Here is a 144,179-nt window from a genome sequence, read left to right as displayed (position 1 = left end):
CCTGCTTCCAGCAAGGAGCGGTGAGTATTTGATTTTTTTTTTTTATGTAAGGAGTATTATATGGGGCTCATTATGTATGGAGTATTATATAGGGCCCATTATCTATGGAGTATTATATGGGGCCTATTCTTTATCGAGCAATATATTGGGCCCACTATTTATGGCGCAATATATAGGGCCCATACTATATGGAGCAATATATGGGGCCCATACTGTATGGAGCAATATATGAGGCTCATTTTACTTTATGGAGCAATATATGGAGTCCATTATACTGAATGGAGCAATATATTGGGCTCATTATATTGTATGGCGCATTATATGCGGTCCATTATTCTGTATGAAGCAATATATGGTGTCCATAATACTGTATGGAGGACCATGTGGTGCCCATAATATTCTGCCACCGATGTACGTGGGGCGAGATGTGTCTGAGGAATGTGACACGTACGGAGCGGGAAATTCAAAAGTCGGAGCACCAGCGCTACTGCAGAGGCGGATAACGGAGGGAACACTAGCGCGGCAGGCACACCCGGCGAGGTACCTCCTGCCTGGCCAAGTCACACCAGGCAGAGGGATGAGGCGGCAGGCAGCAGCATGGGGTTGCCTGGCAGTTTTTCGCTGTCTGACACGGATCGGGCCAGGGAGTCTGGATCTGTCAATCAAGGCCGTACATGGATGGCGGTGAGGACCGGAGCAGAGATGAGTGGAGGATGAGCGGCTGGGACATCAACACGGGCTCGGGTTCCCCCTGGTGACGTGGAGGCCAGGGGCGCGGGCCCTGAGCGCATGGAGGCGGGCGGATTGGACTTCGGTGGAGATCAAGGCGAAGCAAGGAATCGTCAGGACTCGGGGAGTACGGCTGGCGGGGACACAGCACCCGTGCAGCTCGGTGAGTATGCATCTATGTATGGTTTGTCGCCCGCGGGGTCTTTAGCGGACGGGGTGGGGGATAGGCAGTTGGCGGGCCCCAGCGGGGGAACTGTTAGAGGAGGTAGTGGGTCGGATGTATGCGGGATTAGGGATATGTTGGTTAACATGTCGCTCATTCTGGCCAGATTAGAAGGCGGTGGGGCTAATCAAGTGGGGTCGTCACCAGCGGGGGCTTGGGTACATAGTCAAGTGGCGCTGTCACAGGAGGGGAGCGAATCGGCCAGGTCAGCGGCGGTGGCAGCCGGGATACCGTCTGGGGTGTCGGTGTGTGTGCAGACGGAAAAGGAGAAAGGGGATACCGTAAAACTGGATGATAGGGCGAAAGGGGAAGTATATGTGTGTTTTGAGGGGCCGTTGTGGGCGCATTTAAAAAAAGAGGTTAAGGAAAAAATTTGGCGGGATGAGTATGTGGAAATTTTTTCCCTTCTTCCGTTGGAAAAGTTTAACCTGGATAAGGGAAAAAAGGACGACAGTAAGAAAGAGGAGGAAGAAAAGCGCAGGTGGAGGTTGATTCCACAGACGTTTGTTAACTGGTTACAAGCTTTTGCAATAATGGCTAGCGTTATTGGGGAAAAGGCTCCTGATAATTGCTCGGGGCTGTTTTGCTACTTGGACGCCATTGGGGAGGCTCATAGGACTTATGGGGGTCAGGCATGGTTACGGTATGACGAGCAATTTCGTCAGAGGAAGACAGTTCGCCCTGAGATTAGATGGGATCAAAAGGACATTGGATTGTGGCTGAAGGTTATGACCCCAGTGAGGTATGGGCAGTCCTTTCACGGGAGCAACAGTGGCGGGAAACAATCAGCAGGACATGGGGGAAACAGTCAGGGGGCACAAAGCACTAAGAAAGAAGCGGGAACTTGCTGGCAATTCAACGATGGCCATTGCAAATATGGGAGCTCCTGTAAATTTAAACATGTGTGCTCCCATTGTAGTGGAGGGTCACACGGAGCAACAAAATGTTTTAAAAAGGGTAAGGGAAAGCCGACAGTGGGTACCGGTCAAGGGGGTGACTCCAGTGAGGGTGCACGCAATGGCCCCCTTTCTAAGTAGGTATCCGGATCAGTTGAAGGCTAAGGTTATTTCGGAAGGTTTTTTTGGAAGGTTTTAGAATACCTCTTCCTGAACACGAGGTCCCCGTTTCAGTAAAAAATTTGTTGTCTGCCTCCCTTCATCCTGATGTGGTCAGTGTGAAATTGGCTAAGGAAGTGGAGTTGGGCAGGATGGCGGGACCGTTTCAGGACTTACCTAGTAGCAAAGTGATTATCTCGCCACTGGGGGTTGTGCCCAAAAAAGAGAGGAATAAGTTTCGGTTAATTCAGCATTTGTCGTACCCCAAGGGGCTCTCGGTGAACGATGGCATTGCACAAGAATTGTGTTCAGTTGAATATACTTCATTTGATGCTGCGGTGCAATGGGTATGGCGATATGGGTCAGGATCGTTGCTAGCAAAAACGGATATCGAGTCGGCTTTTAGGTTGCTGCCAGTTCACCCGGATAGTATCCCGTTGTTAGGTTGTTTTTGGAATGGGGCATATTACGTGGATAGGTGTTTGCCAATGGGTTGTGCAATTTCGTGTTCTTTGTTTGAAACGTTTAGTACATTTTTGGAATGGGTTGTGAAGGACCTGGCATCAGTTAAGTCAGTCATTCATTATTTGGATGATTTCTTGTTTATAGGCCCTCCGCAATCGTTGTTGTGTAGGAATTTATTAGGTACTATGGTGTGGGTGGCAGAGCATTTTGGCGTACCATTGGCTGAAGAAAAGACAGAAGGCCCTTGCACAACCATAAGTTTTTTGGGCATTGTAATTGATACAGAAAGGATGGAGTGTCGGTTACCGGAGGACAAATTGATTTTGCTCAAGCAGGAGGTTGATAGAGTCGGGAGGCTGCGCAAGGTGACCCTGAGGGAGTTGCAATCGCTGTTAGGGCGACTGAATTTTGCATGCAGGATTATGCCAATGAGCAGAATATTTTGTCGCAGGTTGTCAGGCGCGACAGCAGGAGTGCGGGCCCCCCATCATTTTATTCGGCTAAATAGGGAACACAAGGAGGATCTAAAGGTTTGGAAGCTGTTTTTGGAAAGTTATAACGGCAGGTCATGAATCCAGCAGGAGTTCTTAAGCAGCTTTGATTGTGAGATATTTACGGATGCGGCAGGAGCTGCTGGTTATGGGGCCTATTGGAAAGGGAGGTGGAGTGTTGGAGTATGGCCGGGCGAGTGGATGGAGAAGGGTCTTATGAAGAATTTGGCTTTTTTGGAATTGTTTCCCATCGTTGTTGCGGTTACTATTTGGGGTGAGTGTTTTGCCAACAGGAGAATTCCGTTTCATTGCGACAACATGGGAGTGGTGTCTGTCATAAACAGCTTGTCGGCCTCGTCCCCGCCTGTGATTAGGCTGCTGAGGGAACTAGTTCTTTGTTGCCTTAACTTGAACGCTTGGATTACAGCGGTACATGTTCCAGGTGTGCAAAATACCATAGCAGATGCCTTGTCTCGTTTTCAGTGGGACCGTTTTCGGGCGCTAGCACCAGAGGCCGAAGACGCCCTTCGCATTTGTGGCAGCTGGTTAAGGAAGAGCAGGACGTTTAATACAGGAGTCCATTACAAGGCAGACTTGGGCATCATACGAGGCACCATGGCGAGTATGGCAAAGCTGGATTTTGCAGTGGGGTGGCGTGGTGAGTGTTGTTTCTTGTGGGAAAGGCAGCGGAGAGCGGATGGTCTGTTTCAAAAGTTAGTACATTTGTTGCAGGATTGGCATTCGGTTTTAGATTACAGGGGTTAAAAGATGTTACAAAATCGTTTTTAGTGAAACAAGCAATTAAGGGCTTTAGGAGGGGAAGTAAAGTGTTAGATAAACGAAGACCGGTGACTTTTAGTATTTTAGAGCAGTTGGGTTTTGCGTTGGATAAGATCTGTTGTTCGGCTTTTGAAGCCACACTGTTTAGGTTGGCTTTTTCATGGGCGTTTTTCGGCGCACTAAGATTAGGTGAGTTGGTGGCACCAAGTAGGAATAAGGCTGGGGGTTTGTTTGCCGAGGACGTGAGCGGTCGGGACCGGTGCATTGAATTCTGGATCAGGAGGGGGAAGACGGATCAATTGGGAAGAGGCAAGCGAGTGGTATTGGGGGAAGTTGATGGATAGTTTATGTGTCCTAGGAGATGTTTAATGGCTTATTGGCAAGTCTGGTCGGGACGTAAGGGCCCATTATTGTGTCATAAAAATGGTGAGTTTTTGTCTCGTTTTCAATTTATTGCAGTGTTTAAGAAAGGGATCATAGAATTGGGCCTTAGCCCTGAGGTTTACGGGTCGCATTCGTTCAGAATCGGTGCGGCGTCAGAAGCGGACGGTTTGGGTTTAAGCAAGGAGGTGATAAAGCGCATCGGGAGGTGGAGTTCAGATCGTTATCTGTCCTATGTACGGCATTAAGTGTGCAGGCTTATGTTTTATCTGGTCAGAAGTGAATACAATTCTTTGGTTGTCTTTTTGCAGGTGGCATCTCGTTATTAGTCTGGATTCTCGGACACTCTTTCGTTCATTGGGGGGGCGCTGCGGGCAGACGTGAGGCCGAACGGTAGGCAATTGGGTTTTAGCAGGGAGCAAGCGGTGGTTCGGTGGCTCGGTTTTCGAGGGATGGTATGGAGAAGGATGCTGTCTGAATTCCATAAGGCGGCTCGTTTGGACCGGGCGCCGGATATTTTGGTAGTGCATTTGGGGGGGAATGATTTGGGGTCTCGGCCGGTTAGGGAATTGATGAGGGATATTCGGATTGATTTTTTAAGGTTGTGGACATCTTTTCCGGGGGTGTTAACGGTTTGGTCTGACATTGTACCGAGAAAAAAATGGAGGGAGGCTAGATCAGTGAAGGGCATTAACAGGGCACGAGTTAAGTTAAATAGGGCCATAGCAGCGTTTGTCGGTAGGAACGGGGGAATAAGTGTTCGGCATCTTGATCTTGAGGCAGGGGTTGGAGAATTTTGGGCAAAGGATGGCGTACATCTGAACGATGTTGGAATTGATTTGTGGACATTGGCTATACAGGAGGGGATTGAGAGGGCCATGGTGGTGTTGGGGCGCTCACAAGCCTGAGGTGGTCAGGGCTGTTCGTTTGTGGCGGGGGGTGGGGTTCTTGGAGTTGGCACAGAAGTGTCGGTGGAAAATTATTTGAATTTTACAGGCAGTGGTTTGATTAAGAGGGGTGATCTGGCATCTGGTTTTTGGGGCTCTGGACGGGGTTTTACCCTGGGAGCTTTTGGTGCCCTCGAGCTGGTGATGGACGGCTGAGGGTAACACGGTGGTTCGACTTCGGTTTAGTTTTGCCAGATCAATTTTTAACTCCAAGAACCCTCCCTTCTTATTTATTTCATAATAATGTATATATGTTAATGTTGTTTGTTAATAAAATGGCCGCTGTGGCCAAATTTATCCAAAGAAAATTACAGGTGCAGTGTTTTTATTTGTTAAAGTATGTAAGTGTGGTAAGATGGGGGCGGAGGCATATGAACGGTGGAACCCGGGTTGGCAGTATACGGTCAAGAAAGGGGCTGGAGGCAGGGCAACCTAGAAGGAAGCCCCACATGACCGGGATGGGCCAGCAGGGTGTAATTTGAATCCCAAAAATTGGGATTTGGTAGAGGTCAGGAAGGGTGGGCATTGGGACGGGGGTGGAGATGGGGGAAGAGAGGTATAAGAAGGAAAAGTGCGGGAAACGGGTAGTCCAGAGGACAAGAGCATAGGAAAAAGTACCCACCCACCCACCCTCTTTTTCCATTGGTATCTTTGTAGGTTATGGGTAGAAGGGTGGTTTTTTCTTTTAGCAGGGACGAATTAAAAGGGCATTTGATGTGGCATAAAGAAGACTATTTAAGTTGTGTAAGAAAGATTGTCACAGTGGCTTGGTGGGGGGTGGGGTTCTTGGAGTTGGCACAGAAGTGTCGGTGGAAAATTATTTGAATTTTACAGGCAGTGGTTTGATTAAGAGGGATGATCTGGCATCTGGTTTTTGGGGCTCTGGACGGGGTTTTACCCTGGGAGCTTTTGGTGCCCTCGAGCTGGTGATGGACGGCTGAGGGTAACACGGTGGTTCGACTTCGGTTTAGTTTTGCCAGATCAATTTTTATCTCCAAGAACCCTCCCTTCTTATTTATTTCATAATAATGTATATATGTTAATGTTGTTTGTTAATAAAATGGCCGCTGTGGCCAAATTTATCCAAAGAAAATTACAGGTGCAGTGTTTTTATTTGTTAAAGTATGTAAGTGTGGTAAGATGGGGGCGGAGGCATATGAACGGTGGAACCCGGGTTGGCAGTATACGGTCAAGTGGGGCCCTGGGGAAAGCTTTAAAGTGGGGTCCCAAATGCTGACATACAGCACCACACAAACATTTAGCTTGTATTTACATGCGCTGAGATCAGGCCGCTAAACGAGCGCAATCCACAATACTGAAGCCGTTCGACGCTTGTTTCCCGACCTCTTTACACCAGCTGAGGAAGAATGATGGATACAGAACAATCACTAATAGATCAATCTGTCCCCATACAGCATCATGTTATCAGCAGCACATCTGCAGGTTACACCGGCCGATGTGCTGCTGAGAACAAGGATTTTTGTTCTGGCATAAACAATCCAATTACTCGATGAATAGGCAGCATTTTGCTTGTTTAGTATAATACATGCCATAGTCCTCCATATTTTATAATGTGCCCCACAGCCCCCCATATTGTATAATAAGGCCCATAGTCCTCCATATAGTATAATACACTCCCGATAGCCCTCCATATAGTATAATACACTCCCCATAGCTCTCTATATAGTATAATGCACCTCATAGTTCTCCATATAGTATAATGCACCTCATAGCCCTCCATATAGTATAATGCACCTCATAGCCCTCCATACAGTATAATGCACCTCATAGCCCTCCATATAGTATAATGCACCTCATAGCCCTCCCTATAGTATAATATACTCCCCATAGTCCTTCATATAGTATAATGCACTCCCCATAGTCTTTCATATTGTATAATGTGGCCCATATTCCTCAATATAGTAAATACATTCCCCATAGCCCTCCATATAATATAATACACTGCCCCATAGCCCTCCATATAGTATAATACACTGCCCCATAACCCTCCATATAGTATAATACACTCCCTATAGTATAATGCACTCCCCAGTCTTCAATATTGTATAATGTGCCCCACAGAGCTCCATATTGTATAATGTGACCCATATTCCTCCAAATAGTATAATACACTCCCCGTAGCCCTCCACATAGTATAATGCACCTCATAGTCCTCCATATAGTATAATGAACCTCATAGTCCGCCATGTAGTATAATACACTCCGCATAGCCCTCCATATAGTATAATGCACTCCCCATAGCCCTCCATATAGTATAATGCACTCCCCATAGCCCTCCCTATAGTATAATGCACTCTCCATAGTCCTTCATAGTGTATAATGCACTCCCCATAGTCCTTCATATAGTATAATGCATTCTCCTCAGTCCTTAATAGAGTATAATGCAGCCTCCCTATAGTATAATGCAGCCAAACATATAGTACATATAATATAATGCAACCCATAGTCCTCGATAAAGTATAATACGGCCCCAACCATAGAGTATAATTCAGCCACTCCATACAGTATAGTGCAGCCCCCCAGTTCTGCAGTATTATGGTCACCACGTATAAAAAACAAATACATACAATACTCACCTCTCCTCGTTCTCCAGCTGCTCCATGCTCTGCAGAGCGTCTCAGCAGCTCCACTCTGCAGGCACAGTCATTCCCCCGCTACCGATACAGTTCAATGCGCGATGCGGGGGGACGAACTCACGGGCCCTATAGCGGCACGCCACGGGCTGGAGTCCCCAGGCAGATGCCTAGTCTGCCTGCCCTTACGCTGGCCCTGAATGGGTGTCTCATGCTGGGGACGTGTTTTTCTTCTTTTTTTCTTGCCATAGTACAAATTCTATTCAGTAGGACTATCAGCTGTGTATCCACCAGACTTCTGCACAAACCAACTGATGGTCCCAACCCCATTTATAAGGCAAGAAATCCCACTTATTAAACCTGACAGGGCACACCTGTGAAGTGAAAACCATTTCCGGTGGCTACCTCTTGAAGCTCATCAAGAGAATGCCAAGAGTGTGCAAAGCAGTCATCAAAGCAAAAGGTGGCTACTTTGAAGAACCTAGAATATAAGACATATTTTCAGTTGTTTCACACTTTTTTGTTAAGTATATAATTCCACATGTGTTAATTCATAGTTTTGATGCCTTCAGTGTGAATGTACAATTTTCATAGTCATTGAAAATACAGAAAAATCTTTAAATGAGAAGGTGTGTCCAAACTTTTGGTCTGTTACTGTATATATCCAGGATGTGTGATCAAGGGGTGCCATACATACCAGAATGGGGGATCAAGGGGTGTCATGCATACCAGGATGGGTGATCAAGGGATGCCATGCATACCAGGATGGGGGATCAAGGGGTGCCATGCATACCAGGATGGTAGATCAAAGGGGTGCCATGAATACCAGGATGGGGGATCAATGGGTGCCATGCATTCCAGGATGGGGATGAGGGCCACGTATACCAAAATGGGATGGGGGTCACATATACCAGGAAGGAGGGACCATACATACCAGGATGGAGGATATTAACAGAATTGGGGGACATTACCCCAATACCAATGTCAGCAGCAGACTCCTATTAGACAAAGATAGCACAAGTATACACAAAATGCAGTTTTTAAAAGGCAGGTTTTTATGATTATGGGAAAAGGAAATCCAAACCTACAGGGCCCTGTGTGAAAAAGTGATGCCCCTCCCTCCTTAAAACATAAATTAACTGTGATTTGTCACATCTTTGGGAAGCTGAGTTCAATTTCCGTAGCCCCACACAGCCCTGTTTACTGCCACGTGTTCTCAATCAAGAAATCACTTAAATAGGACATGCCTGACAAAGTGAAGTAGAACAAAAGATCCTCTAAAGCTAGACATCATGCTGCGATCCAAAGAAATTCAGGACCAAATGAGAAACAAAGTAATTGAGATCTATCAGTCTGGAAAAAGTTCTAAAGCCATTTCTAAAGATTTGGGACTCCAGCGAACCACAGTGGGAGTCATTATCCACAATAGGCGAATATATGGAACAATGGTGAACTTTCCTAGGTGTGGCCGGCTGATCAAAATTACCCCAAGAGCACAGCAACGACTCATCCAAGAGGTTACAAAAGACCCCACAACAACATCCAGAGAACTGCAGGTCTCACTTCCCTCAGTTAAGGACAGTGTTCATGACTACAAATGACACGCATAGCAGAGTTCCAAGACGAATACCACTGCTGAGCAATAAGAACAAAGGCTCATCTCAGTTTTGGCAGAAAACATCTTGATGATCGCCAAGACTTTTGGGAGAATACTCTGTGGACTGACAAGACAAAAGTTGAACTTTTTGGAAGGTGTATGTCCCATTACATCTGGCGTAGAAGTAACACTGCATTTCAAAAAAGGAACATCATACCAACAGTAAAATATGGTGGCGGTAGCGTGATGGTCTGGGACTGTTATGCTGCTTCAGGACCTGGAAGACTTGCTGTGGTAAATGGAACCATGAATTCTGCTGGTTAACCAAAAAATCCTGAAAGAGAATGTCCGGCCATCTGTTCATGACCTCAAGCTGAAGTGCACTTGGGTTATGCAGCAGGACAATGATCCAAAACACACCATTAAATCCACCTCTGAATGGCTTAAGGAAAACAAAATTAAGACTTTGCAGTGGCTTAGTCAAAGTCCTGACCTTAAGAAAGAGGTTCATGCTCGGAAACCCTCCAATGTGGCTAAATTACAACAATTTTGCAAAGATGAGTGGGCAAAAATTCCTCCAGAGTGTTGTAAAAGACTCATTGCCAATTATCCCAAACACTTGATTGTAGTTGTTGTTGCTGAGGGTGCTTCAACCAGTTATTAGGTTTAGAGGGCAATCACTTTTTCACACAGGGCCCTGTAGGTTTGGATTTCTTTTTCCCTTAATAATTAGGATCTTCATTTAAAAACTGCATTTTGTGTTTACTTGTGTTATCTTTGTCTAATATTAAAATTTGTTTTGAGGTTTTGAGATCTGAAATATTTAAGTGTGACAAACATGCAAAAGAATGAGAAATCAGGAAGGGGAAAATAACTTTTCACACATACACATATACATATATATATATTCATCCCACAATGTCACATTCACCGCAGGAGAGAGGGATTGGTAAGATGGGACAACCATTACAAACCAGCCACCTGATCAGACGTTATTGAACACCTTTCCAGAAGCTTTAATCAATCTTATCTACTGTTATTTTCTGAAGAGAGGAAACAAATGTCCTAAAAATAAAAAAATATAAAAATGAAAGTTAAAAAGAAAAAATAATAATAATAATAGGCTCACCTCCACTATGAGCATTTTTTGCTCTTCTAATAATCCAAGCTTTCCTAATTGTTCTTCTATTTGCTCCTGCGTCTTCATATTCCTCTCCAGCACAAATGATGCATGCTGGGGCTGTAAGAGCTGTAATAGAGGCCTAGATGAACGATCAGAGGTCAGGCCGATCTGGTTACACAAAGAACACAGATACACGCTGTATAAGACAATGGTATGGAAACAAGATTTTAAAAGGAGTTATCAAACACTTTTATACTCCACTGGATAGGTCATTAATATAAGATAGGTGGGGGTCCAACCATCGGCCCCCCGATAATCAGCTGTCATCACCTCTGGCAAGATGCAGGCAATGTTCAAAGTGGAACAAAACCGCTCCGTACACTGCGGCCGCTGCCGGGTGCAGACCAGCTATTGAGGAGTACCGGAGGTGATCTGCAGCACCAGGCAGTGGCCACTGGGGTGCGCTCTGTGCACAAGTTACATCCGGCCGTTGCCAGAGCTATAAACAACTTATTGGTGGGGAGCCAAGAGTCGGACCTACAACCATCTGATATAGACGACCTATTTTATGCATAAATCATCTGCATTAAAGTATTAGAGAACGTCTTTAAGAGCCCTGCATTTTCAGAGCCAAACTTCAGTTAACATCTAATAACCAATTACAATGTCTTTCTTAGGACTCGTTCACACGAATGTATTTTCAGAACGAAAGTTGTCTGTGGAACAAATGGACAGCACTCAGACCAATGCTATTCAATGGGAAAGTGCAGATGAGTCTTTTTTTTTTTTTGTCACTGATCGAATCTGTGTGTGAGCAAAAAATAAAGAAAGAAAATGGCAGCATGTCCTCGTTTCATCCGTCAGACAAGATTCACCCATTCAAGTCTATGGGTACAGAAAAAAATCTGCTTTATACAGATACATTGCAATCCTGTAGCCCTGGAAACTGTAAATGGTTAAAAAGCCAGATTAGATCTGGACTGCACATGGATGACAAGTGAGAAAAGAATTCTCCCACTTTTCTGGATGAAACTCTGAATGATATTTTATCTGCTTGTGTGAACAGGCCCTTAGAGGTCTCGACAAGACGGAGGAGCTGATCCAGAGTGTCCAGGTAAAGCTAGCAGTCCAGGTAATGGCGGATACGGAGGCAACCATCCACATTGTGCTCCATGCCCTTCTAATCTGACGTCCGTGACAGTGATGCTCAGTGTAAAGCCTGAGCTCAGGAGATGTGGGCTCGGACCCTGTTCAGACACACTGGAACTGATCAATCTCCATTCAACATTATGAACATAAAACTGGAGCACTGGCCCCACTCAAATATATTGTATTATGGTCAAATCATTCCCTTTAGGAACTGAGTGATGTGTAATAGAGGAGGATAAGGCCCCCCGTATACAGCAATCTATTCTCTGATAGGCGAGAGGGAAGAGACGTCATCTCCTCCTTTCTGATAATGTCCCCTGTATCCTGGTGACAGTGATTGTGCCATCCCAGCAGGTGACACTAGAGCCGCTCCCCGCTCTTAGGCTATGTGCCCATGAAAACGCTTGTAAAACCGTCTGCCATGCAAAGCAATGTGAATTCGGATGTGCTGTGCACATGATGCGCTAATTAGAGAGCCGAATTCACATTGCGTTGCAAAACGCAGCATGACCATTTCTACCGCGATTACGCCGCAAATTCGCGGCCATTGAACAGCAGCAACCCCGCAGGTATATGTGGATTTGCTGCGTTTCAATTAAATTCAATGGCCGAGAATTTGCAGCGTAATCGGGGTGCGTGTGGTACCCAGGATGAAGAAGAGACTACAACTCCTCTTCATCCCGGCTACCAAGCGGTGAAAAAAAGAAATAAATAAGTTAAAAATAAAAAACCCTGTATACTCACCTCTCCGGTCTGCTCCCGGCGGCGATCCTCTCTCCTCGCCGTCCAGCGGTGTACTTGCAGGACCTGCGGTGACGTCATCTAGTCAGCTGATGGTCACGCGACTGCTGACGTCAGAGGTCAGGTGATGGTCGCGTGACCATCAGCTGACTAAATGACGTCACCGGAGATCCTGCCAGTATACCGCGGGACGCTGAAGAGAGAGAACGCCGCCGGGAGGAGACTGGAGAGGTGAGTATACAGGTTTTTTTTTTATTTTTAACTTTTTAATTCTTTTTTTTTTTTTACTATAGATGCAGCATTTAAAGCATCTAAGTTGGTCACACAATATAAATCCATGCCGGTTGCATGGATTTATATTGTGTGACCAACTTGTCAAGCACTTTTCCAAGTTATGCTCAAAATCACTTGGAAAAGTGCTTGAAAAAACGCATGCGAAAACGCTGAAAAAACACTTCTCTATGGCAGAAAAAAATGCATGTAAATCAGCATGTAAATCTGCATGTAAATCTGCCAGAGAGAGGCAAAAACGCTCTGCATCAAATCTGCTACGTGGACACATAGCCTTAGCGTGTATGTGCTGTACTTATCATTCAGGACTGTGCAAAGACCTGCCTGTGACCAAAAGAACAACAAGGCTGTGTGCACACGCTGCAGATTTGGTGCGTTCTTCAATGGAACAGGCTGCCACGAGAGGTGGTGAATTCTCCTTCAATGGAAGTCTTCAAACAGAGGCTGGACAGACATTTGTCTGAGATGGTTTAGTGAATCCTGCATTGAGCAGGGGTTGGACACTAGGACCCTGGAGGTTCCTCCAATTCTAATGTTCTAGGATTCTATGTATAAACACCAGCTGCAATCTTCCATGGAGAAGTAACTGTGGTTTCAGGAGAACTTGCAGCAGAAGGTCTGTGCCTTCCGCTAGCTCCTCCCCCTTCCGCTAGCTCCTCCCCTTCCTTCTGTAAAGAGTATTAATAGCACTAACTGTCATCTATCTCACTAATAGGAAAGTTTGTCTTCACTGAATACAGATTTTACAGATGTTACCGCGAATTGAGACTGAAAGATCAATCCAGCAGGAAAAAGAAGACTTCTCTGATAAGATTATAAAATTACTTATTATCATGTGTAATATTAATTTACAAAACAAAAATTAAAACAACGGTTATTCTTTAACTAATAAAGCACTTAGGATACGGATTCCCAGTGATGTCTGAGCACATAAGCTGAATCTATGGCAGTTATGTGATGGATCCTCGCAGTCAGTGATGGAGGAAAAGCCTCATGGAAGATTCAGCCGGACAAATCCACAACTGTGGACTGAATGGAGGCAGAGAAATCAGTGGCTGCAAACAAGACATTTCTTCTTGTAGATTCCCCGGATGATTGGGAATAGTTGCTTGAAGATGTAAGACCCCAGTCAGGTGGTCGCTGTTATTAACTCCTTTTGCCTAAAAAAAATACAAATAAAATCTGCAGTCACTTTTGATAATTTTTTGTCACAGCTTCGAGCCTTAGTCTTTCTCCTCTAATTCTATCCAGTAATGGAGATTACAATGATAGCATACACGGTGCCATCTAGAGCCCACCATACATTTATATGGAAAGGAGTTATAGAACATCAGAAAATGTCTGTTTTGTCACAGAAACAATCACATTAAATAGGATCTGTCACTTGTCATAAATCTGTAACATTTATTTGGTGTAAATGCCGCTGTTCTTCTGAATCTGGGATTGGTTTTATTCCCTTTTCCATCGGCCACTCCACTCCTCTTACTTATATATTAATCTTCTCCCTTTAGCTAAGTGGTAGTGATACAAAACTCCTCCACATGGGAGGCTTTTTAACCCCTTAATGACCGGAGCAGTTTCCAGTTTTGCATTTTCATTTTTTGCTCCCCTTCTTCCCAGACCCATAGCCTTTTTATTTTTAGGTCAATATTGCCATGTGAGGGCTTATTTTTTGCGGGACAAGTTGTACTTTTAAACACCATCACTGGTTTTACCATATCATGTACTGGAGAACGGGGAAAAAAATTCCAAGTGCGGTGAAATTGCAACAAAAAATGGAATTCCACGGTTGTTTTTTTATTACCACGTTCACTGAATGCTATAACTGACCTGCAATTATGATTCTCCAGGTCATTACGAGTTTGTAGACACCAAACATGTATAGGTTCTTTTTTATTTAAGTGGTGAAAAAAAAATCCAAAGTTTGCTAAAAATGGCGCCATTTTCCGAGACCCGAAGAGTCTCCATTTTTCGGGATCTGGGGCCAAGTGAGGGCTTATTTTTTGCGTGTCGAGCTGATCGCCCATTATTTCATTTTATTTCAATGTTGTGACGACCAAAAAACATAATTCTGGCGTTTAGAATTTTCTCGTTACGCCGTTTACCGATCGGATTAATTCTTTTTTTTATATTGATAGAATGGGCGATTCTGAACGCAGCAATACCAAATATGTGTTTTTTCTTTATTATTATTTTATTTTGAATGGGGCGAAAGGGGGCGATTTAAACTTTTATATATTGTTTTACCTTTTTCATACTTTTAAAAACATTTTTTTCCACTTTCTGCATGCTTCAATAGTCTCCACAGGAGACCAGAAGCTGCAGTTACCTGATCGGCTCGGCTTCAGAAAGGCGATGAGCAGATTGCCTCTATGTAGCAGAAATGCTCATGTGCTATGAGCGCCAACCACTAGGTGGCGCTCATAGCAAGCAAGACATGACAACCACAGGGGTCTGCTGCAGACCCCGGGTTGCCATGCCCACGCATCGGTAACCCGCGATCACGTGACAGGTCACCGATGGGCGGGGCTAATGCCGCTGTCAGAGATTGATAGCGGCATTTAAGTGGTTAACAGCTACGGGTGGGTCGCAATTCCACCAACGGCTGTTGCAGCCACATGTCAGCTGTAAGAATCAGCTGACATGTGCCTGGTTCAGTGCGGGCTCAGCGCCGGAGCCAGTGCGGAACCGGGAGTGATGGCCTGGGGTGTACTAATAACCCCTGGCCAGTAAGGGGTTAAAGACCACTCCGAGTTGGCTAAAAAGACTACTTTACACAAGGCGTAAAGTGCCATATTTTAGAAACGAAGGGGCACAGGAAAGAAAAACAAAATGACGCAGATTCATGAGAACGGAAAAAATTACACATTTATGTCAAGTGACAGCTTCTCTACAAAGGAAGTTGTTCAACAGAAAAAGTTGTCTTAATGTACTTAAAATAAAAACTGATGAAACTTCCTGTAACACGGCTGGGTGTGGACCCACTGCTCCTGGGGCCGGGCTGACCCTGGAGTGGCGTGACTAAGCAACTAACTGGTTTTCACTAGAGCCTCTGGTGGCGAGGATAGTCTTGGCCGCAGGTAGTCGCCAGGTACCACTCCTGATCTCTGCAGGACAAAGCAGGGTTAAATTCCTGCAGAGACCGGCCACGCCCCCTAAGGCCAAATGGAAAACACCATGCTGTTGCAGCTGTGCAGAGGAGAGCTGCAAGAGGCAAACCTCAGCGAGCCGACCTGATGGGAGGAGACGCCGAACGCTGACGATGGAGAGTAGGACGACGCTGAGGAGGCACGTGAGTTACTGCTGTGACAGCACCCCCCTGACGCCCCACTGTTCTTTACAGGGGCGGACACAGACTGTAGTGGGCCCCTGTGCAAGAAATTTTTGGGGTCCCCCCCTGCCCTTCATAAGGCAACAAAGTTATGTAAACATAACTCCCCCATGTGCAGCTCTCATCCCCCCCCCTGTGCATCTCTCATCCCCCCCCCTGTGCATCTCTCATCCCCCCCCCGTGCATCTCTCATCCCCCCCGTGCATCTCTCACCCCCCCCATGTGCATCTCTCACCCCCTTGTGCATCTCTCATCCCCCCCCGTGCATCTCTCATCCCCCCATGTGCATATCTAATCCCCCCCATGTGCATCTCTCATCCCCCCCATGTGCATCTCTCATCCCCCCCACGTGCATCTCTCATCCCCCCCACGTGCATCTCTCATCCCCCCCACGTGCATCTCTCATCCCCCCATGTGCATCTCTCATCCCCCCATGTGCATCTCTCATCCCCCCCATGTGCATCTCTCATCCCCCCCATGTGCATCTCTCATCCCCCCATGTGCATCTCTCATCCCCCCATGTGCATCTCTCATCCCCCCCATGTGCATCTCTCATCCCCCCCATGTGCATCTCTCATCCCCCATGTGCATCTCTCATCCCCCCATGTGCATCTCTCATCCCCCTATGCATCTCTCAGCCCCCCCACATGTGCATCTCTCATCCCCCCCCCACACATGTGCATCTCTCATCCCCCCCATGTGCATCTCTCATCTCCCCCCCCCACATGTGCATCTCTCATCTCCCCCCCCACATGTGCATCTCTCATCTCCCCCCCCCACATGTGCATCTCTCATCTCCCCCCCCCACATGTGCATCTCTCATCTCCCCCCCACCCCCCACATGTGCATCTCTCATCTCCCCCCCACACATGTGCATCTCTCATCTCCTCCCCCCACATGTGCATCTCTCATCTCCCCCCCCCCCTACATGTGCATCTCTCATCTCCCCCCCCACACATATGCATCTCTCATCTCCCCCCCCCACATGTGCATCTCCCATTCCCTCCACTCCTAGTTAATTGTATTTAAAAAAAAAAATAAAACTTGTTATACTTACACCCATGCGATCCCTGCAGAATCCTGGCGCTCGTCCAAATCGCTGACACCAGGTTCTCCTGACTTCCGGCCATGTGACGGCGCCGTCACATGACCGGAAGTCAGGGGAATCATGAAGGCGTTGCCGGAGCAGCGCAGCGCTGAGATGTCCCGGACCCGGCGCTTAGCATGGGGCCGGGGGCCCCATGAGTAGAGAGACGCACAAGAGGGGGGCCCCCAACGGGGCTCCGAGGGGGCCCCTACCGGCTGGGCCCCATACTGGAGTCAGGGCAGTCATGCCCTGATGGCGGCCCTGCTGGAGGCTGGAGGGGCCCCCTCTCCCTCGGGGCCCCCGTTCAATGAACGGGCGGTAGTTCCGCCCCTGGTTCTTTAGGCCAACCCGACGGAGAAACTGCTCAAAAATCGCAGGGGGGAAGAGGGGGGAGAACGATGTTGTCGGCAGGCTCCCAAGACCTTTCCTCAGGACCGAAACCCCTCCAATCAACTAGACAGGCAGGTGTGGAGAAATGCTGCACAGTGAAAATGGTTTAAAATGTAGAAGTGTCTATTTTTATCAATTAACAAAATACAAAGTGAATGAACACAATACATCATCAAAGCATCAATTCTTCTGGATGCAATTACACAGTTTTGAAGGAACTCGACAGGGAGATTGTTCCGAACATCTTGGAGATGTAACCACAGATCCTATGTAGGCTTTCGCAAAACCTTCTGTTTCTTCATGTAATCCCAGACAAACTTGATGTTGAGATCAGGGCTCTGTGGGGACATATCATCACTTCCAGGACTCCTTTTTCTTCTTTTTGCCATTTACAGTTCTTAATGACATTGGCTGTATATTTGTGGTCGTTTTGCTGCTGCAGAATAATGTTGGAGGCAATCAGACGCCTCCCTGATGGAATTGTATGATGGAGTCCTTAATGCTGAAAAATACAGGCAGATAATTAGCCATCAATCCTGACTAAATCCCTAACTCCATTTGCTAAATTGCATGGACCATCCACTGTGCTTCACTTGGCAATCAACCTCTGCCTTAACGAGACACGCGTTCCAACAGTGCAGAGCAAATTCACACCACCTCCATACTGCGCAGCACAGCAACCAGGCAGTCTTCAAATTAATATGCCTTGAAGATCGCAGTCATACAGCTGAAGAGTTGTGGACAGCTCTCCAGGCTCAGTTTCAGCAATAGCCGTCTCCGCTGAACCTGGAGCCAGGGAAGGCCATGTACGATAACGGTGCGAACCTGTTTGCGGCTCTACGCCAAGGCGAACCCACACACGTGCTTTGCATGGCTCACGTCCTCAACCTGGTGGTACAGCGATTTCTCCGCCACTATCCCGGCCTGGATGAGCTGCTTCAGAAAGTCCGGAAGCTGTGTGCTCACTTCTGCCGTTCGCACCCCTCATGTCATCGACTTGCATTGATACAGAGGTCTTTCTCCATGACAGTTAACAGGTTGATAGTGATGTGCCAACGCGGTGGAATTCCACTCTGCACATGTTGCAGCGACTGTGGCAGCAGCAACGAGCCCTGACGCAGTATGTCATGTCGTATAGCCTGTGCCAACGCAGTACGGACGTGGGGCGTATCACATTTACGGAGTGGGAACAGATTAAGGACCTCTGCACCCTTCTGCACAGTTTTGAAATGGCTATTATTAACCCCTTTACCCCCCAGGGTGGTTTGCACGTTAATGACCAGGCCAATGTTTACAATTCTGACCACTGTCACTTTAGGAGGTAATTACTCTGAAACGCTTCAACGGATCCCGCTAATTATGAGAGACTGTTTTTTCGTGACATATTGTACTTCATGATAGTGGTAAAATTTCTTCAATATCACTTGCGTTTATTTGTGGAAAAAATTGGAAATTTGGCGAAAATTTTGAAAATTTCACAATTTTCAAAATGTGAATTTTTATTCCGGTAAATCAGAGAGATATGTTACACAAAATAGTTAATAAATAACGTTTCCCACATGTCTACTTTACATCAGCACAATTTTGGAACAAATTTTTTTTTTATTAGTGCGCTATAAGGGTTAAAAGTTGATCAGCGATTTCTCATTTTTCCAACAAAATTTACAAAACCATTTTTTTTTTTAGGGGCCTTTATGACAGAAAATACCCAAAAATGACACCATTCTAAAAACTGCACCCCTCAAGGTGCTCAAAACCACATTAGAAAAGTTTATTAACCCTTCACGTGCTTCACAGGAATTTTTGGAATGGGGAAGAAAAAACTGAACATTTAACTTTTTTCACAAAAATGTTACTTTAGACCCCAATTTTTTTATTTTTGCAGTGGTAACAGGAAAAAATGGACCCCAAAATTTGTTGTGCAATTTCCCCTGAGTACGCAGATACCCCATACGTGGGGAAAAAACACTGGGCGCGCAGCAGGGCTCAGAAGGGAAGGAGCGCCATTTGACTTTTTGAATGTAAAGTTTGCTTGAATAATTAGCGGATGCCATGTTGCGTTTGGAGAGCCCCTGATGTGCCTAAACAGTGGAAAGTGATACCATTTTGGAAACTGGACCCCTCAGGGAACTTATCTAGATGTGTGGTGAGCATCTTGAACCCCCAGGTGCTTCACAGAAGTTTATAACATGGAGCAATGAAAATAACATTTTCACATTTTTCCCACGAAAATGTTTTTCAGCCCCCATTTTTGCATTTTCATAAGGGTACCAGGAGAAATTGCACCATCTAACTTGTTGTGCAATCTCTCCTGAGTAAGCCGATACCCCATATGTGTGGGAAAACCACTGTTTGGGCGCACGGCAGGGTTCGGAAGGGAAGGAGCGCCATTTGACTTTTTGAATGTAAAATTTGCTTGAATAATTAGCGGATGTGCCCATGATGTGCCTAAACAGTGTAAAACCCCCACAAGTGACACCATTTTGGAAACTAGACCCCTGAGGGAATTTATCTAGATGTGTGGTGAGCACCCTTAACCCCCAGGTGCTTCACAGAAGTTTAGAACATGAAGCCGTGAAAATAAAAAAAATCTAACTTTTTCCACAAAAATGCCCCAATTTTTTTTAGTTCCACAAGGGTAAGAGGAGAAAATGGAACCTAAAATCTGTTGTGCAATTTCTCCTGAGTGCGCCAATACCCCATATGTGGGGAAAATACACTGTTTGGGTGCACGTCAGGGTTCAGAAGGGAAGGAGCACTGTGTGACTTTTTGAACGCAAAATTGCCTGGAATCAAGAGCGGACGCCATGTCGCATTTCGGGAGCCCCTGATGTGCCGAAATAGTGAAAACCCCCCACAAGTGACCCCATTTTGGAAACTAGACCCCTCAAGAATTTTATCAAGGGGTATAGTGTACATTTTGAACCCAAAGGTACGACAGAATTTGATAACATTAGGTCAACATATTAAATAAGTTGTCATTAGTCTTGAGCACAAGTGCGCGCTACTTGAGTTTGCATCGGGTACTCGGGTATGCACCAAGTATCGCGGGTGCTCGAATGACATGCTCGAGTCCCCGCCCCGCATGTTTCACGGTTGTTAGACATCCAAAAAAAACATGCGGGGATCGCTCGTGCATGGCAGGCGATCCCAGCAACGTTTTTTTTGGCCGCGAAGCATATGGGGCGGAGACTCGAGCATGTCACTCGAGCACCCGCGATACTTGGTGCATACCCGAGTACCCGATGCAAACTCAAGTAGCGAGCACTTGCGCTCAACACTGGTCGCCATATTATCTTTTTTTTTTTTCTTTACTTTTGAAAAAAAAACAACCCTAGCCCCAACCCTAATACAACCCCAACCCTAACCCTAGCACATCTGTAACCCTAGTGTTTATTTTTTTACACCATTCCTCGCGTGGTATAGGTGATTAGACTACTTTATTCTTCGGGTCGGTGTGATTACAGCAATACCAGATTCATGTCGGGTTTTTATGACTGACAGCGGTCACACACTAAAAGACGCTTTTTTTGCACAGACTAGTGTTTGCATCACCATATTTTGAGAGCTATAATTTTTCCATATTTTGGCCGACAGAGTCATGTGATTTCTTGTTTTTTGCAGGACAAGTTGAGGTTTTTTTATTAGTACCATTTTTAGGCACGTGACATTTTTTTTCTATTCTGATTTTTGGGAGGCAGAATAAACAAAAAGCAACAATTCAGGAATTGTTTTTTTGCGTTTTTTTTTATGCCATTCCGCGTGTGGTAAAATTGATAATGCAGCGTTATTCTTCGGGTCAGTGCATTTTTTATATAGGTTTTTTTATGTTTTGCCGCTTTTACACAATAAAAACGATTTTCTAGAAAAAATATTTTTTTGTGTCGCTTTATTCTGAGAGCTATAACTTTTTTTTTTTCGGACAATGTTGCTGTGTGGTGGCTTGTTTTTTTGCGGGACAAGATGACGTTTTTAGCGGTACCATTTTTATTTACATTCGTCTTTTTGATCGCGTGTTATTCCATTTTTTGTTTGACGGTATGATGATAAAGCATTGTTTTTTGCTTCGTTTTTTTTTTTTTTACTGTCTTCACTAAAGGGGTTAACTAGTGGGACAGTTTTATAGGTCAGGTCGTTCCGGACGCGGCGATGCCAAATATGTGTACTTTTATTGGTTTATTTTTTTTTCATAATAAATAAATATTATGGGTTCAATATATTTTTATTTTTTGGGGATTTTTTTTTTCTTTTTCTTTTTAATATTTTTACAATTTTTTTTACATTTTTTTTTTTTCACTTTTCTACTTTTTTTTTTTTTACTTTTACACATTGTCCCACTATGGGACTTTCACTTTTTGCTGCCTGATCGGCTGCATGGCATAGAGAGCAGCAGCTCTCTTTGTCATGCAGCCTGTCAGCGCTGCACACGGGGAGACATTACTTTGGTCGCACACTGCGCATGACCAAAGGAACGTCCTGCCTCCTGGTGACCCGGATGTTGTCATGATGACATCGGATCGTCATGGCAACATCCGGAAGCTGCCGCAGACATCGCGGACGCCGGCAGGAGAGGCGAGTATACCGATCACCTCCCCCCTTGCCACCGCAATGCTGTGATCGACTTCAATCGCAGCATTGCGGGGGATAATGTGCTGGGAGCGGTGCGGGACCGCTCCCAGCACATAGCACCGGGTGTCAGCTGTGACAATCAGCTGACACCCGGCGGCGATCGCCCCGCTTGTGTGCGGGCGCGATCGCAGCGCGCGTAATAATACGTAGCTGGTCCATAAGTCCCAGGGCACAGCTACGTACTATTACTGACAAGGTCAGAAAGGGGTTAAAATAGTTAGCGCTGACGATGCCATCATCAGCATCACTATTCCGGTCATACACATGCTGGAGCAGAATTTGAATAGTGTGCAGCACGAGGTGGTTGTCCCAGAAGAAGAGGAGGATGCGGAAGGGATAAGAATGTCTCAAAGTTCCAGACTATCGTCACACAGGCGGATGCCAAGTGACGGTGGATTCCGGCAATCGAGGGGTTTGGTGACACCAGACATACTGTTAGTGAAGGTGCAAGAGCCGAGGAACAAATGGAGGAGGAGGAGGAAGAGGTGATGGGCGAGTAGCTGTCAGAGGATGAAGAGGATAATCATCCCCTCTCTGTTGAACGTGGTTTGCAGGAGGGGACGGAGGAAAAAAGCATCAGTGTTACGCAGCCAGCAACAGAGCCTGGCTTTGGACCACCTGGAAGAGCCTGACATACAAGTGCCTTCTTGATGCACTATATGCAACATGATTCCCGTATAGTTAGGATTCGAAATAATGCTGACTACTGGGTTGCCACTCTTGTTAGATCCACGTTATAAGACAAAATTTTGCCAGATGCTTCCCGCCCTGGAAAGGGACCTGCTAATGTTGGAGTTTCGAAACAAGCTTTTAAGCAACCTTAATAGAGCTTTTCCCCAAGATAGGAGTGAGGCACACAGTGTGCGTCGCAGCTGTAGTCTTTCAACCTCCAGCACGTCAGTTTGTCAACGCCAAAACATTAGCAGCAGCAGCGTAAGTGGCAGAAGCAATTTCTGAGTCCTTTCACACATTTTTTAGACCAGCTCATGCACCAGCACAACAGAGTACAAGTTTGACACATGGTAAACGACTGGAGAGGATGGTGGAGGAGTATCTAGAGCTCAATATGAATACTATCAGGGAGGATTTTAACCCTTTTACATTTTGGTCTTCAAAAATGGATCAATGGCCTGAGCTCGCCTGTCACGCCTTGGAGGTTTTATCATGCCCGACAGCCAGCATTCCCTCAGAACGTGTCTTCAGCGCTGCTGGTCGTGTCCCGACGGATAAGCGCAGCCGGCTGTCCCATGAAAGTGTTGACCGCCTAACTTTCATCAAGATGAACAAGTCATGGATCTCCAAGGACTTTTGCACCATAACTGCAGACTGTACAGAGTAGGCGATGTTGTAGTTTTTAGTGTGCTGCATTGATCTTGCGGAATTGCGTCTGTGATGTGGGTTGTGTGCCTGCTCTTGCTGCTGCTGCAGGTTTTAGGCCCTAATTTTTGGAAATGTGGGGAATCTTGATTAGATCTCCATCTACTGGGTTGGCTGTAGGGGAAGAGGTGTCCTTCCTAATTCTACAATTTCTACTGTAGTGAAATTGATGCCACTTCGGTGGTTTTAGGCCCTAATTTAGGGAAATGTGAACACTCCTGATTGGATCTCGATGTGCTGGGTTGGCTGTATTTGAAGAGGTTTTGGTCTCCTTTACAATAGTTATACTCTAGTGAAATAAATTTTTTGGTGCCGATATTTTTCTCCACAAAAGGGGTACACAGACCTGATAAACTCAAAATTGGTATATAAAGCAGGCTACATCTCCGCTTAAAATTGTTTGGGACAGATATTGTTCTCCATACAGGGGGGGAGGGGGGAGTTGAGTAAGAGTAGTTCCGTGACCCTCGACTGTACTGTGCGGTCGGGGCAAGAAGAGGAGGAGGGTGACTCTGAAGGTGAGGAATGGGATAGCACATGGGATGATGAGGTTGTTCATCCAACTTGGTGTGAACCCAGAGGTACGCAGCTGAGTAGCTCATCTGAGGAGGTGGAGGAGGAAGACGAGAAGGTTACGTTGCGTCCTATGGCGCAGACACAAAGTAATGCAAACACGAGGAGCACTGCATCCTTCGCAACAACCGTGGCAGTGACTGGAAGCGGCCGCTGGTCTGCAGCTCGCAGGGGCGGCAAAGGTTGCCTAGTCTGGGCTTTTTTTTTTTGAGACCGCAAAGGATGAGCCAGATCGCGTTATCTGCAAAGTTTGCGATAAAAAACTCAGTAGAGGGAAAAAGTGCTAATGATTTGACTACTACATGCATGAACCTTCACATGGGCACACTACATGTGTTACTCTGGTAATCTTACCGCGCTAAAATGCGGACCTCAACAACCATCAGCTGCCCCATCAACCGCATCAGCTGCTTCTTCCTCCTCCTCTGTTACTGTGCCAAGTATTGTCACGCAGGTCTCCCACCGCAGAACTTCTAGTTCTGTTCCCGCTCCAGTCAGGCTGAAAGAGAGCCTGTCAGCTGTATCAGAAGCAGACATGCCTGCTGTGTTTGTTTCACTGAGCACACCACGTTTCTCAATCCACCGTTACATCTGTGCTTGCACCTCACCCACGGTCCAGCAGTTTGTCCATTTCACCATACTCCGACCTCTATCAGCACCACAGCCAGCCCTCAGTCCCGCATTTGTGGTCACGTAAAAGATTGTTTCCTCCCACACATGACAAAGCTAAGAGGTCGAACTCCACCATCTCCAAACTGTTGGCCACGCAAATGGTGGTGTCAGTCCCTAATTTTTTGAACTGTGAACACTGCTGTATGGCTGCTTTTTCACTGAGGAGGTAACCGGAGAACCTGAAGGAAACCCCCACAAACACGGGGAGAACATACAAACTACTTGCAGATGTTGTCCTCTATCATCATGGAGTTAGCTCGTTGTGTAGGAGACCGACCACCACTGCTGTCTACCTTGTGAACATTGTGTTGAAGCTTGCAAGGTGTTATGGGTTTACCGTCACAGAGAGGAGCCAGAAGTGTTTGATTCCTCCCACTCCTGCAGTCATTAGAAGCCTTTCACCTTCATATTAATCGGTGCAGGGGTTTATCTGCTCAGTTGTGAGCTCTTGGAAGCTTACCGTGATTTAGGCTCTCAGCAGATTTGTTCCATGCATCTCCCCTACTGTGATAACGCTGTACCCCAACACATCAGACTGTCGCCTACCATGGAAACCTTGAAAAAGAAGCTGAAGATCCACTTCTTCTGACAAGCGTACAATATGTGGTAAACCTCACTCCAGCGTACTTTTGCACAACCAGCTGTACCCTGACCTACTGTATCCTCAACCATCCCTTGCAGATTGTTTGTGCGCCCTCGCAGGCAGGGTCCTCTCTCCTCTTGTACGAGTCGGTGACCCCTTTTCACATGCAAAGCACCACGGAATAAATGTCGCTGCAATAGTAATAATAAATATAGTATTTGTACTCTGGCATCAATTGACCCACTTTCCTGGTGTCTACACCCTTAATTTGATGTGTTTTGACAGCTTTTGGGCCAGAGTGAAGGTGTTGCATATGCTTTTTTTTTTTTTGTCCCGTCCCCCCCCATTGAACAGTATGGTGTCCGGAAATGTTCGGCGAATGTCTAAATATTCTATGAACATTTCTGAACCGAACATTGAAATGTTCGCTCATCTCTACTTGTTAGCTAATTAAAAAAAAAAAAAAAAAAAGATTGCTCTCAGTAGGAAAAAACAAGATAATCTTGTAGTTGTGATATATTTTAATGGCTAACAAAAATAATAAAATAAATGATGTTGCAAAGCAAGCTTTCAGGACTTCTTAGGTCTCTTCCTCAGGCATGGTATAACAAAATATCTGAAGAAACACAAATATATGCACAAAGAAAGACAGAGGTATGGCATAATAAATGGAGATCTAACTAAACAAACAAACGGAGCTTAGAGCTGATGACACTGCTGGACATATTCCAACACTGAAGGGAAGTAATCCTGATATATCTTTCATCTGCTGCACTACGTTTCCTTGGTTGACCATTGCATCTACAGCACTTAACGTTGCCCATTTCCTGGTGTCCTCAATGTTGAGAAATACAGGCAGATTCTTATCCACCATTCAGTACCATTACGGAGGTGTCTGACTGGTGCCAAAATCATTCTCCAGCCGGACGTCAACGATCCAGGCAATGTCATTAGGAAAATACAGAATGAAGTACATACTACAGTACAGCAAAAGAACAAGTCAACCGAACATGCAGTGTACAACTAGGAGGGAGCGATGTGCAAAGAAAATATCACGTATACCAAGTGCACTGCCATGAGATTGTACATTATGAAGGCCTGGGATCAAACAATTTTAATAATAAAAAAATAAAAATAAACTGCTCCCACTGGGGGCCCGGAAACAGAGAATGGGCCGAGGGTGAGACCCAGGAACAGTAAGAAGGAAAAAAACGACGAACACTCCACCATACCACAAACTCTGCCACCAGATATGAGGATTGACGCTCTCACCCTTCCACCAGCCCCAAAAGAGTGCAGGCAGTTAGGAGTGACCCAGGCACTCCTCTAGGTCAAGAACCAAAAGGCAGGTTACAGGGTCCTCTGCGACAGGCTTCTCCATACTGTCATGTAGGAATCTAACCAACTTGGCCAGTAAGCCCAAATCTCTAGACAGTGTCACAGAAGGTGGAGGAACGTCTCCCGGCCCTTGTGGCACATGAGGCATACATCCAGGAACTGGGGCTGGACCCTACTCATCCTGGCTGTGGTGTAATATGTGCAATGTAGGATACAGAGTTGAGCCGCTCTCTCGGAATAGCTAGGAATTAGTTTGTCTAAGCTGTAGGAAATGGAAGGGTAAAGAAGATTTCACTTCAGAACATGAAATGGGTCACCAGCCACATAGACCTGACCCAGGTAAACCGAGCCTGCCCTTTCCCATAAATGCCCTCACTCCAAATCTAATAATTCAATAAGAGTGCTGCTATGCCAGAGAGGGGTATGATTGTGAGAAAAAGGAGCACAGAAAAGTTTCCATACCATGGTCTAGATTGATATAGCCTGCATGAAAATCAGTTATGTATTGAAGGGGCCCTCTAGAACAGGGATGTCAAACTCAACCACAGAGAGGGCCAAAATGAAAAACTTGGACAAAGTCATGAGCCAATCAGTATACAGTATAATGTGCCCCACATAGTCCTCCATACAGGGTAATGGGCCCCACATAGGGGTGGCGGTTCTGGTGCCGCAAGCCAAATATAAATCACCCTGCGGGCCAGAGCTTTCCATGTATGCTCTTGGAGGAGCAAAAAAGTATGTGCAAAGGGTGTTTAATCTCTGGGTCATAGGGTCAAACAATGGCCACAAGGGCTCTCAGGAAGTCATCCCTGTTCCACCTACATATACAGGAAAGCTGAACAAACCAATAATGCGCAAAAGGATAATAATACGCCCAATAATACAGTCTAGGGTCCGATAAAGCCACCCCCTCACCCGAGCATATTACAGGACCGGGCGATGGATCCCAGTTCTGTGACCCTGCAAAATGAATGAGGAAAAGATGGAGTTACGCTTATTGAAGGTATTGAAGTTCACATATATTGGGGATATAACCGGATGTGAGCCACGACCGACAGGAGTAACTTCTCTTATCTCCTTATCTTAGCTTTTATAATCAACAAAAGAGCGAAGTAAGTAAGAGAACTTTGAAACCCATATCAAAGATAGGAGGGAGGCTTGTCTGGAGGGGACTTTCAGGTCTACAGGGAAGACAAAAGACTTATCCCAGTTGATTTTTAAACCTGAGAAGAGGCCGCACTCATCAATCACATTCAGCGCTGCTGGTACTGACACGTTAGCACCTTGCAGGTACAGGAAAGTGCTGTCTGCGTAGAGACTAAGTTTGCTGTGTGTTGGGGCCGGGATAAACCCCTGAATCTCTGGGGAGGAGCGGATAAGGGCGGCCAGTGGCTCCACTACAGTCACAGCATTGGGGACAGCGGACATCCCTGCTGCGCGCCCTGGATCAGGGGGAAGCATATACGCACCACAGTGTCCGCGTATAGGAGCTTCTCCCATTTAGTAATCACTGGCCGAAAGCCCATCCAACGCTTGGTCGCCCAAAGAGCAGACCATTCAATAGAGCTGAAGGCTTTATTGGCATCAAGTGAGACCATAGCGTGTCCTCCTTAGAGAAAAATAAATAAAAACGCTGGAGGTCGAGAGTTGTCGACTTTACTGGCACAATGTCAGTTTGGTCACAATGAATAATTTGCCGAATATATGAACGCAGAGGAATTTCCAATACTTTATCTAGAATTTTTACATCAAACTGAAGTAATAAACAGGCCTGTATGAGGAATAAAGATTGGTAAAAATTATCAAACTCCGACAGAACATGTTTAGGGTCCCCTCTAGTTCTCCTCTCCTCGCCCCTAAGTGCCCTGATTACCATGGGGTCACAGTAACGATTTGCCATATAGGTAAGTAGTTTACCACATTTGTCCCCATTTAGTATTCCTGTCATACATAAAAGGACCATGTTGCTCATCATCTCTAAGCAGAGGGAGTGTAACAAGTAAGGCTGCCGGCCACTGGGACTTATGCTCCACAGGTACTGGAGCTCCTGTGTGATACCTCAGTCATCTCCACATCCGTCACAGCAGGAGCCAGGATATCATGAGCAAATGCTTCAAAAGTATCCCATACCTATTGTATTATACGGTCCTCATTGTTATTTTAAAATAACAAAAAAAAAGGAGAAGGAGAGAGACACAAGATGGATTTATATGTCACAGTGGCCTTGGAAATGGACCCTCCCAAGAGGGGAACAGGGAGAGGAGTAAGATCTGGGATGGAGTGACAGAGGTAATAATAGAAAATGACTGCAGCCAAGGCAGAGTACGGCACCAGGGCAAGATCTATGTGGGAGAGGCAAGAAAACAAAAACCTGACCAGAACCTCTGTAGCATCGGTGTCTCTGCCCCCTGATAGGCAGAGACGCCGTTCCCCTTACTGCCGCGCTCCCGGCCCGGCACCTTCCGGCTCTCCTGCTGCTGCTGCTGGCGCGTGCAGCTTCCCGGGCACTGTGCTTAGGGCGCGCGCTCCCTCCCTCTTAAAAGGGGCCGCACGCGCCATCCTAAGGACTCCCCGGCCAAGGGCCGGAGGTCTTATCATATAAAAGGAACCTCCTCCAAAATGGAGGTGCCTGTGCAAGGTTGTAGCTCGGTGTTCTAAACTCTGCTTCAGCCCTCAGGTCCCACTGCTAGCCTGACTATCAGTCCAGTCCGCCAGCCTGACTACCAGTCCAGTCCGCCAGCCTGACTACCAGTCCAGTCCGCCAGCCTGACTACCAGTCCAGTCCGCCAGCTTGACTACCAGTCCAGTCCGCCAGCTTGACTACCAGTCCAGTCCGCCAGCCTGACTACCAGTCCAGTCCGCCAGCCTACCTGTCCAGTCCGCCAGCCTGACTATCAGTCCAGTCCGCCAGCCTGACTACCAGTCCAGTCTGCCAGCCTGACAAGTCCAGTCCGCCAGCCAAGTACACTCCCCAGCCCGACGGTCTGCCTACGGTCCAAACCCGCCAGTCTGTCTATGGGCCAGGCTTGCCTGCCTACCCGGAGAACGTACCAGTTACCTGCCGTGCCTACCAGCCAGCCTACCTGGATGCTCCTGCCAGTTACCTGTGGTGTCCGCCAGTCCGTCTACCCGGATCACCCGTCAGTCTGCCTGCCGTGCTCATCTGCTGTACCGGTCAGTCCCTGCCTTCTGACCCGTGGGAGTCACCTGCTCTCATACAAGGACTGGCCCAGAGTAGCACCTGGTCCCTCTGCTCGGTCCTTCCCTGGTTCACGGAGTCGATTGAGCCGCCGTGCAACCTTGGTCAGTCCGAGTTGATACCTAGTTACACCTCTCTGGTCCCTCCTCGCACCGCAGCACAGAGGTTCCACCACCCGGATCCGTAACAGTTTGCACGGGCCATGGAACCCGGTGACCCCCAGGCTCCTTCGCTTGCTGACCTGTACCAGGAGGTTTCTCGTTAGAGATCCCAACAGGAAACCATCCTGACCTACCTGCGGTCTGTCAACTCTCGCCTGGACACGCTGTCTGTCCCACCTGTGTCCGCCTCGAGCCGAGCGACACCCGCTCCGGCGGCGCCTCTGCCTACCAGTGCCACGGCATCCAGCTCTGGACCCAGGCTCTCTGCACCTCCTCGTTTTGGGGGTGACCCCGTCTTATGTCGGGATTTTCTGAACCAGTGCACATCAGTTTCCCTCCGACAGGGCCAAGGTGGCGTTCATTATGTCTCACCTCACCGGGGAAGCATTGGCATGGCTAAACCCTCTATGGGAGAGAGGGGATCCCCTGGTGTCCGATCTTCCGGCTTTCCTCACTGCCTTCCGGAGGGTCTTCGATGAGCCCAGACAAAGAACTTCTACTGCCTCCTCATTGCTCCGTCTCCGCCAAGGGAGTCTCACCGTGGGCCAGTATGCCATACAGTTCCGTACCCTCGCTTCTGAGCTTGCCTGGAACAACCATGCCCTAGTGTCCACCTTCTGGGAGGGTCTTTCCAGACGGATCAAGGACCAGCTGGCTGACCGGGACATTCCTAACACCTTGGTTGATCGGGTGTCACTAGCTACCCGGATAGACATTCGTTTCCCAGAACGTGCTAAGGAGACTACCCGGGAGAGAAGATTTCCTCGTCTTGCTCCTGTTTTCCAGAAACCTGCCTCCCAACCAGCAACTCCCCGGGCACGCTCGCCTGAACCCATGCAGATCGACCAGACCAAGATGGTCAAGTCTCACCAAGAAACACGCCGAGCCGAGGGGAGCTGTTTCTACTGTGGTAGTAAGGAGCATCTGATCCGTTCCTGTCAGGTGAAGCCAGGAAACTACAGTGTCTAGGACTGCTCGGAGAGGTCGTCCTAGGCAAGAGTAAATCCTCTCCATTCTTGACTTTAGCCATTTCTATTTCCTGTGGAGAGAACAGCTTCTTTGAAACCGCCCACCTGGATTCCGGAGCCGCTGGGAATCTCATTTCTCAGTCCCTTGTAGAGAAGTTAGAGAAGTATCAGATTCCTACCAAACCTCTGGATGAACCATTGACAGTAGCTTCTGTGGATGGAAGACTCCTTCCGGTGACCATCTTGCTCGTCACAGAGCCTGTAACCCTTCAGGTGGGAATGCTGCACTCGGAGAGGATCTCCTTCCATGTGCTATCCGGACTCTCTCACTCTCTTTTGTTAGGTCTACCCTGGCTACAGAGACATGAATCCGTTCTGAATTGGCAATCCGGTGAGGTGCTCCGTTGGGGGCAGGATTGCCATGAGACCTGCCTGGTTCCGATTCGCCCGGCTCGACCTCCGTCTACTCCGGCTAATTTACCTGGTCTACCGGCACCTTACTGGTCCTATGCAGATCTCTTCGACAAGAAGGAGGCAGAGACCCTGCCACCTCATAGGCCATATGATTGCCCTATCGACCTGGTACTTGGTGCCACTCCACCCCGTGGGAGTATCTACCCCTTGTCGTTGGCCGAAACCCGGGCCATGTCGGAGTACATCGAAGAAAATCTGGCTAGGGGATTCATCCAGAAATCTACCTCCCCAGCTGGAGCTGGATTCTTCTTAGCAAAAAAGAAAGACGGTTCACTACGCCCCTGTATCGATTATAGAGGACTCAACCAGACTACTATCAAAAATAAATACCCCCTGCCGCTCATCTCTGAGCTGTTCGACCGCCTTAAAGGCGCAAAGATCTTCACTAAGCTCGTTCTTCGTGGGGCGTTTAACTTGGTCTGGATCCGCCAAGGAGACGAGTGGAAGACGGCATTAAATACCCGGGACGGCCACTATGAATACCATGTGATGCCCTTCGGCCTCTGTAATGCCACAGCTGTCTTCAAAGAACTAGTTAACGACATCTTCCGTGACCTCTTATATTCATGCGTGGTGGTGTGACATCTTGGTCTTCTCTCCGGATCTTCCCACACACCGGAGGAATGTTCGTCAGGTCCTGCTTAGGCTCAGGCAGAATCACATATACGCAAAATTTGAGAAATGCCTCTTCAAGCAGACCTCTCTTCCGTTCCTGGGCTATATTATCTCTAAGACTGGTCTACGGATGGACCCCGAGAAGGTCTCTGCCGTCTTAAAGTGGCCCCAACCAGAGGGGTTGAAGGCGATTCAGCGATTGCTGAGCTTCGCTAACTATTAAAGCCTCTTCATCCCACATTTCTCTTCCCGGACAGCACCCATCTCTGCGCTCACCCGTAAGGGAGCAAATCCTAAGGAATGGACGTCCGAAGCGGAGGAGGCCTTCCTCTCATTAAAACAAGCCTTCTCCTCTGCCCCGATGCTGCACCATCCGGATTGCAACAAACAATTCTTTCTGGAGGTTGATGCTTCCTCTTCCGGAGTGGTGCTCACCCAGGAATCTCCGTCCGGGAGAATGGTAACCTGCGGCTTCTTCTCCAAGCTCTTCTCCTCATCCGAGCGCAACTATTCCATTGGAGATCGAGAACTGCTAGCCATCAAATTGGCGCTGGAGGAGTGGTGTTACCTGCTAGAGGGGGCTCTGCACCCGGTGGTCATCTGCACTGACCACAAAAACCTGACATATCTACAAAATGCCCAAAGACTCAATCCATGTCAGGCCCGGTGGTCTTTGTTCTTTGCCCGTTTCAACTTTACCCTACATTACCGCCCTACGGACAAGAACGTTAAAGCCGACGCTTTGTCGAGATCCTTCCTGTCTTCCGATCAAGAGGAGGAGCCTATGCATATCATCGATCCCTCCAAAGTGATGAATGAGGTCCAAGGGAGCCAGTCTCGTCTCCCACCCGGTAAGACATTTGTAGCGGTTCCGGATCGTAAGAAGGTTCTTCACTGGGGTCATTCATCTAAACTAGCCAGCCATGCTGGCCAGAGGAAGACCTTCCTGCTCATTACCCGGCATTAGTGGTGGCCTTCCCAGCGCAAGGATGTTGTAGACTTCGTCACGGCCTGTTCATCCTGTGCCCGCAAAAAGGTCCCCATACGTCTTCCAGCTGGCCGTCTCCTGCCTCTTCCCGTACCTGCTGCCCCGTGGCAACACATTGCTATGGACTTTATTACTGATCTCCCTGTTTCTGCCGGTTGTACTCTCATTTGGGTGGTCGCTGACCGCTTTTCTAAAATGGCCCACTTTATCCCTCTGTCTGGTCTACCGTCTGCTTCTGTGCTGGCTAAGGAATTCATCCATCACATCTTTCGTCTCCACGGCCTACCCCTCCACATCGTGTCTCATTGCGGGGTCCAGTTTACTTTGCGCTTCTGGAGAGCTACGTGTAAGCTGCTGGATGTCTCCCTGTATTTCTCCTCTGCTTATCATCCACAGTCCAATGGCCAAGTGGAACGTATCAACCAGATCCTTACCAGCTTCCTCCGGCACTTCGTCAACGCTCACCATACCGATTGGGTAGAGCTCCTACCATGGGCCGAGTTCTCCTATAACAACCATGACAGCGAATCTTCTTCCAAGTCCCCATTCTTTGTGGTCTACTGTCAACATCCCCGGATTCCGTTTCCCGTCTCCGCTTCAGTGGACAACCCTGCCGCAGAGTCTCTGGTCAGCGAATTTTCCACCATTTTGGAGGACACTAGATCCGCACTTCTTCAATCCTCCAAGCGGATGAAGAGACATGCCGACGTCTGGATCCGCCTACATTCCGCCCGGGAGACAAGGTTTGGCTCTCCTCCAAACATGTTCATTTCAAAATACCCTCCTATAAGTTGGGTCCACAGTTCATCGGTCCATTTGAAGTCCTCAAGCAAATCAATCCAGTGGCCTACAAGTTAAAACTCCCAGCCCCCTTCAGGTTCCCAACTCCTTCCACGTATTTCTCCTCAAACCAGTTGTTCTTAATTCTTTTTCCGACAATCCAGGTACCTCTCCAGCTCCGGTCTCCGCTGAGGACGTCTATGAGGTAGAGAACATTCTGGCCACCAAGAGGGTAAGAGGAAAAACCTTTTTTCTGGTGGATTGGAAGGGGTTTGGCCCAGAGGAGAGAACTTGGGAACCCAGGGAGAACATCCACGCCCCGCTTCACCTTAAAAAATTTCTTTCAGGCTTAAAAAAGAGGGGGCATAAAGGGAGGGGTACTGTAGCATCGGCGTCTCTGCCCCCTGACAGGAAGAGACGACGTCCCTCTTACTGCCGTGCTCCCGGCGTCTTCCAGCTCTCCTGCTGCTGCTGGCACGCGCAGCTTCCCAGGCACTGTGCTTAGGGCGCGCGAGCTCCCTCCCTCTTAAAGGGGCCGCGCGCGCCGTCCTAAAGAGTCCCCGGCCAGTGGCCAGAGGACTTCTCATGTAAAAGGCACCTCCTCCAAAATAGAGGTGCCCGTGCAAGGTTGTAGCTCCGTTTTCTAAACTCTGCTTCAGCCCTCAGTTCCCGCTGCTAGCCTGACTACCAGTCCAGTCCGCCAGCCTGACTACCAGTCCAGTCCGCCAGCCTGACTACCAGCCCAGTCCGCCAGCCAAGTACACTCTCCAGCCCGACGGTCTGCCTACGGTCCAAACCCGCCAGTCTGTCTATGGGCCAGGCTTGCCTGCCTACCCGGAGAACGTACCACTTACATGCCGTGCCTACCAGCTAGCCTATCTGGATGCTCCTGCCAGTTACCTGTGGTGTCCGCCAGTCCGTCTACCCAGATCACCCGTCAGTCTGTCTGCCGTGCTCATCTGCTGTACCGGTCAGTCCCTGCCTTCTGACCCATGGGAGTCACCTGCTCTCATACAAGGACTGGCCCAGAGTAGCACCTGGTCCTTCTGCCCTGGTTCACGGAGTCGATTGAGCTGCCGTGCGACCTTGGTCAGTCTGAGTTGATACCTAGTTACGCCCCTCTGGTCCCTCCTTGCACCGCAGCACAGAGGTTCCACCACCCAGATCCCTAACAGCCTCCATATAGTGTGAACAGGTGCACGATGCAATGACTGCATAACATAAAATAAGAAAGAACAGCAGCACTCTGTAAGGGCCAAGAGGTGGTGGTCAGGTTTTTTGTTTTCTTGCAGTTTACCATGGAGGTTTTGACTGCCTCCTTTTCTGACTCTGCACTCCACCCATCAACCCAAGGGTGCTTTTAATTAGTGTTGCTTTCTAACTGCCCACTTAAAATTGTAGGCTTATAGCCCAAGAGAGGCATGTTTAGGAAAATAGTTACCCATCATGCGGAGGTCACCTTGCCATGGTTGATGGGCACACGTGAGTTGGCCAATTTATGTGCTAAGAACCTTGATTTTTTTCTAAGTACATTTTATTTAGCAATAGTGCAGTTTAGGTCTTATTTTCTTAGTGTTTGCATATGTCTTGGCCGTACAGTACAAGAATACACACATACTCTCTTTATATAAATTTCAATGTTGTAAAGGGTACAATTTAGGGTGCGCATGACTAGGATAGAAACTCCCCGGGCATATGTACAAAAGACTGAATAGTAAGCCCACCTGAAGACAGATAACGTGAAAACGCCTCCAGTGGGATTTCAAAGAAGTCAGACTGGTTGTCAGCAATGACCTTCAGGCGAGACAGAGAGAACATGGAGTATATAAGGTTGAGTTCCTTCAGGAATTTGACAGAACTGAGCGAGTATTCTCAAACTACATCTGGTCTTTTCGAGACAAGCAAAGAAGAAAGTCTCTGTCCCTACAGTTGAAGAATTTTGCAATGAAGGTGTAAGGTGCAGACCCAAGGGGCAAGGGATGGAGGGATGTGATAGGCCCTCTGCAATGTACATAGCCGAGAAACTATCCCAGCCATAGGTGGAGATCAGTACATTCCCTAAAAAGAGCCGTGGATATTTGGGAATATGTCTGAAATACCCCCACAAAACAAGGTCCAGGAGTATGCGCCAAAGGGGCCATAGACTGTAATGATGCAAACTGAGCGAACGTCCAGTATACGCCTCCCGGAGACAGACACCCAGACCCAGTCTACTAGGTCCAGTCAGTGAATACGCCTGGACCCTGTTTTTTGGGGAACTTCGGAAGTATGCCCCGATGGGGACACAGAATGCAAGGTGAAAGCACCCTAACAAGTTGCAGCTTATCTGCTGTTCTTTTGTGAGATGAAGCCCATTTTGGTGGAGTCCGTATAAAATGGATCAACTCAGACTCCTAAAATATATAATAAATTGGGTACAGTAGTTTGTGGGGAATATTTTTTTCACAAGAATTTGGTAAAGTTATGAAATGTCCTATAAATGTCTGTCCTATTCCTGATCTAAGGGTCTAGACTTTTAGCGGAGATGAATCTGTGCTACAGTAAATTTATCACTTACACATGAGCCGTGTATGAGGGAGCCGGAGGCCTGGAAATGGAGGAGTCGGAGGTTTGGCTTACTGACTCCACAGCCCGGGTTAGCAATAGCCGGATGCAGGTGAAGCCGAGCAAAGGACGGACGCTACATCTCCCCTTCTAATGAGCTGTGTAGTAGGTGGTCTCTGTCACAGAATAAGGTAAGGGTCCGGTGTGCTACCGGGGGTGTACAACTCCAAGAGGGGCAGGAAGAGAAGGATAGAATCCAACGGAAAAGGAGATCGCACAGTTTCCCAAGGAGACCGGATCACTAATGATCTACTCCAGAAACACAAACAAGAGGATCTGATGGGGGAGGGGTGACAGACAAATTCATAGAGAACTGGATTCATGTAGCCAAAGTAGAATTAGCAAATGAGCTATAATGAGCCTGAAAAGGATGGACCTCACAAAGCCAGAGTTAATGCTGCAGATGTCACCGGCATCAGACAATGAGAGCGGGGGGCTTTGCACAGCTTAAGATACTGAGAGAGTTCAGTATATAAATTGTAAGCTTGCGAGCAGGGCCCTCACTCCTCCTGTAACGGATAAAATGTGTTACATTGTATTGTTTTTATTGTCTGTACAGGTCCTTACTTAATTGGAAAGCGCTGCAGAATATGTTGGTGCTATGATACAATAATCATTTTTATTTATATGTGCAGAGATGTTTCAGTTTTCACATTCACCACATGAGGGCAGCAGAGTACTATGCTCAGAATAAGGTCAGACATAACAGTACCTGCATATTACATGTGCTGACTAATGAGAGATACTGCCACTTGCACTGGTATGGCTGACATCAGACTGTAAGTGCGCCCGATAATGTCTGTGAGGGCGTATCTGTGCCCTGCTCCTCAGTCTCCTCTAGCTCTCCCTCTGAGCGCTGGTAAATAGGTGATGGTATCAGGGGGAACAATGTCTACCTACAACTGCACCCTTGGTCTGAGCCAACTTCGCCATCTTGTGGTAACGGACAGTACCAATTAGTGAAGCGCTGCTAAGGGGCCATGTGTTTCTGAGTCGGGTCTCACAGTCTGGGGCCCATTCGTAACAGGACACTGGCAGACAAGGTCCTCTGGTCTCCCACCTCAGCTCAAGTGAGGCCGCAACTCTGAGCATCGCGTAGGCCATGCTAATGGAGCACAGCCAAACTCATCTGAAAATGGGCCCATAAGCTTCTTGTAACCAAGAGGAGTCACACTGATGGCCCTCCATGCCGGGATGAGCCCTCTGTGTAGCTCGGAGCCCCCTTGGACACATACGCACCCAATGGCTGCCGGACATGCCCCCCCTACACAACACTTATTTTTTAAAGCATTCTGACTTTGCAGCGTTTTCCCACAACACTATATCAGCGCTGGTCCCAGGTGTTGGCAGCTCCATTCCCACATAGGTGGCACTGGCAGAAGGAGATCCTGGACCAATGCAAAGATGACAACTTTTCCATACCTTTTTTTTTAACTAGAGCATAATAGTAAGTTTCATCCATTTTTACTTTTAAACATAATAAAGCAACTTTTTCTTCTCAAGTTGGACAAATAATGTTTTCCTATAATGTCTCCAATTCCATTGCCAGCAGTTCTGCGCTCTCCAGCGCTTCTTTGCGCCTCCCCAGACGTAGTAAGCCGCGCGCCTGACTTTCCTGGACGTCGCTCCTCATTGCGGTGTTTGCCAGCGGTATAAGTGCAGAGCAGTCGCTGGACACATTAAACGCCTTCTGAAAGGGAAGAAAGAGAACGGCCATTATCCTTCCTAAAAGAAAGGGATGGTGGCAGAATTCTTTTCAGATGTTTTAGCAAAGTCTTTTGGATTTATGGGCAAAGTCTTTCCTACAAAACTGCAGAACTGATTTCTTGCAATTCTGCGAGTCTGATCATTCTATAAGAAAATCAACTAAGTGACAAATCTATTGTTTTATTATAGTTCTGTGAGTACAAATCATTCCACAACCTTGGGTTCACCCTGGTATTACACACAAAGCAAATGGTTGGCTTGCTGTAAGGGGTTGTCGGGTCACTGTGTAACTGCAGACTTATAAATCCTCCAGCGCAGAGACTGGGCACTGTGCGGAGTCGCTGGTTTCTGACCCGGGGACGGCGGTGATATATGCATTATACATACTCCCGGGCAGAACCCGACTAGTGGGCGCAGCCCCGCTCCAGAGTGGCCTTGTACACACCAGTTTTCTGATTTGGAAGTGACAGTCAGTTTTTTGCTATTTGTATATTGTCTCTCTGACCGAGCGCTCCACCCTCCAGCCTGTGGCGGATTTAACTGCAGCAGGATCCTAGCTACCCATAAATGCAGGCTTTAGCCTAGCAGAGGATTCATATTAGATCAGTTCCCAGCAAACCGGAAAGTGCCTTGTCGTTGGCTGCTGGGTTTGCAAGAATTGGCCAAATTATGTGCTAAACATCTCCATTTTTTCTTATTATCTAAAGCAGTAATGACATTCAAATTCCATGTATTTCATGTTTCCATGCTTTAGCACTACAGAGTGCTACTTTGTCTTTATATCATGTGGCTTCTGCCACAGAAACAGCACGGCCATGCCAGCCACACATCTCCTGGATGCTCACTATGGTTATAGTGATATACTGTACTGCTGCTCCCAGGGCTGCCATTGCTGGCCCTACACTGGAGTCTCTGGGCAATGGGGAGCCAGTGAAGGGATTGACAGAGAGGAGAGGCGGGGGACACGTGGATTAGTCGGGCAGCAGAGTTTAGGATAGATTGGAGGTGTGCGAGTGGTAGAAGGGAGGCCACAGAGCAAGAGGTTGCAGTAGTCAAGGCAGGAGATGATGAGGGCGTGCACTAGTGTTTTTGCAGATTCGTGGTTGAGGAATGTGCGGATCCGGGAGATATTTTTTGAGTTGGAGTCGGAAGGAAGTGGAAAGGGCTTGGATATGTGGTTTAAAGGAGAGGTTAGAGTCCAGGGTTACCCTGAGGCAGCGGGCTTGCGGGACTAGGGAGATTGGGCAGCCATTGACTTTGATGGATAGTTCAATTGGGGGGGTTTGAGTGAGACGGTGGAAAAATGATGAATTCAGTTTTGTCTATGTTAAGTTTTAGAAACCTGTCAGAGAAGAAGGATAAAATAGCGGACAGACATTGTGGGATTTTGGTTAGTAGGGAGGAGAAATCGGATCCAGAGAGGTAGATCTGTGTGTCATCAGCATAGAGGTGAAACGGAAAGCCATGGGACCCTATGAGCTGTCCCAGGCCGAAGGTGTAGATGGAGAAGAGCAGGGGTCCTAGGACTGAACCTTGGGGGACACTGACAGATAGGGGGCGAGATGAGGAGGTGGTGTGTGAGTGGCAGACACTGAATGTCCGGTCAGTTAGGTATGAAGAGATCCAGGATAGAGCCTAGTCCGTGATGCCAAGAGATGAGAGTCTGCAGTAAGAGGGAATGGTCGACTGTGTCAAAGGCAGATGACAGGTCCAGGAGGAGGAGGACAAAGTAGTGTTGCTTGGATTTGGCAGTTAGTAGGTCGTTGGTGACTTTAGTCAGGGAAGTTTCAGTGGAGTGGTGCGGTCGGAAGCCAGATTGGAGGCGGTCAAAGAGGAGAGGTGGGAGGACAGTTCAGAATGGACGTGTTGTTCCAGTAGTTTTGAGCCATAGTGGAGAAGTGATATGCGGCGATAGCTAGACAGAGAGGATGGGTCAAGGGATGGCTTTTTGAGGATGGGTGTGATCGAGGCATGTTTGAAGCATGAGGGGGAAGACACCAGTTGTTAGTGACAGGTTGAAAAGGTGGGTTAGGGTTGGGATGAGAATAGTGTTAAGGTTAGGGATGAGGTGGGACGGGACTGGGTCAAGTTTGCAGGTGGTGAGGTGTGATTTGGAGAGTAAAGAGGAGAGTTGATTGTAATGGTGGAGAAGCTGGTTTTGGAGGAGGATGGTTGAGTAGGTGTGAGGAGGGGCTGTGGGAACTTTAGTCAAAAGATTTGTCTGATAGTGTCAACCTTCTGCTTGAAGAATGTGGCAAAGTCTTCGGCTGAGATGAGAGGAGATGAAGGACGCGCTGGAGGACGGAGGAGAGAACTGAAAGTTTTGAATAGCTGTTTAGGGTTGTGAGACAGGGATGATATGAGAGATGAGAAGTATGTTTGTTTTGCTGCAGTAAGTGTGGACTTGAAGGTAGTGAGGGACTGTTAGAATGCAATGAAGTGCTCGTTGGAGTGGGACCTTTTCCATTTCCACTCAGCAACCCTGGAGGCCCTTCTCAGTTCTTTAGTCAGGTTGGTGTGCCAGGGTTGCCGGTTGAATGGGCGAGCTGTGATACGTGTGAGGGGGCGACCCATTTGAGAGCTGCAGCTATTGAGGTGTTATATAAAGTGGCAGCAGCATTTGCATTGTGTAATGAACTTATGCCTGTGAGAGGGAGAAGGGATTCAGAGATTGAGTGTAGGTCAAGGTGTTTGAGATTTCTGTGAGGGTGTGCAAGTTTGTGGAGTGTGGCTTGTGTACCTGGAGAGGAGAGGTAAGAGAATGTAAGTTGTGGTCAGAAAGAGGGAAAGGTGAGCTTGAGAGGTTAGATAGGGAACAGAGGAGGGTGAAGATGAGGTCCAGTGTGTGGCCATCTTTGTGAGTGGGGGCTGAAGACCATTGAGCAAGGTTGAAACTTCGAGACAGATGAGTGAGAAGTGTCAATGGGGATGTTGAAGTCACCCATGATGATAGTGGGGATGTCATCAGAAAGGAAATTAAGCAGCCAGGTGTTGAAGTGGTCAAAGAAGGTGGTGGCTAGTCCTGGGGGGCAAGTAAACGACGGCCAGTTGGAGGGGGGAGTAGATGAGCACACAGTGTACTTCAAAGGAGGGGAGAGTAATGGAGGGTGGCAGTGGGATATGGGTGAAGGAGCAGTTGCCTGACAGGAGAAAACCTACTCCTCCACCATGCTTGAAATTGGAGCTGGGTGTGTGAGAAAGATGGAATCCACCGTACGAAAGTGCAGCTGGGGACGCCGTGTCAGAGGTGGTGAGCCAGGTATCGGTGATGCCGATGAAGGAGATTTTGTTAGTAATGAAAAGATCATGGATGTAGGAAAGTTTGTTGCACATGGAGCGAGCATTACATAGAGCTCCTGTTAGTGGGACTGGGGAGGCGGGGGCTGGGCGGATAGGAATAAGGTTAGAAGGGTTGCGAGAGTTTGTGACAGATCGTGGATAGGAGGTGGAAGTGACTATATGACAGAAATACCCAACAGTGACAGCATTCTAAAAACTGCACCCCTCAAGGTGCTCAAAACAGCATTCAAGAAGTTTATTAACCCTTCAGGTGCTTCACAGAATTTTTGGAATGTGGAAGAAAAAAATGAACATTTAACATTTTTCACAAAAATGATCTTTTAGCCCCAAATTTTTTATTTTCACAAGGGTAAGAGGAGAAAATGGACCCCAAAACTTGTTGTGCAATTTCTCCTGAGTACGCCGATACCTGATATGTGGGGAAAAACCACTGTTTGCGCGCACGGCAGGGTTCAGAAGGGAAGGAGCACTGTGTGACTTTTTGAACGCAAAATTTGCAGGAATCGAGAGCGGACGCCATGTCGCATTTGGAGAGCCCCTGATGCACCTAAACAGTGGACATCCCCCACAAGTGACCCCATTTTGGAAACTAGACCCCCCCAAGGATTTTATCAAGGGGTTGTTGTAGATCGGCTCACTTGGTTGCATATAGCGGTACACAGGAACATTGTCTCTTTAAATCTTCTGCTGGGTTTATTAAGAATGCTGCATAAACCACAGCACAGATAGCAAAAACAAACACGGCCTTCCTGGCCTAACAGGAAAAACAAAACATAAAGTATGGCACAGTCCTTGCTGCTACGAGTAACCGCCCGCTTCAGGAACAAACAACTCAAGGTTTGTCTTTCCTTCACATGACAAAACAGCTCAGAGCTTTCACCTCCAAACCCACCCTACACACAAATGCTCTAAAAGGCTGGGATTTTATCCTCTGACCCCCTTCCTTTCTACAGGTGTTTAACCACCTTAGAACTAAAGATGGCTGAGTAACCCCTTCGTGTGCTGGAACCTTTTTCCTATATTTAATTACTGGAGCTCCTAATCTCAGTGCTACACATCTTCCCTCCAGTACTTTGCCAGTGACTTTGTCACAGGGTATAGTGAACATTTTGAACCCAGAGGTACGACACAGAACACAGAGTTTGATAACATTATGTCATCATATTGAATATGTTGTCATTAGTCTTAAGAGCAAGTGCTCGCTACTTGAGTTTGCATCAGGTACTCAGGTATGAAACAAGTATTGCGGGGGCTCGAGTGACATGCTCGAGTCCCCGCCTCGCATGTTTCACGGTTTTTAGACACTCAAAAAAACAAAAAAAAAACATGCAGGGATTGCCGATGCATAGCAGGCAATCCCCATGTGTTTTCTTTTGGCTGTATAACAGCCGTGAAACATATGGGGCAGACACTCGAGCATGTCACTTGAGCACCTGCGATACTCAGTGCATACCCGGCACCCGATGCATACTCAAGTAGCGAGCACTTGCGCTCAAGACTAGTCACCATATCGTCATCATTTTTTTTTCTTTACTTTTGAAAAAATCCCAACCTCAACACAACCCTAACCCTAAAACAACCCTAAGGCCAGGGCCCCATTATCAGTATCTGGTCAGTATTTTTTCTCAGGAGTGGGAGACAAAACCAGGAGAGGAACAATCAGAGAAAAGGTATAATAGAAACAAGTCACCAACTCTGCATTTATCACCCACTCCTGGTTTTGGTTCCCACTCCTGAGAAAAAATACTGACCGAATACTGATAATGAGGCCGTGGTCTAACCGTAACTCTAATGCTAGAGCTTATTTTTTACGCTGTTCCTCGTGTGGTATAAGTGATTAGACGACTTTATTCTTCGGGTTGGTGCGATTACAACGATACCAGATTCATATTCATAAATGACGCTTTTTTTGCACAGACTAGTTTTTGCATCCCCATATTTTGATAGCTATAATTTTTCCATATTTCGGCCGAGAGAGTCATGTAAGGGCTTGTTTTTTGCGGGACAAGTTGACGGTTTTATTGGTATCATTTTCAGGCACGTGACATTTTTTGATCGCTTTCTACTCCTATTTTTGGGAGGCAGAACAAACAAAAAACAACAATTCAGGAATTGTTTTTACTTTTTTTATGCTGTTCCACGTGTGGTAAAATTGATAAGGTCGCTTTATTCTTCGGGTCAGTACATTTACTGCTATACTACATCTATATAGTTTTTTTATGTTTTGGCGCTTTTACACAACAAAAATGCATCTGAATTGATGATATTTCGCCAACGAGGAATTGGTCTTCACATTCCGGAGTTATGTTCATCATACTTATCTGAATAAATACCAGTGACAGGCTGCTGTATATTAATACAATAGCTTTTTTGATATAGAGGTTTCTAAAATTAGTGGTTCCTCTCAATCCTTATATATTTATTATTGTTTTAAATAAATTATATACACATTTTTTATTGTTCATATATGCACTGTAGCACTTTCATTAGTGTATGGAAAGTATGATCAATTGTTATTCACTTTGTGTCGTTTACTTTTAGTTCACAATCATATACTGTACAGACCAAAAGTTTGGACACACCTTCTCATTTAAAGATTTTTCTGTATTTTCATGACTATGAAAATTGTACATTCACACTGAAGGCATCAAAACTATGAATTAACACATGTGGAATTATATACTTAACAAAAAAGTGTGAAACAACTGAAAATATGTCTTATATTCTAGGTTCTTCAAAGTAGCCACCTTTTGCTTTGATGACTGCTTTGCACACTCTTGGCATTCTCTTGATGAGATTCAAGAGGTAGTCACCGGAAATGGTTTAAACTTCACAGATGTGCCCTGTCAGGTTTAATAAGTGGGATTTCTTGCCTTATAAATGGGGTTGGGACCATCAGTTGTGTTGTGCAGAAGTCAGGTGGATACACAGCTGATAGTCCTACTGAATAGAGTGTTAGAATTTGTATTATGGCAAGAAAAAAGCAGCTAAGTAAAGAAAAACGAGTGGCCATCATTACTTTAAGAAATGAAGGTCAGTCAGTGCGAAAAATTGGGCAAACTTTGAAAGTGTCCCCAAGTGCAGTTGCAAAAACCATCAAGCGCTACAAAGAAACTGGCTCACATGAGGACCGCCCCTGGAAAGGAAGACCAAGAGTCACCTCTGCTTCTGAGGATAAGTTTATCCGAGTCACCAGCCTCAGAAATCCCATGTTAACAGCAGCTCAGATTAGAGACCAGGTCAATGCCACACAGAGTTCTAGCAGCAGACACATCTCTTCAACAACTGTTAAGAGGAGACTTTGTGCAGCAGGCCTTCATGGTAAAATAGCTGCTAGGAAACCACTGCTAAGGACAGGCAACAAGCAGAAGAGACAAGTTTGGGCTAAAGAACACAAGGAATGAACATTAGACCAGTGGAAATCTGTGCTTTGGTCTGATGAGTCCAAATTTGAGATCTTTGGTTCCAACCACCGTGTCTTTGTGCGACGCAGAAAAGGTGAACGGATGGACTCTACATACCTGGTTCCCACCGTGAAGCATGGATGAGGAGGTGTGATGGTGTGGGGGTGCTTTGCTGGTCAAACTGTTGGGGATTTATTCAAAATTGAAGGCATTTTGAACCAGCATGGCTACCACAGCATCTTGAAGCGCATGCTATTCCATCCGGTTTCGTTTAGTTGGACCATCATTTATTTTTCAACAGGAGAATGACCCCAAACACACCTCCAGGCTGTGTAAGGGCTATTTGACCAAGATGGAGAGTGATAGGGTGCTACGCCAGATGACCTGGCCTCCACAGTCACCAGACCTGAACCCAATCGAGATGGTTTGGGGTGAGCTGGACCGCAGAGTGACGGCAAAAGGGCCAACAAGTGCTAAGCATCTCTGGGAACTCCTTCAAGATTGTTGGAAGACCATTTCTGGTGACTACCTCTTGAAGCTCATCAAGAAAATGCCAAGAGTGTGCAAAGCGAAATCAAAGCAAAAGGTGGCTACTTTGAAGAACCTAGAATATAAGACATATTTTCAGTTGTTTCACACTTTTTTGTTAAGTGTATAATTCCACGTGTTAATTCATAGTTTTGATGCCTTCAGTGTGAATGTACAATTTTCAAAGTCATGAAAATACAGAAAAATCTTTAAATGAGAAGGTGTGTCCAAACTTTTGGTCTGTACTGTATACTCATTACTTAGTTTATTTTTCAATTTTCTTCTTTCTTACTTACATTTTTCACATTTGCTTACCCCCCCCCCCCCCCCCCACTGTTTATTCATAATAGGTCACTAACATTCATTCATTCACCTTTCACACTTCTGTTTTACGTTTCAGGACATGAGGCTCCTTGTATATTTATTGCGCTGAGCCCAGCCGGCTGTTATTTGACCCTTGTGTTCTAACGTGGAGCGTAGAAGACGCCATCTTGTTTTGCGCTCCAACGCTGAACGCATAACGCCGTCACTTCTACCCTATTGATACGCTCAAGCGAGTCGAGTCACGCGGACCGGATGTGACGTTGACATGTCATGCATGACGATCCCTCTCTCTGTTACCAGCTAATCGCGGCTTGCTATATAGCACTTTGCACCCTTTTTGGCTGACTCCGGCTTAAATACCAACTCTGCCTTTTTGTTCCTTGTCCCTAGTCAAAGCCCAGATGGCGAAAAGTGCGTTGGGTGCAGCAGCATGTGTGTGTGGTTTCAGCTCATGCCGGTATGTAAATTTTTTCTGGCGATATGGCACCAGAGAGATCCCGCAGAATCCCACCACTGCCACCACATGTGAAGGATCCACACCTCGCCACCCGCCTGACATCACAGTTACGTCTGACGGATCACATGATATGGATCTGCCCTTTGCACCAACGTGACGTTCCGCACCCCCTCGAGGACGCGTAATGTCAGTTTGGTTCAGTTCTACACAGACACCCCCTGTCCACACAGGTACAGGAAGGTACCGGGCGTGAGAAGAGGTTGCCAACTCAGTGTCTGAGGTGGCACCACACTCGCTCACACCCCTGACAGGCTGAGAGGCCCCTTCCACTAGCCCCAGTGAAACAGAACCTTGTCAGCCTGGTAGAGCTGCTACAAGTTTCTATTAGATATAAGCCCCCAGGTCCGTTAACGGGAATTATCGGGCCAGAAACCAGCCCCGGTATCGTGTTAGTTGGACCGTACAATGGATATGAGGATTCGTGGATCGAGATAAAAGATCAGCCCAAGGTTAAACTATATATTTAATCGCCATCACATCGCCTATATACATAAGGATTATAAATACATAATGGTCAGAGATGCAAACACAATAGTAGTGGTACAAAAGATAAAAACAGATATTAAGAGTGAGTTACCAGTCAGATGGAAAGCCTGGCTTGTGGGGGAGGGCTGCCACATGGGAGGCTTGTGGATCCCTCTGTGGGGATGACTTATCTCACATGATGAGTTATCGCGACCTCCCAGAGAAAAAGCCCTAGGCTAGAACTGCAGGAGCTTTTAAACTCTCTGGGTCACTCCCCCTCCTGCCCCCTGGACTGGACCTAAATCTCCACCCATGGCCTCCCTCAGCTATAAACTCCAAAACCGAAAATGGGTTATACTTCCTTAATGGACGGTCCTAGGGAGCCGGTTCTGGTGTCATCACGATCCAGCCGGGCCCCTGCTACACGAGGAGACTAAAGACAGTGGCCCTACGGGTCTTCAAAAGGCTGTGTCTGGTATCTCCCCATCCCTACGCGCTAGACTGGGCTGGGAGTAAGGCTGACATTCCCCATTCTCTTGGGATCTTGAAAATCTATTTTATAAATAACTAGGACATATAGCATTTCCATAATTTTGTATTGAATTATAGTTGTCTCACACAAAGGGAACGACATGGCTTGGATCTCCAGGGGGTCTTCCTATTGAAGCCCACCAGCTAGCTGGTGGGGGTGTAATTTCTTGGCTTGGAGCTGCTAAGTGAGATATTTGTCACTCACTCTCTCGGGCCCCCTTCTTCCTTCTTGGCTGTAGAAGTGTCCAGTTACAACTGTATGCAGTAGATCTTTATAATCCCCTGCCAAATAGGATACAATGATTGACATGGGATTATATCTACAATATTCTTTACATATTTTGCATTTTTATTGCATCGTTTTATTCTGAGAGCTATAACTTATTTTTCAGCTGATGGAGCTGTATGGTGGCTTGATTCTTGCGGGACAAGATGACGTTTTCAGCGGTACCATTTTTATTTACATTTGTCTTTTTGATTGCGTTTTATTCCATTTTGTGTTCGGCGGTATGATGATAAAGCACTGTTTTTTGCATTTTTTTTTACACCGTGTTCACTAAATGGGTTAACGAGTGGGACAGTTTTATAGGTCAGGTCGTTCTGGACATGGTGATACCAAATATGTTTACTTTTATCGTTTCGTATAATATATTTTTATTCTTTAAGATTTTTTCATTTTGTTTTATATTTTTCCAATTTTTTTTTTACTTTCTGACACTTTTTTACTTTGTACTACTATGGGACTTTCATTTTTTTGCAGGCTGATTGCTTGTATAGCATAGGGATGCAGCAGCATCTCTAAGCTATGCAGGCTGTAAGCTCTGCACTGACACAAGTTAGACAGATAGTGCTCTGCACATGATCTAACAAACTTGCTGGTGCCTGGTGACCCGGATGTAGTCATGAAGACATCGGGTCACCATGGCAACAAACAAGACCACCACACTGAGACAGTGAGGGGTCTCTGATCCAAGGTAGGAGGGGCTGTCTTACCTCTGCCTGCTCCCGAAATGCTGCGATCGACTTCAAATCGCAGCATTTTGGGGGTTAATGTGCCGGGCTGCTCCTGGCACAGAATACTGGGTGTCAGCTGTCAGAATCAGCTGACACTCGGAGCTGAACGCGCCAGCACAGCATGTGTGCGGGCGCGATCGCCGAGGTGTAATAATACGTACCTGGTCATTAAGGCCCAGGGCACAGGGATGTCTTATTACGCCTCATGCCAGAAAGGGGTTAAAGAAATTTTTGTATGACTGTGACGCTGGATTTCCAGCATTTCCATTGCTGGTGAGCTGGATTTTTCCTATAAAGTCTGTTAGTGCAGTTAATAGTTACCATCCGTTTTCCTCTAGTCAGATAGGTTCAGATCACTTGGACACTAAGTTTGTGTTAAAAAACTCAAAAGAGAATAAAAAAAGTTAGAGAAGACCTCCATGTGTTATACACGTATTTTCCCATCAATATTTTGCCACAAATCAATTTATTGTGGAAAACTCATCATGGCTGGCAAACTGAAATGTTACCAGATTCTGTCATCTGCTCCTCAATGTTTGCTGATCCCTCAGTGCACACGGTGTATAATGCAGTCACAGCACCCGGCTGTTAGAACCTTGCTGTTAGGTTTTTTTTCCTTTGCTGGTCACATGACCTTGTTGGCCTATTTAATCCTGCTCCGCCCTTCTGGCTTTGCTGGACTTCATTGTATATCTACTTTCTAGCTAGCCTGTGCTCTGTATCTAACTGTTAGTTTGCTTGGTCTACGGACCTCTATGTTCTATCTATTTTGTTTGTTCGTCTGTCTGCTACTATTTCTGTTAGGAGGTGTCCCATATTCCTCCCAGTCCTTAGTACTTGTAGGGATTCCCTCCCCAAATCTATAGGTCTCCGTACAGACTAGATTAGGACTTTAGCAGGTCTGATCGCAGGATCAGGTTCCCTGTTACATCGTAGGGATTCAGCTGAGTCTTATAGTAGGGACAGATCTCCTCTCTTTCCTTAGCTTTGGTAGCAGAACATAACAGTAAGGTCATTCCCATAACTCTACCGTACATTCCTGGAGCAAAGTGGCTCCCCCAGTACAACGGCAAACCAGATACCCTGTCTGGATTCAAACAGAAGATATGCGGTATCTTAGACATGTACTCTATGACTGTTAAAAAAAGCTGTTGTGTCGGATGGTGACGCCTCTGCCTCTGTTCCTCCGGTGGTGGAGGACGGGGAATATGAAATTTCTCGCATCCTTGACTCTAGACGGTATAGAGGTAGTTTGCAGTATCTTGTGGCCTGGAAAGGTTTCGGACCCGAGGATAACTCTTGGGTGAGGTCAGATGATGTTTCCGCGTCCAGACTTATAAGAGCGTTTCACAGGAGATTTCCTGATAAGCCTGGTCCTAGGGGATCCGGAGGATCCTCTTAGAAGGGGGGGTACTGTTAGAACCTTGCTGTTAGGTTTTTTTTCCTTTGCTGGTCACATGACCTTGTTGGCCTATTTAATCCTGCTCCGCCCTTCTGGCTTTGCTGGACTTCATTGTATATCTACTTTCTAGCTAGCCTGTGCTCTGTATCTAACTCTGTTAGTTTGCTTGGTCTACGGACCTCTATGTTCTATCTATTTTGTTTGTTCGTCTGTCTGCTACTATTTCTGTTAGGAGGTGTCCCATATTCCTCCCAGTCCTTAGTACTTGTAGGGATTCCCTCCCCAAATCTATAGGTCTCCGTACAGGCTAGATTAGGACTTTAGCAGGTCTGATCGCAGGATCAGGTTCCCTGTTACATCGTAGGGATTCAGCTGAGTCTTATAGTAGGGACAGATCTCCTCTCTTTCCTTAGCTTTGGTAGCAGAACATAACACCGGCACTTACTTCCAGCTGTTAGGAGGTGCTGGGAAGTTTCCTTCAGTTTAATGCTGACTGATATTATAGTGAATGATTCCCAGTGAATAGACCATGCTGGCGATGTGGAGCATTATTCTATTCAGGGGTCGCCCACCCGTCACCTCCAGTGACTCCGCTCAGTAAGCGCTGCAGCTGCAAGAACTGGTAATAATCAGTGTGGGGCGTCACATTCCTCCCGCAGCGGCCATTTCATCCATCTGCCACATTCTTACACTAGCAAAAAAGAAGCAAGACAAAAATATATCTCATACCCTACCATAATTATATATAAATGTAAAGCAAAATTGCATAATAAATATAGGGTACTTAGTGAACTATTTTTGATCAAAAAAAGTATACAAGCCGTCCCACCAGCGGCAAGGTGACCCTAAATTGGGACGGTACCTATACTGCCTATATTAAAAACCTTACTGTATATCAAAGTTGAAGTAATGCATATAAAAGGGTAGACAAATAGGACCGGGTCCCAACTCCAGACCACCTAGGCCCGTGGTAAGCTACATATATACCAATCAGCTCAACAAAGGGCATGCCACACCCTTAAATTGCACAGAATGCAAACAAGTCAAAAAACCAGACAATGTGAACTGAGGTCTAAGATGGCAGACATACAAGAAACAGAGGCATGTTCACACTAGCAAAAAAGAAGCAAGACAAAAATATATCTCATACCCTACCATAATTATATATAAATGTAAAGCAAAATTGCATAATAAATATAGGGTACTTAGTGAACTATTTTTGATCAAAAAAAGTATACAAGCCGTCCCACCAGCGGCAAGGTGACCCTAAATTGGGACGGTACCTATACTGCCTATATTAAAAACCTTACTGTATATCAAAGTTGAAGTAATGCATATAAAAGGGTAGACAAATAGGACCGGGTCCCAACTCCAGACCACCTAGGCCCGTGGTAAGCTACATATATACCAATCAGCTCAACAAAGGGCATGCCACACCCTTAAATTGCACAGAATGCAAACAAGTCAAAAAACCAGACAATGTGAACTGAGGTCTAAGATGGCAGACATACAAGAAACAGAGGCATGTTCACACTAGCAAAAAAGAAGCAAGACAAAAATATATCTCATACCCTACCATAATTATATATAAATGTAAAGCAAAATTGCATAATAAATATAGGGTACTTAGTGAACTATTTTTGATCAAAAAAAGTATACAAGCCGTCCCACCAGCGGCAAGGTGACCCTAAATTGGGACGGTACCTATACTGCCTATATTAAAAACCTTACTGTATATCAAAGTTGAAGTAATGCATATAAAAGGGTAGACAAATAGGACCGGGTCCCAACTCCAGACCACCTAGGCCCGTGGTAAGCTACATATATACCAATCAGCTCAACAAAGGGCATGCCACACCCTTAAATTGCACAGAATGCAAACAAGTCAAAAAAACAGACAATGTGAACTGAGGTCTAAGATGGCAGACATACAAGAAACAGAGGCATGTTCACACTAGCAAAAAAGAAGCAAGACAAAAATATATCTCATACCCTACCATAATTATATATAAATGTAAAGCAAAATTGCATAATAAATATAGGGTACTTAGTGAACTATTTTTGATCAAAAAAAGTATACAAGCCGTCCCACCAGCGGCAAGGTGACCCTAAATTGGGACGGTACCTATACTACCTATATTAAAAACCTTACTGTATATCAAAGTTGAAGTAATGCATATAAAAGGGTAGACAAATAGGACCGGGTCCCAACTCCAGACCACCTAGGCCCGTGGTAAGCTACATATATACCAATCAACTCAACAAAGGGCATGCCACACCCTTAAATTGCACAGAATGCAAACAAGTCAAAAAACCAGACAATGTGAACTGAGGTCTAAGATGGCAGACATACAAGAAACAGAGGCATGTTCACACTAGCAAAAAAGAAGCAAGACAAAAATATATCTCATACCCTACCATAATTATATATAAATGTAAAGCAAAATTGCATAATAAATATAGGGTACTTAGTGAACTATTTTTGATCAAAAAAAGTATACAAGCCGTCCCACCAGCGGCAAGGTGACCCTAAATTGGGACGGTACCTATACTGCCTATATTAAAAACCTTACTGTATATCAAAGTTGAAGTAATGCATATAAAAGGGTAGACAAATAGGACCGGGTCCCAACTCCAGACCACCTAGGCCCGTGGTAAGCTACATATATACCAATCAGCTCAACAAAGGGCATGCCACACCCTTAAATTGCACAGAATGCAAACAAGTCAAAAAACCAGACAATGTGAACTGAGGTCTAAGATGGCAGACATACAAGAAACAGAGGCATGTTCACACTAGCAAAAAAGAAGCAAGACAAAAATATATCTCATACCCTACCATAATTATATATAAATGTAAAGCAAAATTGCATAATAAATATAGGGTACTTAGTGAACTATTTTTGATCAAAAAAAGTATACAAGCCATCCCACCAGCGGCAAGGTGACCCTAAATTGGGACGGTACCTATACTGCCTATATTAAAAACCTTACTGTATATCAAAGTTGAAGTAATGCATATAAAAGGGTAGACAAATAGGACCGGGTCCCAACTCCAGACCACCTAGGCCCGTGGTAAGCTACATATATACCAATCAGCTCAACAAAGGGCATGCCACACCCTTAAATTGCACAGAATGCAAACAAGTCAAAAAACCAGACAATGTGAACTGAGGTCTAAGATGGCAGACATACAAGAAACAGAGGCATGTTCACACTAGCAAAAAAGAAGCAAGACAAAAATATATCTCATACCCTACCATAATTATATATAAATGTAAAGCAAAATTGCATAATAAATATAGGGTACTTAGTGAACTATTTTTGATCAAAAAAAGTATACAAGCCGTCCCACCAGCGGCAAGGTGACCCTAAATTGGGACGGTACCTATACTGCCTATATTAAAAACCTTACTGTATATCAAAGTTGAAGTAATGCATATAAAAGGGTAGACAAATAGGACCGGGTCCCAACTTCAGACCACCTAGGCCCGTGGTAAGCTACATATATACCAATCAGCTCAACAAAGGGCATGCCACACCCTTAAATTGCACAGAATGCAAACAAGTCAAAAAAACAGACAATGTGAACTGAGGTCTAAGATGGCAGACATACAAGAAACAGAGGCATGTTCACACTAGCAAAAAAGAAGCAAGACAAAAATATATCTCATACCCTACCATAATTATATATAAATGTAAAGCAAAATTGCATAATAAATATAGGGTACTTAGTGAACTATTTTTGATCAAAAAAAGTATACAAGCCGTCCCACCAGCGGCAAGGTGACCCTAAATTGGGACGGTACCTCTACTGCCTATATTAAAAACCTTACTGTATATCAAAGTTGAAGTAATGCATATAAAAGGGTAGACAAATAGGACCGGGTCCCAACTCCAGACCACCTAGGCCCGTGGTAAGCTACATATATACCAATCAGCTCAACAAAGGGCATGCCACACCCTTAAATTGCACAGAATGCAAACAAGTCAAAAAACCAGACAATGTGAACTGAGGTCTAAGATGGCAGACATACAAGAAACAGAGGCATGTTCACACTAGCAAAAAAGAAGCAAGACAAAAATATATCTCATACCCTACCATAATTATATATAAATGTAAAGCAAAATTGCATAATAAATATAGGGTACTTAGTGAACTATTTTTGATCAAAAAAAGTATACAAGCCGTCCCACCAGCGGCAAGGTGACCCTAAATTGGGACGGTACCTATACTGCCTATATTAAAAACCTTACTGTATATCAAAGTTGAAGTAATGCATATAAAAGGGTAGACAAATAGGACCGGGTCCCAACTCCAGACCACCTAGGCCCGTGGTAAGCTACATATATACCAATCAGCTCAACAAAGGGCATGCCACACCCTTAAACTGCACAGAATGCAAACAAGTCAAAAAACCAGACAATGTGAACTGAGGTCTAAGATGGCAGACATACAAGAAACAGAGGCATGTTCACACTAGCAAAAAAGAAGCAAGACAAAAATATATCTCATACCCTACCATAATTATATATAAATGTAAAGCAAAATTGCATAATAAATATAGGGTACTTAGTGAACTATTTTTGATCAAAAAAAGTATACAAGCCGTCCCACCAGCGGCAAGGTGACCCTAAATTGGGACGGTACCTATACTGCCTATATTAAAAACCTTACTGTATATCAAAGTTGAAGTAATGCATATAAAAGGGTAGACAAATAGGACCGGGTCCCAACTCCAGACCACCTAGGCCCGTGGTAAGCTACATATATACCAATCAGCTCAACAAAGGGCATGCCACACCCTTAAATTGCACAGAATGCAAACAAGTCAAAAAAACAGACAATGTGAACTGAGGTCTAAGATGGCAGACATACAAGAAACAGAGGCATGTTCACACTAGCAAAAAAGAAGCAAGACAAAAATATATCTCATACCCTACCATAATTATATATAAATGTAAAGCAAAATTGCATAATAAATATAGGGTACTTAGTGAACTATTTTTGATCAAAAAAAGTATACAAGCCGTCCCACCAGCGGCAAGGTGACCCTAAATTGGGACGGTACCTCTACTGCCTATATTAAAAACCTTACTGTATATCAAAGTTGAAGTAATGCATATAAAAGGGTAGACAAATAGGACCGGGTCCCAACTCCAGACCACCTAGGCCCGTGGTAAGCTACATATATACCAATCAGCTCAACAAAGGGCATGCCACACCCTTAAATTGCACAGAATGCAAACAAGTCAAAAAAACAGACAATGTGAACTGAGGTCTAAGATGGCAGACATACAAGAAACAGAGGCATGTTCACACTAGCAAAAAAGAAGCAAGACAAAAATATATCTCATACCCTACCATAATTATATATAAATGTAAAGCAAAATTGCATAATAAATATAGGGTACTTAGTGAACTATTTTTGATCAAAAAAAGTATACAAGCCGTCCCACCAGCGGCAAGGTGACCCTAAATTGGGACGGTACCTATACTGCCTATATTAAAAACCTTACTGTATATCAAAGTTGAAGTAATGCATATAAAAGGGTAGACAAATAGGACCGGGTCCCAACTCCAGACCACCTAGGCCCGTGGTAAGCTACATATATACCAATCAGCTCAACAAAGGGCATGCCACACCCTTAAACTGCACAGAATGCAAACAAGTCAAAAAACCAGACAATGTGAACTGAGGTCTAAGATGGCAGACATACAAGAAACAGAGGCATGTTCACACTAGCAAAAAAGAAGCAAGACAAAAATATATCTCATACCCTACCATAATTATATATAAATGTAAAGCAAAATTGCATAATAAATATAGGGTACTTAGTGAACTATTTTTGATCAAAAAAAGTATACAAGCCGTCCCACCAGCGGCAAGGTGACCCTAAATTGGGACGGTACCTATACTGCCTATATTAAAAACCTTACTGTATATCAAAGTTGAAGTAATGCATATAAAAGGGTAGACAAATAGGACCGGGTCCCAACTCCAGACCACCTAGGCCCGTGGTAAGCTACATATATACCAATCAGCTCAACAAAGGGCATGCCACACCCTTAAATTGCACAGAATGCAAACAAGTCAAAAAACCAGACAATGTGAACTGAGGTCTAAGATGGCAGACATACAAGAAACAGAGGCATGTTCACACTAGCAAAAAAGAAGCAAGACAAAAATATATCTCATACCCTACCATAATTATATATAAATGTAAAGCAAAATTGCATAATAAATATAGGGTACTTAGTGAACTATTTTTGATCAAAAAAAGTATACAAGCCGTCCCACCAGCGGCAAGGTGACCCTAAATTGGGACGGTACCTATACTGCCTATATTAAAAACCTTACTGTATATCAAAGTTGAAGTAATGCATATAAAAGGGTAGACAAATAGGACCGGGTCCCAACTCCAGACCACCTAGGCCCGTGGTAAGCTACATATATACCAATCAGCTCAACAAAGGGCATGCCACACCCTTAAATTGCACAGAATGCAAACAAGTCAAAAAACCAGACAATGTGAACTGAGGTCTAAGATGGCAGACATACAAGAAACAGAGGCATGTTCACACTAGCAAAAAAGAAGCAAGACAAAAATATATCTCATACCCTACCATAATTATATATAAATGTAAAGCAAAATTGCATAATAAATATAGGGTACTTAGTGAACTATTTTTGATCAAAAAAAGTATACAAGCCGTCCCACCAGCGGCAAGGTGACCCTAAATTGGGACGGTACCTATACTGCCTATATTAAAAACCTTACTGTATATCAAAGTTGAAGTAATGCATATAAAAGGGTAGACAAATAGGACCGGGTCCCAACTCCAGACCACCTAGGCCCGTGGTAAGCTACATATATACCAATCAGCTCAACAAAGGGCATGCCACACCCTTAAACTGCACAGAATGCAAACAAGTCAAAAAACCAGACAATGTGAACTGAGGTCTAAGATGGCAGACATACAAGAAACAGAGGCATGTTCACACTAGCAAAAAAGAAGCAAGACAAAAATATATCTCATACCCTACCATAATTATATATAAATGTAAAGCAAAATTGCATAATAAATATAGGGTACTTAGTGAACTATTTTTGATCAAAAAAAGTATACAAGCCGTCCCACCAGCGGCAAGGTGACCCTAAATTGGGACGGTACCTATACTGCCTATATTAAAAACCTTACTGTATATCAAAGTTGAAGTAATGCATATAAAAGGGTAGACAAATAGGACCGGGTCCCAACTCCAGACCACCTAGGCCCGTGGTAAGCTACATATATACCAATCAGCTCAACAAAGGGCATGCCACACCCTTAAATTGCACAGAATGCAAACAAGTCAAAAAACCAGACAATGTGAACTGAGGTCTAAGATGGCAGACATACAAGAAACAGAGGCATGTTCACACTAGCAAAAAAGAAGCAAGACAAAAATATATCTCATACCCTACCATAATTATATATAAATGTAAAGCAAAATTGCATAATAAATATAGGGTACTTAGTGAACTATTTTTGATCAAAAAAAGTATACAAGCCGTCCCACCAGCGGCAAGGTGACCCTAAATTGGGACGGTACCTATACGGCCTATATTAAAAACCTTACTGTATATCAAAGTTGAAGTAATGCATATAAAAGGGTAGACAAATAGGACCGGGTCCCAACTCCAGACCACCTAGGCCCGTGGTAAGCTACATATATACCAATCAGCTCAACAAAGGGCATGCCACACCCTTAAATTGCACAGAATGCAAACAAGTCAAAAAAACAGACAATGTGAACTGAGGTCTAAGATGGCAGACATACAAGAAACAGAGGCATGTTCACACTAGCAAAAAAGAAGCAAGACAAAAATATATCTCATACCCTACCATAATTATATATAAATGTAAAGCAAAATTGCATAATAAATATAGGGTACTTAGTGAACTATTTTTGATCAAAAAAAGTATACAAGCCGTCCCACCAGCGGCAAGGTGACCCTAAATTGGGACGGTACCTATACTGCCTATATTAAAAACCTTACTGTATATCAAAGTTGAAGTAATGCATATAAAAGGGTAGACAAATAGGACCGGGTCCCAACTCCAGACCACCTAGGCCCGTGGTAAGCTACATATATACCAATCAGCTCAACAAAGGGCATGCCACACCCTTAAATTGCACAGAATGCAAACAAGTCAAAAAACCAGACAATGTGAACTGAGGTCTAAGATGGCAGACATACAAGAAACAGAGGCATGTTCACACTAGCAAAAAAGAAGCAAGACAAAAATATATCTCATACCCTACCATAATTATATATAAATGTAAAGCAAAATTGCATAATAAATATAGGGTACTTAGTGAACTATTTTTGATCAAAAAAAGTATACAAGCCGTCCCACCAGCGGCAAGGTGACCCTAAATTGGGACGGTACCTATACTGCCTATATTAAAAACCTTACTGTATATCAAAGTTGAAGTAATGCATATAAAAGGGTAGACAAATAGGACCGGGTCCCAACTCCAGACCACCTAGGCCCGTGGTAAGCTACATATATACCAATCAGCTCAACAAAGGGCATGCCACACCCTTAAACTGCACAGAATGCAAACAAGTCAAAAAACCAGACAATGTGAACTGAGGTCTAAGATGGCAGACATACAAGAAACAGAGGCATGTTCACACTAGCAAAAGAGAAGCAAGACAAAAATATATCTCATACCCTACCATAATTATATATAAATGTAAAGCAAAATTGCATAATAAATATAGGGTACTTAGTGAACTATTTTTGATCAAAAAAAGTATACAAGCCGTCCCACCAGCGGCAAGGTGACCCTAAATTGGGACGGTACCTATACTGCCTATATTAAAAACCTTACTGTATATCAAAGTTGAAGTAATGCATATAAAAGGGTAGACAAATAGGACCGGGTCCCAACTCCAGACCACCTAGGCCCGTGGTAAGCTACATATATACCAATCAGCTCAACAAAGGGCATGCCACACCCTTAAATTGCACAGAATGCAAACAAGTCAAAAAACCAGACAATGTGAACTGAGGTCTAAGATGGCAGACATACAAGAAACAGAGGCATGTTCACACTAGCAAAAAAGAAGCAAGACAAAAATATATCTCATACCCTACCATAATTATATATAAATGTAAAGCAAAATTGCATAATAAATATAGGGTACTTAGTGAACTATTTTTGATCAAAAAAAGTATACAAGCCGTCCCACCAGCGGCAAGGTGACCCTAAATTGGGACGGTACCTATATATTTTTGTCTTGCTTCTTTTTTGCTAGTGTGAACATGCCTCTGTTTCTTGTATGTCTGCCATCTTAGACCTCAGTTCACATTGTCTGTTTTTTTTTTCACATTCTTACACTGTCTTGTCCACATTTACACCATCTAGTTAGTTAGTTACTTAGTTTCTGCCAGAAATGTGAGCTACAATTTTGGTGTAATTTCTGGAGTAGAATGTTAGGCCCCTCCCCTCTCATATAAGCCACACCCCTTTTCAGCTAAGCCACGCCTCTTGTCAGACAAGGCACAGAAAGGGTTTAAAACATGTGAAGCAAATCATGAAATACAGATTTTGCTGCACAGAACTACAGGATTCTGTCATTTAGCTGATAAATCTCTCCCAGTGACTTCTGATTAATATTTAGATTTGTATTGAACATAAACCGCAATCGTATGACCATTAATAGATAACCAGCCTTCTTTATACACGTTCAATTGTTACCATAAGTTATTTTCCCCCAAAATATCTCTGCAGATCCTCTAAATGAATCTATGTAAACTATGAAGAGCTATATATGCCCCCACATTATCTGCACAGGGCCACATAATATACAGTATTTGGGGAACATTATAGTAAAATGTATTATAGCACTATAACAGCATCCTGTCCCTTTAAATCTTCAGATACTTCTGTCACCATGGTAACTGCATTTCTGAACAACCAATAGGATTGCTCAGTTTGAATTTGGAAAAAAAAAAAAAAAAAAGAAGTCAGTCTGTTATATCTCATCCGAGTGTGAAGACAGACACCTGCAGTCAGCGCGAGATTCCAGGTATAAGACGTCTATAAGATAACGGAGGAGCCACATCCCATCACACGCACTCACAGACCACAACCAAGACGTCCTGAGAAATCTGCTCAGCACCAACTTATTATTCCCCAACACACAATAGGATGAGATATCAGGGGGTGAGGCCGCACTCGTCACATCTCCCATCTGGATGGATCCGGCGACAAGATCCCGATATTTACCCCCCGCTCTGCTCCTCCATGGGGAACGGCCCCGGCGCACACAGGATGGCCGCAGTGTAGTATTGCTAGTACTCTGCACGATACCCCGTCCTCCATATATACCACATACTAAAGGGGAGCTCCCAACAAGTTATCACCTATCTGCGGGATAAGATCGGAGTCCGACCACTGGGAACCACCAATCGCCAGAACAGGGCCCAGTTATCCTGTTAGGAGGCAGTGGCAGTACCCTCGCCCAACCACCGAGGGTGCCAGAGAACGTTGAGTACAGCTCCTGCAGGCCCCAGAGAGGGTGAATGGAGCGGCGGTGGAGCATGTGCACCTCCTCTACCATCTAACGGGGATAAAAGTTCTGGTGACGGCTGGAGTTCCCAGCGGACGGACCCCACTGATCTATAAGTCATCACCACCTATCCCAGGTATAAGTGATAACTTGTTCCAACTGAAAATCCCCCTGTAATGAAGCCGACATATGTAACAGTCAGTATCCTGTACATTTCCCAATGTTGCCCTTCCCCTGCACCAGAATTTATAGTCAAAACCCCTGCTGACTATTCCTGATGTTTTATAGGATTTGGATACATTGTCAGTGAAGATGTCAGCAGTCACCATGTGCCCCGGATACGTCCCCCCTGAGGAGATACTGAGAAGACTGGCGTATTGTACGAAGCTTCTCCCTTCTCCCCTCTACAAGAAGGAGCGCCTCATGCCAACCAACCCAGAAGACCAAAGAAGGTATACTGTAAGGAGAGAAGAACGGCCCGCTCCACCCATAAGCATCCAAGCCAGGGAGAAAAGGAAACGGGAAGAAGAAGAACAAATGGCTCTAAGAGAAATGCTGGACTATCTGGATGAAGAGGAAGACAAGAAAGAAGAGCAGAAGGCGGCAAAGAAGATCAAACTGGACATTAAGCTCCCGAGAAGCAGCACAAGAAGAAGCAGGACCAGGCCGCACAACTTCCACCACCAAGCCAGCCAAGTCTTCCCTATGACAAGAAAGAAGAACATCCTGTGGACCGTCCTGCTGGGACCTCTCTGCCGATAACATCAGATGCGGCATTACCGGCCCGTAAGTATAAAAACACTAGTAATAATAATAGCAGGAGAATAGTAATATAGTGGTAATAGATCAGTATTAGACTAACAAGAGTCATTATATTAGTGATAATAAGAAAGTCATAAAAGTAGTAATAAAATATCCGTAGTAATAGTACAGTAGTAGGTAGAATAGCAGTGTGATCCGGGGTCCTAGGACTGATCGCCTTTTCTCGGGGTCAAGAAGGAATTTTTCCCCTGTGACACAAATTGGCTGAATGTGTCCTGGGGTTTTTGCCTTCTTCTGGATCAACAGTGTAGGAATAGGGTAGTATTAACGCTAATAGAAAAGTTAGAATAATAGTTATAAAATAGCAGTATTAATAATAGTAAGAATATAAAATAGTTATATCTATAAAAAGAACAAAACACTAAATTAAAATAATTATAGTAGTAGCTCAATCAGTAGTGTAAAGTGAAATAGTCATAGAAAAGTTAGAATAGTACTATAAGATGCAAAAGAATGAGGGGTCGCTCACTGTTTTGTAGTGGGTGCTCAGAAGAAAAAAGGTGTATACTCTGTATTAAGAAAGTTTCGGCACTCCAATAATTATGCTTGAAGAAATTATAAATTTTATTTACATATGCCCCTTGTTACACAAAACAGGGTGTGAGCCCAAAGTAAAGGAAAACAGACCAACGTTTCGACCTTTAGGACGGTCTTTCTCAGGGTCATCACTAGGTATAAACAAACAAATAATTAATGCAATAATCCATATACAATGAATTCCATTATGTAGTGTGTGAACAGCAGGAGAACGAAAGTGCATGGATATAATCGAGTTTAAATATAGTGTATGCACCAAAATTTGGGTCTATTTTTCCATAAGATAGAAAATAATAGAAGAGGCTATGCTTTATAAGAAAACATTTCACATGGGTCAAATTATATGCTTATGGATATATACCTCATGGGAGGCCAAACAGTCTACCAATACATTAACTGGAACTAGTGGTACATAAAATGAGGTTCATATTACCAGTTTGAAAAAGCTGTCTCACTCAGAGTTTAGAGAGCTGGAGGTATCCTATGTAATATAAGAATAGGGATTATACTTTTAAGACAGTATAACAGGTCAGCAATGGCTAGTATATAGGTGTAAAAGACACCTATGGTCCCATTCACTCACTAGCGGTATCTTACCTGTGCCTGGGGTGAAGGTGGATAAGGCTGCACGTGATGTGGGGAAGTGTGGAGTGCTGATTATTTTTATATCCAGTGCCGTAATCTCATTGGTGGTTCTGGTGGAGGCGTGTTCTGCGTGAGCAGAGTGTGCATCGCTAGTGGTTTGAGGACCTACAGGTCCTTCAAGTCACATGTATTGCGACTGCCTGTCACATGACTCGTGACTTCCGGGAGCAGTGGAACGCATATGCGTTCCATAGCCTCCGCTACTACGTAGCGTATTATTACAAGGGGGAAGAACTGAGTCACCAATGTAGTGTGGGAGAGTGTGCACGGTGGTTAGAAGGAAAGGGGACCTACCCACAAGGTGCCTAGGAAATAATCATAACACATAAATGAACGGAGAGAGTGCGGTCCTTAAAGGATGAGGGAGTGAAAATCCATTACTGATCAGGCATCCTGGAGTGCAGTGAGATGGGACCCTGGTGAGATTAATGAGTGACCTAAACATGAAGAAAAGAGAAAACAGATGAAACGATATAGCTAAAAAGTCTTGAATATGACAAATCGTATACAGTATGGACAAATAGACGATATAGGGAAGAGATCTCGGAATCTACTAATAGTATATTTCATGCATATTATTCCTTTACTTTGGGCTCACACCCTGTTTTGTGTAACAAGGGGCACATGTAAATAAAATGTATAATTTCTTCAAGCATAATTATTGGAGTGCCGAAGCTTTCTTAATACAGAGTATACACCTTTTTTCTTCTGAGCACCCACTACAAAACAGTGAGCGACCCCTCATTCTTTTGCTACTTATTGTCCTTTTGGGATCCCGCTCCTGTAGCACCCATGTCATTTTCAACATTTGCCTTTAACCAAGAAGAGGCCAGTGGCATCATATCACGGGTCACTACCCCAGGCTCTTTTCTCCATACCCCTGTTGAGGAGGTACGTGCAAGAGACTTGGAGAAAGAGCTTAAACGACATACGGCGTTGGATCTCCATTGTATTACTCTAGCCGAATATCATAGGAGCCAACGAATACCGAGGGGCCTTAGAGTCTCCTTACGCCCCACTTTATTCAGTGACAATCAAGATTTCTGTACCAAATTTGAAGGGATTCTAAATAAATGTTCTATGGACATTATTCTTCTAACCATTGACTTTTTACAGAAGGAGATAACAGACTTGAACACCCGCATAGCTACAACGGAACAACAACTGAATAATACGGTAACGCCCGAAGAGTTCTCCACCCTGAAGACTAGGATTGATAAGACTATTGCCGATTATCGCACAGAATTACAAGTGAGAAAAAAATCCAAATTTCTCCGCGACGCAGAAGATTACCTACACCATCAAGTGTACAGATGGCGTTTCTCCGATTCTTACCGGACTCCAAGACTACCACGAAGGGGCTACTATACCTCATCAGGCCGCAATTCCTCAACCGACAGCGACCACAGTACCCAATATCCGAGTCATTTTTTAGAACAACGAGGACGCCGACCACACAAAATAGGACGCGGAGGGGGAGGCGGACGTCCACAAGACTACAACCGAATGACGACACGCTCCCAGGTAGGACGGAGAACATTGTATACAACATCTCAAAATATAATTTAACGTCAACAGAACTAACTGTCCTCCAGAAGGGACTTTCTTTTTGTCCTACCCCAGCTCTTGACACATTTGTGTTAGAACAAGAACTCCAGAGATTTTATAGAAATATAAGACTTAAGGTACATTTTTTGAGTAACAAAAACGATATCTCTAGTAATAAAAATGATAATGGTGGAAATATTGAGAATAAGAGCGAAGGCAGATTCTCTTTAAACGATTTACAGCTAAGGGTCACAAGCCGATTCCAACCCCCTCGCCATTATCACCATGTCGAAACCTTTATAGATCTGGTAAATAGGGATATTGAGCAGACCCTCTCCTCCATCAAGAGGGGACTATTTCATAATAAAAACAACCTCACCAATGAGGAATCTAAGGCACTTCAGTCCCTCAAAAATAACAAGGACATTATTATTAAACCAGCCGATAAAGGCGGATCAGTGGTCGTGTTAGACCGGGCATACTATGTCACTGAAATTAGATCACAATTACATGATAGTGATACTTACTCTGTGATACCTTCCAATCCCACATCGCAGATAAGAGATCTTATCACCAGATTAATCTCTCAATATCTAGAAATAGGTACCATCGACTCCAAATTGGGCGAATTCTTGCTTAACCACCATCCCACCATACCAGTTTTCTATACATTACCAAAAATACACAAGAACTTACAAGCTCCACCAGGTAGGCCCATTGTTGCTTCCACAGACTCTATTCTGTCACCCCTCGCCATTACACTCGAAAAGATTCTGACACCATACATTCCTCAAATTACCTCATACCTTAAGGATACCGACCATTTTCTCACCACCTTGCGAGACATCAACGCTATTCCTCCTAACAGCATACTTGTGACAATGGATGTCAATAGCCTTTATACAAGCATTGGCCATAAGGAGGGTATCGCAGCCACCACTAACTTTCTTAATACATTGACCCCTCTAACCCCACAACAAATCCTTTTTTGTGTGGATTTGCTCACACTAATCCTCACTAAAAATTATTTTCTTTTCGAGGACACTTTTTACTTTCAAATAAGGGGTACTGCAATGGGGTCCAATGTGGCACCCCCGTACGCCAACATCTTTATGGCACACTTCGAGGACGTTGTCGTATATACCCATGACTGCTTTCCAAGATATATACTATATTGGAAACGATTCATTGATGACATTTTTTTCATTTGGACAGGGACTACCCATGAACTACATTCTTTTTTTTCATATCTTAATACATGCATTCCTGATTTGACCTTCACAATGCACTCTGACTTCCATTCCATCCATTTTTTGGACACTATAATTACTCTAACTGAGACCGGCTCTTTAGAGAGTGACCTGTATATCAAACCCACCGACAGAAATAGCCTACTCTTATATTCCAGCTGCCATCCACGGCACATTAAAAGGTCTCTACCCCGGTCTCAACACCATAGAGTCGAACGTATAGTCTCTAATAATGGACTCAGAGGCATCAGACATATGGAAATGAACCAGAAATTTTTACAACGGGGTTATCCAGAACGTTTTTTAACACAAGACAATCCACGTCCCTCCACACAGGAGAAAATCCAGAGGATTGTCTTTGTTAATACATATCACCCCTTTGGAAATGTGATACAACGATGTATATCACGGCATTGGTCCCTATTGACCAAGTCATACCCAACTGTACCTGAATTTGCCAACCAACCACTGATATGTCACAAACGCCCACGGAATATACGCGACCATCTGGTTAAAGCAGATGTAGGTCCCTTAAAAAGCGGACCAATACAACGCACTCTATTGACACCCCGCCGGGGCACTTTCCCATGTCTGGGGTGCCTCCAATGCTCGAATATCATAAAAGGTGGTTCTTTTACACACCCCCTCTCAGGTAAGAGATTCTTTATTCAGGGATACTATACATGTGAATCTACATACGTTGTATACCTTATCAAATGCCCTTGCGGTCTCGGGTACGTTGGGGAAACCACCCAGCATATCCGAGATCGCATATCCCAGCACAAGTCAACAATCAGATGCAAACGTACTATGCTACCCATACCTGCACATTTCCTGGATAAATCCCATAATATATCTCAATTGAGATATCAAGTGATAGATCATGTACCTCTGGCCCGTAGAGGTGGCAATCGGATTAGAAGGTTGAAGGAGCGTGAATCCTTTTGGATTCACACCCTTCAGACCCTATATCCCAAAGGTCTCAATAGGGAATATGAAACACTGTTTTGATCATCAGTATTAATATGCATGAAATATACTATTAGTAGATTCCGAGATCTCTTCCCTATATCGTCTATTTGTCCATACTGTATACGATTTGTCATATTCAAGACTTTTTAGCTATATCGTTTCATCTGTTTTCTCTTTTCTTCATGTTTAGGTCACTCATTAATCTCACCAGGGTCCCATCTCACTGCACTCCAGGATGCCTGATCAGTAATGGATTTTCACTCCCTCATCCTTTAAGGACCGCACTCTCTCCGTTCATTTATGTGTTATGATTATTTCCTAGGCACCTTGTGGGTAGGTCCCCTTTCCTTCTAACCACCGTGCACACTCTCCCACACTACATTGGTGACTCAGTTCTTCCCCCTTGTAATAATACGCTACGTAGTAGCGGAGGCTATGGAACGCATATGCGTTCCACTGCTCCCGGAAGTCACGAGTCATGTGACAGGCAGTCGCAATACATGTGACTTGAAGGACCTGTAGGTCCTCAAACCACTAGCGATGCACACTCTGCTCACGCAGAACGCGCCTCCACCAGAACCACCAATGAGATTACGGCACTGGATATAAAAATAATCAGCACTCCACACTTCCCCACATCACGTGCAGCCTTATCCACCTTCACCCCAGGCACAGGTAAGATACCGCTAGTGAGTGAATGGGACCATAGGTGTCTTTTACACCTATATACTAGCCATTGCTGACCTGTTATACTGTCTTAAAAGTATAATCCCTATTCTTATATTACATAGGATACCTCCAGCTCTCTAAACTCTGAGTGAGACAGCTTTTTCAAACTGGTAATATGAACCTCATTTTATGTACCACTAGTTCCAGTTAATGTATTGGTAGACTCTTTGGCCTCCCATGAGGTATATATCCATAAGCATATAATTTGACCCATGTGAAATGTTTTCTTATAAAGCATAGCCTCTTCTATTATTTTCTATCTTATGGAAAAATAGACCCAAATTTTGGTGCATACACTATATTTAAACTCGATTATATCCATGCACTTTCGTTCTCCTGCTGTTCACACACTACATAATGGAATTCATTGTATATGGATTATTGCATTAATTATTTGTTTGTTTATACCTAGTGATGACCCTGAGAAAGACCGTCCTAAAGGTCGAAACGTTGGTCTGTTTTCCTTTACTTTGGGCTCACACCCTGTTTTGTGTAACAAGGGGCATATGTAAATAAAATTTATAATTTCTTCAAGCATAATTATTGGAGTGCCGAAGCTTTCTTAATACATAGTACTATAAGATAGCAGGACGTAAGTAATAAATATAAAATCTATAAAAAGAACAAAACCGGATCTAAAAGTTAGAATAGTTCTGAAATAAAATAGCGGGATATTAATAATAGTATAATATCTATAAAAAGAACAAAGCCCTATATATAAAATAATAATAACTATAGTAGTAGTATAATTAGCACTGCAATATTAATTAGATAACTAGTAATAACATAATTAGGTTTGATCCAGGGTCCTAGGACTGATCGCCTTTTCTCGGGGTCGAGAAGGAATTTTTCCCCAGTGACACAAATTGGCTGAATGTGTCCTGGGGTTTTTGCCTTCTTCTGGATCAAAAGCTTTAGACATAGGGATTTTAGTAATACCATTATTAGAGTCACAAGAGTAATAAAAAAATGATAAAACTAATAAATAAACTAAATAATGAAAGGTACATTTTTAATAAATCATAAAAATGGTAGTAATAAGATATTTGTGAGGCCGAGTTCCAGTTAGTAAATAAATTAGTGTTAGGTTAGTGTAGGGACCCATCTGAAGAGGTCGCCTTGTCGTTGGCAGATGGGCTCGCACAATTTGCTCAAAATGTGCGCTAAGAACCTCATATTTACAGTACAGACCAAAAGTTTGGACACACCTTCTCATTTAAAGATTTTTCTGTATTTTCTTGACTATGAAAATTGTACATTCACTCTGAAGGCATCAAAACTATGAATTAACACATGTGGAATTATATACTTAACAAAAAAGTATGAAACAACTGAAAATATTTCTTATATTCTAGGTTCTTCAAAGTAGCCACCTTTTGCTTTGACTGCTTTGCACACTCTTGGCATTCTCTATATGAGATTCAACTTTTGGTCTGTACTGTATATCTATAGTAAATCTAGCAGTAATACCATTCAGGAGATATAGATATACATGTATACACTCGTTTTGTGAATAACTTTTTGTGCAGCACCACAGCAGCAGGTATACAGGTATAGGGAGCTCACATCTAATGATAGTGTTACAGTGATATTATAGCTGGGCCTTAACGGGAATCTGTCAGCAGGCTTTTGCTATGTAATCTGACAGCAGCATGATGTAGGGACAGAGACCCTGATTCCAGCGATGTGCCACTTACTGGGTGCAGCAATTGTGATAGAATCACACTTTTCTCTGTAGCAGAGCTCAGATGTTGAGCCCTGTATAACCCCGAACACACCATTGATTGGCAGCTTTCTATGTACACTGTATATTGACAGAAAGCCGCTAACCAGTGATGGCGGTGTGGTTGGACTAGGAGACACGAGACACCTAGTCTTGTAGTGATAACGTCCTGCTGATAAAATACTGATTGTATTAAAACAGCAAAACACACCCAGTAATTGACACATCACTGGAATCAGACTCTCTACCCTTAACCTGCTGAAAGATTAAGAATAACTGGTTCCCGAGAAGCATCGAAAATATACTTCACAGTCAGGATCCAGCACCCGCTCAATAGTGCACATTTTCATCAGGCAGGTGTCGTCAGGGCACCTACGAGATCTGCAGCAGTCGTACAGCGGTATTACACAGTCCCGCTGCTGGAGGAGCTATTCCTGATCCTGGCAGTTTAACCCCTTATACCCCACCGTCAGTAGCAACCACAGCATCTAGATGGTTTGGACAGAAGGAGAGGGAGATACGATTACGGTGCTGATGAGTTTCTATAGAAGTTGGGGTCCTAACAGTGACCCCCATGACTGACATCTTACTGCTCCTATTAGACCTTGACTGAAGAAAGGTCTATTAGGACATCGGTCAAAGTAATGTCACCTGCTCTGCAGCTATTAGAAATACCTAGGTCTGATTACTTTCCTATTTGCAAAATGTGATTTTGCGCTGCACCTACAGCAGCACTGTTTTACCATCATCATCAGTGACAGGACCTCCAGCCTTTCCTGAGATTGATCAGTGGAGGAAGAAGCTTTCAGTTCCTTGTTCCACCATTCAGTTCACCTGTATGTCTCTGCTAGCAGCTGATTGGACTGGTTAGTGCAACCAGCTGTGACATGCCACTGCTGCCTTGCACTGTGTGCAGGCACAGGAGGCTGAAGGAGGAGGGTCTGGCAGAAACTGGGTGTGGTGTTAGTTGTGACTTCATCACTAGTCTCCGAACAGAACACGAAAAGACTAGTCAGGATGTGACCAGGTCCTCCAAAACCAGGAGTGAGGCTGGTCACATGCTGAAGTATAGTATGTAGGCAACGGTGCAGAATGCTGACAGTGAGTATATTACAAGGGGGCAGCATTCTGCAACTTAGACACACACATTGAAAAGTATAAAAGCTCGGACAACCCCTTTAAAGAGGTATTCCTATTTTGTTAACACACACCATACACTTTTTGCACATAATGGTCCTAAGCCCAGAAGTAGCAGAATTCTCTACACTTGTCTCCATTAGTAGCAATGATATCACTCGATGCCTCGTAGTCCTCCAGCTGAGAAATTGTCATTTCTCATTACACAAAACTTCATTTATGGACATCTATGGTGATTTCTTTGCCTGTGTGGATTGGATGGGCTGTTACCGACATCTGGTGAGAATTTCATGGCAATAGTGTAGCACCCCGAGGGCTCGGCTGCTACAGGGGTATTGCACCTCGAACCAGAGGTGTGATATTCCACTCCCGGGTAAGGATGGAGTGTGGACCGGGGCTCAGTAGGCTGCATACACTACACTCACCCCATTTCCGAGGGACAGATCTACGGTACTCCCACCAGATAGATGTGCAGGTTCGACAGCGTCTGTCCCTGGCTGGAGTGGGGAGGGGGGTGGAAAACCCAGTGGTGTAGGAGCAGATAGGGGTGGGTTTCTGGGCATAGGTAGGAGCCCATTGGTTGCTAGTCACCTGGGCTCACACATAGAAGGAGGTATAAAAGGTGGGCACCATCATAGAACAGAGTTCAGTCCGGTTCAGTTCAGAGAGGAGCTCAGCCAGAGAGGGCTGACAGGGAGCTGTGGCTCAGTCTGGGTCCAGCCCCAGAGCCAGGCCTGGAGTAGAGGCCTGAGACAGCAGAGAGGGAGAGAAGAGAAGGAACAGCAAGGAGAGTAAGAAAGGAACTGAAACAGAGGAGAAAGGAGGCGAGGAACACAGAGAAAGGCCCAGAGACACGAAGGCAGAAGGAACCCCATATTCCCAGAGGAGATACTGGGTGAAGGGTTGGCAGAATAGGGTACCGGAACCCAAATTGGTGGAGGCGACTAATCCTCAGCCAAAACCGGAGGTTGTCACCACATCTTGGTGCGACCCCTCACTACATCCACCAGAAAGGCATACCGCCTAGGGTCAGGGAAACCGCAGAGAGGTTTCACCAACAGAAGGCCCGAGGAAGCTGGACAAAGGTGGGTCACTGGTGGGGACGGCCAGTAGAAAGGAAGAGAGGGGAGCTTTCAGCCACACTCTGGAATTGCTTGGGAGTTGACCGAGTCCCTCACCTGGTGGACGCAGCACGGCTCGGGCGGTCACTGCTGGCCGAAGTGACCGAGCAACAACTGTGAGTAAAGCTTTGGAAACTGCACCACAAGTCTCTGTGTTTCATCGTCGCACCAGCACCATCAGTACCGGGACACTCGCACCATCACTACCACCATCATCCACATTAGCTGCCCTGAGGCAATACTCCTCCCGTGGGGAGTCATCCCATACTCAGCTGCGCAAACAACATCAGCCTCAGCGGTCTGCAGCGAAGCGGCGGTCCCCACTGACCGCAATCCACGGGTGGCGTAGTCGGACACTTATTATAACACCAATAGACTGCCACTGGTTTGACCACCCTGGGCACGGGCCGGGTCACCGCCACGGAGAACTACAACCCCCAGCATTCTACAACAGGCCCGGTTCCGGGTTCCCCAGCAGCAGCACAGGCCCAGGGGGCGCGTCAATAGCACCTTTAGAAATATATTTACTTAGAATAGTAGTGACGTGATGAATACTTATTCCACCGCTGTTTGTTCAGGGAAATAGTCATGGGATAGCCGCCATAAGAAAGCTTGTCCAGCCGTCACTATTCCTCCTGCCCCGCTATACACATGCACACTCCACAGCCAAGAGGGCATTTATTCTCACCAGAGAGATAGCCGCTGTCAGACGCCTCTGGTGACAGCTTCTCTCAGAAGAAAAGGATTGGGCATGCTGATATCCAATATGCCTGATCTTTCCTTCCCAGACATGAAGAAACACCATACATGTTAGGTGGTGAATATGAGCAGGCTTGGTCCACATCCACCCAGTGAGTGTGAGCATTGTTACCGGGAGTTCACACTAATAAATCCCTTGTGCATTTGCAATGTGATCTACGAGCAGAGATTCATGGCTGACCCTATGATTCCCGCTGCAGGTTTAGGCTCTGTGCACACAGCGCCTTTATCAGGCCGGTACGCTCCACAACCCGTCTGAAGAACAACCACCCAATAAATAGATAGAATGACCATATACCCTGCAATGTAATCCGCCTCGCTGTGCACATGGTCAGTCCTTTAACCGTTTCACGTTTATGAAGAGGCCACACGGTTAGAAGTGACCGCTCCGTTCTCCAGGCGGTTTCTGCTCGGAGTTCTCCCTGTCTCGGTTTCTGCAGCTTCTTCCTGTAGTAAAGCTGAGCGGGTTGCCAGCATCTACAAGACGTGGTGCGCACAGACCCTTATACTTATATCCAGAACACTGAGGACCACGGAGGTGTGAATGAGACCCCACTCGTATCCAAGGTGCGGAGCTCCGAACAGTCATCGTTTCTGGGGCGTCACCGGCAGATCTCTTCTAGGAGATCACAGTGGATCCGGAGATCTCCAGCATTTCTCCATCGTTATGTCTCACTATATTGTGGCTGATATCAGCGACTCCACCCTTATAAATGTACAGAGGCCACAGGTGCAACACACCAGACGCCCTGACCACAACACCCCGGACCCCCTGACCACCAGGGCACAACACCCCGGACCCCCTGACCACCAGGCGGTCACTATGGGGGCTAATGGACTATGTTACTGGAGGAGAAAAGGATTTCTATAGAATCAGTAGGAAACACCCTGAAGGTTTCTCTTTGCGGCTTTTCTCCAGGATTTTCCTCACCCGTCATTTATCGCTTCTCATTATTGCCAGAATCCCAGTGGGTGAGGACGATCCCGGACAGCGCCCCCAATAGTGAAATGCACCGAGGAGTTCACAAGATTCTTTTATATGTTGTAGGGGATTAAACGTCCTGCAGATTGAGGGGTTGGGGTCCTCAGACCCCCAACAATCATGCAACAGACTTTATAGAAACCCCTGAGCAGCAGAAGCAGTGAGCGGCTGCAGGAGCGTGCACACAGTGCGGTGTGAGGACCAGAGACTTTCTATGGAGTCCATACACAATGTGCTGAGCGCTCTGGCAGGGAAATAACCTCTCTATTGGTGGTGGATCATAGGACCGCTGCAGACAATCAGTAGCTATAGATCGGCTGCAGACATCACATTCTATATGTAGGTATGGGCTGAGTGTGGGATGGAAATACTGAACAGCCCCTGTTGATACCCCCCTAGTCCTCCATGCTGCTGGTCGGGTCCCTCCAGGCTCCTTTCCCAGTTCTGTTGCCATGTGACTGCTGCAGCCAAGTCAGTGGCCATACCTGCTACCACCACTGCTTGGATAGGACAGGCACGAGCCAACAATGAAAGAAGAGAAGAAACCGGCGGGGACCCGGCCAGTAGGACGGAGGAATGGAGGGGGGGGATATCAGCAGGAGGGAGGAATGGAGGGGGGATATCAGCAGCACGGAGGAATGGAGGTGGGGGATATCAGCAGCACGGAGGAATGGAGGGGGGGATATCAGCAGCACGGAGGAATGGAGGGGGGGATATCAGCAGCACGGAGGAATGGAGGGGGGATATCAGCAGCACGGAGGAATGGAGGGGGGGATATAAGCAGCACGGAGGAATGGAGGGGGGGGATATCAGCAGCACGGAGGAATGGAGGGGGGGGATATCAGCAGCACGGAGGAATGGAGGGGGGGATATCAGCAGCACGGAGGAATGGAGGGGGGGATATCAGCAGCACGGAGGAATGGAGGGGGGGATATCAGCAGAAAGGAGGAATGGAGGGGGGATATCAGCAGCACGGAGGAATGGAGGGGGGGATATCAGCAGCACGGAGGAATGGAGGGGGGGCTTATCAGCAGGGCGGAGGACTGAGGGGAGGGATATCAGCAGGAGAGAAGGTGCTGGGGTATATCTCATAGCACTATGGAACCGCACTAACATTAACGGCAGAAAATACCGTTGATAAAATATTCAGTTATCAGAAAATAATATAATAACATTTATACCCATCACTGGAGTGGACGTCCATATGTGCCACGGCCACCGGGCCAGGAGGAACTGCAGGAGGGGCCTTCACCTTCTCGTGTCTATTACTCAGGGGCTACTCACATCTTATAGGGTCACATTGTAACCCGGAATATAACGATCACAATGGCACAGAGCGACGCTGCAGCTAATCCCTGGTATATAACGATCAGAATGGCACAGAGCGACGCTGCAGCTAATCCCTGGTATATAACGATCATAATGGCACAGAGCGACGCTGCAGCTAATCCCTGGTATATAACGATCACAATGGCACAGAGCGACGCTGCAGCTAATCCCTGGTATATAACGATCATAATGGCACATAGCGACGCTGCAGCTAATCACTAGGACTTGGTTACAATCCGCTTCTTACAGCCAATCCCAGCTGTAGAATACTGGCAGATCAGCAGGTGATCGAGTCTCCCCGGGCACAGTGAGCAGCACAAGTCTCCCGGGCACTGGCAGCGTTACCAGGGCAGGTGCCAGTCTCACCCCATCACTCCAGACACCACACACTATGGGCATCTCCTCCTGCCAGCATCCCTGGCACTGCTGCGCCCCCATCTGACCAGTATGTGCCCACTTCACACAGGACCCATCACCTGCTGCCAGTCCCGGCTGCCATCGCCTCTGCCAGCAGCAATCAGCAGCCGGAGGCTTCTCATACATACAATAAGTTTAATACAAGGTAAGACAGTTTAAACTGTTACATGAGGAGTGAAGTCCCTGCTCCTAAGCTTACCATCTGCAAGCAACACTATTTTATTCCTTACATCCATGGTAATACAGCAATTCCAGGTAAATGTCCAAAATACAATTGTCTCAGTCCACAAGATCCCCTCCCCGGGGAGGTAATTCCACTGCCTTTGTGCCAAGCGATACTCACTATCCCCCAACTTTTGGTTGGCCCACATATTTCGTATCTCCAGCAAGTATAGTCTGTAGTCACAGTCCACGATCCTCCATGTGACACATAAAACGATAGAAGCAAAGGTATTCAGTAGCAACTGTCCTTTAAGAAAATGTATCAAATCCAGACAATGGATCACGGATCCCACAACTGTAACACATTTATTCAGCTCAGGTGGTAGCTGATCTCTACGCCATAAGCCATCGATTCATCCATGGTCCAGATCCTCAGACAAGATACTATCCCTTCAACGACATTCCACCAGCTCTAACCATGTGGCTTCTTTTCTCCTTCACTGGGATCAGCCCTCTGAATGGACAGAACTGCTCCCACCCTCCCCCCAAAGCTAGTGGAGGTATTTTTCTCAGGTCAAACACATCACCTGGGTCTACATGTGAGACTCCCTGTGGTGACGGCTCCGCTGGATATACTTTCAACATTCACACAATGGGCCTAATATAATGCCTCAATAATACTGCCATACAGTGGTCAAATTAATTCCACCAAACAATCCCTAAATACCCACCATATGAAACCTCTAAAGAATAGTAACACATTACTAAAAACGACGATACAATAACTAAATAATGGCGCCATACAGTCCATAAGAAAATAATTCCATAAAGAGGTCAAATAATTCTGTCATAAAATAATACCGCACGTACGGTGTTCAAAATGTTACATAGACTATAAAAATAGAAGCAATTACATTAGAATGAACAGAATTGTACAGTCCACAAAATGATGACACAAAGTTTCAGAATAATAGTATCCATAGTGCCAAAAACTACTACCATATGCTGGCCAAATAATATAGCCACACAGTTCTATGGAAAATAGTGCAATACAGGGCACAAAATAATACTACCCCACAGTCCATAAATACACGTCAGAAAGTCCCCAAATAATAGTGCTGTACAATACTGAAATACACCGGCCAAATAACTGTGCCATAGTCCTGACATCACACCGTAAAGTTTATTGTATTAAAGTTTTAAATATTAGTACAATACAAATCATTACCTAAAAATACTGTTATACCCTGACCAAATAGTTGATAGATTAATGTCCCAAATACTGCACAAACAGCATAAAACCCCCCAGATCAGTGTCAGCTCCCATACTCCGGAGGGCCCAATTCCCAACAAAATAAGCAAAATGTTGTGGACCAGGGTCCTCTCTCTGTGGAAAAGCCGCAGCGTATTATAGCAGCAGGAAAGCGGATGCAAGTTTACAAAATGTAATCTGCACGCTGAAAATAAATGTCTCTGCTGATTTCATGCAGAAATTGTTTGCAATGTAGAATTAAAATCTGCATCATGTCAATGTATGTGACACATTTATGTGACGTCCCTTTAGCGTTTCCAAGCGTCTCCTGCCCATTAAACCCTAAAAGACAGACATCGCTCAAATGACGTGGATAGCATCCGAGTGCTGCGCATTTTCCTTACAGACTTTCACTTGAAGGGGCGAGTTTTATCTGCAAATCCGATGGAAAATGGATATATCCATGTTTTATCTTTGTGGACATTGTGAACATGACCATAAATTACAGCCCCAATTCCCAAAAAGTTGGGGCCGTGTGTAAAAATGGAAAGAAAACAAGAATGCAATGATTGGGAAATCTCTTATAGCCACATTTTATTCACAACAGAACATAGATCACAGATCAGAGGGTGAACATCAGACATTTTCCATTTCATTTGAAAAACTTACCTAATGTAGAAATTGACTGCAGCAACACAACTCAAAATCAGGTCATGGTCATGTCTACCACTGTGTGGCATCTCCTCGTCTTTGTACAGCAGTCAGGAAACCTCCTGTGGAAAGCTTTAACAAGCCTAGGAGCAGAGACATCATCCGTCCTTACCCAGGAGTTGTCTTCGGGACCGAAACCCTTCCAGGAACCAAGATACTGTAATATCCCTCTATGCCATCTTGAATTCAAAATACGAGAAATTTCATATTCACCGTCCTCCACCACAGGAGGAACTGTGACAGTGGCGTCCCTATTAGAAATGTCAGCCTTTTTCAACAAGGAAACATGAAACACAGGATTAATCTTCCAGGAAGTAGGGACATCCAACCTGACAGCAGATGGGTTAACAACCTGAAGCACTTTAAATGAACCCATAAACTTAGGACCCAGTTTTTAGAGGGAATCATCAACCGCAAGTTCTTTGAGGACAACCAAACCATGTCACCCACAGTAAACAAAACCTCTTTACGTTTCCTGTCAAAATACTTCTTGGACTTCTTGTTAGCCTCTTGCAGGTTACAACGTACATTAGTCCAAACTCTCTTCAAATCACCGGAAAAATTCTCCTCCTCCGGCACCGCCGACCCCAATTTGGAGAACGAACCAAAAGACGGATGTCTCCCAGTGCAACAAAAAAAAGGAGAACACCCAGCAGAGGAGGATGTATGATTGTTAAGAGCAAATTCTGCGAGAGGCAGAAACTCAGACCACACCTCTTGATTGTCCGCCACAAAACAACGCAAAAACTGTTCTACATCCTGCTTCTTCCTTTCAGTCTGTCCATTAGACTCAGGATGATAACCAGACGAAAATGACAAATGAACTCCCAACCAGTCACAAAAAGCACGCCAAAAGAGATCCACAAACTGAGGTCCTCTATCACAAACAATATCCGTGGGAAAGCCATGGAGCTTGACAATCTCCTTAACAAACGCCTTAGCGAGTGTCTTGGCGCAGGGCAGCTTAATGAATGGAACCAAATGACACATCTTACTAAAACGGTCCACGACCACCCAGATGACAGTAAAACCCTCAGACACAGGAAGATCAGTAATAAAATCCATAGAGAGATGCGTCCAAGGCGCACTAGGAACCTCCAGAGGGCAAAGCAACCCCGCAGCAGGAGTATGTGAAGCCTTTGACCTGGCACACACAGTACACTGACGCACCCACTTGATGACTTCCTTCTGCTATCCAGGCCACCAAAAACTGCGACTGATAAGTCTCTTGGTCTCCGAAACTCCTGGATGACCTGCCAACCGAGACTCATGACACTCCACAAACAAAGCTCTCCTAAAGGCTCTAGGCACAAACAACCTCCCATGTGGAGTGTTAGATGGAGCATCATCTTGAGCATTCAGAATCCCATTCTCCAAATCGGAGTCCAATGCCGCCACCACAACTCCTTTCTGCAAAATGCTCTCCTCCTCCTCGGCACTGACCGTAGGAGAGAAGTTGCGAGATAAAGCATCGGCTTTAACATTCTTAGTACCAGGGATATAGGTAACAGAAAAAGGAAACCGAGAAAAAAAAAGTGCCCACCTAGCTTGACGGGCATTCAAGCGCTTGGCAGCATCCAGATAGATCAAATTCTTATGATCTGTGAAAACCTGAATAGGAAATCTAGCGCCTTCCAAAAAATGATGCCAGTGTTCAAACGCAAGTTTAATAGCCAGCAACTCCCGATTTCCAACATCACAATTCAGTTCGGTTTCCGAAATTTTTTTCTAAAAGAAGGCACAAGGATGTACTCCACCCTTGTTCTCCTGAGACAAAACTGCTCCGACCCCCACTGATGAAGCATCGACCTCGACCAAAAAAGGTTTGGTCTCATCAGGCTGTATAAGGATAGGGGCAGAACTGAACCTCTCCTTGAGATACACAAACGCTTCAATGGCTTCAGTAGTCCACTGGACCGTATTCGCACCTTTCCTGGTGAGATCGGTTAGAGGTTTAACAGTTACAGAAAAATTCTTAATGAATTTCCTGTAATAATTGGCAAAACCCAAAAACCTCTGTATAGATTTCAAACAAATAGGCCTAGGCCATTCCTGCACAGCCTGAACCTTCACAGGGTCCATCTCAAAGCCCTCGCTGGAGACAATGTAGCCCAAAAAACTAATTTTCTGCACAGCGAACTCACATTTCTCCAGCTTAGCAAAGAGTGAATTATCACTCAATAACAGCAAAACTTCACGTACACTCTGCCAATGGGACTCCAGATCTGGTGAATAAATCAAAATGTCATCCAAATACACAACCACATTCTTGTGGAATGGAATTTTTGTGTAAGTAGTTGTATCAGACAAAAGCTCCAACATTTGGTTGTGATACATGTCTGCATCCATAGCTACTACTAGTCCGCCTTTATCTGACATCTTAATAATGACATCCTCCATCCGTTTTAGTTCCTGTAATGCCTTCATTTGTTTTTTGTTCAAATTACTTTTTCAGCTGTTATTTTCCACCTGCATATGGAGATTTTTTAGTTCACGTTGAATAGTTTCCTGGAATTTATCCATTGTTCCCGTTCTCGATTGTATAGGATAAATAAAGGATTCCGCCCTGAAAAAAACTGTGCTCAATTGACGCTAGGTTGTGGAGAGCGATTTTCCTTTTCCAAATCTTGAAGGTGTAGTAATGCTGATTGTTCCTGAAAATTAAGAGTCCGAAATTCATTGGTTATTTTGTCATGATCTATATTGTTAGGTGCAGATAAAAAAATGTCTTTTTACCGTCAGGTTTCTTACAAATTTATTGACATCTTTCATCTTTTTATTACTTTGAGAAAAAAATCTATGCAAAAAACAAATGAAGGCATTACAGGAACTAAAACGGATGGAGGATGTCATTATTAAGATGTCAGATAAAGGCGGACTAGTTGTAGTTATGGATGCAGACATGTATCACAACCAAATGTTGGAGCTTTTGTCTGATACAACTACTTACACAAAAATTCCATCAAATCCCTCCACAGATTACAAAATAACAACCCATGCTATAATAAACGAAGGTTTTGTTTTAGGGGTTATTACTAGTGTTGAGCCACCCCCGTAGTGCTCGAGTTCGGTTCGGTTCGTCGAACATCTTCGAACACCGTTAAAACCAATGGCAGGCAAACAAAAACACATAGAAACACATAGAAAACACCTTCAAAGGTGTCCAAAAGCTGACAAACTGCTCAGAAGACATAACTAACACATGGAAAAGTGACAAGTACATATAGTCATGCGAAAAGAAAAGAGGTGGAGGAGTAAAAGGAGGGGGAGACACAGATATAGGCATGTCATGCCCTTCTAAAATCCAAAAAGTGAGAAGCCGACACGGCCAGTCCATTCCTGCCCGTGCCACCTCCGTGTCGCCGGGTTTGTGCCAGAGCCGCGGTGAACCCTGACGGCCAGCCCCCTCTCCCAATACTGGTGCCTCTCCGCTGGTGGGTCGAGCGAGCCCCCCTGTGGTGGAGGCAGCTCTAAGCTTTTTAATTTAAATTGTCTCTCTAATTTGAATGAATACACTTTAAATCCTTTTACAAGGATCTATTGGAGGGCAAGTCTCATGCCAGCAGCCGCGTAATTCCAGCTCCAGTAGCGTCCACTAAAGCTGCTGCAGTTAAAAAGCTTTTATAAGGATCGAGCTCGGCTGTCCACCGCAAGGCATCCTACCGCCAGTCCCAGCCCCTATGCCTTGGGGTGCCTCCTGATGCTCTTCACTGAGTATCCCGTGGTCCCGAAGCATTTCCTTTGAAAAAATTAAGTGTCCAAACTACAGGTGGTGTAGCTTGCTTAACAGCCGGGATAATCCGCTGACTAGCAGACACTGCTACTAGGCACAAAGTATTTCCTGGGCTAGATGCAGTTAAAAATTTGTAATTAGATACTCACGTTGGATGCTGAGAAAGCATTCCATAGAGTCTGCTGGCACGCCATATATTATTCTCTTAAAAAGCTTGGGGTAGGGGTCTAGGGGACCCTTTTATAGCCAAAATCACGGCCCTGTATCGCAATACGTCACCTAGGCTGAAGATAAATGGAACTGTAGCACCCTTAGGGCTCGGTTGCTACAGAGGTATCGCACCTCACCCAGAGGAGTGATATCTCACTCTCAGGTAAGTGTGGAGTGTGGATCAGGACCCGACACCTGCATGCATTACACCACATTGCCGTGGGGCAGGGTGACCAATATGCCCCTGAGATGGGCACGACAGTCCCTGTCCCTGGCTGGAGTGGGGGGAGGGAACACTGTGGAAGGGGAACCCTGTAGTGCAGGAGCAGGGAGGAAGCAGTTCCTGGGTGCATTGAGAAGGGAGTATAAAATGTGGGCACCATCTTAGTTCAGTGCAGAGAAGTCTGAGCAGAAGTGACAGGGAGCAGGGGCTCTGCATGAGCTCTGCTCCGGAGGCGGGCCTAGTAACAGAGGCCCAGGCCTGGAAGAGGGAGAAAGAAGGAAGAGGAGCGGAGAAGACTCCAGGAAAGAGGAACGAAGGGATCCCAGGGGTGCGGACGGGCGAGTCACCACCGCACGCCCGAATCCACCTGCGTGGAGGGGTCAGGCCAAAGGGGGAGACCGGTCCCCGAAACTAGTGGAGGCGGGAAACGACCCTCAGCTAGAAACCGGAGGCTGTGACATTTTATGTGGCGCAGCCCCTCGCTACACCCGCTAGGAAGGCACCACATAGGGTCAGGGAAACTGGCGCCAAGTTTACCAAGAGGAGGCCCGAGGCAGCCGGACAGAAGGGTTGGTAAGAAAGGCCAGACAAAGGACACACAAAGGGGGTCCTGTGAAGCGCTCCAAAGTTATCTGGGAGTTGTCTGAGCCCCTCACCTGGTGAGCACAGTACGACGTGGGCAGCCGTTACCTGCAGAAGTGGTCTGGATAATAAGAACTGTAAGTAAGGGCCCTGGACTGCATCACTGACTCCGTGTCGTTACTGCTGCTGCCCTGCACCATCACCCCAATCCTCCGCATACACTGCCCTGAGGCTATACTCCTCCCGTGGGGAGTTATGCTACGCTCTGCTACACCCACAACACCAGCCTCAGCGGTCTGCCCTGCAGCGGCGGTTCACTCTGACCGCAATCCACGGGTGACGTAGTCGGACATTTAAACATCAAAACCACATAAATAGTTCCGCCACTGGTTTGACCGCCCTGAGCCACGGAACCGGGTCGCCGCCACGGAGACTACAACCACCAGCATCCACCAAAAAGGGTCCGGCTCCGGGTGTCCCAAGGCCCAGGGGGCGCGTCAGAACATTTTCATCACCTTTCATAAACACCAATGGGACAAGGCAGGGATGTCCTCTGTCCCCTCTCTTATACATCCTAGTGACGGAGCACCTGCTCTCATCAATTCGCCATAACCCCAATATTAGGTGGATTGAGGTGGGAGGCACCGAGTACAAGTGCTCTCTATTTGCTGATGATGTCCTAGTATATATCACTCAATCACATATATCCATCCCTGCTGTTATGGCTGAAATAGATCACTTTGTTACATGGTCAAACTTTAAAATCAATGCAGTGAAGTCTGAGGCCCTCGATGTCTCCCTCCCCAAATCCATACAGGATTCCATCCAGTCCAACTTTCCCTTTGCCTGGCCCTCACAGGGTATCAAATACTTAGGAATTCCTATTCATAGAGACCTCTTCCGTCTATGTTATCTTAATTTTGGGCCCTTTATTGAACAACTCCATACAGACCACGGTTGACAAGTTAGAACTGTAAGATTCACTACGTGAACCACTGGTGTTTTGTGGAAAAGCACATGTACACTGTGTTCCAAATTATTATGCAAAAAGCGTTTAGGAGTGATAAGGGAAGAATTTGTTTGTTTGTCAGTTAAACTCATTGATGGTGATGTGTGTCAGGGCTCTTTATATCACTGTAAGCAATTGCAGACACCTGTGCTAATTAGTTTGGCAGGTGTGTCCAATGAAAGGCAAGACTACTTAAGAAGGCTGTCCCACATTATGAAGCAGCCTACATTTTCTGCCAAAATGGGAAAGAAAAAGGATGTGTCGGCTGCTGAGAAGCAACAAATTGTGGAGTGTTTAGGTCAAGGCATGACTACAATCAACATTGTGCGATGATCAGGATGAAGTGTTTTGGCAATCAAGAAGTATGTAGCTGATTCACAGTACACACGTGTGCGTGCTGATAAGGGCAAATTGAGGACTCTTTCCTACAGGCAATTACGTCAGGTTAAAAGAGCAGCGGCAAAAAAGCCTTGTCATAGCAGCAGACAAGTTTTTGAAGCTGCTGGTGCCTCCAACGTCCCCCGAACAACAAGATGCAGGGTCCTTCAGAGGTTTGCAGCTGTGCGTACGCCATCCTGTCGACCTCCTCTATCCACTGCACACAAGCAGAAATGGCTCCAGTGGGCCAAACAATACATGAAGACTGATTTCAAAACTGTTTTGTTCACGGATGAGTGCCGTGCAACGCTCGATGGTCCAGATGGATGGAGTGGAGGATGGCTGGTTGATGGACACCCCACGCAAACACGGCTACAGCGCCAACAAGGAGAAGGTGGAGTAATGTTTTGGGCTGGAATCATGGGGAGGGAGATTGTCGGCCCCTTTAGGATCCCTGAAGGGGTAAAGATGAACTCCATAATGTATGTGGAGTTTCTCAAACAGCATTTCCTGCCATGGTTCAAGAAGAAGAACCGTGTATTCCACAGCAAGATCATTTTCATGCATGATAATGCACCGTCTCATGCTGCACATAACACATCTGCATCTCTGGCTGATATAGGCATAAAAGGGGACAAACTTATGGTGTGACCCCCATGCTCCCCTGACCTCTACCCCATTCAGAACCTCTGGAGCATCATCAAAAGGAGTGTCTATGATGGCGGGAGGCAGTTCACATCTAAGCAACAGCTCTGGGAGGGTATTCTGTCCTCATGCAAAACAATTGAAGCAGAAACCATCCAAAACCTGACAAATTCAATGGACGAGAGAGTTCAGAAGCTCCTTTCGAACAAGGGGTCCTATGTGAAAATGTAACATCACCTAGAATAAAGTTTTGAGTTGAAAACTGTTTGATTCCAGTTTCTAATAACCTGCTAATGCTTATAATTTCAAAAATGACCATTTTTTTGGTCTTTATTAAAATGAAAAGGTTGATCGAAGAGTGTGGGGGATCTGAGAGTGTGGCAACCCAGTAGTCAGGATTACTTCGAATTCTGACATTCTGAGGGTCATGTTGCAGGTAGTGCAGCAAGAAGGCACTTATGTGTCTTGCGCATCTCGGAGCCCCAAAATTATTTTCCGGGCTAGATGCAGCTAAAAATTATTATTAATTTTAAATCTGGTAGAGCTTAGTATAGATGGCCTAATAGAATCAGTACTGCACACTGCTACAAAGCCCAAATTATTTTCCAGCCAAGATACAGATAAACATGATTAGTAATTTTAAATCCGGTGGAGCTTAGTATAGATGGCCTAATAGAATCAGTGCTGCACACTGCTACAAAGCCCAAATTATTTTCCAGCCAAGATACAGATGAACATGATTAGTAATTTTAAATCTGGTGGAGCTTATTATAGATGGCCTAATAGAATCAGTACTGCACACTACTACAAAGCCCAAATTATTTTCCAGCCAAGATACAGATAAACATGATTAGTAATTTGAAAGCTTAAAACAGTTGGTGAGGTGATTTTAACCAATCATCAAGCTTTTACTCTCCCCAGGATGACACAGGGGTAGAAAAGTCGTTTCGGATCCATGATTTATTCATCTTTATGAACGCGAGTCTGTCTACATTATCAGTGGAGAGCCGCGTGCGCTTATCTGTCAGCACACCACCAGCAGCTCTGAACACACGTTCAGACAGAACGCTGGCTGCGGGGCATGACAAGATCTCCAAGGCGTAAGTGGCTAGCTCCGGCCATTTATCCAGATTGGAAGCCCAAAAACAGCAAGGGTCCAGTGACACAGTCATGGCTTCAATGTTTACTTGGAGATACTCCTGTACTATCGTCTCTAGGCGTTGACTATGTGTCAGACTTCTTGTCTCCTGTGGCCTTGCAAAGGATGGGCTAAAAAAGTGGTGAAGTGATTACGCAAAATTGATGTTACCAGCAGATACTGTGTTTCTGTTACAGTTTGAGTGCTGAACACTCGATGGTCCCACGGTTGGCAAGTTGGAACTGTGAGATTCACTACGTGCACCACTGGTGTTTTGTGGAAAAGCACATGTAAGATTCTGCTACAGTCTCTGCTGATACTCCTGCATGCGTGCATCCCTTTCTATGTCAGGAATAATTTCTGCAAATTTACTTTTGTACCGGGGATCTAACAGTGTGGCAACCCAGTAGTCAGGATTATTTCTAATTCTCACAATTCGAGGGTCATGTTGCAGGTAGTGCAGCAAGAAGGCACTCATGTGTCTTGCGCATCCAGGAGCACCAAGTCCCTGTTGTGTTGGTGGCGAGGTAACAATCATGCTTCCTTCCTCTGTCCTCTCCCCCCAACCTCGCACAACAGAAATGTGATTAAGGTCTCCCTCATCTGATGAGTCTTCCATCAGTTCGTCCTCCATTTCTTCCTGGGCTCCTGCACCTTCCTCACTAGTTTGGCTGCTACCATGCGCCCTGGTAAAACCATCTCCCCCACCCTCACATGCCTGCCGCCTTGGTGCTGCCGACCGTCTGGACCTTGCAGATGTTAGCCCTTCCGCATACAACTCCTCCTCTTCTACTTCCTCCACCTCCTCTTGTGCCACCACCTGACTCCGAATTCTGTTTAACATGTGCTCCAGCATGTAAATCACCGGAATAGTCATGCTGATAATGGCATTGTCAGCACTAAACATCTTCGTCGCCATTTCAAAACTGTGCAGAAGGGTGCATAGGTCCCTGATCTGAGACCACTCCTCCAGCGTGAGTTGCCCCACCTCTGGATCTCTTTGGCCCAGGCTATACGTCAGAACGTATTGCACCAGGGCTTGTCGGTGCTGCCACAGTCGCTGCAACATATGCAGAGTTGAATTCCACCGGGTAGGCACATCGCATTTTAGACGGTGAAGTGGCAGGCCCAACGACTTCTGTAGAGATGTAAGTCGCTGAGCTGCGGGATGCGAACGGCGGAAGTGAGCACACAGCGACCGTGCCCTCTGCAGAAGGCCATCTAGTCCGGGATAGTGGGCTAAAAATTGCTGGACAACCAGGTTCAACACGTGAGCCATACAAGGCACGTGTGTGACATTGCCTCGGCGAAGGGCCGCACCCAGGTTTGCAGCATTGTCGCACACGGCCTTCCCTGGTTTCAGGTCCAGTGGAGACAACCATTCATGAAATTGGTTCTCCAGAGCTGACCACAACTCCTCAGCTGTGTGACTCACATTTCCCAGACATTTCAAAGTAAAAACCGCCTGATGACGTTGAGCCCTACTGCCAGCATAGTAAGGAGGTGTGTAGGATCCCTTCTGCGCAGTTAGAAAGCTTGTGGCATGACCAGACAGGCTTTGGGTGCAGGTGGAGGACCGAGAGGAGGCTGAGGAGGCAGAAGCAGTGGAGGAACTTTGAGATAAAGAGGATTGACGCACAACTCGTGGGGACGGCAAGACTTGGACAGCAGCCCCTTGTCCTGCTGTCACCATAGTTACCCAGTGCCCAGTCAGCGACATGTAATGCCCCTGTCCATGCCTACTCGTCCAAGTGTCTGTGGTGAAATGCACCCTGTCACACACAGAGTTTCTCAAAGAAGCGGTGATGTTGTGTGTGACATGCTGGTGGAGAGCAGGCACACCTTTCTTTGAGAAGTAGTGCCGACTGGGCATCTGGTACTGGGGCACTGCGACGGACATAAGGTCTCGAAAATCCTCTGTGTCCACCAGGCGGAAAGGCAGCATTTCTGTAGCCAAGAGCTTGCAGATGGTGAAATTCAACCTCTTAGCTTTCTCATGGCTAGGAGGAAATGGTCTTTTACTTGTCCACATCTGAGGGACCGAGGGCTGGCTGTTGTGCTTAGACGGGGTTGATAAGGGTGTCCCCGGCAAACTGCCGGTCTGTGAGGAGGATGCAGGCGGACATGTTAGGTTGCCTTGATCCAAAGGTGGTGCTATCGATGTCGGACAGCGCTCAACACCAGCTGGTGTTACCACCTCCAAAGAAAATGATGACCTGCCAATCACGCTGGCTGTTGTGGGTAAAGAGGTGGCAGGTCTGCGTCCCAAAACAGGTGTGACTGCTGTCCCCCCAGTCACAGAGGATGAAGAGGCCGCGGATGCACAAGATGTGGCAGACAGTGGCTGGCCCGGCCGGCTAGGCCGCATTGTAGCACAGTGAGCTTCCCACTGCAACTTATGCTTCATGTCCATGTGCCGGTTCATGCATGAAGTACTCAAACTATGTATTTTTTGGCCTCTACTTAGCTTTTGCTGACAAATGTTACAGATAACACGAGTTGGGTCATCTTTATCGATCTGAAAAAATGCCCAGGCTATGCAAGGCTTAGCACCCATGCGACCTGAAGAGCCACCATGACTTGTGGTGAGAGGCAGAGTTGTGCTTGAGGATGCAGTTGTTGACGTGCTTCCAGTACTACGTCTCTGTCCAGGAAGGCGCAACCTGACCTCGTCGTCACTAGCATTCTCCTCCACCTCCTCTGCTGACCTCATCTCTTGGCTGACTGTGGGTTGACAGTAAGTGGGATCTCCAACCTCATCATCATCACCCTGTCTATTATCACACCCGTCGTCCTCAGAGCCAACCTGTTCCTGACCTGACAAAAAACTAAAGTTGTCGCTCCAATCAGGTATTTGAGTCTCATCATCGTCTTCCTCATTGTCTCCACCAACAGGAGTTACAGTTTGGGAATGAGGATCTACATTATGGTCAGAACCTTCTGCGTCTGGTCCTAGATCCGACTCAAAGATTCTGGGCATAAGTGCAGATCATTTCCTCGTCTGGATTCACAGAAGCGCTGGAGCCGACCTCTGATTCCCAGGCTATAGTATGAGTAAACAGCTCTGCAGACTCAACCATCTGTTCTACCTCATACTCAGACGGGCAGCTGGAGATTTGGGAGCTGTGAGGAAGCAAGTGCGATTGGGGTGACACCTCTGAGGACTGGAGTATTTGTGATGTTGAAGTTGATGTGGAGGAGAGCCCACTTAAAGGAGCACTTGATATCCGTTGAAGCACCTGCTGTTTTTGTGCCTCATCTGGAATTTGTAGCGATTGGCGTGGCCGTAAGAAAGGGATCTTATCACATTGTCCGCTAAAAGAAGTAGACATTTTAGTTTGGCTGGAAGATGGTCTTTCTTCTGCAGATGTTACTGTTGCTTTAACACCTACCCCACGGACACAACCTTTTTTCCCCTTCCCAACACGCCTATTCCCCTTTCCACCAGCAGCAGGCCTTTTTCCACTCATTTTAGTGGTTAACTAATTCACAACTCTGGAGTTGTTTGCACAAAAAAACAATGGATGGGAACCGAGCAGAGCTGAGTGGCCAAACTGTGGTATTGTTAGAACCTTGCTGTTAGGTTTTTTTTCCTTTGCTGGTCACATGACCTTGTTGGCCTATTTAATCCTGCTCCGCCCTTCTGGCTTTGCTGGACTTCATTGTATATCTACTTTCTAGCTAGCCTGTGCTCTGTATCTAACTCTGTTAGTTTGCTTGGTCTACGGACCTCTATGTTCTATCTATTTTGTTTGTTCGTCTGTCTGCTACTATTTCTGTTAGGAGGTGTCCCATATTCCTCCCAGTCCTTAGTACTTGTAGGGATTCCCTCCCCACATCTATAGGTCTTCGTACAGACTAGATTAGGACTTTAGCAGGTCTGATCGCAGGATCAGGTTCCCTGTTACATCGTAGGGATTCAGCTGAGTCCTATAGTAGGGACAGATCTCCTCTCTTTCCTTAGCTTTGGTAGCAGAACATAACAGTAAGTCCAGCCAGCAAATTCTCTAAGGAAAGATTTTTTTTGTTTCATCATGGTGTCGGTTCAGGATTTGGCTAAACACCTGCAGGGACTCTCTCTGGAAGTGGCCGAGCTCCGTCAGCACGTGAGTAACTGTCCTGGAGCATATTTCTTGGAGCCTAAGGTATGTTTGCCGGATTTATTTTTTGGTGAACATCGAGAATTTTTTTCATTTAAAAATGCTTGCTTATTGTATTTTCGTTTGAGACCCAAGTCCTCTGGGGATGAATCCCAGCGCGTAGGGTTCATAATGTCACTTTTGCGCAAAGAGCCTCAGGAGTGGGCCTTTTCTTTGCAACCTAGTGACACATGCTTCAGATCTGTGGATAGTTTTTTTTCTGCTTTAGGACTATTATATGATGATCCTGACCGTGTGGCATCAGCTGAGACTGAGTTGAGACGTTTAAAACAAGGATCAGGTAATGTAGAAAAATATTGTACACATTTTCGTCGTTGGTCCACTCAAACAGGGTGGAACGATTCTGCTCTGAAAAGTCTACTTCTTGCTGGGCTCAGTGAAAGGGTTAAAGACCTGCTAATTGCTTATCCTACACCTGAGGATTTGCAACAGGCTATGCAATTAGCTATACGGGTGGATAGAAGACTGCGTGCTAGGGTTAATGAGAGCAAATCCTCTGCTATGTCAGTTTCTGGTTATGATAATGTGTGTACTAACAGTGGTGAACCGATGGAGATTGGATCGGTGGCACCTCGCTCTCAAGAAAAAGACCGTCGTTTTTCGGAAGGCTTGTGTTTCTATTGCGGAAAATCTGGTCATTTGATTAAAGGCTGTGAGCTTCGTATGAAGAAAGAAAAAAAAAATGGTCAGTCACGCCCGTATTGCCTGTTTAAATTCCAAGGGTATATTTTTAGCTGCTTCCACGATTGCTCAGGAAAAATTAATGGAATTTCGGGTGTTTGTTGATTGCGGGTCTACACTGAATGTAATTGATGGGGGATTCGTGGAAAAACTCAATTTAAAACCTGAACCTTTATCATCCCCCATTGCTGTGGTTTCTGTGGATGGCTCCCCTTTGAAGAATATTACTCTCAAGGTCAGTGAATTTCCTCTCACTATTAATGGTGTTCACCATGAGAAATTGGATTTGGTAGTGTTGAATAACTTGCCTTCTCCAGTAATATTGGGTTTGCCCTGGTTAAAATTTCACAATCCTGTACTGGATTGGTCTACCAGTGAAATTAAATCCTGGAGCCATAAATGTTATGACAAGTGTTGTAATGGGCGTATTGCAGCTGTGGATAGAGGGGAATTGCCTGTTCCTATTCAGGATTTTTGGAGAGTTTTTTCTGAGAAGGAATCGCAGGTTTTGCCTCCCCATAGAGACTATGATTGTTCTATTGAATTTGTCCCTGGAGCGACTCTTCCTAAAAGTCGTTTATTTAACCTTACTATTCCTGAGAGGAAGGCTTTGGAGGAATACATACAGACAAGTTTGGCCGCCGCTCACATTAGGCCCTCTAAGTCTCCTGTGGCGGTTGGATTTTTTTTTGTAAAAAAAAAGGACGGCGGTTTACGTCCTTGTCTGGATTTTCGTGAGATTAACAAAATTACGGTACGCAATCCTTACCCACTGCCATTGATTCCTGATCTGTTTAACCAGTTATTGGGGGCCAAGTGGTTCTCTAAAATTGACCTTAAGGGGGCATACAATCTGTTGCGCATGAAGGAGGGTGATGAATGGAAGACTGCTTTTAACACTCCTGTGGGTCATTTTGAGAATCTGGTTATGCCTTTTGGTCTTACTAATGCTCCTGCATTTTTTCAGAATCTGATTAATGACATCCTTAGACCTTTGATCGGTAAAAATGTGGTAGTGTATTTGGATGACATTTTGATTTATTCGCCAGATCTGGAGTCTCATTGGCGGAGTGTGCGTGAGGTATTACAGTTATTAATGGACAATTCGCTTTTTGCTAAGCTGGAGAAATGTGAGTTCGCTGTACAGAGAATTAGTTTTTTGGGCTACATTATCTCCAGCAAAGGTTTTGAGATGGATCCGGTTAAGGTTCAGGCTGTGCAGGAATGGCCTAGGCCTATTGGTTTGAAATCGATACAGAGGTTTTTGGGTTTCGCCAATTACTATAGAAAATTCTTAAAAAAATTTTCTAGTATTGTCAAACCTCTGACTGATCTCACCAGGAAAGGTGCTGATGCGGTTCAGTGGTCTTCTGAGGCCATTGAAGCTTTTGTGTATCTCAAGGAGAGGTTCACCTCTGCTCCCATCCTTATGCAGCCTGATGTTACTAGGCCGTTTTTGGTTGAGGTTGATGCTTCCTCTGTGGGGGTTGGCGCAGTATTGTCTCAGGATAACGGGGATGGATTACATCCCTGTGCCTTTTTTTCAAAAATTTTTTCGGAGACTGAATTGAATTACGATATTGGTAATCGGGAATTATTGGCTATTAAACTCGCATTTGAACACTGGCGCCACTTCTTGGAAGGTGCGGAATTTCCCGTTCAGGTTCTTACGGATCATAAAAATCTGCTATATCTTGATGCTGCCAAGCGCCTGAATGCCCGTCAGGCTAGGTGGGCACTGTTTTTCTCGCGGTTTAATTTCTCCGTTACTTACATCCCTGGTACTAAGAATGTTAAGGCGGATGCCTTGTCTCGCAGTTTTTCTCCCATAGTCGGTGCTGAGAAAGAGGAAAACATTTTACAAGAAGGTGTTGTGATAGCTGCTTTGGACTCCGTTTTGGAAGATGAGATTCTTAAAGCTCAGGAGAATGCCCCATCTAACACTCCTCATGGGAGGTTGTTTGTGCCTGGGACCTTTAGGAGAGATTTGTTTGTTGAGTGTCACGAATCTCGGTTGGCAGGTCATCCCGGAATCTCTGAGACCAAGAGACTGGTGGGTCGCAGTTTTTGGTGGCCTGGATGGCAGAAGGAAGTCATTAAGTGGGTGCGCCAATGTACTATATGTGCTAGATCTAAGTCCTCACATACTCCTGCTGCGGGGTTGCTTTGTCCTTTGGAGGTCCCCAGTGCTCCTTGGACACATTTGGCTATGGACTTTATAACTGACCTTCCCCCCTCTGAGGGTTTTACTGTCATCTGGGTGGTCGTGGACCGTTTTAGCAAGATGTGTCACTTGGTTCCCTTCGTCAAACTGCCCTGCGCTAAAACTCTCGCTAAGGCCTTTGTCAAGGAAATTGTCAGACTTCATGGCGTTCCTACTGACATTGTTTCTGATAGGGGTCCTCAGTTCGTGGCTCGTTTTTGGCGTGCCTTTTGTGACAGGTTGGGAATTCATTTGTCGTTTTCGTCCGGATATCATCCTGAATCTAATGGCCAGACAGAAAGGAAAAACCAGGATGTTGAGCAGTTCTTGCGTTGTTTTGTGGCAGACAATCAAGAGGGGTGGTCTGAGTTTCTGCCACTTGCCGAATTTGCTCTGAACAATCATACATCTTCTTCTGCTGGTTGTTCGCCTTTTTTTTGTTGTTCTGGGAGACATCCGTCGTTTGGGTCGTTCTCCAAGTTGGGATCTGCCGTGCCTGAGGAGGAGAATTTTTCCGGTGATTTGGAAAGAGTTTGGACGGATGTGCGTGGTAATCTTCAGGAGGCCAACAGAAAATCTAAAGACTACTTTGATAGGAAACGACAGGAGGTTTTGTTCGCTGTTGGTGACATGGTTTGGTTGTCTTCTAGGAATCTGCGGTTGAGGATTCCTTCTAAGAAATTGGGTCCCAAGTTTGTAGGGCCCTTTAAGGTGCTTCAGGTTGTCAACCAATCTGCTGTTAGGTTGGAGGTTCCTACCTCCTGGAGAATTAATCCGGTCTTTCATGTCTCTCTGTTAAAAAAAGCTGTTGAGTCGGATGGTGACGCCTCTGCCTCTGTTCCTCCGGTGGTGGAGGACGGGGAATATGAAATTTCTCGCATCCTTGACTCTAGACGGTATAGAGGTAGTTTGCAGTATCTTGTGGCCTGGAAAGGTTTCGGACCCGAGGATAACTCTTGGGTGAGGTCAGATGATGTTTCCGCGTCCAGACTTATCAGAGCGTTTCACAGGAGATTTCCTGATAAGCCTGGTCCTAGGGGATCCGGAGGATCCTCTTAGAAGGGGGGGTACTGTTAGAACCTTGCTGTTAGGTTTTTTTCCTTTGCTGGTCACATGACCTTGTTGGCCTATTTAATCCTGCTCCACCCTTCTGGCTTTGCTGGACTTCATTGTATATCTACTTTCTAGCTAGCCTGTGCTCTGTATCTAACTCTGTTAGTTTGCTTGGTCTACGGACCTCTATGTTCTATCTATTTTGTTTGTTCGTCTGTCTGCTACTATTTCTGTTAGGAGGTGTCCCATATTCCTCCCAGTCCTTAGTACTTGTAGGGATTCCCTCCCCACATCTATAGGTCTTCGTACAGACTAGATTAGGACTTTAGCAGGTCTGATCGCAGGATCAGGTTCCCTGTTACATCGTAGGGATTCAGCTGAGTCCTATAGTAGGGACAGATCTCCTCTCTTTCCTTAGCTTTGGTAGCAGAACATAACAGGTATTAGGCCAAAACTATTGGCTGGGTTAGATGCAGAAAAAAATTATATTCAATTTGCAACCTGATGGAGGTCAGTATAGATGAACTAATAGACCAAGTCCCACACACTGCTAGAAGCCCAAATATTTTTTCAGAGCTAGATGCAGAAAAAAATGATATTCAATTTGCAACCTGGTGGAGGTCAGTATAGATGGACTAATAGACCAAGTCTCACACACTGCTAGAAGCCCAAATATTTTTTCAAAGCTAGATGCAGAAAAAAATTATATTGAATTTGCAACCTGATGGAGGTCAGTATAGATGGACTAATAGAACAAGTCCCACACACTGCTAGAAGCCCAAATATTTTTTCAGAGCTAGATGCAGAAAAAAATTATATTGAATTTGCAACCTGATGGAGGTCAGTATAGATGGACTAATAGAACAAGTACCACACACTGCTAGAAGCCCAAATATTTTTTCAGAGCTAGACGCAGAAAAAAATTATATTGAATTTGCAACCTGATGGAGGTCAGTATAGATGGACTAATAGACCAAGTCCCACACACTGCTAGAAGCCCAAATATGTTTTCAGAGCTAGATGCAGATAAAAATTATTTTTAATTTGCAACTTGATGGAGGTCAGTATAGATGGACTAATAGACCAAGTCCCACACACTGCTAGAAGCCCAAATATGTTTTCAGAGCTAGATGCAGATAAAAATTATATTCAATTTGCAACCTTATGGAGGTCTGTATAGATGGACTAATAGAACAAGTCCCACACACTGATAGAAGCCCAAATATTTTTTCAGAGCTAGATGCAGATAAAAATTATATTCAATTTGCAACCTGATGGAGGTCAGTATAGATGGACTAATAGACCAAGTCCCACACACTGCTAGAAGCCCAAATATTTTTTCAGAGCTAGATGCAGAAAAAAATTATTTTTAATTTGCAACCTGATGGAGGTCAGTATAGATGGACTAATAGACCAAGTCCCACACACTGCTAGAAGCCCAAATATTTTTTCAGAGCTAGATGCAGAAAAGGCTATAGTATGAGTAAACAGCTCTGCAGACTCAACCATCTGTTCTACCTCATACTCAGATGGGCAGCTGGAGATTTGGGAGCTGTGAGGAAGCAAGTGCGATTGGGGTGACACCTCTGAGGACTGGAGTATTTGTGATGTTGAAGTTGATGTGGAGGAGAGCCCACTTAAAGGAGCACTTGATATCCGTTGAAGCACCTGCTGTTTTTGTGCCTCATCTGGAATTTGTAGCGATTGGCGTGGCCGTAAGAAAGGGATCTTATCACATTGTCCGCTAAAAGAAGTAGACATTTTAGTTTGGCTGGAAGATGGTCTTTCTTCTGCAGATGTTACTGTTGCTTTAACACCTACCCCACGGACACAACCTTTTTTCCCCTTCCCAACACGCCTATTCCCCTTTCCACCAGCAGCAGGCCTTTTTCCACTCATTTTGGTGGTTAACTAATTCACAACTCTGGAGTTGTTTGCACAAAAAAACAATGGATGGGAACCGAGCAGAGCTGAGTGGCCAAACTGTGGTATTAGGCCAAAACTATTGGCTGGGTTAGATGCAGAAAAAAATTATATTCAATTTGCAACCTGATGGAGGTCAGTATAGATGGACTAATAGACCAAGTCCCACACACTGCTAGAAGCCCAAATATTTTTTCAGAGCTAGATGCAGAAAAAAATGATATTCAATTTGCAACCTGGTGGAGGTCAGTATAGATGGACTAATAGACCAAGTCTCACACACTGCTAGAAGCCCAAATATTTTTTCAAAGCTAGATGCAGAAAAAAATTATATTGAATTTGCAACCTGATGGAGGTCAGTATAGATGGACTAATAGAACAAGTCTCACACACTGCTAGAAGCCCAAATATTTTTTCAGAGCTAGATGCAGAAAAAAATTATATTGAATTTGCAACCTGATGGAGGTCAGTATAGATGGACTAATAGAACAAGTACCACACACTGCTAGAAGCCCAAATATTTTTTCAGAGCTAGACGCAGAAAAAAATTATATTGAATTTGCAACCTGATGGAGGTCAGTATAGATGGACTAATAGACCAAGTCCCACACACTGCTAGAAGCCCAAATATGTTTTCAGAGCTAGATGCAGATAAAAATTATTTTTAATTTACAACCTGATGGAGGTCAGTATAGATGGACTAATAGACCAAGTCCCACACACTGCTAGAAGCCCAAATATTTTTTCAGAGCTAGATGCAGATAAAAATTATATTCAATTTGCAACCTGATGGAGGTCAGTATAGATGGACTAATAGACCAAGTCCCACACACTGCTAGAAGCCCAAATATTTTTTCAGAGCTAGATGCAGAAAAAAATTATTTTTAATTTGCAACCTGATGGAGGTCAGTATAGATGGACTAATAGACCAAGTCCCACACACTGCTAGAAGCCCAAATATTTTTTCAGAGCTAGATGCAGATAAAATTTATTTTTAATTTGCAACCTGATGGAGGTCAGTATAGATGGACTAATAGAACAAGTCCCACACAAGGCTTGAAGCCCAAATATTTTTTCAGAGCTAGATGCAGAAAAAAATTATATTCAATTTGCAACCTGATGGAGGTCAGTATAGATGGACTAATAGAACAAGTCCAACACACTGCTAGAAGCCAAAATATTTTTTCAGAGCTAGATGCAGATAAAAATTATGTTTAATTTGCAACCTGATGGAGGTCAGTATAGATGGTCTAATAGAATGATGCTATGCCCAAAAGGTTTTACTTCACTAGGTGCAGTAAAAAAATTGGTATGCTATACACAGGTGGTGTAGCTTGCAACACAGATAGGCTACTCCACTGACTAACACACACTGCAAGAGGCCAAAAAGGATTTGCTTTGCTAGATTTAGCCAAATGCTGTGAAAAAAACTTGCACAGCACTGGCACAGACCTGCCTGGCAAAAACTGATAGGAGCTGATGTTACTTAGTCCTGAAAAGGACTGCAATTACAATTAGTCTTTACTCCCAACCTATCTATTTAAGAGCACAGACCTACCTGATAAAAGTCGTAGGAAATGCTGTAACCTAGTCCTTAAAAGGACTGCAATCACAACTCTTCCCTACTCCCAAGCTATCTGTAGATTTGTGCGAAAATTGGCTTGAAATTAACAAGGTATAGCGCACACAGCAACAGCGGTGCCGTCTAACACGCAGCTGCAGCAGTGAGAAAATGGTGGCGACTGGGAAAATGGCTGGGTCTTATAGGGCAAGGACATGTGACATACACTGCCAATGACACATGCCCTTGCTTGTGTGAAAAAAAGCACTTCGCTCCGTGTGTGTGCTGCTGATAGGCTGACAGACTGCACCTCCCCACTGTAAATGTGGGAAAGAGAAAAAAAAATGGAGATCCTCATTATTTCTGCAGAGATCCATCCCCTGCCCCTCCCCCCGCCCCGCTGAACACTCAAACTGCGTATTAACATTAATTTTCATCATTACTGAGAAAAAAATCCAGTTATGATTTTGGTGCACGAACAGTTATCGAACATAACCTCGAACAGCCGAATTTTTTTCAAATCGTTCGTGTTCGCCGAACGGCTCGAACACCGCCCAAAACAGCTCGAATTTGAGATTGGCGAACAGTTCGAGTAGAACAACGCTCATCTCTAATCGTCGAGTTCAGAATCACCCGATCTGTCAAAATATAAAAAGAATTAATCAGATCGGTAATGAGGGAAAAAAACAAAAATGTAGAATTTTGGTTGCTGCAACATTGCAATAAAATGAAATAACGGGTGATAAAAACATCGTATCTACCCCAAAATGGCATCAATAAAAACGTCAGCTCAGCGCGCAAGAAATAAGCCGTCACCCGACCCCAGATCCCAAAAAAGGAGATTAAATGGGTCTTGGAAAATGGCTCCTTTATTTTCTTTTTTACAAACTTTGGAATTTTTTTCACCACTTAAATAAAAAAGAACCTATACATGTTTGGTGTCTACAAACTCGTAATGACACAGAGAATCATAATAGCAGGTCACTTTTAGCATTTAGTGAATATGTTAAAAAAAACAATTGTTGAATTGCACTTTTTTTGCAATTTCACCACACTTGGAATTTTTTTCCCGTTTTCCAGTACACAATATGGTAAAATCAATGGTGTCGTTCAAAAGTACAACTTGTCTGCGAGAAACAAGCCCTCACACGGCCATATTGACTAAAAAAAAAAAAGTTATGGCTCTGAGTAGAAGGGGATCAAAAAATGAAAATGCAAAAACAAAAAATCCCAAGATGGTAAAGGGGTTAAATGAGCAATGTATATATGTGATTTGTGTTTTGAAATCTATGTCTTAATCCACAGTTTTTAATATACCGTATTTTACAGACTATAAGGTTTTAGAGGAGGAAAATAGAAAAAAAATGTGAAGAAAAAAATGTCATGCCGCATTGTTATGGGGAAGGGTCTCCTGCTGGCACTGTTTATGGCCCCCACACGCCGATGTCAGCTGCCGGAATATTCACTGCTCCCCATGCCCGGGGGTCTGTAGAAAGTTTTAAGAAAATTATACACACAACCTTTTCACCTATCTAAATTAGTGCCCTTATGGGAAAATCCTAGATTTATTCAGGGTAAACAGAACAAGCTTTGTAAGCAATGGAACCAGAAAGGGATTTATTAAATGTTAATGAAGGAAGGCTGCTCACCTGGCAGGAATTCTCAGGGATGTATGATATGGGAGATCATCAATGTCTACAGTACCACCAAACAGTTACTTTCTACAGCTCTATGGTGAGAGATTTCGGGAAGGTGGAAAGGAGGGGTGATTTTGACATATTGATGTGGTCTAGCTCATGGGTAAATTCCCTATCCACAATATACCAAAGGATTAGGAGACAAATTCTGCACACTGCGGTACCTGATTCATTTATCCATTGGAGTATAGCGCTAAATGACACTTAGATAGATGGTAAACTTTTGACGGGCTTGGATAAAGTAAAAATAGCAATGAACAATGGAGAGAAATGCAGTACAAACTGATTCATAATGCCATTTATGCTTTCAATTTTTCCTACAAAGATGCTTCATCACATTATTTATGAAAATGCCCAAAATGTAACATAAAACCAATTTGTTTGATAGCATCAGGCGATGCCCTTCCACCCAAATGGTGTGGGAAGAGACCCTTCTCTATTTAGATAATGTTTGGAAAATGAAAGTACCACAGTCTCCTCGGGCATGTTTATTTCATCATATTGTAACAGAACATCGGGAGGATGGGGACAGAGTTCTGTCTATACAGATAATACATGTCGTTCTTTTGGTGGTTAAAAAATGTCCACTTAGATATTGGTTGAAGAAAGAGACTCCTCAATTATCTGAAATAATCAAAACTCTGAAAACCTTATTAGTTTATGACAAACTTGAGTCAGAAAGACAAAAAGGAAAGTCGACGACAGCGTTTTTTCACAAACTGAGATCTTTTAATGAATATAGCAATACACAATCTGATATGTCACAGCTGATGAAAGTATTCTGACACACATCCTGGCATCATACGGAGGAACATAGGGGGCAACAGGATTACTTAAAGTCTAATGGATTCACTTATTTTTACATCTATTCATATAAGGATTTTGGAAAAGTATTTTTTGCTGTTTTGCATGCGGAGTTAAAAACTGAATCTGTTAAAATTGTGAAAAAAAATGATTGGATGGATTTCACACTTATTTCTAAAGATGTGGTCTGTGTTGGTAAATGTCATGGAGATTCTAGGATTATAACCTGATTTGTTTGTCTATTTTGTCTCATTAAATAAAGTTTGTTTAAAAAAAAAAAAAAAGATGAGAACACTAGATTCCATCATGACATCATAATTAACCATCACTACTTACAGAAGTGTTTACACCCATATAGTCACTTTGACATTCCGGTGTCATTGCTGTCAGTGAGAAGCTACATAGCTAATCATATACTGATTGCGCTTGGATTTACTTTGGATTTACTTGAAATGTCTGAAATTCCTTCAGACAGACTTCAGGTGTTAGCACTGCTCCAGGGGATTCTTACCACCTACGCCCCTGACATTGTGCTACCACTACCCGATGGCGTCCTCAGCTTCACTTACCGGCTGGTTATGAAGCTTGTGAGAGACTGCCTGACCAAATACCACAAAGGTCGTATTAGCTCAGAATATCTTGAGCATTTACAGCAAAACATCTGGACACTCGTACAGCAGGTAAATAGCAGGCAATCTGCACAAATCTTATAATAATAATAATAATAGAATATGATAAGGGATTACAAGTTTAAGTTTAACCTGTTCCAAATACTAAGATAAGAATAGCTGGGGACCAAAAATAGGGCATACAGGCTACATGACAAGGGAAATTGAGGTATCTAAAGGGTTAATTGAAATAGGGACAGGAAGGTTGTTACCGTGAGGTGAATGGGATTGGTTAACCTTGTAAGGACCAGGAAATTTGACATTTTTTTGCTGTCATTTTTTCATCACTTTCTTTTAAGAGCCATAACTTTCTTATTTTTCTGTTGGGGTTTGTGAGAAGAGTTGTAGCTTTGAGTGGCTCCATTCTTTTTACCATAAAATATACAGTAGTTTTTGGGGGGTTTTGTTTTTACAGCGTTTGTTATGCAGTAAAAATGACCTGGAAAAATGATTTTCCACGTCAGTTCGATTAAGGCGATACCGAATATGCAAAGAAAATTCAGAATATTGCGAAAACATTTTTTTGCTTTGTGTCGCTAAATTCTGAGACCCGTAACATTTCTTATTTTTCTGTTGATGGGGCCCAGTGAAGACTTGTTTTTTTACGCTGTAAGAAATGGAGGAGAGGAAGGAGGATTTAAAAGGCGGTACTTGATAAATAGATGGTTTGGGGAGATGTGATTTTTAATTGTCACAGGCCGATTTACACAAGTCGTAAGCAGTCATGTGTCTTACTTACATGCCCTAGGTGTGGAGGGTGGACGTGGAGATATAAAGGGAACCTGTCGCCTAAAATAATGCTATTAACCTGCACCTGAATCTGCAGGTTAACAGCGTTCTGACACCATGGAACCGCCACACTGAAATAAACTGTATCACCCCTGGCAGCCTCACTCTTTCCGTCATATCGGTGGCGCCGGCAGGCTTTCAGTCTCCGTTCTCTGCATAGTGAGCGGCGGCTGTAACCACACCCGGCACTGACTGACAGCCGGTGCTAATATGGCAGCACAGTGTCAGAATGCTAATAACCTGTATATCAACTCCATATCTGCAGGTTAATAGCATTACTTTACATGACAGGTTCCCTTTAGAGGTTTACAAATGACCGGATCCCTCGTCAGCTGTCATGTAGCATTTGTAGTGCCGATATCAGGAGTAACACGGCGATATAAATGGCGTCCTCCATTCTGCACTTTCTCTCATGATTTTCCTTTGTTTATTTCCATCTTTATAGGCTGAAGAAAAATCCCATAGTGGAGAATTGGCCTTTATTAAACAACTGGCCCAGAATGTCCTGCTTGTACTGGAGTATCCGGCCTACTCCCTGGAGCGCCTGGTAAGGAGCCATCGTCTTCTATATCTCATGTCCTTGTTGTCTGATCCTCTCCAGATTACCGTCATATAGCAGAAGCTCAGATTTATGGTGGTAGAGGCCTCCCTGTCCGCTCCAGGCAGACACATGACATTTTTGGCCGCCTGTCTCTGCGGCTCCATCATCTGTGAGGACAGTCTGTACTCAGCGGTGCGGAGTTAGTATTTCCGCTTCTGTCTCTCTCAATCATCACAATCTTCCTTCTTATAAATGCTGCAGTCCTGATAGAAGATATTGGAGATCAGCTGTAGATACAAGTCCCTTATACAAACCCTGGCAAAAATTATGGAATCACCGGGCTCGGAGGATGTTCATTCAGTTGTTTAATGTTGTTGAAAAAAAAGCAGATCACAGACATGGCACAAAACTAAAGTCATTTCAAATGGCAACTTTAGGGCTATAAGATACACTAAAAGAAATCAAGATTAAAAATGTGGTACTCAGTAAGGGTAATTTTTTTCATACCAAGTAGAGGGAAAAAAATGATGGAATCACTAAATTCTGAAGAAAAAATTATGGAATCACCCTGTAAATTTTCATTTCCAAAACTAACACCTGCATCAAATTAGATCTGCTAGTTAGTCTGCATCTAAAAAGGAGTGATCACACCTTGGAGAGCTGTTGCACCAAGTGGACTGACATGACTCATGGCTCCAACACGAGAGATGTCAATTGAAACAAATATGGAATCACTCAATTCTGAGGAAAAATTATGGAATCATGGAAAACAAACACACAAAAGAACACTCCAATACATCACTAGTATTTTGTTGCACCACATCTGGCTTTAATAACAGCTTGCAGTCTCTGAGGCATGGACTTAATGAGTGACAAACAGTACTCTTCATCAATCTGGCTCCAACTTTCTCTGATTGCTGTTGCCAGATCAGCTTTGCATGTTGGAGCTTTGTCATGCACCATTTTCTTCAACTTCCACCAAAGATTTTCAATTGGATTCACATCCGGACTATTTGCAGGCCATGACATTGACCTTATGTGTCTTCTTTCAAGGAATGTTTTCACAGTTTTTGCTCTATGGCAGGATGCATTATCATCTTGAAAAATGATGTCATCATCCCCAAACATCGTTTCAATTGATGGGATAAGAAGACTGTCCAAAATATCAATGTAAACTTGGGCATTTATTGAAGATGTAATGACAGCCATCTCCCCAATGCCTTTAACTGACATGCAGCCTCATATCATCAATGACTGTGGAAATTTGCATGTTCTCTTCATGCAGTCATCTTTATAAATCTCATTGGAACGGCACCAAACAAAAGTTCCAGCATCATCACCTTGCCCAATGCAGATTCGCGATTCATCACTGAATATGACTTTCATCCAGTCATCCACAGTCCACAATTGCTTTTCCTTAGCCCATTGTAACCTTGTTTTTTTTGTGTTTAGGTGTTAATGATGGCTTATGTTTAGCTTTTCTGTATGTAAATCCCATTTCCTTTCGGCGGTTTCTTACAGTTCGGTCACAGACATTGACTCCAGTTTCCTCCAATTCATTCCTCATTTGTTTTGTTGTGCATTTCCTGTTTTGAAGACATATTGCATTAAGTTTCCGATCTTGACGCTTTGATGTCTTCCTTGGTCTACCAGTATATTTGCCTATAACAACCTTCCCATGTTGTTTCTATTTGGTCCATATTTTAGACACAGCTGACTGTGAAAAACCAACATCTTTTGCAACATTGTGTGATGATTTACCTTCTTTTAAGAGTTTGATAATCCTCTAATTTGTTTCAATTGACATCTCTCGTGTTGGAGCCATGAGTCATGTCAGTCCACTTGATGCAACAGCTCTCCAAGGTGTGATCACTCCTTTTTAGATGCAGACTAACTAGCAGATCTAATTTGATGCAGGTGTTAGTTTTGGAAATTAAAATTTACAGGGTGATTCCATAATTTTTTCTTCAGAATTTAGTGATTCCATAAATTTTTTCCCTCTGCTTGGTCTAAAAAAAATTACCCTTACTGAGTACCACATTTTTAATATTGATTTATTTTAGTGTTTCTTAAAGCCCTAAAGTTGCCATTGGAAATGACTTTAGTTTTGTGCCATGTCTGTGATCTGCTTTTTTTTCAACATTAAACAACTAAATGAACATCCTCCGAGCCCGGTGATTCCATAATTTTTGCCAGGGGTTGTATATTAATGTGGATTTACTGGGGGGAGCGGCGTTGTACAGTTCGTCCAATACTGAAATTATCCAGGAAATCCAATGTTTAGTCCTTCCTGTCTATTGTATGTGGTAATGTAGTATTTGTGAAATGTTATATTAATTGTATATATTATATCCATCAGGAAACATCTGAAGGCGACTCCAAAGAGGGGCAAAATGGAAATATTGCTGACCCTGATATCAGTCAGCCGGGGCCGAACCCTGATCTGATGGAAGGTAAGCCGGTCATCTAATATTCTACATACAAATATCAAGTTATAGAGAACGGCAGAGAACATGGAGATTTACTCTTCATCCAATGTATGAGGCCGCTGGCGGCTCATGAGCCCCCATGGACTATAATGGAGGGGGTCACAAATGTACAAAGAGGCTCATTGGTCCCCAATCATGTAATTGTTGAGGATTCGGTCAGATCCTGCGCAATGACACGTTCATAGTACAGTATATATATATATAGATATGCCATAAATATATACAGTGTGTGCAGAATATCCTTATATCTAGTATATTCCATGTACAGGGGTCTTATCATTTCCATTATTATATGGATGTGTTATATAAGTGGTGATATAGACTAATACATGTCGTCTCTTTTTTATTTTATCATTATTATAGGAATAACTGTGCCGGCAAATACTGATGGTGGAACATCTGAGCCACCAGAAATCATCCAGGAATCAGCCAGTGTAAGTATCATGGGACGTCTGTATATCATCAGATGAGGGGTGAGAATTACACATCCCATATTATACCCCATATGACAATGGGATATCTCTGCTCTTATGTAGATCAGACCTATTATGGGTGACGGTGGTGTTATTATTCTGTCTCCTCCGTGTGATGTCCCTTATCCTCCCCTGCAGTACAATGATTTATGTGTATGGGGAATATCCCCTTATAATATAATAGTGTCTGTGGGGGGTCCGGCTTTTATCACGTCCTCTACTTCGGTTGCAGTGTAATCAGGGGGGATATAATATAGACGGGAGATGTTCCTGCATCTGGAGCTTTTATCCTCCTGCAGCTTCGTTGTCTTGATGTCATTTCTTATTCCTTTTTAGGCCTTGATCGGATCAGTGAACCCGGGGAGAAATCCTTGTAAGGACGACTTTAATCCTATCAAACTGATCAGCTGTGGAGGATTTGGGTGAGCTTTACTTTGGTATAATATTTATTTCTCAGGGCTCCTTATGACGATGCCTATGTCTCTACGTCCTGCCCCTGCAATGCTACCATAGAGAAATTATGGTTCCACATCACTGTCCACATCTAATTGTCTCTCTTCAGGTCAGTTAGGATGTGACGTGGATGAGGACTTTCCATAGGTGATCATTTATGGAGTGTTATTTTATGGATTTCTAGTGATGGCCGCACATCTAGTATTAACCATTAGTACAGGAGATCACTTGATCAGGTCTATGGATGGACTGTTAGTAAGAATTCATAATAAATCATGGATTTTCTTCCTCCTCAGATCCGTCCACCTAGTTCGCCATACAGACACAAACAAGATATGTGCTATGAAGAAAATGGACAAGCAGAACCTGAAAAAGCCAAAGACCCTTAAATGGGCCTTTCAGGAGAGGGACATCTCTATATTCGCTGATTGTCCCTTTGTGGCCTCCATGTTCTGCTCCTTTCCTACTAAACTTCATCTGTGTATGGTCATGGAGTATGCACCAGGTAGGACACATCCATTGTATTTATATCCAGCCCACGTCTGCCTAATCCTAGCACCTTATATATAACCTGAACATGTCCACATGGACGGTTACATGTCCACACCGCATTTACTATAATGTTACTAAGATGCCTTGTGTGTCCTCACTGAGCATGGCGGCAATATCTGCTATGGAGGAAAGGAAGATTTCTCTGTATTTGAACAGTTTTTATAGATGAGAACTTTCACAGAGAAATAAATTAGAGGCTTGTAGATGAGGCCTGGCTCTGTCTCTATGTACAGGGTTCCTCTGCAGTATACGCTCTACATTACACAGTGTATCTCTATATATACCATCCTGTCCCAATATCTCCGCTTGTTTCACATTCACACTCATCATGTGTAATTTACTCTGTAACAGACCCTCACCTGTCATATTTGCTTTTTCCTGTAGGAGGAGACTGTGGCAATCTTCTACAGCACAGGGGTCCTTTCCCTATCACCTTGGCCCGTCTGTACATTGCAGAAACAGTCCTTGCTGTGGAATATCTGCACAGCTATGGTGTGGTGCACAGAGACCTGAAGCCTGTAAAGTAAGTGACCCTTGAGGTATAATAAAGGGGATGAAAGTTAGTTTGTTATACAGTCTATGGGTTATTACTTGGGGCTGACACCATCTTTTCTTTTACAGCATCCTGATAACATCAACAGGACATATTAAAGTGACCGATTTTGGAGTTTCAAAACTTGGCCTCATGAGACCAACATCAAACATCTATAAGGCTCCAACTAAGGACATCACCAAAGAGTTCTGTGATAAAGAGGTCGGCTTTACTTACAGGATCTTCTACTTTACATATCTCATCTCTTTCTCCTTCTCTGATCATTTCTCATCACATTTCCACTGATGTTATTTGTCGTATGTATTGATCATCATCTCATTCTTCTGTTGTTTTCCAGACTGCTGGCACGTCTAGTTACATGGCCCCAGAAGTTATCCTACAGAAAGGCTATGGAAGACCTGTTGACTGGTGGTCAGTAGGCATCATCCTATATGAATTTCTCTTTGGATATACACCATTTTATAGGGCTTCCCAAAAGGAGAAATTACGCAGTATCCTCAGTGGTAAGTAAAATAATCTGACTGCTTGTCATGTCGCTGTTATTTGGTTTGATTGGTTCCTTGGTTTAGCTTCTAGCTTTTTTAAGGAAAATGCTTTTTTATGTAAATAAATGAAGAGGTTTTATTTCCTGTAATATTTTCTTTTTATATCACAGATGACATTGTTTGGAGATGTAATTACTTTCCTCCACCAAATGCTCGGGGCATCATCACTCAGCTACTCAGAAAAAATCCAGAACAAAGACTTGGGACAGGTAATATGATAATAGTATTAATAATGACTTATTACACCTCGGGACAAATGAAGGTGTCCATGAGGATGAGCACTGAAGGTCTCTACCAACGTGTCCATTCCCCATTCTTCATGCTCTAATGTTCAGTACATTTCCTTCATGTTGGCTCTTTTAAATCTCCAGTTCAGATTACCATAAACTGTATAGATACAGAGTAGTTTCTCTGACAATAACTGTATCGATTTCTTTCTTGTCTTCCTTTTCCAGGAGGGGCACACGAGATCAAAATTCATCCATTTCTGCGTGCCTTAAACTTTAACAACCTTCTAAGTCAGAAGCCTCTGTTCGTTCCTGATCTAAAATCAGATGAGGACACCAGCTACTTTAGCAGTAAGTAAAATGAGACGTTATCAGCAGAAAACTGCTGAGTGCCTTTTCTTTCATTATGTGTGACAATCAGTTCCCATCATAATGAGTAATAACATGGTGACTGTCTGACCGGCTCTTATACTAATAATTTCTCATAACACTTTTACTTTTCAGATCGCTCTGTGCGCTATAAATTTAGGAATTCAGATGATGGGGACACAAGTGAGGACAATGACTGTCCAGAAATCAAAAACTTTGAATCATCTTCTCAAAGGTTTTCCAAAGTAAGTATGTCTAAAGCATGTAGGTCAATAAAATGAATAAAACCTATAATTAGAAAAAAAGTTTAAAAATATATCTATTTATATTTCTTTGTGTTTTTTAGCTATATACCACCAGTACCAAGATGGTGACCATTGAAGAACCTATGTCACCTCCAGAGTGTACCCCTGAGAACAGCGAAAAACACCCAGACTGGTGAGTAGATTATTATTATTATGAGATTTAGCTCTGATATATGCTCAGACACGAGTAACACAAATCTAAATCCAGCATCCACCACCCCATGATAACTGATTACTGTGGATCTGGCTTGTGATTACACAGCAATATCAGTTGATCATTGCAACCAGCCATTCATTCCCAGCTCTTTATAGGCCAATATTACTAGTTAGACTCCATTCTTGCTGGTAGAATGGGGTCCTGAGCAGAGTATCCCCTTCATGATGTCCCAAATGGCCTTACAGACAAGTGTTCTTCCTTTTTGTATTGTTTTCACTTGTAATTTACTTGACTTTCTTCTACCAAACAGGCAGAAAGAATCTCCCCCTTCCAAAACTGATGATGGTGACAATCAGTGTGTCACTGCTAAAAAGTGTGAGTCATCCTCGCCCTCATTGTCAGGTATGTACAGATTTATAGACCATCCCATTATAGACTATGATACAAAAGTGTAATGTGAATCTGCACATGAAGGCTCAGATAATGACTTACTTTATTCCTGCTGCCCCTGAGTATTCAATTTTTTGTTTTAGTAAAATCCACCATACGGTTCCAGAGTTATTGGCAGTTTTATTTAGTGCTAATTTTTATGGTCTTTACAAGGGGGTGGTGGTTACAGGATTATCTGGGGGGGGGGGGGGTCTTCAGCCTCTTCTTCAGTATTATAGTGTGGTAAAGACCATAAAAATGACCACTAAATAAAAAGGCCCCTGTCTGTGGGACTGTAAGGCGATGTGCTCACTATGTGTTTTTAATCGTTTCCGCAGCGGCAATTCCGCCGCAGAAACGCTTAAAAAACGCTTGGTAGAAGGTCTGCCATGTTCCCCAATGATAATCCGCATCTGCTGTGCACATGCTGCGGAAATTTCCGCTGCGGATTATCATTGCGGAAAAATCCGCAGCACTACCAATTATTTTGCAGAAGTGCTGCGTTTTCACCGCCATTGACTTGCATTGGAACGCATGGAATCCGCATCACTGCATCTGTACATGCGGAATCCATGTGTTTCAATGTGCGGATGGTACTCGGGTCTGGAGAAGAGGAGACTCCTCCGGACCCCCCCTACCATAGAACCTGTAAAAAAAAGAATAAAATAAAAAATAAATATTATACTTACCTTTTTATGGCCTCCGGTTCCTTGTCTCGGCTTGCCGGCCGATCGCGGTAGACTAAAGGACCTGCGCTGACGTCATTTAATCATGTGACGGGTCATGCGACCAATGATGTCGGCAGGTCCTTAAATCTACCGCGAGCTGCCGGCAAGCCAAGACAAGGACTCCGGGGGCCATCAGAAGGCAAGTAGATTTATTTTTTACCATTCTTTCGATCAAAACGCTTCGCATCCGCATGTCCCTGGCAGGAAAAACGCGTGTACAATCCGCGTGTACAATCCGCGTGTACAATCCGCATGCGTTTTTTGTGCCAGGGAGATGCAGAAAAGCTCAGGAGAAACTCCGGAGCACTGCTGCATCGTGGGCACATAGCCTAAGGGGGATTTTAATAAAAACCAAAAACAGAGTCCTCAGGGGAGCAGGGGGAACAAAGTAAGAGTGAATTCTGGACACTTAAGACCTGGTGATGAGTCTTCTTTAAACTTACGCTTAAGTGTTATCTGACGGATTATATAAAAACACTTTGGCTTGCTGCAAGTAATGTCATGTTAATAAGGGAGACACCACACGGCCGCACACAGAAAAGCTACAAGTGCATATTAACCAGTTTGAGTAACTCTATAAACATATAAAATTAATCTTTGAGGAGTTTATAATCAACATCTTTTTCTGACTTTTTATTAGAACCTCCAGTTCAGGAGAGAAAGAAATCTGCACTAAATCTGAGAAAACAGCAAAGAACAGATAAAGTGGAAGAGGGGGAAAGTAGTAGGCGAGGTAAGTGTGAGGATAATCTCCATGTTGTATGATGTCAGTGAGATAAGTCATGTGGAGCAGATGTCATCTGTCAGTGGTGGGATTGTCACATGTATGATGGCTGACAATGATCCCGCACCTCTGTATGGAGAAGATTCCTCTACCGGCCTCCCACAGAGACACCACAGTAGTGTCCTCTAATATGGAGTCCCATTACTTACTTCGGTTTTACATCTTTTTTATAGGTTCTATCTTCCGCCGGATGATATCATCCTGCCGGCGTGGATTGTCCAGGGCTGCTCGCACTATCAGACAAAGCTGCATTTTTGCCCACTGTCACCAGGGCACCAGAAACATCTCAAGGGCAGAAAACCCTCACATCTAGTGCCCTGAAGAAAGTACAGCACATCCACCATCAATGCTGTACCTGCATGGAAAGAGTTGTACCATCTACTGTACCTGCGGCCGTCTGACCAGCAAGAAATATCTGCAAAAGTCAAAGGCCTCCAAGAACATCTTTTCAACCTTCCATGTAATTCTTAATTAAAAAAAAAAATTAAAATTGATTAATGTCCTTTTGAATTTAATTGAATATTACTGACATTTATGGCATATCAATGCTATACATGTTATATCTGTCCAATGGTTTGGACACCAAACAGAAGATTAGACAAGACTGAAACATACAGTTTGCACAGCAAGTTGTTTTTACATTGCAGTGTATGTTCAATTTAATTTTTATTGAGTGCTTTTCATAAGGGAACCAGGAGGAAACCACCTGAAATAGACATTGTGTGCACAAAAAGTGGCAACCAAGCTAGGGGGAAACATGCCCTGATCCACTGATTTTACAAGAACTCAGATACTTTTACCTTAGTAGCGCTCTATTTCAGATTCAGGCACAAGAACAAGTTGGATTCTGTGCTGTGCATCCTGGGGGTCCCAGCAGTCACAATCCACCAAAATCGTAGCTAAGACTTCAAGCACAGGGGAGGCGAAACATCCGAGTGGGTCACTAACCGATATTACCACTATTTGGTGACCATATAGTGGTAGATAACAGCACATATTAAGACTATAGATGAGTGAGCACTAAACTGCTCAGATGCTTGTTACTCGAACCGAACAATTCCTAATGCTCGTGTGCTCATTTCAAGTAACAAGTATAATGGAAGTCAATGAGAAATCCGAGCATTTTTCTGGAAGACCCTACAAGGAGGTCTGGGTGGCAGTGAAAATGTACAAATGGATGGAAAAAGTGCTGAATGGAAGGAGAACAGCATGGGGAAGACCCCTGGAGGCATCTCTGACTCCCAGATCACTGCTGAGAACAATGGTGTGACACTTTTTCTCCACTTTAAGGACTGACAATAAAACATTCCCAATCAATGAGAAATTGCATTTTACAGGAACAAAAATGTTAAAGGGGTTGCCCAGTACTTTAGATTACCCCCACAATGTATCCCCCCTGGGCCCCTAAGGATTTTTGTAATTACCTTACGTTGCAGATAATGCCTGTGAGTGGCGCTATCACTGGCCGCTCACAGACATCACGTGACCCCCGGCTGCAGCCGGCTCGGATATCCGCTGATGTCACGACAAGTGCTGGCAGCAGCCGGGGGTCTCTCTCTTCCACATTCCACGGTGAATGCCAGGCTGTAGGTGGGGTTACCCCCTGCGTCACACCTGGCATCCACCTCGCGCTCTCCCTCTCCCCATTCATTGGGAACGCACGCGGTGAATGCTGGGTGTGACGCGGGGGGTGATCGCGCCCACAATCCAGCTGTCACGCCTCACTTGTCGTGACGTCAGCGCGGGGTCACGTGATGCCTATGAGCGGCGCTATCCTTGGCTGCAACGTAAGCTAAGTACAAAAATCCTTAGGGGCCCCGTGGGGATACATGGGGGGAGGGGGGTAATCTAAAGTACTGGACAACTTCTTTAAGAATCATTTTTTTCCTGTATAATGACCAAAATTTTATTTTTATTAACAAATAGGTAATTTCAGTGTAATTTATGAAGGAAGAAAGAACTGCCAAAAATTAGGGATTCTGATACATCCTGTATTAGAATAAAGGAGGGTCTCATACACATTCTGGTCAATTTGACATATAGTAGTACTTCTAGACTCATAAAGGCTATGCACTAAGTGCAAAATGCAAGTAGTTTCATGCTTTGACTACACCCCACAATTTTTTGGCATCTGTTGGCTTTGCCTCAGAAACAGCATTTTTGATGTCACCCCACAAGTGTTCTATCGGATTAAGATAGGGGTGTAGCATCGGCGTCTCTGCCTCCTGCCCGGCAGAGACTCCGTCCCCATTACCGCCGCGGTCCTGCTCCGGCGTCTTCTGGCCTCCCTGCAGCTGCTGCTGGTGCACGCAGCTTCCCCGGCTCTGTACTTGGGGCGCGCACACGCTCGCTCCCTCTTAAAGGGGCCGCGCGCGCCGTCCTAAAAAGTCCCCGGCCAATGGCCAGAGGACTTCCCCTATAAAAGGCACCTCCTCCAATATGGAGGTGCCCGTGCAAGGTTGTAGCTTTGTGTGTTAAACTCTGCTTCAGCCCTCAGGTCCCGCTGCTAGCCTGACTACAAGTCCTGCCTGCCCGCCAGCCTGACTACCAGTCCTGTCCGCCAGCTTGACTACCAGTCCTGTCCGCCAGCCTGACTACCAGTCCTGTCCGCCAGCTTGTCTACTCTCCAGCCAAACAGTCTGCCTACGGTCCAGTCCGCCAGTTTGTCTATGGGCTCAACCCGCCTGCTTGCCTGGAAGCATCTGCCTTTTACCTGCCGTGCCTACCTGTCTGCATGCCAGCCGTGCATGCCAGTGCCCACCTATCAGCCTACCTGGAGGCTCCTGCTTGTTACCTGCCGTGCCTACCTGTCAGCCTACCTGGAGGCTCCTGCTTGTTACCTGTCGCGCCTGCCTGTCCATCTGCCCGGATCACCCGTCAGCCTGCCTGCCGTGCTCATCTGCTGTACCGATCGGTCCCTGCCTTCTGACCCGTGGGAGTCACCTGCTCTCATACAAGGTTGGTACCCAGAGTAGCACCTGGTCCCTCTGCTCGGTCCTTCCCTGGTCACGGAGTCGATTGAACCGCCGTACGACCTTGGTCGCTCCGAGTTGATACCTAGTTACGCCTCTCTGGTCCCCCCTTGCACCGCAGCACAGAGGTTTCACCATCCGGATCCGTAACACCGGGGATTGGGCTGCTCACTCCATAACCTCTATTTTGTTGGACTGGAACCAAGATTTTGATCGTTTACTGGTGTGTTTAGTGTCGTTGTCTTGTTGAAACACCCATTTCAAGGGCATATCCTCTTCAGCGTAAGGCAACATGACCTCTTCAAGTATTTTAATATATGCAAACTGGTCCATAATCCCTGGTATGCGGTAAATAGGTCCGGCACCATAGTAAGAGAAACGTGCCCATATCATGATGCTTGCTCCACCATGCTTCACTGTCTTCAGAGTGTAATGTGGCTTGAATGCAGAGTTTAGGGGTCGTCTGACGAACTGTCTGAGCTCCTTGGACCCAAAAAGATCAATTTTACTTTCATCAGTCCACAAAATGTTTCTCCACTTCTCTTTAGGCTAGTTGATGTGTTCTTTGACAAATTGTATCCGCTTCAGTACATGTCTTTTTTTTAACAGTGGGACTTTGCGGTGACTTCTTGCTAAGAGATTAGCTTCACACAGGCATCTTCTAACTGTCACAGTACTCATAGGTAACTTGAGACGGTATTTGATCATCCTGGAGCTGATCATTGGCTGAACCTTTTCCATTCTGGATATTCTTCGATCCATTCGAATGGTAGTCTTCTGTTTTTTTTCCACGTCTCTCTGGTTTTGCTTTCCATTTTAAAGCATTGGAGATCATTTTAGCTGAACAGCCTATCATAGTCTGCACTTCTATATAAGTTTTACCCTTTCCAAACAACTTTTTAATCAAAGTACGCTGTTCTTCTGAACAATGTCTCGAATGACCCATATTTCTCAGGCTTTCAAGGAGAAATGCATGTACAACATGTGCTGGCTTCATCCTTAAATAAGGGCCACCTGATTCATACCTGTGTCTTCACAGAATGATTGACCTCACTATTGAACTCCACACTGCTATTATTTTGAACACACCCCCTAACAATTAATTATTCAAATACACAGACTCAAAAACATGCAGATCATGAATGCGGAGTCCGTTGGTTTTCTTAGAATCTACTGCACCAACTGGTAAATTGTTTGACATGTGGTAATATAATTTATAAATCATATATAGCAACTATAGTGGATTTAAAACTTAACTTTTACTATTAAGAATAAAAGATTTGGCAATCCTCAATACAAAATTGACAATACACATAACAAATATGTTAAAAACTATAAAATATGTCCATGTCCCTGTTTAGGATCATACTCTGACAATAGTCAAAAAGGTGGCAACAAGGCATCAGTGAATACCTATATAAATATATAACATGTTACAACTAAACCAGACAATAAAGTCCAGAAATTGTATACAGTAGGGCCAATGGATATAAGGAAAGATCTCGCCAAATTTGTTGGTCTCCAAATTCCTCCAACAGGTCCTCATCCATAAAGGCCCAAATCATGGAGTCCAAGGGGTTGATTATTCCTGTCAGTCTCCATAATCTTGACTGACCCTCAAACCCCAAGACTCCCTCCCTTACAAGGGCAGTCAACAGGTGACCCTGAAAACCTGGACAGCCCTGAACTGACCCTATGCGCCTCCCGACACGTTTCTTCAAAAATCTTGAGTCATCAGGGGATTGGCACAAAAAACTGTAGAATATAGGGCTGGGAACTGGGCTGGGAACCCTCTATCTGGGTTGTAATTTTAGGCAATGGCAGATTCCATAGAGGCTGCCAGCAATTTATAGCATGTCTAAATCAGGGAGTGTGGACACCTGGAGAGTGGTGCCCCACCCCTTAGTTATGTAGATGTGTCGTAATTGGTAGATTCAAAAATAAACTAATCAAGTGGACCTATCCAAGACATTCTCGCCTTATTTGGGCAAATAGGATTACAAAACCACCCATATCTGTGACCCTGCAATAAACAGAGGGCACGCCCCTATAACCAGATTTAATATTATATCTCATGTTTGTGGACCGCCGGTTGGTTCCGGGATGTATGCGCCACTATGCTATTATGGAACGCTGTATGCTCTCCACAGGATTTCCGGGGGAGCCGCAAACTATGCTGTATGCGCTCCACAGTTTCCCTACTATATTTCCGGGGGAGCCGCAAACTTCGTTTCCGGTACGCTGGAACGCACCCTGCGTGCCAAGTAGATGGGGCGCACCATTAGCGACACGTATGCACGTCACTTCCGGTGCACTGGAGCGCAGAATACGTTTGAGGGTCAGTCAACATTATAGGGACTGAAAGGGATAATCAACACCTTGGACTCCATGATTTGGGCCTTTATGGATGAGGACCTGTTGGAGGAATTTGGAGACCAGCGAATTTGGTGAGATCTTTCCTTATATCCATTGGCCCTACTGTATACAATTTCTGGACTTTATTGTTTGGTTTTGTTGTAACATGTTATATATTTATATAGGTATTCACTGATGCCTTGTTGCCACTTTTTTGACTATTGTCAGAGTATGATCCTATACAGGGACATGGGCACATTTTCTACTTTTTAACATATTTGTTATGTGTATTGTCAATTTTGTATAGAGGATTGCCAAATCTTTTATTCTTGATAGTAAAAGTTAAGTTTTAAATCCCTATAGTTGGTATATACAGTTAGTGTAGGTCCATATATATTTGGACAGATACAACATTTTTCTAATTTTGGGTCTAGACATTACAACAATGAATTTAAAAAAAAATAATTCAGATGCAGTTGAAGTTCAGACTTTCAGCTTTCATTTGAGGGTATCCACATTAAAATTGGATGAAGGGTTTAGGAGTTTCAGCTCCTTAACATGTGCCACCCTGTTTTTAAAGGGACCAAAAGTAATTGGACAATTGACTCCAAGGCTATTTCATGGACAGGTGTGAGCAATCCCTTCGTTATGTCATTCTCAATTAAGCAGATAAAAGGCTTGGAGTTGATTTGAGCTGTGGTGCTTGCATTTGGAAGGTTTTGATGTGAAGTAAACATGCGGTCAAAGGAGCTCTCCATGCAGGTGAAACAAGCCATCCTTAAGCTGCAAAAACAGAGAAAACCCATCCGAGAAATTGCTACAATATTAGGAGTGGCAAAATCTACAGTTTGTTACATCCTGAGAAAGAAAGAAAGCACTGGTGAACTCATCAATGCAAAAAGACCTGGGCGCCCACGGAAGACAACAGTGGTGGATGATAACAGAATAATCTCCATGGTGAAGAGAAACCCCTTCACAACAGCCAACCAAGTGAACAACACTCTCCAGGAGGTAGGAATATCAATATTCAAATCTAGCATAAAGAGAAGACTGCATGAAAGTAAATACAGAGGGTTCACTGCACGGTGCAAGCCACTCATAAGAATCAAGAATAAAAAGGATAGACTGGACTTTGCTAAAAAAAAACATCTAAAAAAGCCAGCACAGTTCTGGAAGAACATTCTGTGGACAGATGAAACCAAGATCAACCTCTACCAGAATGATTGAAAGAGAAAAGTATGGCGAAGGCGTGGTACAGCTCATGATCCAAAGCATACCACATCATCTGTAAAACACGGCGGAGGCAGTGTGATGGCTTGGGCATGCATGGCTGCCAGTGGCACTGGGTCACTAGTGTTTATTGATGATGTGACACAGGACAGAAGCAGACGAATGAATTGTGATGTATTCAGAGCCATACTGTGTGCTCAGATCCACCCAAATGCAGCCAAACTGATTGGTCGTCGTTTCATACTACAGATGGACAATGACCCAAAACATAAAGCCAAAGCAACCTAGGAGTTTATTAAAGCAAAGAAGTGGAATATTCTTGAATGGCCAAGTCAGTCACCTGATCTCAACCCAATTAAGCATGCATTTCACTTGTTAAAGACTAAACTTCAGACAGAAAGGCCCACAAACAAACAGCAACTGAAAACCACCGACGTGAAGGCCAGGCATCAAAAAGGAGGAAACACAGCGTCTGGTGATGTCCATGAGTTCAAGACTTCAGGCAGTCATTGCCAACAAAGGGTTTTCAACCAAGTACTAGAAATGAACATTTTATTTACAATTATTTAATCTGTCCAATTACTTTTGGTCCCTTTAAAAACAGGGTGGCACATGTTGAGGAGCTGAAACTCCTAAACCCTTCATCCAATTTTAATGTGGATACCCTCAAATGAAAGCTGAAAGTCTGAACTTCAACTGCATCTGAATTGTTTTGTTTAAAATTCATTGTGGTAATATCTAGAACCAAAATTAGAAAAATATTGTCTCTGTCCAAATATATATGGACCTAACTGTATGATTTTCGAATTGTGGACTTGGCAGGAGGGGCAACCCACACATATTGCCTCCCCTTGAATTTTGCTGTTAATGTTTAATATAATTTATACCAAAAACAGTGATCAATCTGGTTAGTCATATTGGACTGCTATTATTTTGAATACTACTGTACATACAGCGCCGGACTGGGGTGTCTGGGGCCCACCAGGGACATTGACTCCAGGGGCCCACCCACCTTTCAGCTATTTGCAAATACCTGTTAGCCGTTATACCCATTATATTGTCGGCTCCTGCATATCACTGTGCGCTCACAAGAACTGCGATGTACAATTACTGTAGTTTGCATTAAAGGGTTTTTATTGGTGAAAACAAGTTATCAGCGATGCACAGGTTGGGAAGGTGATCACTTATTTATTGGTGGAATCCGCACTGTCAGAAGATTGTGGCACTTTGAATATTTGGTGAGATTTTTACCTCTGTATTTATAAGACAAAACCAGGAGTGGAGCAATCTGAGGTAATGTTTTATGCATTTCTCACCCACTCCTGGTTTTGTCTTATAAATATGTGGCACCCCAGGGGTCTGGTTACCACAGTAATAGAAATATTACGTCTGAGAGCAAGTGGGAGGTTTCCTGGTCAGGAGCCCTTAAACATGCAACACCTCCTGTCCAGTCCTGGGAGGGGAGGAATCTGCCCTTATAAACTGGGTCTGGGGCGGGGTTAGGGAGAACAAGCAGACACAGGGAAAGTAACAGCAAGGAGCTCTGTAGGAGCAGGAGCTGAAGACCAGGGGCTGGAGCTGAGCAGAGCTCGCCCTGGCAGAAGAATCTAAGTACCGGACACCGGAGTCCGAGGCTGCAAGGATCTCTAAGTCCAACAGCAGAACCCAGCCGGCAGGGGATTCCAGGTCCTCTGGCCATAGAAGCCCGGAGGCTCAGTCACAAGCAAGGGACCAGCACCGCCATCGAGGAGCGGAGGCTAACAGAAGGCCCCAAGTCACCAGCCATACGGGTGAGCACTACACGGTACACTCAGGGACGTGGGCTACTATCACCCGCTTATAGCAAGGTAGCCAGGAAGAGTGCAGACAGACGGGGAGGCCTACAACTCCACCTGGCCACGGGAGCTCCTGCTTGCTCACAGACTGACCAGGCCTCTTATGCTAGCCAGTACTCCCGGGAGGGTCTGCCTTATTATCATCAGTAAAGACCCTGAACTGCACTGCAAAGACTCTGAGTCGTTCCTGTTACGCTCGTGCACCATCACTCCCATCATCCACACTCATTGCCCTGAGGCTATACTCCTCCCATTCTCTGCTGCGCATACAACACCAGCCTCAGCGGTCTGCCTCGCAGCGGCGGTATACCCTGACCGCAATCCACGGGTGGCGTAGTCGGACAATTAACCTAAAACCTTACAAATAGACTGCCACTGGTTTGACCACCCTGAGCCACGGGACCGGGTCACCGCCACGGTGACTACGACCCCCAGCGTCCCACGAAAGGCCCAGTTCCGGATTCCCCACGCGGCCCAGGGGGGCGCGTCAACTTTGGCGTAGTCGGCAGGATTTCGTGCCCGCAACCACCGGGTACTGCGCGCCTTCAAAAGACTGTCATACCTGCCGTGGTGAAGGTTTCCGCCCTCTTCAGCCGTTTTCCCGCCATCTGCAACTGTTTTCCCGCCATCCGTACTCGTTTTCCCACCATCGGGCGCCATCTTCGGGACGCCACGCGGGAAGAAGAGGGGCGTGGATGCCGAAAGCGCGCGAGACCTGAAGCTCCGCCCTACGCACCGACGCTGCGCAAGGTCCTGGAAGGGAGAGAGAGCGACGCTGACGTCACCAGGACGCGACGCAAGGTCCTTGTCCGGAGCAGCACCAGCGGAGCCGCGGCCTACAGAAGAGGATCGTCGGAAGGTAGGCCACACTTAACTAGGGGGGAGGAAGATGACGGACACTGAGGGACCCTCTACCACCAGCGCGGCCGCTGCCGCAGTAATGCCGTTCACAATGCCATACATCCCCGGAGCGGCCTGGCTGCCCCAATACTCAGGGGAGTCGCATATCCTAAGCGACTATAAAGAGAGACTGTACAGCCTATTTAAGGTATACCCCCTGACGGAGGGCCAGAAAGTGAGCATATTGATAGGCCAGCTAACCGGCGCAGCCCAACGCGAAGTAAAGTCCTGGTCAGTCCGGGACAAGGAGACCGTAAAGGAGATCTTAGCCCGGCTGAAGGACACTTTTGATACCCGCACCTCAGACGAGATCAAAATGAGATTTTATGGGTGCAAGCAGCGGGCCCAAGACAGTATAAGAGACTATGCTTTGAGTCTGCATGAGGCCCTGGGAGCCATTAAACAGGCAGACCCTGACAGTGTGCGGAATGCAGATGAACTATTAACTGAGCAATTCATTGAGGGTCTGCTGTCCAACGCCCACCGAACCCAGTTACGTGCAATGGCCTTGCAGAACCCTGGTTTAGACTTTGCAAAGTTCAAAGACAGGGCCATCCGGGTGCTCAGAGAACCGGCACCGGGTAGCGCTGTAACCCACCGGCACCCTGCTATTACCTATCACCAGGAGGCGGCGCCCTTGTCTGCAGAGCCTATAGGAGCTGGTGCGCAGGCTTTGGACAACAACCCGGCTACAGACCTGCACCATCAGGTCCAAGAGCTAACTAAAAGCGTAGCCGCGCTAACTAGAACTGTGCAGTCTTTACAGGTCTCTCCTCCAGGAAAGATCCAGCCGGCATCCGGACCGGAGGATGTCCCGTGGCGCCGACAGAGGAGGATCTCATCGTCCAGAGGAAGACCCAGCGACAGATACAACGAGGACAGACAACCCATCTGCCGCCGCTGCAATCAACCCGGACATATGGCAAGGTACTGTCATTTAAACGGGCACAACCTGGGGCAGAGGGCCAACCCCCAGGCATAAGATCATCAGGCCCCTCGAACTGGCGTGATAAATATGTAGGGGGACGTCCAGTCTTGCCTGTGGTACTGGATGGCATTCCAATGAGTGCCCTACTAGACACCGGGTCACAGGTAACTACCATCCCTTATGTGCTCTTTAAGCGGTACTGGAATGACTCGGACATAACCCGCTACCCAGATGACGACCTGAGTATCATCGCCAGCAATGGTCAGCCCGTGCCGCAGGTGGGATTCAAAGAGGTGACCATTAAAATCGGTAAAGTCGAACTGGCGGCACAAGGACTGATCATTGTGGACATTGACCGTCGTGAGAGTCACCCTAAAATAACCTTGGGTACTAACGTGATTGAAAATTGTCTTGCAGAGATAATTCTCATTTTACAGCAGGTTGCCATGAAAGCCAGTTCCAGCCAGCAGCGTGTCCTCCAAAAAGAGATCTGGGCACTGATGAAACGGCAACAAGTGGAACTATCTGATGGTGAGATAGGTAGCGTGAGAAAGTGCGACCCGTTCCCTATTACCATGCCCCCGAAAAGTGAGATGATGATCTGGTGCAGAGCAGCTATTGGTCTAAGAGGTAGAGACTACCAAGCAATGGTAGAGCCCGTCTACTCAGACAGTAGGCCCACCATTTTGACAGCACGGGGAGTAGTCGATGTACGCCATGGGAGGGTACCTGTCCGCATCGTAAATATCGGGGAGAGAGAAGTATACCTGCCCCGGTATGCCACGCTAGCCAAATTGTTCACCATAAATCAAAATTCTGTAAAAACCGTGGAACCCTTGCCTCCATCTCAACCAAATGAAGGTAACGGCTCTAAGAAACAAATGGAGGACAGGTGTCAGCAACTGCATTTGGGTACTGACTCCACTCCCTCACACCAAAAACAGGGAGTCTACCGGGTGGTTCAGGAGTACGAAAGAGTCTTTAGTAAACACCCGCTAGACTTCGGGTGAGTAAAGGGGGTAGAACATCACATCCCCACGGGAGACCATCCACCCATAAAGGAAAGATACCGACCTGTACCCCCTGCACACTATCAGCATGCAAAGGGGATGTTGAAGGACATGAAGGAGGCTGGGGTAATCAGGGACAGCTGTAGCCCCTGGGCAGCTCCACTAGTTCTAGTGAAAAAGAAGGACAACACAATGAGAATGTGTGTAGACTACAGAAAGGTCAACCGTATCACACACAAAGATGCGTACCCGCTACCTAGAATAGAAGAATCTTTAGCTGCATTAAAATCTGCTAACTTTTTCTCCACTTTGGATCTTACTAGCGGGTACTGGCAGGTTCCTGTAGCAGAGGCAGACAAGGAGAAGATCGCATTCACCACCCCGATGGGTCTCAGCGAATTCAACTGTATGCCGTTCGGGCTCTGCAACGCACCAGGAACCTTCCAGCGGTTGATGGAATGCTGTCTGGGACACCGGAATTTCGAGACGGTCCTGTTATACCTGGACGATGTCATCGTTTATTCCAAAACCTACGAGGACCATCTGAAACACTTGGCAGAAGTGTTTGACGCCCTGGCAAGCTAAGGCCTAAAGGTGAAACTCTCCAAGTGTCACCTGCTGAAACAAAAGGTGCAGTACCTGGGACACGTGGTGAGTGCTGACGGAGTGGCTCCCGACCCCGATAAGATCACCGTGATTAAAGACTGGCCAAGACCCTCCAGCATAAAGGAAGTGCGGCAGTTTCTCGGGTTGGTAGGCTACTACCGAAGATTCATTCCCGGTTTCACCAAAATGGCAGCTCCTATGCAGGACCTCCTGATAGGTCAATCCAGGAAGGCCAAAAACCAGAAGCCGCCCTTCAGGTGGGAAAAGCTGGAAGAGGAGTCCTTCCGCCAGCTGAAGATGGCCCTCACGGGGGATGAAATCCTGGCATACCCTGACTACGGCCAGCCCTTTATCCTCCACACGGACGCGAGCAACATCGGGCTAGGAGCCGTACTGTCCCAGATCCAGCAGGGGAAAGAACGGGTAATCGCTTACGCCAGCCGAAAACTACAGCCCACAGAGAGAAACCCTGAGAATTATAGCTCATTCAAGCTAGAGTTCCTGGCAGTGGTGTGGGCAGTGACCGAACGTTTCAAGCATTACCTTGCCTCTTCAAAGTTCACCGTGTACACGGATAACAACCCGTTGACACACCTGGACACTGCAAGACTTGGTGCACTGGAGCAGAGATGGATGGCCCGCCTGTCCAACTATGAATTCACCATCAAATACCGGGCGGGACGCTCAAATGCCAACGCGGATGCCCTGTCCAGAATGCCAAAGTTACCGGACGTAGGGGAAGATCCAGAAGAACTGGAAGAAGTCGAACTCCCTGCGTTCCACCGTCATGGGATTACCCTGTATTCCCACCGTGTAAGGGACAAGCGCTCTGCTACGTTCAATCCCTTACCCCACTATAGCTGGGCGGAGACACAAGACAGTGATCCCGCAGTCCGTCTGGTGAAGGAAATGCTGACACAGGCTGATGCCCGTCTTGACCCAGATGCTCCGGAGGAGACCAAGCAACTGTGGAAGGAGAAAAGTAAACTGTTTCTTTACAAGGAGAAGCTGTGCCGGAGAATGGTCAACTCTAGAACACATGAGCTGACCTGGCAGGTAGTGGTCCCAAGACGAGACGCGGCTATGGTTCTGGAGGCATACCACGACGGAGCAGGACACTTTGGATGGAAGAAGCTGGAGTTCTTGTTGCGTGGACGGTTCTACTGGGTAGGCATGAGAGGAACCACGAGAGGTGGTGCAGAGACTGTGGCCCGTGCAGCCTAAGGAGAAGAGACCGTGCCAGCCAGAAGACTCCCCTGCAGCCCATCATCACCAGGCAGCCACTAGAACTGGTAGCCCTGGACCATGTGAAACTGGCTCCAAGCAAATCTGGGTACGTCTACGCCCTCACCATCGTAGATCACTACTCCCGGTTTCTGGTGGTGGTCCCTGTCAAGGACTTAACGGCTCAAACAGCAGCTAGAGCCTTCCAGCAGCACTTCTGCCGTCCACACGGGTATCCGGAGCAAGTGTTAACTGACCAAGGGCCAGCCTTCGAAGCGGAGGTCTTCCAAGAGTTCTGCAATCTGTATGGCTGCAGGAAGATAAGAACAACGCCCTATCACCCTCAGACCAACGGACTATGTGAGAAAATGAACCAGGTGGTGATAGACTTGCTAAAAATGTTGCCCCTGGAAGAATGCGGTCTGTGGCCTGAAAAACTGCCTGATCTGGTGGACTTGTATAACCACATCCCCGTAGGTTCTACCAACTGTACCCCGGCTTACCTAATGAGAGCAAGACCTGGTAAGCTGCCTATTGACCTGGATATGGGAGTCCTGACACCTGAGGACACCTCGCCAGAGGCAGACTGGGATACAGAACGGCAGCAGCAGTATCAGAAAGTACAGGAGAGCGTCGAGCAAAGTCTGTCTCAAGCAAGAGAAAGGCAAGAGAAGACTTATGACCAGCATGCTCCCGCTGTTCCCCTGGTACCTGGAGAGCAGGTCTTGAAGAGAAAGAGGCGGCTCCACAAGTTGGACAACCAGTGGGAGAAGGACCCGTACACAGTACTGCCCTCAAGCCATGATAATCCAAAAGTCTGCATAATCAGTAAGGATGGAGGAGAAACCACAGCCATTGTTTCCAGAGACCACCTGAAAAAGTGTCCCAAGCAGCTGCAAAGAGCTGACGAAGATCAAGAGAACCCTCAACCCGCAGAGGAAAGAGAAGAAATGATCAGTACCGTACTCGGAGACTTTCCCCGGTCCTGGACTCAAATCAACAACGCAGTCGTGGTACCCGTCCTCACCTTTCTCCAGCCAGCCCCTCAAGGGCCTACAGAAGAACAGGGAGTGTCAGAAGAGCAGCCGGCCCAGGAGGCAGAAGAATCCATACCAGCAGCCCAGGAGAATCAACCCTCTGCTAGTAGTGAGCCTGCCGTGCCCCTAGTAAGCCAAAGAGTACGCAGAAAGCTGCCAGGCCTACCCGCAACACCTTCTACACCCTGTAGTGCAGAACCAGATAGTGGGTTACGTAGGTCCACCAGGAGCACTAGAGGACAAATGCCCGCTCGCTGGAGAATCTAAACTGTAATGTGAATTTACCTGTAAACTGCAAATGTTGAAAATGGTTTATGTTTGCTGCCTGTTTATTAATTATGTTTCTCTAGTTACCCTTCAGGTTTATTTGGACTGACAGGTTATGGACGCTGAATAACCGGAACTACATTGTAGATAGTTACACTTGGTGCTTCTTGCGAAAACGAAGAAAAACCTGTCTGGCGTGGCCTCCTTGTGGCCCAAAGTAGTTAGCTTTGCCTTGCAGCCACGCCCAGGGCCAACGTTCGGGGTTTGCTTTGGACAGGTCCCCTACTCTATTCTAAAAAACTTCACCTTGGGTGATATGGACACCCGGTTACGGAAATGCCGTGACCATCAATACAAAATGTACTTTTCCGGTTATTGTTTTACCCTGTATTTGTGTTTTCTTAAAAATGTGTTTAGTCCCGGAGTACTAAAATTTACTAGGGGGGAATGTGGCACCCCAGGGGTCTGGTTACCACAGTAATAGAAATATTACGTCTGAGAGCAAGTGGGAGGTTTCCTGGTCAGGAGCCCTTAAACATGCAACACCTCCTGTCCAGTCCTGGGAGGGGAGGGGAGGAATCTGCCCTTATAAACTGGGTCTGGGGCGGGGTTAGGGAGAACAAGCAGACACAGGGAAAGTAACAGCAAGGAGCTCTGTAGGAGCAGGAGCTGAAGACCAGGGGCTGGAGCTGAGCAGAGCTCGCCCTGGCAGAAGAATCTAAGTACCGGACACCGGAGTCCGAGGCTGTAAGGATCTCTAAGTCCAACAGCAGAACCCAGCCGGCAGGGGATTCCAGGTCCTCTGGCCATAGAAGCCCGGAGGCTCAGTCACAAGCAAGGGACCAGCACCGCCATCGAGGAGCGGAGGCTAACAGAAGGCCCCAAGTCACCAGCCATATCGGTGAGCACTACACGGTACACTCAGGGACGTGGGCTACTATCACCCGCTTATAGCAAGGTAGCCAGGAAGAGTGCAGACAGACGGGGAGGCCTACAACTCCACCTGGCCACGGGAGCTCCTGCTTGCTCACAGACTGACCAGGCCTCTTATGCTAGCCAGTACTCCCGGGAGGGTCTGCCTTATTATCATCAGTAAAGACCCTGAACTGCACTGCAAAGACTCTGAGTCGTTCCTGTTACGCTCGTGCACCATCACTCCCATCATCCACACTCATTGCCCTGAGGCTATACTCCTCCCGTGGGGAGTCATCCCATTCTCTGCTGCTCATACAACACCAGCCTCAGCGGTCTGCCTCGCAGCAGCGGTACACCCTGACCGCAATCCACGGGTGGCGTAGTCGGACAATTAACCTAAAACCTTACAAATAGACTGCCACTGGTTTGACCACCCTGAGCCACGGGACCGGGTCGCCGCCACGGTGACTACAACTCCCAGCGTCCCACGAAAGGCCCAGTTCCGGGTTCCCCACTCGGCCCAGGGGGCGCGTCAACTTCAGAGGTGAAAATCTCACCAAATGCCAACTTGCTTTCTCTGGTGAACCTCTGTAACTGCATCTCTGCTGCTGTGTAATAGTCACAGGGCAGGGAGGAGTTAAACATCCAAGTATTTAATATCTATTGGAAATAAAGAGGTTTCCCCTTATTGATATCAGGTAAAACAAATGACCAACCACAATCCACTCTACCAAGATCAATATCAGGGCAATGAAAAACAAAAAAAGGGCTTTCGGTAAACTTAAACAAGAAGGCAGCGAGGAAGCGCTAATATCTTATAGGGAAAAAAACTAAATCTGTAAGAAACAAATAAGAATAGCAAAAGAGGAGACAGAGAGACTAATTGCGAAGGAAAGTAAAACGAATCCCAAACTGTTCTTTAACTATATAAACAGTAAAAGGATTAAAACTGATGGAGTTGGCCCATTGAAAAATAACCTGGGTAAAATCATAGAGGCCGATGAGGGTAAAGCAAACCTACTCAATAGCTTCTTCTCCACTGTTTTCACAAAAGAAAACAATTTATCGAAGGAAATGCAGAGTGATAAAGTAAACCCTCCGCTAAATATCACCCACCTAACCCAGGAGGAAGTTCAGAAACGCCTAAATAATATCAAAATAGACAAGTCACCAGGCCCAGATGACATACACCCCCGGGTACTAAAAGAATTAAGTAATGTGATAGACAGACCACTGTATCTTATATTCAAGCACTCTTTATGGACAGGGACTGTCCCACTAGACTGGCGCCAAGCAAATGTGGTACCAATATTCAAAAAGGGGTCTAAAAGTGACCCTGGGAACTATAGACCAGTCAGCTTAACGTCTGTTGTGGGTAAATTGTTTGAAGGATTTCTTAGAGATGCTATTGTAGAATATCTTAATAATAATAACTGTGTAACTCCATATCAACATGGATTCATGAGGGATCGCTCCTGCCAAACAAACCTGATGGCCTTCTACGAGGAGGTGAGCTCACAGCTGGACCGGGGAGAGTCAGTGGATGTTGTATACCTTGACTTCTCCAAAGCGTTTGATACCGTGCCACACAAAAGGTTGGTATATAAAATGAGAATGCTTGGTCTGGGGGATAATGTGTGCAAGTGGGTAAATAGCTGGCTGAGTGACAGAAAGCAGAGGGTGGTTATCAATGGAGTAAGCTCAGGGGGTGTCAGGGTTACTAGCGGGGTGCCTCAAGGGTCTGTCTTGGGCCCTATATTATTTAATATATTTATTAATGATCTAGTGGAAGGGTTGCATAGTAAAATAGCAATATTTGCAGATGATACTAAACTTTGTAAAGTAGTTAATACAGATGAGGATAGGGCACAGCTACAGGAGGATTTAGATAAATTGGGGAGTTAGGCCAAAAAATGGCAAATGGGGTTCAATGCCGATAAATGTAAGGTCATGCACATGGGAAAGAAAAACAGCAGTCACCCACACATATTAAATGGGAAACCGTTGGGGAAATCTGACATGGAGAAGGACCTGGGCGTCTTGGTTAATAGCAAATTAAATTGGAGTGCCCTGTGTCAGGCAGCAGCTGCGAAGGCAAATAGAGTCATGGCATGCATCAGAAGAGGAATAGGGGCATATGATGAGAACATTGTTCTTCCTCTGTATAAAGCGCTGGTAAGGCCGCACTTAGAATATTGTGCACAGTTTTGGGCTCCGGTGCTCAGGAAAGACATATTGGAGCTAGAGAGGGTACAAAGGAGGGCGACTAAGGTAATAAAGGGAATGGAGGGACTAGAATACCCAGAGAGGTTGTCAAAATTAGGCCTATTTACATTGGAAAAGAGAAGGCTTAGGGGAGACCCCATAAACATGTATAAATACATCAGGGGGCAGTACAGAGATCTTTCCCATGACCTGTTTATACCAAGGATGGTGACAAAGACGAGGGGGCACACTATGCGTCTGGAGGAAAGGAGGTTCCTGCACCAGCATAGAAGGGGATTCTTTACGGTCAGAGCCGTGAGACTCTGGAACTCTCTGGGAGAGGAAGTGGTGATGTCCAGCTCACTTAATGAGTTCAAGAGAGGCCTGGACGCCTTGAGAACAATAAAATTACATCTTATGCTTAGTTAATTAATCCAGGGATTTAATCTGACTGCCAGATTAGTGTCGGGAAGTGAATTTTTCCTCAATGATGTAAACTGGCCTATACCGCATGGTTTTTTGTTGCCTTCCCCTGGATCAACGCTGCGGAATAGCTGCAGTGCACAAGAAATAGGCTGAACTGGATGGACGCTTGTCTTTTTTCGGCCTTATAAACTATGTAACTATGTAATATTACCAGATAGAAGGCAGAAATACCACCACACCGTGACGTCATGTCATGACCAAAGCACATAATGCTACTACATAGTGACAAATAATGCTAAAATAATAAAAATGTAAAAAAGCTCTGTATATTGGGTCAGTGTACAGGTTATACAGTCATCACCAGTGACATTATACACAGAAGCTCTGTATATAGTGTCAGTGTGTGTGTATAGGTAATACACATACTCACCAGTGATGTCTAGGTGAAGTTCTTTATCTGCCGCAGACCGATATATCACATCTTCTATGCAGGACTTATCTATGCAGAAAATAACATAGTTAGCTATAACTGATCACTTCCAGAGCACAATCCACACTGCATGAAATGACAAAAAAGCAACATAGTGCCGCACTACACAGTAACTGCTCCAGTGTCATTCTGTGCCTGCTCATCTGTCAGCAGACATATTTGTCTGATGGCAAAGATGTAGCAGAGCTGAAGACAGAAGACCCATGGATTACGTCAGAGCGAGGATTTTTTTTTTATATTAAAGATAGAGTCCCTTAGGCTACGTTCCCACGCGGAGTAATAGCCGCATATTCCTGCTTTTATGCGGCGCTTTAGAGCGCTCGCGTAAAAGCAGTGCCAAAGAAAGCTGGAAACGGCTTCCAGCAAAAGCTATGGCTTTTACTGAAAAGCGTTCAGACGCCGCGTTTTGCCACGTATTTTTGCGCGGGCTCTTTCACTGCAAAAGCGGCTGTGCAAAAAGAATTGACATGCCAATTCTTGGCGTTTTTTTCGGCACGATTTCCCCATAGGCTACATGTTAACATGGCCTTGGGAAAAGCACGCTGAGAAAAGCGCAACCTCAGCATGCAGTAGCGATTTTTTGCGCCGCGTATGAACGTAGCCTAAATATGTTTTGTGTTTTATTTTTAATAAAAAAAAAATTTCTGTGTTTTTTTTCTGTTTACTAGAAATTCATGGTGGCCATGTCTAATTTGGCGTGACAACATGAATTCCGGGCTTAGTATCAGCTGATAATACAAAGCTGGCCTGGTACTAACCCTATTATTACCCAGGGTACTCACCACCAGGGCCGCTAGAAGAGCCAGCTAAAGCGCCTGGAAATTTTCAAGGGTGGCTGCGGGCTGCGATTTTCAGCGTGGGGGGCCAAGAACACTTGGGCCTTACCATGCTGAGAATCCCAGCCCCCAGCTGCCTTGTCTTATCTGGCTGGCGATCAACATATGGCAGGAGCACACACCTTTTTCTAAAAAAAAATATTTAAAATAAGTTTAAAACAAATATTCGGCTTCTCTGTCTTTTGATCGCCAGCCAAGGTAAAGCCAGGCAGCTGGGGGTGGCAGGCCGTAGCTGTCCGCTTTACCTGCGGTGAGAATCAAAAATTCTGCAGAGTGCTACATCATGTTTTAAAAATGATTTCTTTTCACACTTCTATATGTCACAGACCCAACAGCCAATCACAGATGCTGTCAAAGAGGAAGGGCGTCTGTGATTGGCTGTTCGAGTAATGTACAATCAGCCCATACATTCTAGTATGGTACTATGTATGGGCTGCTTTCAGGTTACTCAAGCAGCCAATCACAGACGCCCATTTTCTGTGTCAGCGTCTGTGATTAGCTGTTGGGCCTGTCACACATATAGAAGTGTGAAAATAAATAAATAATAAAACAAAAATGACATAGCGCTCCGCAGAATTTTTGATTCTCAGCGCAGATAAAGCAGACAGCTACAGGCAGCCACTTCTAGCTGCCTGGCGATCAAAAGTCAGGAAAGCCCAATGTTTTTTTTAAATTATTTAAAAAAATAATTTAAAAAAAAATGCGTGGGCTCCCGCCATATTTTGATCGCCAGCCTGGTAAAAAAACAGGCAGCTGGGGTCTGGGATTCTCAGCATGGTAAGGCCCAAGCATTCTGGGCCCCCCACGCTGAAAACGGCAGCCCGCAGCCACCCCTGTAATTGGCGCATACATCGTAGCGCCATTTCCAGGCACTTTATCCGGCTCTTACAACGGCCCTGGTGGGGGTGGCACGCTGGGTAATAATGGGGTCAGTACCAGCCTTGTATTATCAGCTGGCACTAAGCCTGAAATTCATGGCGTCACGCCAACCTAGACATGGCCACCATGAATTTCTAGTAAACAAAAAAAAAAACCAAACACAGAAATTTTTTTTTAATAAAAATAAAACACAAAACACATGTAGGGACTCCATCTTTAATAAATAACAAAATCCTCGCCCTGACGTAATCCACTGATCTTCTGTCTCCAGCTCTGCTACATCTTTGCCATCAGACAAATATGCCTGCTGACAGAGATGAGCAGGCACAGAATGACACTAGAACACAGTTGTCAGAGAAGTGCTCAGCTGGCCTCCAGCCGCCGACCATGTTTTCCTGCGCGTTGCAAATAATGCATACTTTCAAATGCATGCCTATTTTTGCAATGCAAGTCTACGGTACATTGCGTCTGCGCTGATTTACAACGGATCCGTTTTAACGCACAGCATAAACGCAATGGTAACCCATCCTAACAGCAGCGAGAAGGGGAGACGGAGCCCTGGAGACCGCCTAGTCAGTCTACTGGTGGTACTATCATGCCCATTGCCCAGTATGTACTGCCAGCCTCTGTGGTACTAGCATTCAAGCTCACATGGCATGTCCTGCCAGCCAGCCACTGGTGTTAGTACTAGCATGATAGTACCACACCACCAGTGACTGGGCAATGGGCATGCATGATGGTACCACCAGTGGCTGGCAGGACAGGACATGCTGGGCATGATAGTACACAGAGGCTGGCAGGACATACTAAGCATGATTCATGCCTAGTATGTCCTGCAAGCCTCTGTGGTACTATCATGCCCACCCGGCATGTCCTGCCAGCCAGCCACTGGCGGTAGTAGTACTAGCATGATAGTACCACAAAGGGCCGGATCCAGGTTTTTCTGGGCCCCGGGCGAAAGAGTCTCAGTGGGCCCCTTTAACACATACCACGATTCATGATGCACAGATACTGCAGAGAGATAAAAGTATAGTACAATGCAAAGATTTCACTTCTTATATTATATGAGTGATATCTATTTTAAATTCTACAATAGCTCAGAAACCGGTGAATCGCTCCACACAGTGTACTGGCCCCCAAAAAATGCTCCATACAGGATATTGGCCCCCCAAAAAATCCTCCATACAGGATACTGGTCCCCATATAACGCTCCATACAGGATACTGGCCCCCCAAAAATGCTCCATACAGGATACTGGCCCCCATATAACGCTCCATTCAGGATAATGGCCCCATATAACGCTCCACACAGTATACTAGCCCCCATAAAATGCTCCATACAGGATACTGGCCCCCATATAAGGCTCCATACAGGATACTGGCCCCCATATAAAGCTCCATGCAAGCTGTTCCCCCCACATAATGCCCTATGCAGGCTGTCCCATCCCCCCCTTATAATGCCCCATGCAGGCTGTCCCCCCCCCAAATAATGTCCCATGCAGGATGTCACCCCCCATATAATGCCCCTTGCAGGATGCCACTTCCCCCCATATAATGCCCCATGCAGGATGCCACTTCCCCCCATATAATGCCCCATGCAGGATGTCACTCCCCCCCCCCATATAATGCCCCATGCAGGATGTCCCTTCCCCCCCCCCATATAATGCCCTATGCAGGATGTCCCTTCCCCCCCCATATAATAACCCATGTAGGATGTCCCTTCCCCTCCATATAATGCCCCATGCAGAATGTCACTCATCATATAATGCACCATGAAAGATGTCACTCCCCCACATATAATGCCCCATGCAGGATATCACTCCCCCCCATATAATGCCCCATGCAGGATGCCATCCCCCATATAATGCCCCATGCAGGATGTCACTTCTCCCCCCCATATAATGCCCCATGCAGGATGTCACCCCGCCATATAAGCCCCATGCAGGATGTCACCCCCCCTTATAATGCCTCATGTAGGATGTCCCTTCCCCCCATATAATGCCCCATGCAGGATGTCACCCCCCATATAATGCCCCATGCATGCTGTCACCCCCCCCCATATAATGCCACATGCAGGCTGTCACCCCACCATATAATGCCCCATGCAGGCTGTCACCCCACCATATAATGCCCCATGCAGGATGTCATCCCCCCATATAATGCCCCATGCAGGCTGTTACCCCCATATTATGCCCCATGCATGCTGTTACCCCCCCATATAAAGCCCCATGCAGGATGTCACCCGCCCCCAATATAATGCCCCATGCAGGCTGTCACCCCCGCCCATATAATGCCCCATGCCTCCATACATAAAAAAAAAAAAAATCAAATATTCACCTCCCTCCTCCTCACCTGCTGCCGCTGCTCAGGTCTATACTCCTGCGTTGCCGGCGTCTTCCCGCTCTGCGCTGCCTGTGATGGCTCAGGGGAGGACGCGGTGGAAAGTCATCACCGCACCCTCTGACCTGAGACGTCACAGGGAGCGCAGACCAGGAAGACAGCGGATCTGCGAAGGCACGGGGAGAGGTAAGTATCCGGCTGCCGGGGCCCTGAGCAAGCGGGGGAGAAGGGCGGGCGCTGGCACTGCTCTCCTCCGCCCATAGCCCGGCGGGGAGCCCGACGGCAAGTGGACCTCCCGCCTGCTCAGGGCCCCGGCACTTGCCCGGGAGCTGACGCCAGCCCTGACTACCACACCACCAGCCTCCTTGGTACTATCATGCCCACCCAGCATGTCCTGCCAGCCCCTGGTGGTAGTACATGCTGCTAGGCATAGTACCAGTAACCAGAGGCTGGAAGCAAGACATGCTAGGCAATGGGCATGATGATAATCATGCCCACTGCCCAGTAGTATTTACTGCCAGCCTCGGCCAGGGGTCCTCCCAGTCACTCCCACCGATCCCTCCCCCCATCCCGGCCCCTGCTTTTCATACTCACGCGTCGAGATGAGAGGCAGGCCTGCAGCCGCTGCCTGGAGCGACGCCGGGTCCGTCAGCGCGCACAGGAAGCAGTCCCAGGGCGATGACGTCATCACCCTGAGACTGACCTCCTGCGCACGCTCCGGCAGTGTCGCGCTGCGCACAGGAGGCAGAAGGCCACTGCGGCAGCAGGCAGAGCAGGGAGATCGCTCTCCAGAGGGCCCATCACTAATCATATCCGCAGTGCTGCCGACATGATTAGCGAACCGGGGGGCCCTCTGTTCTCTGTACAGGGGGTGTAGGGGGCGGGGCTTGATGGAGACATTAGGGACAGAATGGAGACATTGGGGGCAGAATGGAGGCAAAATGGAGACATGGGGGCATGATAGAGACATGGGGGGCAGAATGGAGGCAAAATAGAGACATGGGGGCCAGGATAGAGACATAGGAAGCGGGATGGAGACATAGGAAGCGGGATGGGGGCAAGCTTGAGACATGGGGGGGCAGGATGGAGACATGGGGGGCAGGATGGAGACATGGGGGACAGGATGGAGACATGGGGGGCAGGATGGAGACATGGGGGACAGGATGAAGACATGGGGGCATGATGGAGACATTGTGGCCAGGATAGAGACATGGGGGGCAGAATGGAGACATAGGGAACGGGATGGAGACATGGGGGAGAGGATGGGGGCAAGCTTGAGACATGGGGGGCAGAATGGAGGCAAAATGGAGACATGGGGGGGGAATGGAGACATGGGGGACAGGATGAAGACCTTGTGAGGGGGGTCATGTTACTGTGCAAGGCGACACTAGGTTGCTTTATTTTCTTTATCTTGTGCAGTGTAGAAGCTGGGGAAAAATTGGGGAATGTGCTCTGGAAACTGTTCTTGATAACTGTGTTATCTTATGCAGAGATGAGTCCTGGCTGGAAGAAGTGATGGCAGTCTGCGCTGGATGAAGAGGAAAAGCAAAGATGAAGGACTTCAACTAGAAATGTCACCGGTGAGTCAATGTGTTATCTGTACATTTACACTATACACTGTGTACGTTGTACAGAGCTCCTGTGTATAATGGTACTTATGGTAATATTAGTTTTCTTTTTTTTATTAATAATCAGTATTGTAGTATTCGGTCACTATGTGGTGGTAATATGTGATCTGGTCATAGTGTGGTGGTATTTGACCCTTGTATGTGGTATTATTCGGTCACTATGTGGTGGTATTATGTGATCTGGTCATGGTGTGATGGTATTTGTCCCTTATACGTGGTATTATTGGTCATTTTAAAAAATATATGTAACACATTCCCATAAATAAAAATATACCTAAAAAGAATATTGGATATTATAAGAAATTTTTAATAGGTTAGCGTAGAGTATGGCCCGGCTAGAAGAGTCTCCTTGTCGTGGTGGTGACTTAAAATATCTTTTGGCAAAAACAAAAGCTGCTGGCTATATATGTGATCTGCTGTTCAATGGGAAATGTTAATGTGTGATTGGTGAAGATGTGGTGCAGAAAGTAGAGTTTTTCCAGGAGTGGGCGGTGGGACTGTGGAACGTTTGAGGGATGGAGACAGAGCTGGGGTGGAGGTGGAGCTGGGATGGAGCCTTCCTGGAGTTTCAAGGGGGCCCAAAAATTACTGGTGGCAGCCCTGCATCTGATGGATGGCTCTAGGTTTGGTGAATGCCAGGAGAATGTGACCTGCCTGAATACATTGCAGGGCTGCCTCCAGGAATTTTAGGGCCCCATACAGCCAAAGTTTTTGGGCCCCCCTGAGACTTCACCCCAGGCTCCACACCAGCTCCACCCCTCGAACCTTCCACAGTGCCACCGCTCACTCTTGGAAAAACTCCACTTTCTGCACCACGTCCTCACCAATCACATATTAACAGTTCCATCGAATACCAGATCACCTACATAGCCAGCAGCTTTTGTTTTGGCCAAAAGATTTTTTTCAGCTGCCACCACGACAAGGAGATTCTTCTGGCCGGGCCCTACTCTACTCTAACCTATTAAACATTTCTTATTTTACCTAAAACTCTTTTTAAGTACAGTATATAGGAGCTCTGTGTATAGTATGTAATGCATAGTGTAAATGTACAGGTAACACACTGACTCACCGGTAACGTCTCTAGTTGAAGTCCTTCATCTTCGCTTTTTCTCTTCATCCAGCACAGACTGCCATCACTTCTTCCAGCAAGGACTCGTCTCTGCAGAAAATAACACATAGTTATCTAGAGCAGTTTCCAGAGCACATTCCCTAATTTTTCACCAACTTCTACACTACACCAAATGAAGAAAAAAAGCGACATAGTGCCACCCTGCACAGGAACAGGGTCCCCTCCCCACTGAAAACAGCATTCTCAAAAATAAAATACATCAAACTTGTAATAATGTCCTTTTATTAGCCCCTACAGTAATAATGTAATAATGTCCCACATCCTGCTTCCATATGTACTCCATTCTGGACCCCATATGTCTTCATCTTGCCCTGATATGTTCTCCCATCCTGGCCCCATGTGACTTCATTCTCCCTGCATATTTCTCCATTCTGGCCCCCATGTGTTAGCTCGCATTCTGCCCCGCATGTGTCAGTTCCCATTTTGCCCCCCATGTCTCAGCTTCCATTCTGCCCCCATGTCTCAGCTTCCATTCTGAACCCAATTCTCAGCTTCCATTCTGCCCCCCAGGTCTCAGCTCCCATTCTGCAACAATGTGTCATCTCCCATTCTGCCCCCCATTTCTCAGCTTCCATTCTGCCCCCCAATGTGTCAGCTCCCATTCTGCCCCCCAATGTGTCAGCTCCCATTCTGCCCCCCAATGTGTCAGCTCCCATTCTGCCCCCCGTGTCTCAGCTTCCATTCTGCCCCCCATGTGTCATTTACCATTCTGCCCCCATGTCTCAGCTTCCATTCTGCCTCCATTTCTCAGCTTCCATTCTGCCCCCCATGTCTCAGCTCCCATTCTGCAACCATGTGTCATCTCCTATTCTGCCTCCCATGTCTCAGCTTCCATTCTGACCCCCATGTGCATGTGTTAGCTCTCATTCTGCCCCCCTTGTCTCATATTCCATTCTGTCCCCCATGTGTCATCTCCCATTCTGTCCCCCATGTGTCATCTCCCATTCTGCCCCCCATGTGTCATCTCCCATTCTGCCCCCCATGTGTCATCTCCCATTCTGCCCCCCATGTGTCATCTCCCATTCTGCCCCCCATGTGTCATCTCCCATTCTGCCCCCCATGTGTCATCTCCCATTCTGCCCCCCATGTGTCATCTCCCATTTTGAACCCAATTCTCAGCTTCCATTCTGCCCCCATGTGTCAGCTCCCATTCTGCCCCCCATGTGTCAGCTCCCATTCTGCCCCCCATGTGTCAGCTCCCATTCTGCCCCCCATGTGTCAGCTCCCATTCTGCCCCCCATGTGTCAGCTCCCATTCTGCCTCCATGTCTCCTCTACATTCTGCCCCCATTTTTTTGCTCCATCCAGCCTCCATGTGTCTCCTCTCTATTTTGCCCCATGTGTTATCTCCCATTCTGCCCCCCATGTATCATCATCCATTCTGCTTCCATGCCTCATCTCCCATTCTTCCCCCTGTCTCAGCTTCCATTCTGCCCCCCCCCCCATGTGTTAGCTCCCATTTTGTCCCTCATGTCTCATCTCCCATTCTGCCCCCATGTCTCATCTCCCATTCTGGCTCCCATGTCTCATCTCCCAGATTTCCAGTGTGTAGTCCCAGTCAATGTATAGCAGTCATCACCAGACAATGCAGATCAGGCACTAGAATAGCTTGCAGCCGTTGATCTTTGGGGATACAGTATATCACAAAAGTGAGTACACCCCTCACATTTTTGTAAATATTTTATTATATATTTTCATGGGACAACACTGAAGATATGACACTTTGATACAATGTAAAATAGTCAGTGTACAGCTTGTAAATTTGGTGTGCCCTCTAAATAATTCACACAGCCATTAATGTCTAAGCCACTGGCAACAAAAGTGAGTACACCCCTACTTGAAAATGGCCAAATTGTGCTCATAGTGTCAAAACTTTGTGTGGCCACCATTATTTTCGTTTTGATTTAAATTATTTATTTATCATGAATCAAAAAAGTAAAGACAAATCAGAGATACAACAATGGTGGAACAACATCTGGAAATAAGATATTACAGGAAGATCAAAAATTAGAAATCAAACAGAAGTGCCAGTTGAGTAGAGCTAAAGGTGAGGATTAGTTCCGACAAGAGGAAGAGAATTAAATAGATGATTCATGGCCACCATTATTTTCAAGCAGTGCCTTAACTCTCTTGGGCATGCTGGTCACTAGAGTTTCACAGGTTGCCACTGGAATCCTCTTCCACTCCTCCATGATGACATCACGGAGCTGGTGGATGTTAGAGACTTTGCACTCCTCCACCTTCTGTTTGAGGATGCCCCACAAATGTTCAACAGGGTTTCGGTCTGGACACATGCTTGGCTAGTCCAGCACCTTTACCGTCAGTTTCTTTAGCAAGGCAGTGGTCATCTTGGAAGTATGTTTGGGGTCATTATCATGTTGGAATACTGCGCTTTGGCCCAGCTTCCGAAGTGAGGGAATCATGCTCTGCTTCAGGATGTCACAGTACATTTTGGCATTCATGGTTCCCTTAATGAACTGTAGCTCACCACACCCGGCAGCACTCATGTATCCCCAACCATGACACTCCCACCAGCAGGCTTGACTGTAGGGAAGACACACTTGTCTTTGTACTCCTCACCTGCTCGCTACCTAACACACTTTACACAATATGAACCAAATAACTTTATTTTGGTTTCATCAGACCACAGGACATGGTGCCAGTAATTCATGTCCTTAGTATGCTTGTCTTCAGCAAAGTGTTTGCGGGCTTTCTTGTGCAGCATCTTTAGAAGAGGCTTTCTTCTGTGACGACAGCCATGCAATAAAAATTTGATTGCAAAGTATGGTCTGAGTACTAACAGGCTGACCCCCCACGCCTTTAACCTCCGAAGCAATGCTGGCAGCACTTTTACACCTCTTTTGAAAAGACAGCCTCTGGATATGACGGTGAGCACGTGTACTCAACTTCTTTGTTCGACCATGGCGAGGCCAGTTCTGAGTGGAACCTATCTTGTTAAACCACTGTATGGTCTTGGCCAGCATGTTGAAGCTCAGTTTCACAGTGTTGGTGATATGATCTGCTACAAGAACTAAGGAAAGATAGGAAAACTGTCCCTACAATAGGACTAAGCTGATTCCCTACGATGCAGCGGGCAACCTGTTCCTTGTGAACAGACCCGCCTTCATCCTCAGCTAGTCTGAACACAGACCTATAGATATAAGGGAGGGGTCCCTAAAAGTACTAAGGACTGGGACAAAATTGGACACCTCCTAGCAGAAGTTGTAGCGGAGCAAAAAGACAAACAGACAGAAATACTTAGAGGTCCAAGGACCAAGCAAACTATAGAGATAGGTACAAAGCACCTGGCTAGATTAAGAGTCAAAGTAACACTGAAGTCCAGCAAAGCCAGAAGGGCGGAGCTTGAATAAATAGGCAGCAGGTCACGTGACCACAAAATAGAAAAAAAACTAACAGGAGGGTTCTAACAGTACCCCCTCTTCTATGAGGATCCTCCGGATCCTCCAGGCCTATCAGGAAACCTCCTGTGAAACGCTCTGATAAGTCTAGGAGCAGAGACATCATCTGCCCTTACCCAGGAGTTATCCTCAGGACCGAAACCTTTCCAAGCGACGAGATACTGCAATCTCCCTCTATGCCCTCTGGAATTCAGGATACGAGAAATTTCATATTCACCGTCTTCCACCACCGGAGGAACTGTGACAGTGGCGTCCCTATCCCATACATCAGCTTTTTTCAACAAGGAAACATGAAACACCGGATTAATCTTCCAGGAGGAGGGAACCTCCAACCTAACAGCAGACTGGTTAACCACCTGAAGCACTTTAAATGGTCCCACAAACTTCGGACCCAATTTTTTAGAAGGAATCCTCAACCGCAGATTCTTTGAGGACAACCAAACCATGTCACCAACCGTAAACAAAACCTCTTGACGTTTCCTGTTAAAATACTTCTTAAACTTTTTGTTAGCCTCTTGAAGGTTACAACGTACATCAGTCCAAACTCTCTCCAAATCACCGGAAAAATTCTCCTCCTCCGGCACAGCCGACACACCCAGCAGAAGAGGATGTATGGTTGTTAAGAGCAAATTCAGCAAGTGGCAGAAACTCAGACCACACCTCTTGATTGTCTGCGACAAAACAACGCAAAAACTGCTCAACATCCTGGTTCTTTCTTTCTGTCTGTCCATTAGACTCAGGATGATACCCAGATGAAAATGACAAATGGACTCCCAACCTGTCACAAAAATCACGCCAAAAATGAGCCACAAACTGAGGTCCCCTATCAGAAACAATGTCGGTGGGAACGCCATGGAGTCTGACAATTTCCTTGACAAAAGCCTTAGCGAGTGTCTTAGCACAGGGTAGTTTAATGAAAAGAACCAAGTGACACATCTTGCTAAAACGGTCCACGACCACCCAGATGTCAGTGAAACCCTCGGACACAGGAAGGTCAGTAATAAAATCCATTGCAAGATGCGTCCAAGGTGCACTAGGAACCTCCAGAGGGCAAAGCAACCCCGCAGCAGGAGCGTGTGAAGCCTTTGATCTGGCACACACAGTACATTGACGCACCCATTTAATGATTTCCTTCTGCCACCCAGGCCACCAAAAACTGCGACCTACCAGTCTCTTAGTCTCCGAACTTCCTGGATGACCTGCCAACCGAGACTCATGGTACTCCACAAACAACTCTCTCCTAAAGGTTCTAGGTACAAACAACCTCCCATGGGGAGTGTTAGATGGGGCATCCTCCTGGGCTTTCAGAATCCCATCTTCCAAAACGGAGTCCAATGCTGCTATCACAACTCCTTCCTGTAAAATGCTCTCCTCCTCCTCGGTACCAACCATGGGAGAAAAGCTGCAAGATAAAGCATCAGCTTTAACATTCTTAGTACCCGGGATGTAAGTAACAGAAAAATTAAACTGTGAAAAAAAAAGAGCCCACCTAGCCTGACAGGCATTCAAGCGCTTGGCAGCATCTAGATAGATCAGATTCTTATGATCAGTGAAAACCTGAATGGAAAATTTAGCACCTTCCAAGAAATGACGCCAATGTTCAAATGCGAGTTTGATAGCCAGCAATTCCCGATTACCAACATCGTAATTAAGTTCGGTTTCAGAAAATTTTTTCGAACAAAAAGCACAGGGATGTACTCCATCCTTGTTCTCCTGAGACAAAACCGCACCAACCCCCACCGAAGAAGCATCAACCTCGACCAAAAAAGGCTTGGTCTCATCAGGCTGCATAAGGATGGGGGCAGAACTGAACCTCTCCTTGAGATACACAAAAGCTTCAATGGCCTCAGTAGTCCACTGGACCGTATTCGCACCTTTCCTGGTGAGATCGGTCAGCGGCTTAACAATTATAGAAAAATTCTTAATGAATTTTCTGTAATAATTGGCGAAACCCAAAAATCTCTGTATCGATTTTAAACCAATAGGCCTAGGCCATTCTTGCACAGCCTGAACCTTCACCGGGTCCATCTCAAAGCCCTCGCTGGAGATAATGTAGCCCATAAAACGAATTCTCTGCACAGCGAACTCGCATTTCTCCAGCTTAGCAAAAAGTGAATTGTCACTTAACTGCAATAACTCACGTACGCTCTGCCAATGAGACTCCAGATCTGGCGAATAAATCAAAATGTCATCCAAATACACCACCACATTCTTACCAATGAAAGGTCTCAGGATGTCATTAATAAGATTCTGAAAAAACGCTGGTGCAATGGTAAGACCAAAAGGCATAACCAGATTCTCAAAATGACCCACCGGGGTGTTAAAAGCAGTCTTCCATTCATCACCCTCCTTCATTCGCAACAAATTGTATGCCCCCCGGAGATCAATTTTAGAGAACCACTTGGCCCCCACTAACTGGTTAAACAAGTCAGGAATTAACGGCAGTGGGTAGGAATTCCGTACGGTAATTTTATTAATTTCGCGAAAGTCCAGACATGGACGTAAACCGCCGTCCTTTTTTTTTTTTCAAAAAATAATCCAACAGCCACAGGTGACTTAGAAGGTCTAATGTGACCAGCAGCCAAGTTCGTCTGTATGTATTCCTCCAAGGCCTATCTTTCAGGGATAGTAAGATTAAATAAGCGACTCTTGGGAAGAGTAGCTCCAGGAACAAACTCAATGGTGCAATCATAGTCCCTATGAGGAGGTAGAATTTGTGACTCCTCCTCTGAAAAAAACTTCCAAAAATCCTGAATAGATACAGGTAATTCCCCTCTTTCCACAGCAGCAATGCGACCGTTACAACATTTATCATAACACTTAGGACTCCAAGACTTAATCTCATTAGTAGACCAGTCCAGTAAAGGATTGTGCAGTTTTAACCAAGGCAAACCTAAAACTACTGGAGAAGGTAAATTATTTAATACCACTAAATCCAAATTCTCTTGGTCAATACCATTAATAGTGAGAGGAAATTCAAAAACCTTGTGAGTAACACATTTCAAAGGAGTGTTATCAACAGCAACCACAAAAATAGGAGATGACAAAGGTTTGGGTTCCAATTTAAGTTTTTCCAAAAATCCCTTATCAATCACATTCAGTGTAGAACCACAATCCACAAATACTTGAAATTCAATCAATTCCTCCTGCAATGAGGTACTCCCTGAAAGAAATACTCCCTTAGTGTTTAAACAAGCAATACGGCGTAACTGACCTTTTTTTGGTTTAACAGAAGCTCACAGTTCTTAACAAAATGGTCAGATTTACCACAATAAAAACACAATCCCTTGGAAAACCTGCGGTCTTTTTCCTGAGCGGAGTGGCATCGCCCCAATCTCCATCGGTTCTCCGTCGTCCGAGCAGACCCCCTGATGACTAGGAGCTGCCATAGCAGGAGTTTTCTCCTCATTAACCCTGGCACGCAGTCTCCTGTCCACCTGAATAGCTAATTGCATGGCTTCTTGCAAGTTTCCAGGTGCAGGGAAAGCAATCAGCAGATCCTTAACCCTTTCACTTAAACCAGCAAGAAACAAACATTTTAACGCCGAATCATTCCATCTCACTTCAGAAGACCACCTTCTGAAGTGTGTACAATAATTTTCAACATCACCTGACCCCTGCTTTAAACATCTCAGTTGTGTCTCAGCAGAAGAGACTCGACCAGGATCGTCATACAACAACCCCATAGCAGAAAAAAAATCTTCCACCGATCTAAAACACGGATCATTAGGTTGGAGAGAAAAGGCCCATCCCTGTGGTTCCTTGCGCAAAAGCGACATGATAAACCCAATGCAATGTGATTCATTCCCAGAGGACCTGGGTCTCAAACAAAAATATAATAAACAAGCATTTTTAAAGGAAAAAAAATCTTGTTGTTTACCATAAAAAAAATCAGGCAGTCCTACCTTCGGTTCAACAAAATGCACTCCAGGACAGCTACTCACGTGTTGCTGGAGCTCGGCCACCTCAAGAGACAATCCCAGCAGGCGTTGAGCCAATTTCTGAACAGACACCATGCTGATCTCCGGATCTCTTTCCTTAGGATTTTTTATTTTATTTTGGGCTGGACTTACTGTTATGATTTGCTACAAGAGCTAAGCAAAGATAGAAAAACTGTCCCTACAATAGGACTAAGCTGATTCCCTATGATGCAGCGGGCAACCTGCTCCTTGTGAACAGACCCGCCTTCGTCCTCAGCTAGTCTGAACGCAGACCTATAGATATAAGGGAGGGGTCCCTAAAAGTACTAAGGACTGGGACAAAATTGGACACCTCCTAGCAGAAGTTGTAGCGGAGCAAAAAGACAAACAGACAGAAATACTTAGAGGTCCAAGGACCAAGCAAACTATAGAGATAGGTACAAACCACCTGGCTAGATTAAGAGTCAAAGTAACACTGAAGTCCAGCAAAGCCAGAAGGGCGGAGCTGGAATAAATAGGCAGCAGGTCACGTGACCACAAAATAGAAAAAAAACTAACAGGAGGGTTCTAACAGTACCCCCTCTTCTATGAGGATCCTCCGGATCCTCCAGGCCCAGGCCTATCAGGAAACCTCCTGTGAAGCGCTCTGATAAGTCTAGGAGCAGAGACATCATCTGCCCTTACCCAGGAGTTATCCTAAGGAATGAAATCTTTCCAAGCGACGAGATACTGCAATCTCCCTCTATGCCCTCTGGAATTCAGGATACGAGAAATTCATATTCACCGTCTTCCACCACCGGAGGAACTGTGACAGTGGCATCCCTATCCGATACATCAGCTTTTTTCAACAAGGAAACATGAAACACCGGATTAATCTTCCAGGAGGAGGGAACCTCCAACCTAACAGCAGACTGGTTAACCACCTGAAGCACCTTAAATGGTCCCACAAACTTCGGACCCAATTTTTTAGAAGGAATCCTCAACCGCAGATTCTTTGAGGACAACCAAACCATGTCACCAACCGTAAACAAAACCTCTTGACGTTTCCTGTTAAAATACTTCTTAAACTTTTTGTTAGCCTCTTGAAGGTTACAACGTACATCAGTCCAAACTCTCTCCAAATCACCGGAAAAATTCTCCTCCTCCGGCACAGCAGACACCAATTTGGAGAACGAACCAAACGACGGATGTCTCCCAGTACAACAAAAAACGGAGAACACCCAGCAGAGGAGGATGTATGGTTGTTAAGAGCAAATTCAGCAAGTGGCAGAAACTCAGACCACCCCTCTTGATTGTCTGCCACAAAACAACACAAAAACTGCTCAACATCCTGGTTCTTTCTTTCTGTCTGTCCATTAGACTCAGGATGATAGACGTTGTAGTGGAGCAAAAAGACAAACACACAGAAATACTTAGAGGTCCAAGGACCAAGCAAACTATAGAGAGAGGTACAAAGCACCTGGCTAGATTAAGAGTCAAAGTAACACTGAAGTCCAGCAAAGCCAGAAGGGCGGAGCTTAAATAGGCAGCAGGTCACGTGACCACAAAATAGGAAAAAAACTAACAGGAGGGTTCTAACAGTTGGCAATATTCTTATAGCCTAGGCCAGGGGTCATCAAACTTTTTAAACAGGGGGCCAGTTCACGGTCCCTCAGACCATTGGAGGGCCGGAATATAGTTTTTTAAAAAAACTATGAACAAATTACTATGCACACTGCACATATCTTATTTTGTAGTAAAAAAAAAACAATACAGGAACAAATACAATATTTAAAATGAAGAACAAGTAAAGTTAAATCAACCGGTATTTCAATAGGTAGGTAACTGTACCCAATAGGAAGCATAGGTCCTCAATAGGCAGGTAAATGTCCCCAATAGCCAGCATAGGTCCTCAATAGGCAGTTAAATATCCCCAATAGGCAGGTAAATGTCCCCAATAGGCAGGTAAATGTTCCCAATAGGCAGCATAGGTCCCCAATAGGCAGGTAAATGTCCCCAATAGACAGGTAAATGTCCCCAATAGACAGGTAAATGACCCAATGGGCAGCATAGGTTCCTAATAGGCAAGTAAATGTCCACAATAGGCAGGTAAATGTTCCCAATAGGCAGCATAGGTCCCCAATAGGCAGGTAAATGTCCCAAATAGGCAGGTAAATGTCCCAAATAGGCAGCATAGTTCCCCAATAGGCAGGTAAATATCCCCAATAGGCAGCATAGGTTCCTAATAGGCAAGTAAATGTCCCCAATAGGCAGGTAAATGTTCCCAATAGGCAGCATAGGTCCCCAATAGGCAGGTAAATGTCCCAAATAGGCAGCATAGGTCCCTAATAGGCAGGTAAATATCCCGAATAGGCAAGTAAATATCCCCAATAGGCAGGCTGTTTCCCCCTTATAATGCCCTATGCAGGCTGTTCCCCCCTTATTATGCCCCATGCAGGATTTCCCTTTCTCCCACCATATAATGCCCCATGCAAGATATCACTCCCCTGTCTTTATAATGCCCCATTCAGGATGTCACCCCCCCATATAATGCCCCATTCAGGATGTCACCCCCCCCATATAATGACCCATGTAGGATATCACTCCCCTGTCTTTATAATGCCCCATTCAGGATGTCACCCCCCCCATATAATGCCCCATTCAGGATGTCACCCCCCCCCATATAATGACCCATGCAGGATATCACTCCCCTGTCTTTATAATGCCCCATTCAGGATGTCACCCCCCCATATAATGCCCCATGCTGGATGTCACCCCCCCATATAATGCCCCATTCAGGAAGTCACCCCCCCATATAATGCCACATGCAGGATGTCACCCCTAATATTATGTCCCATGCCTCCATACATTAAAAAAAAATAAAAATTCAATACTCACCTCCCTCCTTGCCTGCTGCCGCTGCTCAGGTCCGGACTCCAGCGTCGCGGCGTCGTCGTCCCTCTCTGCGCTGCCTGTGATGGCTCAGGGGAGGGCGCGGTGTAAAGACGTCACCGCACCCTCTGACCTGAGACGTCACAGGGAGCGCAGACCAGGAAGACAGTGGATCTGCGAAGGCACGGGGAGAGGTAAGTATCGGGCTACCGGGGCTCTGAGAAAGCGGGGAAGAAGGGTGGGCGCTGGCACAGCTCCCCTCTGCCCACAGCCCGGCGGGCCGGATAAAAATCCTCCACGGGCCGCATGTGGCCCGCGGGCCGTAGTTTGAGGACCCCTGGCCTAGGCCATCTTTACATAGAGCAACAATTCTTTTTTTCAGATCCTCAGAGAGTTTTTTTTGCCATGAGGTGCCATGTTGAATTTCTAGTGAGCAGTGTGAGAGCGATAACACCAAATTTAATGCTCCTGCTCCAAATTCACATCTATGACTTTGTAACGT

The 144,179-nt window shown here is 45.5% G+C and overlaps 1 long non-coding RNA gene across 1 annotated transcript; it reads right to left on the bottom strand.

The window, feature by feature from the left end:
• Positions 1–37,846: 37,846 nt before the first annotated feature.
• Positions 37,847–131,391, bottom strand: LOC141180635 (uncharacterized). The gene is made up of 3 exons (XR_012256285.1): positions 131,306–131,391; positions 126,598–126,666; positions 37,847–38,025 (listed from the first exon to the last, which is right to left on the bottom strand). It is a non-coding gene; the product is annotated as an uncharacterized lncRNA (long non-coding RNA).
• Positions 131,392–144,179: the final 12,788 nt, after the last annotated feature.

Source organism: Phyllobates terribilis, unplaced genomic scaffold (assembly GCF_046119375.1).
Source record: "Phyllobates terribilis strain yellow unplaced genomic scaffold, ASM4611937v1 Scaffold_34__1_contigs__length_13252353, whole genome shotgun sequence".
In the NCBI taxonomy this organism is placed as follows: domain Eukaryota; kingdom Metazoa; phylum Chordata; class Amphibia; order Anura; family Dendrobatidae; genus Phyllobates; species Phyllobates terribilis.
This window is presented reverse-complemented; position numbering and strand designations above follow the sequence as displayed.